The 118,647-nt window shown below is 43.5% G+C and overlaps 11 protein-coding genes, 1 long non-coding RNA gene, 1 other non-coding gene and 1 pseudogene across 23 annotated transcripts; 6 read left to right on the forward strand and 8 right to left on the reverse strand.

Annotated features, from left to right (window-relative positions):
• LOC110437375 lies at positions 2,171–6,252 on the forward strand. Of its 7 annotated transcripts, none has more exons than XR_002455477.1 (5): positions 2,171–2,399; positions 3,289–3,766; positions 4,181–4,656; positions 5,493–5,813; positions 5,901–6,252. It is a non-coding gene; the product is annotated as an uncharacterized LOC110437375 (long non-coding RNA). The 7 variants fall into 7 exon arrangements; XR_002455475.1 differs by having other exon boundaries at positions 2,172–2,399; positions 3,289–4,339; positions 4,495–4,656; XR_002455472.1 differs by having other exon boundaries at positions 2,171–2,455; positions 3,289–4,656.
• On the reverse strand, positions 10,130–10,201 carry TRNAT-UGU. Its single transcript has one exon. It is a non-coding gene; the product is annotated as a tRNA-Thr (tRNA).
• On the reverse strand, positions 15,132–18,000 carry LOC8060569 (probable RNA methyltransferase At5g51130). The gene is made up of 8 exons (XM_002445727.2): positions 17,598–18,000; positions 17,103–17,217; positions 16,896–16,943; positions 16,550–16,790; positions 16,361–16,448; positions 16,205–16,270; positions 15,810–15,878; positions 15,132–15,726 (listed from the first exon to the last, which is right to left on the reverse strand). The coding sequence occupies exons 1-8, from the start codon at positions 17,799–17,801 to the stop codon at positions 15,637–15,639; spliced, it is 921 nt and encodes a 306-aa protein (XP_002445772.1). The 5' UTR covers positions 17,802–18,000; the 3' UTR covers positions 15,132–15,636.
• On the reverse strand, positions 20,758–27,499 carry LOC8060570 (CRS2-associated factor 1, chloroplastic). Of its 2 annotated transcripts, XM_002445728.2 has the most exons (5): positions 26,803–27,499; positions 26,591–26,718; positions 24,728–24,953; positions 22,434–22,561; positions 20,758–22,358 (listed from the first exon to the last, which is right to left on the reverse strand). In XM_002445728.2, the coding sequence occupies exons 1-5, from the start codon at positions 27,419–27,421 to the stop codon at positions 21,435–21,437; spliced, it is 2,025 nt and encodes a 674-aa protein (XP_002445773.1). In that variant the 5' UTR covers positions 27,422–27,499; the 3' UTR covers positions 20,758–21,434. The 2 variants fall into 2 exon arrangements, with proteins under 2 accessions (XP_002445773.1, XP_021320896.1); XM_021465221.1 differs by having other exon boundaries at positions 26,591–27,499.
• Positions 28,810–31,321, forward strand: LOC8060571 (calcium-dependent protein kinase 21). Its single transcript, XM_002444612.2, has 4 exons — positions 28,810–29,814; positions 29,895–30,191; positions 30,290–30,573; positions 30,647–31,321. Exons 1-4 carry the CDS (start codon positions 29,007–29,009, stop codon positions 30,992–30,994), a joined length of 1,737 nt encoding a protein of 578 aa, XP_002444657.1. The 5' UTR covers positions 28,810–29,006; the 3' UTR covers positions 30,995–31,321.
• Positions 31,562–38,488, reverse strand: LOC8060910 (probable E3 ubiquitin-protein ligase ARI8). 2 transcript variants are annotated; one of them, XM_002445729.2, is made up of 15 exons: positions 38,113–38,488; positions 37,138–37,259; positions 36,496–36,598; positions 36,286–36,376; positions 35,631–35,803; positions 35,398–35,499; positions 35,208–35,296; positions 34,265–34,372; positions 34,093–34,183; positions 33,777–33,866; positions 33,263–33,310; positions 32,991–33,062; positions 32,804–32,897; positions 32,557–32,710; positions 31,562–32,301 (listed from the first exon to the last, which is right to left on the reverse strand). In XM_002445729.2, exons 1-15 carry the CDS (start codon positions 38,308–38,310, stop codon positions 32,046–32,048), a joined length of 1,791 nt encoding a protein of 596 aa, XP_002445774.1. In that variant the 5' UTR covers positions 38,311–38,488; the 3' UTR covers positions 31,562–32,045. The 2 variants fall into 2 exon arrangements, with proteins under 2 accessions (XP_002445774.1, XP_021320251.1); XM_021464576.1 differs by having other exon boundaries at positions 32,557–32,897; positions 38,113–38,487.
• Positions 42,929–47,419, reverse strand: LOC110437152 (biotin synthase). The gene is made up of 6 exons (XM_021465471.1): positions 47,051–47,419; positions 44,796–44,975; positions 44,494–44,600; positions 43,890–44,095; positions 43,615–43,754; positions 42,929–43,411 (listed from the first exon to the last, which is right to left on the reverse strand). Exons 1-6 carry the CDS (start codon positions 47,255–47,257, stop codon positions 43,106–43,108), a joined length of 1,146 nt encoding a protein of 381 aa, XP_021321146.1. The 5' UTR covers positions 47,258–47,419; the 3' UTR covers positions 42,929–43,105.
• LOC8060573 (PTI1-like tyrosine-protein kinase 3) lies at positions 68,701–73,232 on the reverse strand. 2 transcript variants are annotated; one of them, XM_021464189.1, is made up of 8 exons: positions 72,871–73,232; positions 72,032–72,165; positions 70,693–70,925; positions 70,433–70,559; positions 70,046–70,319; positions 69,618–69,750; positions 69,217–69,303; positions 68,701–69,059 (listed from the first exon to the last, which is right to left on the reverse strand). In XM_021464189.1, exons 2-8 carry the CDS (start codon positions 72,117–72,119, stop codon positions 68,916–68,918), a joined length of 1,086 nt encoding a protein of 361 aa, XP_021319864.1. In that variant the 5' UTR covers positions 72,120–72,165; positions 72,871–73,232; the 3' UTR covers positions 68,701–68,915. The 2 variants fall into 2 exon arrangements, with proteins under 2 accessions (XP_021319864.1, XP_002445776.1); XM_002445731.2 differs by having other exon boundaries at positions 72,032–72,171.
• On the forward strand, positions 76,815–80,750 carry LOC8060574 (solute carrier family 35 member F1). Its single transcript, XM_002444613.2, has 11 exons — positions 76,815–77,356; positions 78,009–78,103; positions 78,640–78,697; positions 78,776–78,970; positions 79,134–79,210; positions 79,335–79,417; positions 79,526–79,577; positions 79,724–79,792; positions 79,901–79,987; positions 80,171–80,235; positions 80,350–80,750. Exons 1-11 carry the CDS (start codon positions 77,203–77,205, stop codon positions 80,447–80,449), a joined length of 1,035 nt encoding a protein of 344 aa, XP_002444658.1. The 5' UTR covers positions 76,815–77,202; the 3' UTR covers positions 80,450–80,750.
• Positions 81,488–85,861, reverse strand: LOC8060911 (ankyrin repeat domain-containing protein 2A). The gene is made up of 8 exons (XM_002445732.2): positions 85,618–85,861; positions 84,789–84,898; positions 84,368–84,577; positions 84,139–84,287; positions 83,896–84,067; positions 83,194–83,286; positions 81,943–82,082; positions 81,488–81,866 (listed from the first exon to the last, which is right to left on the reverse strand). Exons 1-8 carry the CDS (start codon positions 85,649–85,651, stop codon positions 81,767–81,769), a joined length of 1,008 nt encoding a protein of 335 aa, XP_002445777.1. The 5' UTR covers positions 85,652–85,861; the 3' UTR covers positions 81,488–81,766.
• Positions 85,983–95,108, forward strand: LOC8060575 (putative disease resistance RPP13-like protein 3). Of its 2 annotated transcripts, XM_021464412.1 has the most exons (5): positions 85,983–86,269; positions 86,383–86,544; positions 86,684–88,293; positions 88,811–89,425; positions 92,883–95,108. In XM_021464412.1, exons 3-5 carry the CDS (start codon positions 87,250–87,252, stop codon positions 94,773–94,775), a joined length of 3,552 nt encoding a protein of 1,183 aa, XP_021320087.1. In that variant the 5' UTR covers positions 85,983–86,269; positions 86,383–86,544; positions 86,684–87,249; the 3' UTR covers positions 94,776–95,108. The 2 variants fall into 2 exon arrangements, with proteins under 2 accessions (XP_021320087.1, XP_021320088.1); XM_021464413.1 differs by having other exon boundaries at positions 86,417–88,293.
• Positions 98,867–103,097, forward strand: LOC8060912 (putative disease resistance RPP13-like protein 3). Its single transcript, XM_021465727.1, has 4 exons — positions 98,867–99,928; positions 100,167–100,799; positions 101,453–102,145; positions 102,174–103,097. Exons 1-4 carry the CDS (start codon positions 98,867–98,869, stop codon positions 103,095–103,097), a joined length of 3,312 nt encoding a protein of 1,103 aa, XP_021321402.1.
• LOC8060914 lies at positions 104,907–113,525 on the forward strand (annotated as a pseudogene).
• On the reverse strand, positions 113,570–118,027 carry LOC8060915 (putative disease resistance RPP13-like protein 3). Its single transcript, XM_002445733.1, has 3 exons — positions 117,032–118,027; positions 115,580–116,299; positions 113,570–115,474 (listed from the first exon to the last, which is right to left on the reverse strand). Exons 1-3 carry the CDS (start codon positions 118,025–118,027, stop codon positions 113,570–113,572), a joined length of 3,621 nt encoding a protein of 1,206 aa, XP_002445778.1.

Raw genomic sequence — 118,647 nt, forward strand, 5'->3', positions numbered from 1 at the left:
AAATTGAAGTTGTTATGAAATGCATTACCTAGAGGAATTATTGTTTCTTTTTTCTAAATAATATATTGATGGATACATTAAGGATGAGTTAAATATATTTTGAATAGTATCTCAAACCTCATATTAAAGTTTGAATACTTATAACTCTTTCTTAGTGAATTTTACAGTTGTCTTGTGTGTTGTGCTTGTTCTTGCATGTTACTCCCTCCATACCAGATTGTAAGTCATTCCAAGAATCTTGGAGAGTCAAACTTTTCAAAGTTTGACCAAATTTATATGATAAAATAATAATTATTATAATACCAACTAAATATCATTAGATTCTTCCTTAATTATATTTTCATAGTATACTCACTTTACGTTACAAATCTTAGTATTTTACTCTATAATTTTGGTCAAATATGAAAATGTTTTGACTCTCCAAGATTCTTGGAATGACTTACAATTTGAGATGGAGGGAGTACTTGCGTTTGAATTGCTCTTTGGGGTTTGCGCCTGATCTACTCTCTCTGAGTTCTAGGAGTAAAAATTGCTTCGAGAAGACCAACACACTTTCCAGGAAGGCCGGTATTACAATCGACCTATTAAAGTTCATTCATTATATTCCGTTATATAGTTCAATTTGTGCTTTGATGCGTGGAGGCTCCGCAGACGCAAAGGTTCCATGATGTGACAATTTCGATCGAGTTTGTAAGTTTCTTTCAAAAATTACCAATTACCACCTCCATCACATGGTACAGATCCTTTCCAACTCCATCACATGGCCTTTATGTTTCTCAACTCTATCTTGTGACTAAATCTAAGCTTAAGATCTCACATGAAATATGTAAGTCCACTATTGTTATCACTCAATTACCAAAACATAAATAGACATTTGACATAGCTAGCTTGTTGGCTACATCATCTTTGGAGGAGCTATAGGGCAAGCCATAGTGGGCATAGCGATAGCTCTGATAGCATGTGGTCATGCCCACCATGGATGTTGATGTTGTGGTTTCCATGGATGGGTCATCCCATTCTCCTACATCTAGAAGGTTATTGGCCAAGCTCCATGGTCTGCAGAGGGAAAGAAAGGAAGACTAGGTATACTACACTGTCTATGTAAAAGTTGTATGTATGATGAGACAATAAACATCAACACTTGATGGGAGATGATATGGGTCGATTCGGTAGAGTGGAATGCCGCAGTTCAGACATAATTTTTTTACCCTTAAGGGCATGTACCCCCATGCTCTTCAAGTATTTGAAAACCAGTTCTATTGACCATGTGAAGCACAAATATAACGATTCTCTAGTTTGGTACGATCGATTTACTCAAAGTCAAAGACATATATTTACATGGAAGACATGTGTACAGCTAAGAATGGGGAATGCATTAGTTCTTGGCTAGACTCTTGGATATATGAAAAAAATCATTGGAGACATTATTCATAGATTTATGAGTTGTATGAGAATAAAGAGGTAAGTGTAGCACAAGTCAAGAAGGGTGAAATTGTGGTAATTTTAGGAGATGGCTAATTGATGATCTAAAGGATACTTGGGAGCATATTTGGGAGAAAGTATTGAATTTTGAGTTGTAGGAAGGTCCTGATTTAATATCTTGGAAGTTGAAAAAAAATTGAAGTCTATGTAGAAAGTGATGTTGGCCCAAACCATAAGAAGATCTAAAAAGGAAAGGTACCTGCCAAAATCAAAAATTTTATGTGGCTAATTATGAATGGAGCTATTCTTTTTTTTTTTTGATAACCAAAGATATTAACCTTCTTGAGAGAAAATGGAAAGGAAGTCTCATTTGTTACTTCTGTGAAAATGGAGGAAACTATTCAACATGTGTACCCATGTACCCTCAATTATTTTCGATCCTCTCTACCTCTTAGCAGGAAACCAATTATTCCTACTATACACACGGGCTCGTATCTCCCAGCTGACTAATATAAAAGCACTTGAGACTTGATCCACACGCTAAACAAAGTCTTAAACTAGTAGCCCACCTTCATATATTTATATTTACAACTACATTCAGCGGGAGCTCCCCGGAAGCTCACCGTGGCCACGTTAGCAGAATTATTTTGGGCCGTTTGATTTCGCCTTCAATGGTCAGATTTCATTTGAGCTCCTATCCAATTTTGTCGGCATGTGCTGGCCCGTAAAAAAAATCCCCTCGGTCTCTCCTCCCGACGCCTCGCTCGTTCCCATAAAAAAATCCCCTCGGTCTCTCCTCCCCGTCTCTCCTCCCGACGCGACGGCGACAGGCGACGGCGCCACCCACGGGCGGGCTTCCCCTCTCTCTGTCCCTCTCCTCCGGCGTTGCGGCGTGCTAGGTGGGCAAGGACTGTGGCCTCCTCTTCACGCGATGGCGGGGTGTTGGCGCCCTCCACGGGCGCTCGACGAAACCCTAGGTACCTGTTCCTCACCGTCGGCGGTGGCGGCGAAGCTCACCGGCTTCATCCCATCGGTGCCCCCTCCTGAAACCTCTCGAATCCTCTTTCCCTTTCTCTACTCTCAACTTCCTCGTTCTCTCCCTGTCTCCTCACATGACGACGCACCGGTCGGCTCCTCTGAGGCGGCGAACCGCAGCATCGTTGCTGACCTAGGGTTCGCCCTCCGTGTCATTGGCCGTTTAGGATCGTCTGGGCCCTGGCACAGCAGGCCCCATGAGGGCGGCGGTGGCAGGGGGAAACCCTAGGTCACCTACCGGTGTAGTGGCCCCGACACAGGTGGTGCGGACGCGTGCTCGCCGGTGTGCAAACGGGGTTCCACGGTCATAGCGGCGACGCAGGGCCGTCCCTCGTCCTCGCCTCTCTCTTGCTGCGCAAAAGTCCAGCCATCAAGTATGAATGGATATGGGTACTTTGCCGTTCCTATTGGTGCTTCAACTTTAATGTTTAGTTTCCTAGAGTCGCAGATTTATTTCTTCAGATTTGTTCAATGGTGTATGTGCAGTTGTGTACAATATTTGAAGCAACGGCCTGTTCAATCATGTTGCCTTTATGAGGCAGTAAGTTTTGTTGTCATAGCACATGAACTGATCTAATTAGATGCTTCAGATCACTTGATTTAGGAGCCACTGATGATTATTTCTTTCCATCTACATCGACTGACAAGAAGTAACATTTTTTCGCAAAGTGAAAGCTACTTTTATTTCACTCTGCTTTTGTTCCAGGGAGTTTTATAGCTCCAAAAAGCATTGTTGCAACATATCAATTTATGATTATGTATATTTACTAAGTTGTACATTTGGTGGCTTAGACATATTCAAATAACTTCAATCTTTTGTTATTTCTCTAGGGAGACAGAATGTCCAAATGATTTGGCTATCCAGTCCCTTTTATCAGCAGTGGATTCATTTGGTGCTGACTACAAGCTTCTTGGGATACAGGCTTCCAGGGAGCCAACGACATGATATAAGAAACTTTTCATGCTTCCATTGGCCCAATTCTACAATGGCATTGTCAGGTTTTATGTGTCTCACAAAACTCATTCGCTTTCCTGCACTCAAATCACAGTTTAGTGTACTTAGAGCAACTGTGTTTTTACTTTCCAGTCACCCTTTCACAACTGGACTTAACAGATGGAAACATGCGGATAAAGTAATTTAGTTGGAGCTATTGGAATTTACGGCTCATAGTACATGTTCTCTTTGCGTTTCCTTGCATCTAATTTTCATGGATTTGCCATGTTTAATTTAATTCTAGGAGCAAAGGAAGAGATTACACAGGATGGCCATGCGGTTCTGCATTGGTTTTGTGTCAGGGAGGACTAAATGGTCCGTGGACAATTTGTTCAGATCTTTGATATCGTCCTCATCTTCTTTGCAATTCCAGTTTGATCCCCCTAAGGCTGGGGTTCCAATGCATCACATATTTGACCATAAATGTAGCGGATATAGAATGGGTGGTTAGTACCTACTATAAAATTTATCACTACCGGTTTCTGAAAGATATATTTATGTACTCCTATTGATCGTTTAGTACTCTAGCCAAATTCCTTTTGACTTTTCATGCTCATAGGTCATCCAACTTTGTATTTATTTTTGGCGCTCCATCTTCCTGTCTATTAATTGATATCGGTTTGTTGCCAACCCTTCTCTGGCACTAATCGGTCTAAGAGTTTTTCCAACCATATCGAAGACATCTATATGTTTCTATCCTCACTTCATCATCATAAATGAATTATATAGGTGTCGTAAGAGTTCTTGCAAGTCGAAGCTTTTGAAAACCTCAGTAATGCTATTGGAATCTTGGTCATCTCCACAGAATATTCAGCCTCAAGCATTTTGCCTGTGTTTTTAATAATATTCCTGTCCTTGCACAAAAAACTTACTTTGACTGATCTTCAGGTAAGCTACCTGTGCACTAAAGTTTCTTTATTTTCTGCTCTCATACTTGCCTTTCCTCTCTATACCTATCATACCGTCATCTACTTCCTAAAGCAAACCTTGTGGTGTTTAACTATAGACTAACAAGATATGCAATTAACCACTCTCTTTCACAGTTCAAAATTGTGTTACACGCACTGCTCCTTGTGTAAAAGGAGACCAGCTAAGCACTCTCTTCGAGAATTAAAAAATGGGTTCCAAGACCTGATGCTTGTGTTCAAGGAAACCAGCTACACGAAGGCTCACATACCTTCCTTCTTACGATGCTGTGTCTGAAGGTATGTTTTTGGGCATGCTTGACCTTTTTGATAGAATTGAAACCACGACAGCTGCAGATGGTGTCCTTAAATATGAATTTTGGAAAGTACTTAATCCATCCCAAATTATAGGACGTTTGACTTTTTTGATACCAAGTTTGACCATTTGTCTTATTCAAAAATTTGTACAAAATATCACTTCTTTTGTCGTGGCTTGGTTTATTAATAAAAGTTGTACATGTATTACAAACTTGGGATAAAAAAAGTCAAATGTCTTATAATTTGGGATGGAGGGAGTATATGTTACTCCTTTTTATTGTGAACTTCTTCTAATTGGTCCACTGGAGTTGTGGATCGATCTTTTGAATTATTTACCACCCACTTCATAACAATCAAAGCAATACTACTGTCGGTAAATAGTTCTGTCTTCCTCAAACTGCATGACTGATATTCATTTTATGCACTTCATTATGTTGGTTGTCCTAACCCGACTGTAGGTGGTGAGCTTCTGAACTAAACTTTCAGCCTATACGGACATCTCTATGTTGAAATACCTGTACAAAAGTGTTTTAGATCTGTCCGTTTTTTTTTTGCAAACATCTGTCCAGTATTCTGACAGATATGAAGAGTATCCTGTTTTGTGTACTATGCAAATCAATTTATAGGCCAGCCAATGCTCATTACTTATGTTGTCTTTAGTATCCAGTTCCATTGTGAAACCTTTTTGTGCCAATATTTTAGTGCCAAACTTAGCACCCAATTGGTTAACTCAAGAGTGTATTGTGTAAATTTTAACCATATACGACAAAGGATTCCAAATTTGTAGTGGAAAATGCTTATATAATTTTCTGGAACAGATACTACTACATCGATTATATTCACTAAAAAAGTTGTTTCTTCGGGGCATCAGCTGAGAAGACCATAGGGTGCTATGTGGAAGCCAGCTGGGAAGCCAGAACATACAACTCTCATGGGAGGTCATATTCCCTTTGTTGAATTTTTGTTTCAGCCTCAACAAGAGCCGGACCAATTTAGTGGTGGCTATTATGGGTATCCCCAAGGATACTATCCATATGGTTGCTTGCCCCCTCAAAATCCTGCCATATACACCTACACAACAATATCCAAGGTATCAAAGTTACCAACAGCAGCCAGCATTGCAGCCTCCACCATAACAGGTAAGCATGTTGCTCAAGGCCCTACCACAACATTTGTTAGTCGGTGTAATTGTGTGCCACTAAGATATTTTGTTTCTCCCTTTGCAGTAGGAGTAAAGATGACCCGAGAGGATCTTTTGCAAACTGCCCCCAATGTTGTTGGGGCAGCATCTTTGGTGCATCAGCACGACAATCTCCTTACTTTTGCACTGTTATATGTATGTTCCATAGAATGTGTTTAGTTATGTCCAGGGAAACAATGCTACCTATGATTCTGTCTATTGTACAACAACACCATGCCCAAAGCCACATTTACATGTACAAATCATGTGGCATCGCACGTATTGTATGCCTATGCTTCATTACTCCCTAACACCATATGTAATATATTCTTATTTGTTGTAAGACCAATTACAGCCACTTACTTTTAATTAATTTATCATATAATTTTAATGTGTAACACATATATTATTTACCCACACGCGCGCAGGGGCGCGCGCTTCGTACTAGTCTTCCTATATATAAAGTTAAGAGCACAACACCGCGCTGCTAAAGCTTGGTTCCGATCAGGACCAACTCACATCATTCAGCAACCAGCTCCTCGACCTCGATCATCTTCTTCGGTTCTTGCACACGCACACACATGCACGCTAGCTAGAGCTCGATCGCTCCAACTGCATGCATGCATGCGATGGGTTGTTCGCCGACACAACGGCAACGCCTGCTTCTTGCCGCGTCCCTCGTCGTCGTCGTTCTTGTTGTCATCACGCGCTCCGCCGCCGCCACGAGGTCAGCGCCGGCCCCGGGCTCGGGGTGCCACACGACGGCGGCGGTGGAGAGGATCACCGTCAAGGAGGCGGTGGAGCTGGCGGTGGTGGCGCGGCGGCTGCGGGCCGGACCAAGCCCCAGGGGAGCCGGACACTAGTTAGAGGATGACCAGTTAGTCTCGATAGAGAGTTTTTTTTTTGATAGGTGATAGAGAGTTCTTGAATCTTTTTTGAAAGGCGACAAAAAGCTTTTGTCGTATTTTTATTATACGAGAAAAAAGGAAAACAAATGCAGACAATTACAACTCCCATTTAAAACTCCCAACCACTAGAGCCAGCCACTCAAACAAACAAAAACAAAATAAAGATAAATAAAAACAAGAAAAAAACTGAGCTTCCATGTTTGGACTAAAGGCCAACTCAAACATGCCACTTTTCTTGGTCACAGACTTTTGTTCTGGAAGGTTCTTCTGTTTCTCTCTTTCCAAATATTCCACCAAAAATAGATCATGAGGCCATCGAAATTTCTCCTGTAGAGTTTGTCTATCCGTAGCTTGCATCTGCGCCAGTACTCATGGAGTGATCCATTTTGTCCCACCGTGTCAATAAGAGTTCTTGAATCTTGGTGCTTTCTTCCTGCGTTTCTTACTACTACTGGCTTCTTTCTTTTCGTGTTTTTTTTTTCTTTTTCGATAGAGGTTCTCTTATTATATTATTCTTACTTATTCTTAATATAGAGATATATAGTTGCTGATTCTTTTGGACCTGTACTATACCGCACAAAGTTTTCCCCCTTTTTTGAACATCCATCATTGTACAAAGCTACTCCCTCCCCCTAGAATGTAATCAAGAGATTTTTTTTTTTAGAATTAATTACACAGTACAAGGTATAGACGCTCTCATTTTATAAGTCAAACTGACCTTAATTTGACCAATTTTGTAGAAAGAAAAATAATATTTATGATATCAGAAGAGCTTCATCAATAGAAATTTATTGTGAAACGTATTTTCTAAATTTGCCGATTTAATGTGATACATGCTGATATCTTTTTTAATTTTTTTTATCAAACTAATAATGATTTACTAGACCGTGAGTTGCACCGGGGTCATAAATTTTTATTCATGCATATGAGTTTGATTCCAACACATATTGTCAAAATACAATGGGGACATATTTGTTAGTTGGATCAAAAGATTTAGGACCCCTTGTATGAATTGTACACGAAAAAGGGGCTTTGCTGCCTCCTGTTCCTCGCATGAAGATTTAGGGCCCCTTAGAATCGTACCGAATTTCATTTTCAAGAGAAAAAACACATGAAACAGTATTTTTTTTCCATAACATTTCAGCATCAATATTAGCATAAGCTAAATTTCAGCAAAATGAAATGGTAGTTTTGTACGTTCCAGAGGGGGGCTTACAATGAAAGAAATAGGCGCTCTTAAGAGGCTTGCCTACGCTCTCGGCAAAGCTGACCTTTGCCTAGAGCCCTTCTTTGCCGAGAGCCTGGCCGTCGGCAAAGGCTCTTTGCCGAGAGGATGACCTGGTGCTTTTGACTAAAAAGAGAGAATCCTTGGCGACTCTTATTTCCTAGTTCGGGATCTGATCTGTACAGTTTTTCATTGTTTTGGCTGTTGTCTGCTTGTGGCCTTTCAGACCGCTTACTTGCAATATATATTTTCTTTGATTAATAGAATTATAGAAATGATACATGGTCTGGTGCATGCACATTCAAAAAATATTCGAAATATATAGCCACGCTTTCATGCGGATTTCTTGCTAGTTCTTGTTGATATAACTAGATAAGAAAAACGGATTCGTAGCAACACGTACGTTGACGAATGACGAGCACGTTAACACTTTTTTAACACGGATATATTTCTTGACGTGGTCGCATGTGGATCCTGTTCATGCATGTGTCAAGGTGATCAGCAATTCAGCAGTAGAATTTGCTCACCATTGTTCACAGCTTCGAGGTACCTCACAGGCTCACAGTGACATTCTCCTGCCGAATTTGCTAACCATTCTTCGAACTTATCTGTCGAATCTATTTTTAGCAGCTATAGCTTATCAGCTAAGCGAACAGGCTCCGTCGTCATCTTCCCGTTCATGGCCAAGAGCCACTACACCATCCCGCTAATTAACCGAGACCTGACCCACTTGCTCCGACGCCGCCGGCAGCTGCCGTGTAGCATTATTGGAAAATCGATCAATCGTGTGCGGATGAGATTCGCGGTTCGCGTTGCTTCCAAGAAATAAAATTAGCCAAAAAGATGGCAGCACCAAGCTATAGTCAACTCGGACTCGGCGCATCAGGACGTCAATATATATCAAATCGCTAGCTGATTTGGCAACTGTGATCTTGTTGATATTTGTAGTTGTACATGGTGGTTACATTCAAGATGTGACATCTTCTCTAAACTTTATTGTTCAAAACATCATAACTATATCTTTTAGAAAATGTACGTGTGCATAATTAATATACGGTACATTGCATAATATTATATCTTCACATTTTTCTAAGAATTGTAATATGAGTAAATAAGAGCAATATACTTCATTCATACATAAATGACTACTTCTTAGTTGTGCAAATAAACAGAATTTATCCTTCTATGAAACTAACAAAAAGATTGCAGAGCAATTAAGTTAGATGTATTCTCGATAGTTGAATATTTGTAATTCTTTGTTAATGAAGTTTGAAGTTATAGCCACTAAGATCATGTTCGCTTTTCTGAAAAGCCGTAGCTGAAGTTATTATTCGATAATTTGTAGTGAAAGAAAAACATTATTGAATAGGATCAAACTCTTAATCTATTCTATATATGCGAGGACTCCACTTCGACCACTCGGCTAGTATTCAATTGTTTGCTCGTGCAATGCTCATGCAATCAAAGATACACAAACAACTCTTGGGGACACCTATGCCTTACTTTGCTAAGGCCTTGTTTAGTTACGAAAAGGTTTTGAATTTGGCTATGATAGTATTTTTGTCTTATTTAGTAATTAGTGTCCAATTAGTGCTCCATGTATATGTCTAAAAATTTAATGTGATGAATAAAAATATTTTGCTAAACAAGGCTAAGTCGTCGGCGACTTCATTCACCGAGCCTTTGGACCTAGAAACAGCTTAACGGCATGCGCGAGGATTTTGCTTGTTTTCGTTTTCGACACTACCGCGCTGCTGATGCTTGTGTGTACAAACGAAATGTACTTATACTTCAGCAGGAAGGAAAATAAAGGGAAGCCAATTTTAGCTATATTTCGAATTTAATTGTCCAAAAAAAGTAGAAAACTTTTTCAGGCATTTCATAGTAGATTTCGGAAAACAAAAAAATAGGAACAAAGGAGGGATTCCGTATAGTAAATCCCGGAAAACGAAAAATAGGAACAAAAGCATTTCATGGTGAAATAATGGAAGCCAAATTTAGTTATATTTCGAATTTGATTGTTTGACAAAGCTAGAAATTTTTTTTTCTGGCATTCCATGGTAAATCTCGGAAAACAACAAATAGGAACAAAGGAGTCATTTTTCATGGTAAATCTTGGAAAACAAAAAAAAGGAACAAAAATGCCCCCACGCAGGATCGAACTACGGACCTTCAGTTTACAAGACTGACGCTCTACCACTGAGCTATAGGGGCTTTTGTTTAAATATAGCAATACTAGTTAATTTAGTAACAATTTTCAGGATTCCTTCACAAAAGACCAGAACAGAGTAATATATTTATAGACTAACAATAACATCATCATAGACGACAGTTTGCTTACTGCTGCTACTACAGAGCAAACGGCTTAGCAGCTGACATGCTGAAGCTGTGGGCTGCTGGGATGAGCGTCGTGTCCCACGCGCTCCGTCGTCCCGGCGGCGACCGGCGGCGCCAGCATGCCGTGCCAGTGCCACCCCTGGTCGTTCCGCCTCGGCGGGACGTCCATGCCGGGCTGCCCGAAGATGGCCAGCCCGGCGCCACCGCCCCACGGCAGCTCCATCTCGTCCTCGTCCACGTCGGTGGTGGCATCATCCGGGCTGTGGTGGTGATGATGGTCATGGTCGTGGTGGTGGTGGTGGTGCGCGTCGGGTCCGTCGCCGTCGCCGCAGAGGCACCGCGCCACGGCGCTGGCGAGCAGCCGCGCCGCGACGACGGCGGTGAACATGACGAGCGCGGCCAGGAAGTAGTCCAGCGCCGTCGGGTGGGCGTCCTGGCAGCTGCTGGAGCTGAAGCTCAGGCACACCATTGTGCACGCAGTGGTTCAAGCTGTGGGCACGCGGAGCAGAGGGTTTTAATTGGCTCACCTGAATGTGCAGAGCAGAGCTGCGACTGCGAGCTCGTAGTTGCTTGTATATATTGTATTTTTGCAGCGCCATCGCTGCTGCTTTTGATGTGCATGCATTTGGGGATCAGATGTGGCGAACAGAGGAGTGGATGGATGGATTCGTTCCTTGCATGGAGCCTACTGGAGTGTGGAGAGGATAGAGACTCGTGCTAGCTGCACCGGTGCCTTCCTTGGAGCTCTGAGAATGTCGTTTGCATCTTCAGAGAACGACTGATGAGCACTGGCTGGCTTTTTCTGAATGGCTTTGGGATCAGTGGTGGGGTCAGCTAAGCTTGAGCTACAAGTGACCAGTGGTGAACTGGAGATTCTCTTCAGCTGTACTGAACGTGCAGCATTGCAGCTGCAGCAGCAACATTCAGCACCTGAGATACAGAGTGGAGAGTGTGTTTGTGTTGGCTTCTTGGAAAGCTCCTGTTGGAAGGATGTTAATTCAAATTTGATTTCAGTGTTCAAACAAAACCTGGGGCAGAACTTGGATAAGACAAAGCTGGGCCGCCAATAATGGTCAAGGGTGTTTGATAATGGTCTAATACTTAGACTGGCCATGCTCCGCCACCGTAAACAACCTCCCAAAAAAGTCCTCTATGTTGCATATATCTGCCTAAATTCATAGTCAAAATTTTGATAATTTCCTACTATAGTACTGAATAAGATCGAAAAGGTGGGCACCTAAAACTGTTCTAAAACAGGGTTTAATAACATCACCAATGAAGTATGTCAATCTAATTGATAGAAAAAAAGTAGATCAATCTTTTTGGTTCCTCAGCCTTTTGCAACACCAAATATATATATATATATATATATATATATATATATATATATATGGAACATGATTCAACAGTGCATGTATGTATATATATATATATATATATATATATATATATATATATATATGGAACATGATTCAACAGTGCATGTATGTGATGCTGCTGTCACTGTGTTAGATACGCATAAAAGATAAGTGAATTGAGTTGTTCCTTATAATATGAACAATGTCTGCATCCATATCTAAGTTTATCAAAACAAACAGAATCTTTATAATATCAAAGAGGTAAACTATAAAGAGAGGCAAACTTGGCCGTGGGGCACTTGAAAAACATGTAATGGGCCGTGACACACCGCCAACAATGATATTGGTTATATTTTTAGCTTAATAAAGTTTCCCGTAGCGGGCCACAGCCCCTCCAGTTTCTTAAAAAACCAATGATATTAGTTTCAAACCAATGATATTAGCTATGTACCATTATGAAATTGGGTTTATTATTATTTTTGCAACACACCGCTCCCATTGAAATACAATTTTCGTTGGTTTTCACAGAGAGAAGGTAGAGAAAAGAACGATTTTGGGCATAACTCGTTATTTGACAATTTTCTTCCAGCTCTCTCCCCTTCGAGTCCGGCGACTATGGTTCAAAGAAAAAAAACTCACAGCGGTCATCTTCCACCTTCGGCTGGAAGACCTCCTTCTCTCCTTCGCCGGTTTCACATGGTAGATATACTTGCTTAATTATGAAATAAAAGGTACCACAACACAATGTAACTCTCTCCTAACTATAGAGATCTTGTGCTTACAATATTTTGAGTATGTTGGTAGGTACGCATATGATTGGTGGTTTGAGAGAGTTAATTCATCTAGAATACTTTATTATTTAAGGGGGAAATTAAGTATTTCAATGTTTTATACCCCTTGGTCCCAAAACAAGTGATAGGTTTGTCCTTAGTCAAACTAGTTTAAGTTTTTAAACTTGAAATTGTTTGACTTAGGACAAACCTAACACATCACCTGTTTTCAGGACAGAGTGGACATTTTAGAACCAAGGGAATATTATACTTCATTCATCCCAAATGATAAGACATTTGACTTTTTTATCATAAGTTTGACCGCTCGTCTTATTCAAAAAAAAAACGCAAACATAGTCAAATTTAAATCATTTTTGAAAAACTTTTATTAATAAACCAACCAACGTTAAAAAAGTGTTGCGTAAATTTTTTTAGTAAGACAAATGATCAAACTTAATATGAAAAAAAGTCAAACATCTTATAATTAATGTATGTAATAAAATGAAAACAGGTTGTTGTTGAGAAAAAAAAAAGAAAGAGAGAGAGAGAAGAGCCCAGCAGCACCAGGTATTTTATTATTATTATTATTATTATTATTATTATTATTATTATTATTATTATTATTATTATTATTATTATTATTATTATTATTATTTGAAACGAGCAGCGCCAGGTAGGGTAAACTCCGAGTCGGAGGAGCATGAGACCTACGTGTTCGATTTGGATGAGTTCCCAAGATACGGCCCAGCCCACCACTAAGGCCTTGTTTAGTTCGTAAAAAATGTTGTTTTTGACTACTATAATATTTCGTTTTTATTTGACAAACATTATCCAATCACGGAGTAACTAGGCTCAAAAGATTTATCTCACAAATTACAGGTAAACTGTGCAGTTAGTTTTTATTTTTGTCTATATTTAATGCTCCATGCATGCGACCAAAGATTCGATGTGACGGAAAATCTTGAAAATTTTTGCGAACTAAACAAGGCCTAAGACAGAAGGTTTTCAGAGACCGAAGAAAAGAAAAGAAAAGAAAAGAAAAGAAAGGTTGGGGAGGGCTGACGGCGACGTGGGACCGTATGGCGAAGAGACTGGAGGAGGAGGCGGAGGAGATGTGCGATCTCGCTTCTCAGCGCACCCAGAAGGCGCTGGAGTGGTTCGTCACCGAGCGCTTGGCTGGCCGCGTCACCACCGACACCACGGCGGCGTGCTGCTGGCCGGCGGCGGCGTGCTGCTGGCAACTGCCGGGCCGCAGAAGCGCCAGGCCGGGCCGCCGCCGTCCCTGAGAGTCCTCCGTTCCGACAAGGTCAAAGAGGAGAAGGTTGTACAGGAGATGGCGCAGCCGCCAGTCAAGTGCGTGGGGAGGGAAGAGGAAGCGCCGGATGCCGCCGCCGCCCAGATCGGAGAGGAGGAAGAAGACGGACGAGAATCGAAGCAACAATCAAGTTGAGACAACCCTGGGAAAAAAATAAGACACACAATCGAATGTACAGTGAGGATGTGAGATATCTTGATGTAGAAATATTGGTCGTGAAGGTAGTCTTAATCTTAACCGACAGGGCTACAAACCAACTTCGAATACAGAGTTAGGCTTGAACTGAAGCAAACACAGAGCTGTTGATAGCTCGTATATGAAATGCTGAAGGAATCAAACAAAGTGTTCACTACTTGTTCTTCATAATTACCATGGCACTTTGCAGTTTAACTGACATGCTAGATATGCACGGAGTAGCTAATCCGAACTTAACTTCGATGCATTAATATTTTAGGAACGTAAAGAGAAACAAACATGTATGCATTTGTAATGAAGAGCGTAAATTATATGCATTTTTGGAGCTATGGAGCCGTGGGTAAGGAAATCTGTAACTATAAATAGCAGCAAGTTGCTTCTGAATCAAATAAAAAAGGCTACTGCTTTATAATCAGACATTCAGATCAACAAGTTCTTGCTTGCACCATCTCCAATTCATCATTGTCCTGCAACAGACGGTCTAATGGACAGATTAGCATGTTGGAAAAACCCAAAGAAGAAAACATTTAGCTAAAGGACTAAAGGTTCTACTAAATAAAACCTCAAATATTTAGCTACTGAGTTCAGTCATCAACCATATAACAAACTGTTTGATAAAGTGTCATCTGATTTCATCAGAACTAATGCAGATCAGATGTACTCTAGTTCCATATCCAAAAAAACAAGCAAACAAATTTTCAGATCGTGAAAGCAAGAACCAGCTCAGCTGGGTGACATACTTGTGCACATGCTCATCCTCTTCAACCAGCTGTAGTAAATGTTGTGTGCTGCTTTTTCGAGCAACAGGTTTCAGAAGAAAAATGATAAAAAATAAAATCAAGATGCATTTTCTAAAGTTTCAAAAAAAAACCTAGGGGACTTAAACTCATTACATTAAACTCATTACATTCACATTAATCAACCCAAATCCACCCTGACCCTGATGTAGGGGACTTAAACTCAAATTAGTCAAGATCCTGATGTACAAACACTGGTGTATCTAATGTCTTTCGGAGTGGGGTCAGCTTAAGCTTGAGGTACAAGTAACCGATGAACTGGGGATTCTCCAGCTTTGCTGATGGTGCAGCAACAACATTCAGCACCTTAGATACTCTCATATAAAAAAAAAATAAAGGAAACCAGCATAAAGAAGGCACTTCCACTGCACACACAAATAACCACTTGAATTCCACAAGGCATCTGTCATTGGTAGAACCAACAAGTACACTCTTTCACCTGACTTCGTCAATGAAATTAAGCTACTACCATGGCATTGTTCGCTTGAACTTATTAGCATGACTATATATACGTGGCAAACAATAAGCACGAGAGATCATGATGTTCATAGCAGGCAAAATTGATATTCATGGAAGCCTCATTTTCCCTTTCAGGGTAACATGTCCATTATCCATTTTGTACAAGAACAAAACCATTAAAAAAATTCCCAACACTTCCATCTAGAGAACATAACATTCAACTTCCAACCACCACTCTTCCATCTTGATCCTTTGACATCTGATACTCTCTTTTGCAAATGCAAGTCAAGCACCATGCAAGGCCTTCATTGTTGTACTCGTACCCAGTCAGTCAGCAAGCATTTCAAATCTCAACACAATCATTTGGTCAGGGTGTGTACGCTTGGACAGGTATGCCACAATCCTTGACCCAGTTTCATCATTTGTGGTAAACTTCTATTGGGCGGTTGAAACCACTGACGGTACCCACCAATCTGTCCGCAATCAACTCTACTGACCTAAATCCAATCTGGCAGGACAAACACCAAATTGCTTAGTGAAATTCCCAAAAGGGTCAATAACGAAACTGAGTTGGTAGCTAAAATAAAATACCTTGTCTAGAAGAACCTCCCGAAACGTCTCTGGGTATATACAGATGGTGCTGAAGTTCTCTTTGGCAACCTGAAAACAGGTAGGGAAAAAGGAGTAAGAATTGCAAGTTTATTACGAAGATCAACAACATGAAAGAATCAGGCATTTGTATTAAGTTTGGCAGAGGATTTTGATCATTTATGGTATGTTCACTTGAGCTTAGGATCAGGAATGCAGCAGCTAAGAACATAGGCTTGTCAAGAGTCACATTTAGCCTAATTAATGGAAAGTGCAGCAAGATTTTCACAAACAACTTCCTTCTAAGAAAAAAATTAACATTATCTGTTTCAATGCAGAGTAAAGAAAAATGTCAACAAGGGTTAGCTGGTCACATAATCTGAACAAAAAGAACCAACCTCTGAAACTAATCTGTTGTTCTTATATGAACTCCATGGTTGAGGCTCCATGATAAAAACACCTCCCTGCAAAATTACATATAGCAAAAGGATGTAACTTTCCTCTTACCATCTATGTGTAATTTAGAAGACTAGCAAATAGAGAGGCATAGATACCGGTCTTAGAAGCCTCCAGATCTTCACGAACAAAGTAACTAGGCCATCGTCACCCCAGTTCAGGTGGATCCATTTTGTCACACTCAAACTACATCAGAAAAAAAATTAAAAATAAGCTAGTGGCACTGTGGGAAAGAACAGTACAAAGAAAACTTCTTGAGAGATCTCTATCCTTAATCTGTAACTTACCAGAGTATGGTGTCATACTGTTCTGAACATCCATCCATACACTCTACAAAATTTTCACGTCGAAAAGAGACAATTTTAAAAAGATCTTGGTGCCTGTTCCCATTCGATAACTCAGATGCCACTTCTCTTGTAGAGCTCTGAGAAGGAGAATCTGGCAATTCCTGAGCTTTCACGTTTTTTGTAGCCACCTTATCCTGCCGCATTATCCTTCGTAGGTTCCACTTAGCAGTCTCAATCAAACCTAACAGGGAAAGATAAAAATGAATTCGATTCAAGTAATATTCAACCACATAGCATGAGAGTAAAATCAGCAAGCAACATGAGTTTACTAGGGGGGATTAAAAACCTGAATCAATATCAACTCCAAGAATGCTTCGACAGTTAAATTTCATGGCTGCACAAGTTTAAGAAAATAAATGAGAAACCTCATGACCTCATCTTGGGATTGAGACATTTGTCTACAAGAACTACATAGCGCCTATAACTATAAGCATGCTATATAAGAATTAAGCGAATGAAATCAAGAGTTTATCCCCCAAAATCAAAAGGTTACCTAAGCCAATCGTTACCAAACCCTGGTTGCATCCAATATCGAGACAATCCTTGTTTTCAAACCACTGCTTCTTGAACGCCTCAAGGCGAGGATCTTCACCAACATTGCGATCAATCTGTATAAAGTTATAATTTATATCAGCTGGAAAATGTTGAATTCCCCTCCCACCCTAATAGCTCTAGGCAAGCTATACAGAATAAATATTGGAAAATCCGAGGTAAGGAGAGCACATCTACTCCATCCCTGCCCACTAGTCCGGCCAGCAACACTCAGGCCACAGGCCAGTACCAGTGCAAATTCACCATCTCCTAGTCACGCACCTAGGGATGCAAGTTTAGCTTTCTGTTAGGTCATGGGTCAATCCGAACCAACCCAATTGAACCGAAATACACAAACCCCACGAACACCTGAACCTACTGTGAGGCATATCGTCGAACAGCTGGCGACCACGCGTGGACATGGGGAAAGCACAAACGGAGGCGGTTTCGCTCTCACCCGGTAGCCGTAGTAGTTCTTGTAGTTTCCGTAGATGAAGACCTCCTTCTTCTTCCGCTTCTGCCAGCCGCCGCCGCCGCCGCCGCCGCTGCCTGCGCCTCCCTGGCCTCCCTGTCCCTGTTCGCTGCTCCGCTTCCTGTTGGCCTCTCCTTTACTCCCCTTAGCCGCGGGCGGCGTGCCCTCCGGCTCCGTAGAGGTGGCCATGCTCCGCGAAGGATTGTGGTCCTCGCCGCTGCAGCCGCGCTCTGGCCGGCTGCGAGAGTTCTGCGACTGCAAAAGGGTTTTGCTGTTCGAATTGAAACGAGGTGAGCGGCGCGACGGCGGTGGAAACCCTCGCGGAGGGTTTTGCGTTGCAGCTTCAAGTTGAGAAAGGGTCAGTGCCTGTGTAGGGTGGTTTGGGTCGTGACGGGTCTGGCCGAGACCGGAATACCATTTTTTTATCTTCATGATAAATTTTCCCTAAAAAAAAACTCTTCCTGATGAATTGTTCCTCTTCGAAATTCAGGCCTTGTTTAGTTGGGGAAATTTTTTTCTATAGCACTTTTTTTGTATTTGATAATTATTACCCAATTATAGACTAACTAGGCTAAAAAGATTTGTCTCGCAAATTAGAGACAAACTGTATAATTAGTTATTTCTTTTATCTATATTGAATATTTTATGTATGAGTCTAAAGTTTCGATGTAACGGAAATCTTGAAATTTTTTAGAAACTAAACAAGGCCTCAAACTTCAGCTCCCGAAATCAATTAAATTACCTCTATGTCCAGGTTAGATGTGGTTTTTAAGAAAGTTTCATCCTTTTTTTAAAAAAAACCGGATAGGATCCGTTTGGTTAGGTTGAAACAGAACTAGAAACTATTATGTCTTATCAACATTATTATATAAATTAGATAGCACCCCATACTTTACCGCGCTATTATCACCGCCTGGATGGGCTGGTTTGACTGGGCTGCCGAACGGCTGGACTATAAACCGCTCTAGCCAAACCCTAACTCCTCCCTGTCTAGGTTAGAACATCTAAACTTAAAGTAGTGGCGTAAACAATGATCATCTTTAAATTCACTGTCTCCAATATTGTACTGGGATCAATAGAGCTGCATGAAGTAAAATGTCATTGGAACTTAACAGGGCACTTAAGCAATTTATTACAGCCAGGCTGTAGTTCTGATTAGGGACAAGAATAGCAAGGTACAGCCTGAGTGTCATAGGAAAGGCAAGCAAAGCAAAATTAAAAAAAGCTATCGTGGCTGTAAATTGTAGTAACTAATAGGGACATGCTAGATTCCTTAACCACCTGTGTGGGATAGCACTTTAATCAATTTAATCAATCTTACTAAATTGACTAAAGTGCTATCCTTAGACAGACTAAGGTCAGTCTCGATGGTGTTTTATCAGAGTTTCATGAGCATTAAATTTGCTGACGTGGTACTGTATTAATGAAGAGAGAGATGATAAGAGTTTTATGACAGTAAAGAGAGTTTTATGGAAATGAAACTATTTTGTACTGTTTTTAAAATATGGATGCTCTAGAAACTAGGTCATGAAACCCTCATTCAGGATGGCCTAATGGACAAACCAGCCATACAAAAGCATGATCCAAGTACATAAATATGAAACAACATAAATATCAACCATGTTGTCATACCCTGCGCTGGTCACACAACCATGTTGTCATACCCTGCGCTGGTCACAGCTAGGTCGGCATGCCCTGCGTTGGTCACTGGCCTTGCTTTATTTCTGCCGAACCAATTGAGCTAGGCTCATCTTTGATTTCATTTTTTGGGCTGCTGCACAAGAGGAAGAAACCACTTAGTAATATCATATTTATTACAACAGCATCAAAGGCTTACAGGTATTGTATCAGACAGGATATGAATAAAGTTTGCGACTTGCGTAACCCAATCGGCTAATTCTCATCTGCGACAAGATGTTTCAAAATCAGGCAAATGGGCAACACAAATCATGTTTGAAGACTACAAAATTTCCATGGCAATGGCCCCACGCAGCACAAGGGTCATTACAAACTACAAATGCTCTAGCAAGTGTGCCTGTTCGGCAAGCTGTGCTGCTGCAGCAGCAGCAGTAGCAAGCAAGGAAACAACGGCAGGAAGCTACAAGTAGCAAGAAGCCAGCAGCGGCAGTGGCTTAATGTGGAGCGAGCAGGGAAATAAAATGAGATGAACAACAAATTGATTTCATTTCAAGGACAGCATGACACATTCATTTTTTAAAGCTACGAGACGCTCCTGTAACATTACTTCTACATTCAGACATATTCCCTGATGGATCAGATACATTTATGTAGAGCACCACACATTCTTGAACTGCGATTAAGAAGACCACCATGAATCCAAAGACAACATTACGTGAACTGGAGAAACCACTCTATGTCCAGGTAATGCGACCTAGAGAGTTTACAGGCAAGGCTTTTTTTTTATAAGGCAGGAAACCAGTTAGTCCTATACATTTGAGAGTTGAGTAACCATCAAAAAATTCGTGGTAAAACAGTGATGCTAGAAAAAGTTCATACAAGGGGTCTTACCATAATCAAACATAGATAACCATGCCTGGAATATTTTGCCTAATGTTTTCAATCCTTTAGCTCGAGCTCACAGTTCCTCTTTCCTGGCACTACTGTTTTGAAGCACCTAATATTGATAAAAGGCAATTCAAACCTCTGTCACAACTAACAATGGCGAAATATCAGATGTAAGATATCTTTTAAAAAAACTTGGAAATATATAGACCGTCAGGCCAATGGTCAGGTTTTGAGGGAGATCTAGAAAGACAAAACTTGTGTTGCCAAATCTTTAAAACAAAAAGGTAAGAAGCAAATAGTTTCAAGTAGGTTATCTAGTTTGGAAGATTATTTTGTCTTTCAGGACAAAGAAAAAACAAGCTCAGCAAGTGGTTTTAAAGTTGGAAAAGACCATACAAGATGCTAAAGGTTGAGATAATAAAGGTTGATAAAACTTGCAAACGGCCTCCTTGCAACGTCTCTCTATCATGTACTTACTTTTTGATGAGTTATAGTGGATACAATCTCCAGATTGATTTGGACATTATCTCCAAGAATACAACAGCGCGTGGGACTGACTGAAAGAGTACACCTCCAATTTTAAATAAAAAAAGATAATAAAATATGGCCACCGTGATCATATCCCTGCCATTGTAAAAAGCCATGTTTAATAATTAATATAATCGTGTATACAACTCAATGTGAATGTGAACCCCTGTTCTTTACAAAATTCTTGCACGACATCGAAATTTCAAACACAACTACTCAAGTGAAAGTCGTTTTGTTTGACATTTCCACAAGTTCCTACAGGAGACCATTCTTGTTCCTACAAGAGACCATTGAGAAGTACAACGCCCAACAGTCACCACATCTGTTTCTGAAAAATCCCGCATCTGTTCATCACAAGTCAGCTGAGTTGTATTGTTGTAAAGTTGAAAGGTGGCAATGAGTCAAAACTAACATCTGTCTTGTCTCAGTCATTGTAGCTCTGTTTATCTCAGCGACTCAGCCAGAGTAACTTTTCAATGCCTTTTTGCAACAGCTCGGCTTGCCATTTCGTCCAAGACGTCTTTAGGAGAATTATGTGATGGTTCTCTCGATAATCAGTGGCCAATCATGGTGACAACTGGCAAATCAGACTCATATTCTGTACATCGCACAGGATTATAGTGCGGTATTTCAAGGTTAAAAAGCACTCACCACGACGCAGCAGACCTGAGACCTGTTTTAACCAAATTCAGAGTACATGCAAATTTTGCACATGAAAAGAAGAATGTTGATACCGGTCTTTATGGCTGATAAAAGAACAATCACCTCTTAAGCCAGTAACTTTGCTAGTTCATCTACTCTTAAGGTACCTTGAGGAACAACATCAGATAGAAACTCTTGTGCATGGTCATTTGTCTGCATTGCCGATCCTACATTAGCGACACATTTCTTTTCAACATGACTGCTGGACAGTTTATTTTCTACAAGATGTTTTTTAATTCTTGCATGATTGTCTGGCCCATTTCTCCTGGCACTGGACTTCCTCTGAGTATGCTCGAAAATCAGTCTTCGCGGAATTGACTTTGTAAATGCAACAGACTTTTCATAGACCAGATCTGAATCAACAAGCTCATCTTCACTCAGAACAAGTGCCCTGCCACTGTCAATGGCCTGCTCCAGAAGACATAACAATCCCTCTATATAGGATGGAACTTTAGAACCACTACCTTTTATACCATCGTTTCTTTTCCTCTTTGTCTCCAAATTATAATCATCCGGACAATGTTCTGACTTCTCTACCAGACCTCTATTTTCACTGTTGCTTGTTGGGATACTTTGGCACTTCAGGGATGGATCCATAATATCACATACTGGCTTTAATGGTGAATATTCCAATGGAGTGTCTGCTGAGGGTTCAGTTCTAGATATACCTGTAGAATGGAACAATGCAGGAACTTCCTTTGCAGAATTCAGTACCGTATCACTGGCAATGGAATCTTTAAATTTTTCTTGACCTTCACCCAAGTTGCAGTTCTTGTGAGATGTTGCAACACTGACCAACTCAATCTGGGTCAGAACATTTCCTGAATGTGTAACCTTTTCATTAGATTCTTTGCCACTTAAACTTTCTTGCACCTTTGCCACCTCAAAACTATTTTCTTCTAATGGAGGAAGAGATGATTTCCAATCACTTCCTCTCCACATCAGTATATGCTCAAACTCAAAAGACAGTAAGATACAGGGAACTAGATCCTGTGAAGGTAGAGTTCATCAACTTCTGAACAAAATAATCCATGACTAAAGAACATTCTTCAAGAATTATCAAACCTTTAGTTTAGCTCCAATTTTTCTGCAATCACTTTTGTTAAGACCTGAGCAATCAACACGGACAAGATCACATGCTTCAAATGCTTCTCTGACTTGCTTCACAAGGTTTGCATAAACACCATTTTTCCCTATATAAAATTGGACAAGTTAATGAGTATACAAAGAGTTGTAAAAGTACAATTACTGAACAACACATTGCATACAAATGTGCTATGTTGCAGTTGGATATAAATATAATATGCACAGCATGAAAGAACTTCAGAAAACCAGGAGGAACCAAGAGTACAGGACAGCTATCAAATGTTCACCGCTCTCTCTCAACATGACAGGGAGCCATTGGGGGGATGTTCACCGCTCTCTCTCAACATGACAGGGAGCCATTGGGGGGATGTTCACCGCTCTCTCTCAACATGACAGGAAGCCATTGGGGGATGCCAGGCACCCAGGTCCCCTAAGATCTTGCCAGATCCCCATGTGTGCACAATTCAAGGGCCCAGAAAAAACCAACAAAGGGGGGATGCTCTTGGCAACCCTCCCCTCCCTAATTGGTCGCCGGTTGCCTCTCTCCACTACCACCAGGACTGCAGTAGCTCTCCACAATAGGTTGTCAGCCCCATTACCTGAGCAAGTGAGGCACCGCAGAGATGGTGGCCACCTCAAGGAATGGAGTTGTGAAGAGGCTTATCTCTTTCCAGTTCTGGCTGCTGCTTTCACTCCTAGTCATCTATTATTGAGTTACATGTGCAACCAGTTCAACCCAAAAATTTAAGTTGATAAGAAAAGGTTTATACTTCAACACTCCCCTTCACGTGCAGGCTCCCCTAGGCTTCAAACATGGAAATAGGAGTCAGCTGCAATTATTTTTATTTAATTGCAGCCCACGAGGATTTGAACTCAACACATCTCGCTGAGATACCATATTTAATTGTAGCCCACCAGGATTTGAACTCAACACATCTCGCTGAGATACCATATTGAATTGTATGCACCAACCAATTCAACCAAAAAACTTAAGCTGATAGGAAAAGATGGGCAATCCACTTATATTTCAACAGCTATCCTCGCCAATCCATGCCACAACATGCCTCGGCCACCACAAAACCAATGCCAAATCTCTCCACCGCCACTGGACTCTGAGTTGAATCACAAACTCGGCGCATGCTGGTCTGATTGGCCAGTGCTGCTTTTGAGTAGCGAGCGCTTTGCTGCAAACTGCAAGAATGCACCTAGCTATTTCTGTTGTAAGCATGAAGGTCACATAGCTCGCAATTACATGCAGCCTCAGTCTTACACGTGTTAAGTTGAATGGCCAGTCGTGTCAGCAGGTCCTCCTCCCAGAGCACCCGAATCAGTCAGGCTGTAGTAGGTGTCAATGTGTCATCACTTGATTCCTCTCCATCTACAGTTCTGTCAGATGCTGCGCCTTCATCTCCATCCATCCATGAGGCGTCTGCTTGATTGCGATAAGTGGAAATTGCCATCCGCGCTCCAGGGAGATGGAGTGCAGGGATACTCTCTCGCAGGCTTCAGTCACCATCACCAATTCTCCTGTCCTTCACGCTGCTGTCATAGCCTCATAGGTGCAATGAATTGTTATTCAATTTGAAGAAATTCCATCACTTGTGACCTCCTTGGTGCGAAGGATTTGTGGTCTCACCTTGAAGCCATCAATGAATTTCCAAGTCAAGGTTGCCATGGCGGATGGATGGGATCTGAACATCCTTGAAGCATCTACCTGTCCACCTCGGTTGCAGTCAAGGATCCTAGTTGCCAGGCCACTTCCAATGGGATCTATCTCATATTGAGGTCAGTTGGAGTCATTGGTTTCCATGTAGGCATTGTATTGGTCGAAGAGCCATGTAAGATGGTGTTTGGTCTTTGTTTTGGTCAGGTAACATGTTGTCTGATGATCATTGCTTTGGTTGTGTGTAAGGTGTTTGTCAAAAGCATGCTTTGGTCATGTAAGGTCATTGTACTTGACTATTTTTGTCTTTCTTTCTCTCTTAACACAAAATCTCCTGCGTGTTTAGAAAAAAAAAACATATCTGTATATTCCATTTTTTTAATCAGCACACATCGTGTATGATCGTATGGTACTTTTAGGCTTTTAAGAAATGGTGCATCTGAACAAAAACATGTTTTAAATTTAGCCAAAATACTTGTCAATGAGTTAAGCATCAGTATAAGCCAAAATTTAGGTAGTGATTTCCCTGAAACAAGGGGGCGCATGAAATATCCAAAATTCAGAACAGTTCAAAGGAACCAATACTCCGAAAAAAGGAAACTAGCCTTACCAAGTTTGCAAATTGGTGGTAACTGACGTCCTCTTGCGCGCATTTCTGTGGCCTCATCTGGAGTTAAGCCACCTGGGACCTTCGTAACAAGGCGCGGGTACACAGGTGCAACGGGTTTCCAGAGCATAAGCGGAAAACATGGGCGGGTCCTGTAATTGTAGTTTCTACCACGAAAAAGAAATATGACACCCCCTTGGCGGTGTATTACTTTTCCTCCAACTTTTTCCTGTCAAAGTATATGACAAAGTTGTCAAAAGAAAGAAACATGCAGTCAAAAGAGAGAAAACATGCAACCACAGAAATAAGTTCAGTGGTTACTATATCTAACTAAGATGACTTCTAAAAGTATGAATGATGTATTTGTTTCAAGGAGCAAACACGAGCCTCTCAAAGTCTCAAGAATGAGAGAATGTTAGGTAGGTGTATGAGTTCTGCATGCCTCTCTGGGAATGTACTTGTATCTTATTTACTTGTTTTCACACCTTGATTGGAATACATTTTATTTGTGTGCTGATATCATTATTGATGCAGCTCAACTAATAATAATCTAAGACGATTAAAAAAATACAATCTAAGAAGTATATGTGTTCAACTGTGTGATCAATTTTGGTGGCCAAAGATGCGAATGGCATCATGAAAAAGGGTTCAGAATTTCTGCATTGGTACCCATCAACTCCAAATCCTATATTTTCCAGAGAAAAGGTATGACATGTGTTAAGCTTCTTGTAAAGAACAATGCCGATATGCTAGTATAGTTAACTTTGGAAAGCTGGATGTTACTGGTAACCTTCTTAATCATAGAAAACTACTTGTTCTACTTTCATAACTCCAATGTTTATGGGGTAAGTCAGATGTTTGGCAGTAAGTGCAATATCATTTAGTTGTTGACCCTTCAGCTTGAAGTCCACCATATATTTCAGCATCATCAATTTCTTGGGCTCATATGTGCTTGATTGTCATGCAAAATTATGATCTGGATGCCTCATGTCAACCCCAACTACCACTTATGCAATATTTGCGTTAATCCCCTCGCACACAGCTCCTAGAAATTTACTACTACTTCTTGAGTCATCGCCGGTAACTTGCCAGTAATATAAGCAAGTAAAACAAAACTTAAGGCCGATTTAGGTACTAAAACATCAAAGAACTTTGGAGATTCAGAGAAAAAGGGTGGGGGCTATTGGTCTTAACTATCCTACACCCGTCCCTATTAAATCATGAAATTTTGTTGATGCATGGACATGGTCATAAATGCACTACTCTGCTGAATCACCATAGACCTCCACTTTTTACTGTGCTCTTAAATGTGGAAGCCTGGAAAAAGAATTATGGTTTAAACTCGGACACCATGGTTCTCAGTTGAATACATCTAGTGCTAGTACGAGTTCATGAAAAGCAATTTTTTACTTTAAAAAAAATGTGCAGGGTTGTTAGCAAAAGATATCCATAGAAACATTTTCCGCAAAAGCTTCAAAACTTCTAGAAATTTGTTTGCTACATAATATTTTGATTAGCCAAAGCAATCTTTTCTTGGTGGTAATTTGGAAGTTAGCTAGTGAATACCATATAATCCGATTTTCATGGATTGTTAGCACCTGTCCAAGAACCCTATTCACATCCCTGCTCTCCAGCACTAACCTGGCAGCGTGTAACCAAAAGTGCCTAGCATTTAGCAACTAGCTAACTATGATCACAACTGTTGACCAAGAGTCCAAGACCAGGTAAACAGCGAGATAAGCTTCCTACATGTAATGTAACCATCTGATCAGATACATTTGATTTGTGTATTGGTAATCATTATTCCTGCAGCTGGACTAACACAAACAACTGAACCAAAAGGAAAAGGAGAAAGAAGCAAACTACCTCTAGTTGCTGGCAGATATTATCCATATCCACCGTGCAGACACCTTTGCACTTTATCTTGCAAACTCTTTTCCTCTTCCAATGTGAATGAATGTTCTCCAACATATTATGTGTCAAACCATCCCTACCTGCAGCAAGCCAACATGTACCAAAAACAATCCACATTTTAATCCGGCGACACAGCTGAATCCACAGCAAGAGAGGGAACCCACCCATATTGAGTTGGCGTTTAGTCTTGAGGCTTCCTTTCACGAGTTCGAACACCTCTTCCTTGGTGAGGGGCTCCCCGAGTATGTCCTCTCTGGACACCGACTGGTACCTCGGCTCCATACCGGCGAGGAACGGCCCCGGTGACTGCACGGGCTTCACCCCTTTCTTGCCCGGTGGTGGCAGCACGAACGAGTCAAACTCCGGAAGCTCCTTGCGGCTCTTTGGCAGCGGCTTCCTCCCCGTCCAAGGGCGTGGCGTGGCCTCGGGCCCGAACGGCAAGAACGGGGCCTCACGGAGCGCTACGGGGCGTGCGCGTGGGGCCTCGGTGTAGCTATACTGGAACTCGAATGGCGCGCCGTCGAGGCGGTAAGAGAGGCCACGGTCGGTGACGCGGACTCCGGCGGCGGGCTCATCGGTGTCCGCGACGGGAATCTTCTTGGCACGACCCCGCGCGGGTGCAGAGAAGGCCGGATGCGAAGTGGCGGCGCGTCGGGGGCGCTTGGGGCCGGTGGGAGGTTGCTTGTGGTGGGAGAGGCAGAGGCGGAGGGTGGCGGGAAGCCGTGGATGGGATTGATGAGCCGGGGCCAGGAGGGAGCGAGAGGGCAAAGGGGCAGTCGCCATGGAATGTTTGCAGTGCAAGGGGACGGCAGACAGAGGTTATCCTGCTTGCTTCCGTTTCGACGCAGGGATAAGGCTGCTCGACGGCTGGAGATGTTTTGAACTGTTTACTGCTGCTCTATTACAAATCGGGCACTGGATTGCATTTTTGGGGACAAATTTAGAATGATAAAATTGTTTTTTTTTAGAACGGAGAGAGTAGACAATTTTATCATATAAACTCTACTTTTGATGGATCAGTGACATCTCAAAATTTACTTGTGTTTGGTACACCTCGGTATATATGGATTGAGGTAGAAAATCAACTAGCTTTGCATCCTATTTCACCTTAATATATGTGATGTGAATTAGGATGAATTATAATGCAACCAAATAAGACCATAGTTCCACCAATGTTGAACATTACTACATTAACTAGCTAATACTCTCTCCATCCCAAATTATAAGTGATTCCAAGAATTTTGGAGAGTCAAAGCATTTCAAGTTTGACCAAATTTATATGGTAGAATTTATGATATCAACTAAGTATCATTAGGTTATTCATTAATTATATTTTTATAGTATATATGTATTTGACGTCATAAAACTTTGTAATTTTTTCTATAATTTTGGTCAAACTTGAGATGTTTTGACTCTCCAAGATTTTTAAAATGACTTAAAATTTAGAGGGAGTAGCTACTAATTTTGAATTGGCTATTTTTAACAATAGGTTGTTTGGATCCACCTGCTAATAGTGATTGGATAGTGATATAAAAGTGTATATAAATTATTAGCATATATTAGCAACTTCAAATTTGCTAATGGAACTAATAGTTACAGCAGCCCTACAGCTAATAATTTGCAGGTTTATTAACAGCCCCTTTTTTATGCTATAATAATGGGTCCATATCGGTCTTTAATGGCTTTTGCCCACGCGAAAACTTTAGGCCTTGTTTAGTTCGCAGAAATTTTCAAGATTCTCCATCACATCGAATCTTTGGTCGCATGCATGGAGCATTAAATAAAGACAAAAATAAAAACTAATTACACAGTTTATCTGAAATTTGTGAGATGAATCTCTTGAGCCTAGACAATGTTTGTCAAATAAAAACGAAAGTGCTACGGTAAAAAAAAACAAAATTTTGCGAACTAAACAAGGCCGTCACTCCAACTCAAACACCCTGTTAAACTACACAACTGTTCAAATGAAGCGTTTAGACCAAAATTACCTGTGACTTATATTTGAATGGCTTTTTGCGCACGTGGAAACTTGTGGCGCACAACGGCACATGTCACGTAATCCAACCATATTCCTATTCGAGTACAGTAGAGTACACAGGACACAAACCCTCGTACGCGCCGTTAATAACGAAGAGGACGCATGCGGTGCGGCCGCCGGTGCCACGAATAGCAGGTGCACCGTGGTCTGGGGCTCCGCCGCGACCGCGAGGCTCGCGGCGAACCGAACGAGGGGCAGGCAAGCTTTGTGACCCGTCCCGTAGGCGCGCGCAGAACGCACGCAGAGCAAGCAAGACAAACGTCCCCCGCGCACGCACGCGCCGGAGCCGAGGCCGGCCAAGGCGAGGTGGCCCCGCCCCCGCCGGACCCAATGGGGGGCTGCTACTCCGCCTTCGCCTGCTCGCGGAAGCTGCGCGGCCGCATCTCCTTCGTCCTCCCCGTCACCGAGCGCGACCGCGACAGCGACAGCGTCGCCAGCGCCGCCGCCACGCCGTCCCCGTCCCCGCGCAAGAACGACGCCGACGCCGGGCCGCTCGTGGTGCGGACCACCGCGGCCGAGTTCGCGCGCCGCTACGTGCTGGGCCGGGAGCTCGGGCGCGGCGAGTTCGGCGTCACGCGCCGCTGCAAGGACGCCGCCACGGGCGAGGCGCTCGCGTGCAAGACCATCCGGAGGCACCGCCGGCCCCGCGGAGGCGGAGGCGGCGTCGCCCGCCGACTGGCCGGGGCCGGTGCCGGGAACGGTGGTCCGGGTCCCCAGGGCGGACATCAGGCAAACGCGCAGGACGCGGCGGCGGCGGCGGCGCACGCGGCGGACGTGCAGAGGGAGGTGGCCATCATGCGGCGCATGTCGTCCCGCGGCGGCGCGGCCGTGGTGCGGCTCCGCGAGGCCTGCTGCGAGGACTCGGCCTCCGGCGGCGGCGGCGGCGGCGGCGCGGTCCACCTGGTCATGGAGCTGTGCGAGGGCGGGGAGCTGTTCGACCGCATCGTCGCGCGCGGCCACTACTCGGAGCGCGCCGCGGCGGGCGTGTTCGGCACCATCGTCGACGTCGTGCGGCTGTGCCACTCCAACGGTGTCATCCACAGGGACCTCAAGCCCGAGAACTTCCTGTTCGCCAACAAGTCGGAGGACTCCCCGCTCAAGGTCATCGACTTCGGCCTCTCCGTCTTCTTCAACCCCGGTATATATGTCCGTGTGGTTTTCATTGCTTCGTGAAGAAGTCGATCGATCGTCGACATGAAACCCCCAATGGATTCGCAGGCGATCGGTTCACGGAGGTGGTGGGGAGCGCGTACTACATGGCGCCGGAGGTGCTGAAGCGGAACTACGGGCCGGAGGTGGACATCTGGAGCGCCGGCGTGATCCTGTACATCCTGCTCTGCGGCGTCCCGCCATTCTGGGGAGACAACGACGAGAAGATCGCGCAGGCGGTCCTCCGCGGCGTCATCGACTTCAACCGGGAGCCATGGCCGAGGGTGTCCGCCAACGCCAAGGACCTCATCCGCCGGATGCTCGACCCCGACCCCTCCACCCGCCTCACGGCGAGGCAGGTGCTTGGTAAGCCGGCCGGCCGGCCGAGGCCATCATCGACATCGATCGTCCTAGCTAGCTAGTTAGCCTCCGGTGCTGATCGTCGAGAATTGTAATCATGGCAGAGCACCCGTGGCTGAAGAACGCGGACACGGCGCCGAACGTGTCGCTGGGCGAGGCGGTGCGCGCGCGGCTGCAGCAGTTCTCGGCCATGAACAAGTTCAAGAAGAAGGCGCTGGGGGTGGTGGCGCGGAACCTGCCGGTGGAGGAGCTCGACAAGTACGTGCAGATGTTCCACCTCATGGACAAGGACCACAACGGCAACCTCACCCTGGAGGAGCTCATGGAGGGCCTCCACATCAACGGCCAGCCGGTGCCGGAGTCCGAGATCAGGATGCTCCTCGAGGCCGTCAGTGCTTTCCTTCGTTCCTTCCTTCCTTCCTCAGACCCGATGACTGACGCCGCCGATGACCACATTGCAGGCCGACACGGACGGCAACGGCACGCTGGACTGCGACGAGTTCGTGACGGTGTCGCTGCACCTCAAGAAGATGAGCAACGACGAGTACCTGGCGTCGGCGTTCAGGTACTTCGACAAGGACGGGAGCGGATTCATCGAGCCGGAGGAGCTGAGGGAGGAGCTGGGACCCAACGACCAGGCCATCCTCGACATCATCCGCGACGTGGACACGGACCAGGACGGCCGCATCAGCTACCAGGAGTTCGAGCTCATGATGAAGGCCGGCACCGACTGGAGGAACGGCTCCAGACAGTACTCCAGGGCCAACTTCAGCAGCCTCAGCCGGAAGCTCTGCAAGGACATGTCGTGATCGCCATCGAATACACCTCTGTGGCTGTGTCTGTCTCTAGCCACCACCACCACCAACACCACCAACATCTACGATCCACGGGCTCGGCTCGGCTCGGCGCTTCTTGATTGGAAATGCGGTGCAAAAGGGGAACAACGCGTGCGTGTACTACGGCTGCTGCTGCTCATCTGACAGAAAATCATTTTCAATTCGTTGGGTAATTAGAAATGCATTTTACAAATTCAAATTCAGGACTTACAAAAGAACGGGGTGCACAACGGGCGCAGCGCAACTGACGCAATTCTGAAACGAAGCTGAGAAGGGATGGCGAACACGCCTGGTTTCCTACTTTATGGTGGCCAACATCCACTTTCAAACATTTCACCCCAAACCGATAAGCATACATTCAAATGGATAACAATTTAGAAAACTTTTCAAAAGATTTAACACCAGCCTATGAGCAAGTTGAAATGAAATCCAAGTTTCCAACTACACCAGGACTGGATGGGTAAAAGATGTGCATGCATTGCTTCAAAAAAGAGAGAGAGAGAGAGAGAGGAGGAAGAAGAAAGAGATGCGGACATAAGGTTGAGGTTACAGTTTATGTTCTATATATGGGAAAACAGAAATCAGGCGATGTTCGGTTTGGAGTAATATTTACCAGCACTAGCAGATGGCAAGTAACCAGTCATTAGATAACAGACAAAGGCCCTGCCCGCAATTACGAGGGAATAAACAGAGCTACCTCCCATCAGTTTTGTGAAAGTTCAATTTCACAGATTGGTCAGAAGCAAAACCCACCACATAACACACAGGTTACCACTTCACAACTAATATTTACAAGGAACAACAGAAACGAACTAGGAAACCAAATGAACCCCACCCAACCACCACACACACGTAAACATTTGAGCCTTCACTCCGTTTCCAACCATTTGAGGCCCTTAAATAACTCTCTGTACACCATTGCAGCTGCTGGAAGCTCAGCATCTGATGCTGGATCTAAAGCGCCCCTCCTTCTCATGAACTTTGAGCTTTTCTTGGGGTGCCTCCCTTTGAGCTATTCCATCATCTAGTACCTACTCTTTTCGCAGACGCTGCACGCATCCACTGAGGGAGGGTTAAGAAATGTGCAGCGCTCGCAGGGCCACCCATCATCAGTGTGGTCAGATGATGGCTTAGTGGGCTGCTTCTTCTTGGATTTAGTTCCTCCTTTCTTGGAGCTGGTGGCAGCGCTGGATGTACCAGCAGCCTGGGCAGTGGCACGGACATCCTCCAACCCAGCTTCCAAAGCTTGAACAAGGTTCTCAAAGTAATTACGAGTAACGCTGCAGTAAACAAAGTTCAGTACACTAGTAAAATTAGGGTAAATGATGGAAGACTCCAGGACATCCTTCTATGATGCAGGGTCCACAAACAACAAACAAATAGAAGGGCATAACTGAAATTATGGAGCGAAAGAAACTAAATGACATTTTAGACATTGTTTCTGCCTATTTGTTTTGTTAAAACATCATGCTTTATAGATCAGAGGTAGTAATCATATATCAACATAAAGGTGGACAGCATGGTAAATTTACTACCTTGTGAGCCCAGCAAGCTTTACGCGGAATTCACTAAATTCATCCGGTGTTGGTGCCGTCGTTTCAGTGCTGTCAGATTTCACAGAAGGCAAAAATTTTTGCAAGTCTTTCTCAGCGCACTGATGAAGACGTTCCAAGCCAGACTCAGCCTCACCTGTCAATACATAGAATTCACTGATGTTCCAAGAGTTCCCACAAGCAATTATAAACACAGTAATAATTTCAACATGAAATAGAAATAACAAACCTTGCAGATACTCAAAAAATTCACTCTTGACCTTATCATCCAGATAGTAGCCATAAGCATATGTCCATTTCAGCACTCGCCTGCATTCTATAATCTGATGTACAATAGAGTGGTGAAAGCATCAGATATAAGATCTGTAAATTACAAAACCCATTGAAACCATAATATAAAATCTATGATGGCAGACCTGTGACCAAGCTTCAATTATGAACTTAAGCTGGGTCTCTGGTATCCCAAAAATGTCAGTTAAATTTGCAAGCTGTGGCACAGAGGAACAGGGAAAGAGGATTATAGTTGGTCCATCATCGAAGAAGAGTTAAGGCAAGCAAGACTGAAATATAGTCTAGCACAGAAGAATATTAGAAACCAGCTAATACAGAAAAGAATGACAAGCATAGAAACTTCTACATGGCACGCTGTGAGAGCCCTTAAGGACCATAACACGATTTCTTTTCTCACCTGATCCTTTTCCGCTTTTAGCAGATCTGCTTGGGCCTTCTGCCTCGACTGTCAATAAAGGCAAACATGAGAACAGAAATTACAGCTGACAGTTCAAAATATACATTATAAAATGAAAGCATCTAAATACTCAAGCATAAAAATGAACCAGAGATCAAGAACATCAGGAATAAAAATATATTGTTGACTACCTATAAGCATATTAGTAGCCATGAAATAATCAGATAATGCACGTATAAAAAGAAACACGGTTATTTTTTTACTACAGAAACAATCACAAAACAAACCATCGAACCACCAGAAAGCATATTTGGTTAAGACACTACTCTTCTTATGCACAACCAACATAATACTGAAATGGGTATCCCCACCACGGCAAGAACTATATCTGGTATTATATTATAGAGTAGCAGCACAACAAAAGAGAAGGTTTTCAAACATCACATTATGAGCACAAAACAGATATATTTTTGACAGAAACCTATGTGCATCAAACTAAGGTACTTGAACATACTGTCTGATTGGATGCCCAGCGTTCATAGTAATGCATATATCTCTCAAGAGAGTTCTTAGCTCTTTCCCTCCTTGCTTCAGTCTCATCATACTGCAACAGAAGCAATTTAAGTTCAAGAAAACATCCTTGGAAATCAAAAGAAAATAGCATCCAGCCCCACAGAAAATCACAACATCCCAAAGATGAGCTGCTGTTCACCCACCAAACACAGGCTTCTAATCCCATTGTAGCAGCAGTGGCAGAAATAATATTACAATTATACTAGGGTTCTACAAAAGGATTTCTCTGAAATGCATGAAGTAAAGAGAAGACATACAACTCCCTCTTTCTTTGCTGATTCATAACGATTGCAAGCATAAAAGCCACCTGTTCTCTCTCCATGATCTGACCATGCGCCCAGACATAACCTAGAATGTCCAAAGAACCTCAGACAAGAAGAAGATAAACATGGCATGTATTAATTCTTTCAAGCAGTGAGTTAACTATACCAGCAAAATTCGAATTTGCAAGGAGGGGTGCATGTCATATGCATGCATCCCTGGTTTTTCTCTATTGGCCGTTTGCACTTCGGACAGGGCTTAGAATTAGCCAGTATCCTGAAAAGATGAACACAACATAGTAAACCTTTTCATGCAATTTGGAGTGCCATAAGGAATAAAATAGAACAATCATAATTATCAGCTAAACACATTGACACACTATCTGAATGATATGTGAATCTAGTGCAGGTAATGCAAAGTTTAAGTTGGACAGTATCTTTGGTTGCTTTTGCCTAGTTAAGGCTTTTTCATGAAAAAACAAGACAAATAGATGAAAATTAAATCAATACCAAACCTTTATAATCCACCTAAAATCAAACTAGCTATCCTCATCGTCTTCTTATTCTTAATATAATGATAGGCAACTCTCCTACATGCTCAACGAAAAAAAAAACTAGCTATCCTCAATCTACATCAGCAGTAACAACAAAGCCTATTAATCCCAAGCAAGTTATACTAAACAAAAAATGCTATCTTAAAACTATATTTGAATTACTAGGTTAATTTTTCATAGTTGATGACACCTATGATTCGACCTCACAGAAATATTTGCCGTGGCTTCCCCACCCACTTCCAAGTCAACTTAAATCACTTAAAAAATGGACACAAAAGCCTGTGAACCTGAGCGACTAACTTTAGGCACAATTTTTTTCACCATCTCACTTATTGTCAGCAGTCAAGGCGAATAGTTCCAGGATTGTGACATTTACATTGTTGAATAAATTGCTAAAAGGTTGGTAAAATAGGATATGAAGCTCCATCCACACAGGAACTAGTTGTTACTGTGCTTAGTCTCAACTGATAAATGGCACATTACAAAACAAATAATCAAAATCAGAAACTTGAAAACCACATCAGACGCTAGTCTAAGAGTGTTGAGCCTGCAACGAACCAGTTCATGTTTTCAGATTCTGCACTGTTCTTTAATATCCACTTAGAAACAGTCTCGCAGTTCACTGGTCGATGAGCTTCCTCAGTGCACTGCAAACAAGAGTAATGGATATTGATGAAGCCTTAGATGCTTGATCCATAACTCATGAAAACAAAAGCATAAAATCATTAGAAGAATGGAACCATCATACATTCCAGCAAAAGCTGAACTTGCAATTGCATGAGACATCATAGTTTTCATCACCAAGAAACTCCACAGCACATGTACAGTCAGGAGCTGGACACCATTTAGTCTGCATGAAATGAGGTTTCACAATTGAGTTTACGGTGAGAGAACATGATGCCAAAGCACTGTAAGCAAAAACGAGGCAGGCCTAAAGAACTGTGTAATTGGAGAATCAGTCAAATTGTAAAAACCTATTACCTTCTTGCTACCTTCAACATATGCACGTAAGAGAAATCGTGCATATTTTTCTTTATCCTCATCTTTAGCTAATTTATTAATCATCCCTTGAAGAACCATAGCACTACATGATGGATCAGGGCATCTCAATGACAAACATCCTGGACCACCACCTATTGCAGCACTAATGTAGCCTACAAAATTAAAATTGATCCATCAGAAAATCTCACTTTATTAGAAGGGAGATAGTCACATACAAGGGAAAACGGGATAGTCATACAACAAATGTTACCAGCAGAAGCAATACTTAACATATAGAAGGGACCAGAAAAACCTGACGTTTATGGCATTCATATTGACACTAGGAAATTTACTCAGATGTTGCTAAAGTAGATCTACGGCGTTACAGAAGAAAACAGAAAAAGGTTTATACTACATTTAGATTTTTGGGTAATGTACAAAACAAGACATGATCTGCTTCAATTCAATATCATTCTATCTTATGTAGAATATAAAGTGGCATGCATAATACTAAACATTTAGTATTATCACAATCAAAGGATCACAAAACATGTTTATGGGCAGCCAATATAAAATTTGACCAGTCAACAATGACAACAGAACCTAATGATGCAAGCATAAAGACCAATAACAAGGGAGAGGAAGGAAGGGAGACCTTCCCAGCATTCATGGCAATAAAAATGAGCACAACCAGCGGAGCTCATCATATCAGAAGAATACCCTTCAAAACATATTCCACAAGTTAGCTGCAACCAAAAAGATTGTTAGAAGAAATTACAAATATATGCCAGAGCCAAAGGTTCTACCAGATTACACATGCTGCTTTGATGAAAAAAAGCATAAAAATATGAAATATAAATCTTGCCTTCCTAGAGCAGGGATCATGATTTCCATTCAAAAGTAAGCCAACAGTATGGCGGACTTTTTCTTCATCTGCAAACCATTCGTCACTCAACTTGCTGATGTTCCTGCATAGTGAATACAGAACACATAGGGCGCAGATGTAAATTAATTCCATTTACACACCATCTAGTAGCAATAATATAATGTCAGTACATTGCTTCTACCACAGATTTATTTTTATCATCCTAAATATATCCACATGCATAAAGTGTGCACTAGCATTTGCGAACAACAAAAACAGGGGAAAATATTAGGTTCAAACTGAAGGTAGCAGTTTTTTAATATCTCATGTATAGACGAAAACTTATTAATGCAATGCCCTTTGCAGAGTATTTTGAGGAAATATTTACAGGTTCTATCTTGAGCTTAATAGAGATACTTTCAACAATAAAAAGAGGGAGCTGCCAGCATCTTGGGAAGAAATTAAAAACAAGAAACAACCTACACATACTGTGGCATGATACTGTGTTCATAATCATAGACATAGACAAGAGTACAATCTGATTTCAGTGACCTGTGTACTAACATACAGTATAATAAGGATAAATGCCATTTCATTACAAGGTTGTTAAGAATGTTTGATGGATCACTGACATAAACTCACCATTTATAGTGATGCAGGAGGGCACACGCCTCTTCCCTTGTGATCAACAACACGGCAGATACCTTGCTTACATCTTCCGCTTGACGCTCAGATATAACTTCTTCGTTTAAAACCACAAATGTCTGTTAATAACAAATGCAACTCCCCATTTAGCAAAACTCAAGAGTATCCCACAGAACAAAATATGGGCAGAAGAGCAAAGCAACACAAAGATACCAAGTGTGATCACTCATCTAGGACGCTTGACATAGCCTACAAGAGGTCGCACATCACTAATCGACCGTGATACTATCAGTTGATTAAGAAGCAAAGGAAGCTCATGCAGTGCTGTTTTTAAGCCCAATTCAGCGCACACAAATCAATATTCACATTAAGAAGCAAAGGAAGCTACTGCAGTGCTACTTTTAAGCCCAATACAGACCACACAATGACACAAATCAATACTCAGCGGTGCATATAAAGCAGGCATCAGCAGCCACGGCACTGAAATGATCATCAATTTGCAGCAGACCACCGGTTCTAATAAAAGTCTATGAACCAACCTAACACTTTACTGATTTAAGAATGAATTGACCTAACCCGCTACCACTCTAGAGCTCCAGGACATCGCTACCATGCTCTACCACTCTAACACTCCAGTACATCGCTACCACGCTCTACCACTCTAGCGCCCCAGTACATCGTTACCACGCTCTACCACTCTAGTGCTCCAGTACATCACTACCACCCTAGTGCTCCAGTACATGCACTGATCGCCCAAATCCCCAGCTCACTCACATATCACATATCACATATCACATATGAAAATCCCCAGCTCACTCATATATATCACTAAAAAACACCGTTCCATTCCGGCAGGAGCACGCAGCCTATTCCAACACATCCGAACTCAAACCCCAAGGATTCCGGAGATAGCTAAACATCCTAAGTACGGCACCGCCCTACCCGCCCTCGTGCTCGCAGCATCGGCCTCACCTGCTCACGCCTAGACACCACCTCGTCGGTCCCCTCGGCCTCGATGCCCTCGTCGTAGTCCCCGGCCACCAGCTCCTCTTCCTCCTCGCTCCCGCCGTCGCCGTCATCGCCCATGTCGCTGTCGCAGTAGTCGTAGTAGTCCTCGTCGTCCATCACCTCCTCGTCGCTGGCGGCGTTCATCTCCACGTCCGAGTCCATCCCGCGGCGGCACGAATCCGGCGATCGGGAGATCGGGCGGAGGCGGGGGGCGGGGAGGCTAGGGTTCCGGCGGGCCGGGTCGGGTCGGGCCTCGGAGTGGGAGGGAGAGGGGGGGATGGTATGGGGGAGGGAGAGGTGGGCGGAGATCGGCAGGGAGAGACGAGTTGCGTGCCCGAGTCGGCACCCCTAATGGTGGGGGCGCGTTTTTAATGGCGTTTCTTTTGGGTTTTCTATGTGCCGCGGGAGGGGTGGGTGATTTGGGAAAGCAAACGTGGTTAAAGCTTAGGCTAGTTTTAATAACACGGTTTAATTAGAGTTTGATGCATATTAAATATGCTGACGGGTGTAGTGTTGTATTAGGGCACTGCCAATGTTAGAAACTATATATAGTTTTTATACCCATTAATTTTTATATACACTATATAGAAACTATGGTCACAATAGATAGTTTCTATAAAATATTTTTATATCCAATCATATTCATTTTCTCTCCATTCATATCACTTCATGTCTTGGATTTTGTATAGACATGGTTTCTAATGTCAGTCTCAATGTATGTTTCATTAAAGTGTCATCACATTAAATAGGGTGTCACATAAGCAAAATTGATGACTTGACAGGGTCATTAAATGAAGGAGTTTCATCAGATAAGAGAGGAGTTTCATCCTAGTTTATAGTCTTGGTAACTGTGTTATGAAACTATGCATTGAGACTGGCCTAACTTAGACCTAGTTTCTATGATTTTTACTCTCTCTCTCTTCAATAACTACATTGCCACATCAGCAAAATGCTTAGGTGGCACTGCAATTAATGTCTATAGAAACCACGATGGTTTCTGCATTAGGAGTGCCCTTATTAAAGAGAAATAATAAGAGTTTTATGGAAGTAGAAAGAGTTTCATCCCTATAAAACTTCTATGCATTGTTTTCAAAATATGGATGTGTTGAAAACTGTGTCATGAGACTCCTACTGAGAATAGTCTTTCATGACCCGGTTTTCAAAGCATTCATATTTTGAAAACAGTGTAGAAGAGTTTCATCTCTACTCCCTACTTTTATGGAAGAATCAATTCTAGAGTTGTCGTAAGTCAAACTTTTAAAATTTTGACCAATTTTTTTAGAAAAATGCTAAGATTTATGGTATCAAATTAGTATCATTAGATTTATCATAGAATATATTTTTATAAGATGCGTACTCTTTTCTATAAAGTTAGTCAAACTTTAAAAAGTTTGACTGGCACGGATTTTAGAAATTGATTCTTTTATGGATGAAGAAAGTATAAAATTTTCTCTACTCCTATAAAACTTTTATCATCTTTCTTCATTAGTACAATGCCATATTAACAAATTTAATGCTAATGAAACTTTGACCCCTTTGATTCGCATTTAACTCCATCCATTTTTGTGCAGTTGTGTTTTTTTTGCTATAAACAGTATAAATAAACACTTAGGGCCTGTTTAGATACACTCAAAAATCTAAAAGTTTACAAGATTTCTCATCACATCGAATCTTACAACACATTATAGAGCATTAAATATAGATAAAAAATAACTAATTATACAGTTTACCTGTAAGGCCTTGTTTAGTTCACCCCCAAAACCTAAAAATTTTCAAGATTATTCGTCACATCGAATCTTGAGGCACATACATGAAGCATTAAATATAGACGAAAACAAAAACTAATTGCACAATTTATCTATAAATCATGAGATGAATCTTTTGAGCCTAGTTAGTCCATAATTAGACAATAATTATCAAATAAAAACAAAAGTGTTATAGTACCTAAAACCCAAAAAAAATTCAGAACTAAATAAGGCCTAAATCGCGAGACAAATCTTTTATGCCTAATTAATCTATAATTGGATAATGTTTATCAAACAAAAATTAAAGTGCTATAGTGTCAAAATCCAAAAAAAAATTGGATCTAAACACACCAAAAGGCGAAGTAATACTCTCTTACTCCGAGTAGTAGTAATAGTTGATTTTAAAGGAAATGCCAAGAACATGCGTGGATTTTAAATATAAACACTTAAAAAAATTATTTGCTTAAATTTCAAAAACTAAATGATATATTTCCCTCCGAAATATCAAGAACATGTTCTGTCTCTTCCTCCGATATATATTTCTCTCATTTGATTTGATGTCAAAATTCCTTTTCAACAGGCACCAAAACCACGCCATAGGTAGTACACACGCACAGCCCATCGCGTGCACACGATTAAAGCCATGCTTTTCCGAGATTGTGGACTTTTGCAGCCTGGAGATTGTTTTTAAAAAATTGCAAGCTCAAACGTCCTAATATCAATGTATAGTCCCTTTGTCATAACATAATGCAATCCACAATTTAGAGTCTCAAGCAAACAAACACAAATAGCCAAGAGCTGAATTTATTATGAATGCCCCTTTCATTAGGTCATTCTCAAAAGAGAGTTTCATAGTAATTTTCTTTTCAAAAACATGGATGTGACCATCACTGTCAATGCATAGTTTTATTCTTTTGTTTAATAGCCATTTGATTCTATGAGTCATCTTGAGTTAGTAGTCAAGTCAACAGTTTCATTCACCTCCATGAAAGACACTTCTTCTCTCTCTTTTAAAAATATATTGTTACATCTAAAACACTTATGTGGCTTACTAAATACAAATAAAACTTTGATAAAACTTTTACCGAGACTAGCCTTAGTTGCAGTTGCCTTTTTAAAGGTCACAACCTTTTGGGTAATCTTTGAGATTTGTTACATTCAACTATGTACTAGAATAAGGCCAGTCTCAGTGGAGAGTTTCATAGCGTTGTTTTGAAGACTGCCATATCATGTGAAATAAAATAAAACTTTGATGAAACACTCATTCTCAATGGAGAGTTTCATTTTATAGTTTCATAGACATTTAATTTCAAGACTCATAGAGAGTTGATAATCGTGCCAAGAGAGTTTCATCTAGATGAAACTCATTTCTTCTCTCTCTTCTTAAATACACCACCAAGTCATCAAAAAAGCCTATGTGGAAACCTATTTAATGCAAATGAAACTTACGTGAAACTTTCATTGAAACTAGCCTAATACACGTACAATCATACAATTTATAGACAGCCCATATAATTTATTATTCATTAGATTGTTTCTTATCGGTAACTCTTGGTTAATTTACTATTAGGTATAGATGGCACATATTTCCTTTGTTTTAACTTTCAAAGGGTAAGGCCGTGTTTAGTTCCTGAAGCGAAAAATTTTACGACACTGTAACATTTTCGTTTGTTTATGGTAATTACTGTTCAACTATGGACTAACTAAGATTAAAAGATTTGTTTCGTAAATTTCGACCAAACTGTGTAATTAGTTTTTATTTTTTTCTATATTTAATATTCTATGCATGCGTCTAAAAATTTGATGTGACGGAGAATCTTGAAAATTTTTGGGTTTTGTGGTGGAAGTAAACAAGGCCTAAGTCATTAAGCTTTGTACTAAGTCAAACACATTGATAATCTGCATTTCGAATATAGACGACACATCATAACTTTGACCAAGTTTATGTATTAACATATCAAATAAATACATTATCAAAATACATGTCATGGTACATCTAATGAACCTAGTTCGGTGTTTGTAGATGTTTGTGCATTCTGAACATCTGTGCTACAAAACGATAATATCTACGCTACAAAATTCAAAATCTGAATTCAACATTGTCATTTTGTTTACTGCACTAGTTTTGGCTTTGTTAATCTTGTTATAGGAAGTTCACGTATGAAGTAGTATTCAAATGCACCACAATTTATAAAATGATTTTGATGCACATAGTGGCATGACAAAAGAATGTTTTGGTAGGCTAAAGATATCTTAAGCTTGCTAGATCTTTGCCTTATATGTCAAAGTCGTGGACACAAATTATGCTCTGGTTAAGCCTAACTCTATCGAAGTTGTCCATGAGAGCGAGGGGTTCAACATGTACTGTAATTGTATAGAAATATTATCTCCATCATGAAATGGTGCAACTGTAATTCTATCCTTAATTAAACTATTTAAAGTTTAATAAAGTTTGCAAAAAAAAGAGTATCAAATATTTAGATACCAAATGCTGTTAAAAAATGAAAATATATTTCATGATGAATTCAATAATAATTATCTAGTATCAAAAGATTCATTTAGTACTATACTAAAATTGCATTTTCCAAGGGACGGAAGTAATAATTAACAATATTGAAAATACCTTTTTTCGGAGAAAGAAGGAGTAATGTTCAAAATACACTATAATCGTGTTTGATGAGGTTGAGCCGATCATGACGGATCATCAAGCGACGACTGTCGGTGTTTGTTGAAACTTATGGACCGCAGCTTGCCATGCGCAGCACGACTCCATCGTACCTCCATGTGATTTGACAAATTGACACCACACCCCGGAGTCTGCGTATCATGCCATACACGCACAAAAATGCGGCAAGCGACCAGCCTACCAACCACAACTGACAACCCAGTCCGCGAATGCATCTGGAACTGGATGGAGCTCCTGACAATGCAAGAACCAGTCACAGAGAGCGACTGCTCTCCAAACCCTGCTCGCATCCTCACAGCCGTCAGACAACTGATGGCCGGTGATGCTGCATCGAGAGAGATCAAAGAACAAAGATTGAAACTTACATCACATATGGCATTCCTTATTTTGTTTCCCGTCTGTCTCAAGCAACTACAAAATAATGAAATGAAATATTGTGGTTTCTACAATACAATGCTCTAGCTATAATAACAGTAGGTCTAGTTTCGCCCTAACTGTGATACAGAGAGTCGGTAATGATGTTATTCTACATCGAAGCAGCTTGCTCAGACCTCTCGGTGTCAGCATGAGCCGCCACCTCTTCCTCGCCAAAGCTTGGAGCCTTGGGGATCAGACCAAGGATCTTGAACATCGCCTGGTCCGCGTCGAAGTCGTTGTTTGCGGTTGTGAGAAGTTTCTCGCCAGCAAAGATGGAGTTGGCCCCGGCAAGGAAGCAGAGCGCTTGTTCTGGCATGGAGAACCGTACTCGACCTGCTGAAAGCCTCACCATTGCCTTTGGCATCACGATCCGAGCAGTGGCGATCATGCGGATCATTTCCCAGATCTCTAAAGGCTGATGTGGAACATTAGTTAGCATACACAAATGAAAAGCAGCATGTGCAGATCTTATAGTCTATATTGTAGTTAACAATGTGCAATCAATGACTTGTATTATACAAAGATATAGGCATGTTTCCCATGTGCGAGATGCAGGATCACCACTAGCTGCAACCACCTAAACTATACACTATACAAAATAATCGGCAGTATGAATACCTTCTGGTTCTCAAGAGGTGTGCCTTTTACAGCAACCAATGCATTAATAGGGACACTCTCTGGGTGTGTAGGCAAGGTGGCTAGTGTATGCAACAACCCCACCCGGTCCTCCTCTGCTTCACCAAGACCAATGATTCCACCTGTAAAAAAACAAATGGAGCACCAAATTATACACTGAACTACTGAAGACATATATATTCCCAAGTTTTTTTGTAAGCTGGAAGAGGATTGTCCTCATAAAAAACCAAGAAACATCAGTGACTTCGAAGAATCACCTGAGCAGATGCTTATTCCAGCTTCACGGACATGCTGAAGAGTCTGCAGTCTATCATCATATGATCTTGTGGTAATAATGTTGGGATAATACTCTCTTGATGTATCTAGGTTATGATTATATGCTGTAAGTCCAGCCTTCTTGAGTTCTTCAGCTTGTTGTTTCTCTATCATGCCCAGTGTGCAACAGACCTCCATGCCCATACCCCTGCATATTCAATTATCCAATGCATTGCTGAAATAATTGAAATAAACTATAATAACCATGCACTAAACTTCTGTTGACCGGATATATCATCCTATTCCATGCAATTAAGGCCTTTAAGTCAATGGCCTGTATATACAAAGCTAGTTTGTTTCAAGAAAAATACAAACTAGGTGAACAAAGGCAAGATAATAGAACATTGACCTAGACAAAAAATTGTGCATGGTTATGCAGAACATGAGCCATATATATACCATAGTTTTATCATATAAACAAAAGATCCCAATGAATACTTTTTTTTTAACTGCAGGTAACCCCATTTTCATTATTACTAACAGAAATACAGCATTTTTGAGACATTCTAGACAGAAAGAGAAAAAATGGCCTAAGGCAATGAATACCTTATTTCCTTGACATATTCAAGAATCTGGTTGAAGTTTGTTTTCCTGCCAATGGTTTCTCTCCATGCAGCTCCCATGCAAAAACGGGTGCTCCCAGCCTCTTTTGCCTGTACAAAAATAGATTAGAAAAAGGAACAATATATAAAATAGTGTACTGTGAGCAATAATAATATTGCACAGAATTTCATGAGTTATAAAGCTATAAGTCTACAATCAATAATAAGATTAGATGTCACTTTGTGACAGTTAAAAACGGCTGAAGTGAACTTGTCACTCCCAGACAATTATTAAAATAACAATACCTTTTTTGCTGCTTCTAAGACAGCATCTTTGTTCATCAATTTTTGGGCCTTCAATCCAGTGTCGTATCTTGATGACTGAGGGCAGTAAGAACAATCTTCACTGCACCCACCAGTCTTGATTGAAAGAAGTGTGCACTGCTGCACTTCTCTGAATTTATGGGTATTTCTGTGGACCTGAGCCTGAAAAAATAAAGTGGTTGCTCAGTAAAGAGATATGAGAAGTACAAATGACACACCAGAATTGTTGCTACCCTATTAACTGTTCATTGTGACGTAATTACATGAATGCTAAATGCTCCATCACAGGTAAACTCATATTGTAAAAGAACATTGTTTTCTTCAACAAATAATGAAGCATTTGAATCCGTCTTACAAACTAGCAACCAGAGTTACTCCAAGGAATGCTTACAATCGATGATGGGTCAAGATGCTCAGGAATGTAATAGTTCTACACCATTTTTTTTATTGAATACGTAGGAGAGCTGCGTATGTTTGTATTACAGAAAGGAAACAATGGCCCGTGTACACTACCATCTCATGCCAGGGCCATACATGAGAAGGTTGGAGACACTTCACACCAGGATTACTCAAAGAAGACCTTTGATGACCAAACAACAAGGAAAAGATTCATCCAAAATCTCCTATCCTATCTAGTTCGAGAGCTTGAAGTTTCTTAGCTCCAGCTTGCACCATAGCATATACTCATCCTTAAATTGTCTCGAAAACTCGCTAACAGAAGGGGAGTCTCCATCAAATACACTGCCAGGGCCATCCAAAGAACCACACAGTTAGAATGATAAGAGAATTTGCTCCTTTCCTGTACTCCTTACTGATCATGCAGATTACCTTAGCCCACAAAACAGCACTGAAAGATAACTGAAAGCAATTGCAGACCAAATTTCCTTGCTACTGCAGTTCAATTAGAGCAATTTCCTAGCAAGGCTTAGCAACCAAGTAGGACAGTAGACTTGACTGCTACAACAGCCCACCTTCACTAGCTACCTTTGTGTGTATATATGCAACTATGGTCTATGGTAATGTAACAGGTAGTTCAGTTCAGCAGCACTTGCTGGTGCTTGTGTGTGTGCATTCTGTGCTCCCCCTCTATTCACCTTCTTCCCATCCCCAAGTGTAGTGTGCGTGTGAGAGAGTGAAGCTGCTGCTCACCAGTGCAGTGCTGTCGGCAGATTCCAACAAGCAAAACATAGATCACGCAAATGAATATGTTACTTTGACCAAATATATTGAATAGGACATTAATCCGTTATTGACCTACATTTATCAGACTATGATGAAATTCAATAAACCATCATGCCTGAACTTCACCCCATGGTTTACAACAATAACTAGTCTTTCCTATAGGTAACATACAATTTTGGAAATTCGTAGCAGTATAAACTTGTATATAGATTTCCTCTACAGAGTTAAGTGATGCTCCAACACTTTCCCGATAGGTATGAGAAGAATCAACAGCCATACAGCCTTCTAGAGGTGGATCTTAGAAAAACTTGTCAAGAACATTCCATTCCTGCTCCTAAGGTGAAACTTTTCATTAACTGCAGTGCCAACTATTGGAAGTCCCTACGAAGGAAAGGCTTGATGTGAATTTCAGCGCTATAGGCTATACGGCCCTTGGGCCTTGGGGGCAGTACCTTCCTACCAACACTACAGATGGACTTATAAATAGCTCACCTGAACACATAAGCTTGACAGTTGACACCTAAGTCCATATGAACAGTCTTTTCTTGCACAGGCAACAAGGTCAAAAATTTTATAATATGAAGAGTCTGTCTTTGGCTTTCAAGTTTCAACGCTAAATACTTTGCAGCAATGTCAAAAAAATCTGCACGCAAAGTTCAAAAAGAACCCAATGAAGTTGATATCACTATTGAAGTGTTCATAATTGGGGCTTTCCACTGGTTAAAAGTCCTAAAGCCTAAATTGACAGAGTCTATGCTCATCACCACCACTTAACGAAACTTGGGTAGCATAACAAAAATATATGTGTACTAAATCCATCGACTGTTAGCTTACTAGCACCTCTCATGCAACAAATCTAGAGCCATCATCACATCCCAAAGACTCTAAACATAACCTTGCCAGTAAATCTACGGCCTTCAACTGCCAATAGCTCAAAGACAGAATCTTTCACTAAATTTCCGTCCGGCGAGACCGGTGGAATTTGGGAACGCGAGGTCTCCATTCCGTTCCAGGCGGTGTGTGTGTGTCATGTATGACGGGCGGGGCGTACGTACCCCGTGGAAGAGGAGGTCGAGGAGCGGGGAGTCGTAGACGGCCTGGATCTCGGGCCGGCTCCAGTCGTTCCGCGGCCCGTCCCGTATCGCCCTCTCCGCCTCCGCCGCGGCCGCCGACGCCGACGCCGCCGGGGCCGACGAGAACGCCGCGGCGAGCGGCGGGCGGAGGCCGGAGCGCAGGTTGCGCGCTAGCAGCATCATGGCCATGCTTAGCTTAGGTAGTGGCAGCAGGAAAGGGATAGGAGTAGCAGCGGGCGATATGGTCGAGGGGTTCGTTGCAGCTTCTTGAAGCTAGCCGCGAGCGTGATGAGATTGCAGCACGCTCCTCTGACCCTCGTCAGCTGTGGCGGCTGGAGCCTACGGAATTTGCTAGTATAACCAGCGGGGTTACTTTACGGGATTTGATTTTTTGTTTTTCCACAATTCGTCAAACTTGGGGGTGTGGCAGATGAAGATAGGACGGACTCCCCGGAAAGAGTAATCACTGTTTCGACTTCCGAGTGGGGTTGGTGAAATATTGGGATAGGACAAGAAACTGCAATGGTACCTTTTAAGGCCTCGTTTAGTTCCAAATTTTTTGAGAAATCGACGCTCACTTTCGTTTGTATTTGACAAATATTGTCTAATCATGGACTAACTAGCTTTAAAAGATTTGTCTCATCAATTCCGACTAAACTGTGCAATTATTTTTTATTTTCGTCTATATTTAATACTTCATGCATGTGTCTAAAGATTTAATGTGACGGGAAATCTGAAAAAAAATTTGCAAATTTTTTTTGAACTAAACAAGGCCTAAATCAGCGCTCTCGGTTATTTTTTTTTATTATTTCTTTATGAGGAATTTTACGGTGATTTTTTTTAAAAAATTTCCCATCAGATGAAGATAGTGCGGACTCCCCGAGAAGAGTACTCACTTTTACGACTTTCAAGTGGGGTTGGTGAAATATTGGGAAAGGACCAAAAAAACTGTACCTCGCCTTGTTCATTTGGCTGGTAAGGCATAGTAGAAAGTACGATTGACTGAGACTTTGTTTAGTTCCGAAAACTTTTTTAATTTTTGGTACTGTAGTATTTTATTTTTATTTGGTAATTATTGTCCAATTACGGACTAACTAGACTCAAAAGATTCATCTCGCGATTTATAAATTAACTGTGCAGTTAGTTTTTATTTTCGTCTATATTTAGCGCTTCATGCATGTGGCGTAAGATTCGATGTGACGGGGAATTTTGAAAAGTTTTTTATTTTTGGAGTGAACTAAATAAGGCCTGATTTGTCGTAGAGAAAAACACTGCTGAATAACTAGTAGATTCGGCTGATAAACTCAAGCAAACAAGGCAGCGCCTCTCAATTATTTATTTAAACAGGCTGTTTCTATTATTAGATGCAACTCAATCTATCCCAAAGTATAAGATGTTTAACTTTTCTGTCACTTGACCACTCATCCTATTCAGAAATTTATGCAAAATATCATTTTTTTTTCTGGTTTTGTTTATTAATAAAGTTTTTGATAATAATTTAAATCTGACCATGTTTGTATATTTTTTATGAATAAGATGAGTGGTTAAATTTGGAGTAAAAAAAATAAACATCGTATAATTTAGGATGAAGCGAGTATGATTTTAAGACTCAAGTCTACTAGGATGTATGGCTGACGCCACGGCTCGACGACGGCAGTCTGATGGGCCTCATCTGTCTCGCCGACGATACGCGGACGCTGAACGAGCTCTTCGACGTCAGGATAGTATAGTATTATCCGAAGAATTGATTCATTTGCATCGGTGTCTGCTACGTTCTGAAAGTTCTCTGAAATCATTGGAAGTGTCACTTCACTGACATGACAGCAGCAGTCGAGGGAGGGACGGCGGCAGGGCTCTGGAAACCACATCGTGCCTGAGCTGTGAGCAGTGCTTCCAATTTTTTGCCATGTGCAGGGATACCTGAGGCCGTTGGAGACTCCGGTCGACGGAAAACGCCAGTGAACCCGGTGACAAGCTCACGAACGGAATTGGAAGAACACACACGAAACCTGGACACAGAGTTTGGTGCTGCGAACGCGGCAGCGTTTTTTGATGCATAGTGTTCTATTTATTGGAATTACAGAGGAGCTTCACAAGCCACGGCCGCACGATCACGCAGAGTGCGCACGTCCATCCCCATGCGCCGCAACAGCCGGCCATGGCTTGCATGCTCTAGTTCATGGCGAGCGAGTCTCGGCCACTACAACCTACGCACACGGACACCACAAGTCTGGCTCTCATGTGCATGCAAAACTGAATAAATAAACATGCCAACAAATAAATGGGCTACAAAGGATTACTAACAAATCTCCTCCTAATCCTTGTGTGGCCCCTGAACATCGATGACACCAAGCTTGAGTCGCAGCTCGCAAAAGCGCTCACGCCCCAAAGCCTTGGTGAGAATGTCCGCCAGCTGCTCCTCGGTTCTGATGGACTGGAGCTTCACCCTGTTCTCCTCCACGCATTCACGAATAAAATGGTAACGAACATCGATATGCTTACTGCGATCGTGGAAAACGGGATTCTTGCTGAGCGCGATGGCGGACTCGTTGTCAATCTTCAATGTGACAGCGTCGGCTTCCTTGTTCTTGAGTTCAGCAAGTAGCCGCGCCAGCCACAAGCCCTGGCATGCTCCTGTCGTAGCCGCAATGTACTCAGCCTCGCACGAAGATAAGGCCACGATCTTCTGTTTCTGTGATTGCCAAGTGATGATGTTGCTGCCCAGAAAGAAGAGAACGCCGGAGGTGCTCTTGCGAGTGTCGATGTCTCCGGCTAGATCACTGTCGCTGTAGCCAGTGAGCTCTGCGTGTTCCTTCTTCTTGTAGAGGCAGCCGTAGTGCAAGGTACCAGCAACGTACCGCAAGAGCCTCTTCATGGCCGCCAAGTGCTCTGTGGTTGGGTTCTCCATGAATCGGCTGATGTACCCCACAGAGTACGCCAAGTCCGGCCTTGTGTTCACCAGATAGCGCAACGATCCCACCACACTGCGATACATGGTGGAGTCAATGGTTGGAGCCGCGCTCACCTTACTCAGCTTCACGCGAGGCTCCATGGGAGTGGCACTTGGATTGCAGCCAGTGAGCCCGGCCGTCTCCAAGATCTTGGCCGCGTAGGCACTCTGGCAGATGGTGATGCCTGCTTCGGTTTGTGTTACCTCCAGTCCAAGATAGTAGTGCAGCAACCCCAGGTCACTCATCTTGAATGTGGCCTTCATCTGATTCTTGAAGGCGTCGATGTCAACTTGGTTCCCGCCGGCGATGATGAGATCGTCGACATAGACCCCAATCACCAGCCGGTGGGCTCCTGTCCCTCGCAGGTAGACAGCGTGCTCGGAGACGCTCCTCCGAAACCCAAGCCCGAGGAGTGACTCGTCGAGCTTGGCATACCAAGCTCGCGGCGCCTGACGTAGTCCGTAGAGAGCTTTGACGAGGCGAAGCACCTTGGTCTCGTGCCCGCGGAGGACAAAACCGGGGGGCTGCTCGACGTAGACTTCCTCCTGGAGCACGCCGTTCAGGAAAGCAGACTTAACGTCCATGTGATGGACAGCCCATCCCTGGCAGGCGGCGTGTGCGAGCAGGAGACGCACGGATTCCAGGCGCGCGACGGGGGCAAAGACCTCATCGAAGTCGATGCCCTGCCGCTGTACGTATCCTTTTGCGACGAGGCGCGCCTTGTGCTTGGTGACGATCCCGGAGGCGTCCTTCTTGGTCTTGAACACCCACTTGAGGCCGATGGGCCTGATGCGCACCGGTGCGTCCACCAGCGTCCATGTTCCGCTGGCCTCGATCGAGGTCATCTCGTCGAGCATGGCCAGGCGCCAACACTCATGCCGCATTGCCTCGTCGAGTGAGGCTGGCTCGGCGTCGCTGGCCAGGAGGAGTCGCTCCTCCAAGTCGCGAGGTGCCAGCCCCGGTGTGGGTGCTTCGCCAAGCACGTTGTCGATGCGCCGGAACCGCAGTGGGGCGTCGTCGTCGTGGTCAGCATCAAGATAGTCGTCGTGCTCGGCCTCGGGCGGAGACGCGAACTCGACGTAGCTGGGAGACGAGGATGGACCGCTTGCAGCTTGGGAGCCGGCTGGGGTCCAACTTGGAGTTGGTGTCGGATGGACCCCAGTCGGTGCTGGAGAAGCGGAGCTCGGCGAAGTGCTTGACGTGGGGGCTGATGGAGGCGCGTGCGACGCCACTGTTCGAGTGGTGGTGACCAGGGACGGCTCGGTCGACTCCGGCTCCTCGACGACAAAGTCGCCAGTGCCGACGTCGTCGCCTGGTCCCCACGCCCACTGAGCAGCCTCCTCGAACACCACATCGCGACTGATGTGAAGTCGGCGCGTCGTCGGGTCGTAGACGTGGTAAGCCTTGGAGCCCGGCTCATAGCCGACGAACACCATTCGCCGGCTGCGGTCGTCAAGCTTCTTCAGGTGCGGCGTGTTCACCTTGACATGGGCGATGCACCCAAAAGTCCTTAGGTGTTCGACCGCCGGCGTGACCCCGTTCCAGAGCTGATAGGGGGTCTTGCCACCGATCGCCTTGGAAGAGGACCTGTTCAACAGGTACACCGCAGTCGACACTGCCTCTCCCCAGAACATGCCGGGGAGGTCCTTGGCCTTCATCATGCTTCTGGCCGTGCCCACGACTGACTGGTTCCGGCGCTCCACGACGCCGTTCTGCTGTGGCGTGTACGGCGCCGTGAGTTGCCGTCGGACACCAAGCTGGGCGCAGTAGTCGACGAAGTCCGCGGCGGCGAACTCACCACCACGGTCGGTGCGTAGGGTCACCATCTTCTTGCCGGCCTTGCGTTCCGCCGCCGCCTGAATGCGCTTGATGGCAGTGGCTGCGGCATCCTTGGACGGGAGCAACGACACCCACATAAAGCGTGAGAAGTCATCAACCAGCAAAAGGAAATACCGGTTGCCGCTCGGAGTTGCCGGCGTGATGGGGCCGCAGATGTCGCCGTGCACGAGCTGGAGTGGCTCCGTGGATCGCAGAGCGCCTTCTGAGGGAACGGCGCCCGCTTCTGCTTCCCAGCAAGGCAGGCGTCGCAGACCTGCTGCACATGGTCCACAACGGGCAGGCCACGGACCAGCTCCTCTCTCCCCGTCTTGCGCAGCGCGGCGAAGTGGATGTGGCCGAAGCGGGCGTGCCACGTCCACGCTTCGTCGTCGGTCCGCGCCGCCAGGCAGACGGGGCGCGCGATGGTGACGTCGAGGGTGTAGAGGCGCCCCGGGCTCCTGGGAATCTTGGCGAGAAGGCGCTGGTCCTCGTCGAGCACTCGCATCACGCCGTGCTTGACGAGCACCTCGAACCCGCCTTCGTCGAGCTGGCCGACAGAAATGATGTTGGCGGTGAGTCGAGGGAGGTAGTAGACGTTCGCCAACGCGCGGTGCTCGCCGTTCTTGCAGTGGAAGAGGACGATGCCGGAGCCGTGGATGCGGGCGACAGAGCCGTCCCCGAATCGAACCGATCCGGTGACGGCGGTGTCCAGATCGGCGAAGGCCGCGCGGGACCCGGACATGTGGTTGGATGCCCCGGTGTCCAGGATCCAGCGCTTCGGATCCCAGTCCTGGTCATCATCGAAGGCGGCGTAGACCTTCTTCTCGACGAGGTGTAGCTCGGCAGCGGATGCGATGGCGGACGGCGACGCGGTGGGTGAGCGTGGCGGCGGCTCTGGAAGGGGATCAAATCCCTCCTCTTGGGCCGAGACCACCGCGTACATGAGCGTGGCCTCACGCTCCTCTTCTTGGGCCACATGGGACTGCTGGGCCGGCTCCTCCTTCTTCTTGCTTTTGCAGTCGCGGGCCCAGTGGCCTTTCTTTCCGCACCGTGGGCACGGATCGTCCGGTGGTGGACGGTTTGAGTCGCCCCGCGCCTCGCCGCCACGGCCGCGGCCTCGGCCGCTGTGGCAGAACCTCCTGAATTAAGTGGCCCACATGCACACATCATTGTCCCAAAGACTTCTGATCGTCGTGCACGAGTTCCAAATGAATCAAGAAGTCTGTCGGGTGTCCTCGGGAAACCCGAATCATCCACGTAACATTCTTTTCAGGAATTCCCTCATCAAGCATCACAGTATTACAACATTTCATAGATAAGAGAAATCAGAGTAAAAGCGGAAAGGTTACATAACATAGATTGAAACTTAAGTTCATAGTTTACAAACCATAAGTTTTTGATACATAAAAGCTTCGGAACTTTATATTACATAAACCATAGATCACACAACAAGTTTTTACTTTGCCCAAGGTCACACATCAGGTTCATCATCATCACTCTCCTCCACAAGAGTAAAATACCCATGACCATCAAAAGGATAATCAAGAGATTCACCTGCAACATGGGTTAATAAAACCCTGAGTACAAAAGTACTCAACAAGACTTAACCGACTATAAAAGAGGTGAAGACTCAGTTATGCAGGCTATGGGGATTCAAGGTAAAGCTTTAACAAGATCAAGTATTTCTTTTGCATAAAAGCTTACTACGAGTAAAGCTTAATTTCAAGTTTTAACTCAAGATTATCACTCATAACTAGCCAGTATCATTATCCAACTTTCATAAGCAAAACACCTCTTTCTTATACCAAAGATTCACTTATTACTACGATGATGGTGTGAGGATTGAGGTTCCATGTCCGAGAAAACACGGCGATTCGAATCGATTAAACCCAGCTGGGGATTCAGTACCACACGACATATGTAGAACTTAATCTTGCATATGTCAACCTTTTCTATAGATCCTCCCATACAAGAACGGGTCCAGCGTCACCCGAGAGTACAGTACACCACCATCCTACAGCCAATCTAGATGTTTCCCGGTCATCTCAGATCCGTAAGGTGGGTACACGCTACTCTCGCCATCTTTCCACTCCCAGTACGCGGTTAGCCGTTCTCAAGTATCGGAATAGCTATAGCTAAGGCTTACCGCCGCATGTGGGCTGTACTCAAAGGTCTCAATCACAACAGGCCAATCAACGGTACGGTCCTTAATCGACACAGTTGGAGACACTACTTTAAGACTCCATTCTTAAAGCAAGTCCACCGACCGGTCTCAAGTTGAACATTATTGACCTTAAAAGTATTCCACAACAACCCTTCAAACTTTCTCATTTGAAAACTTATCTAATAAGCAGGACTAAGCATACTAAGCATTTTCATAAAGCAAGTATCAAGGTTAATATTGAAATCATCAAGGTAGATAATGCAGCAAATAGGATTCATTCAACTCCTATTCACCTAATGCATCATATTAACTCAAGTGATATAAATAACTTTATGAAAATACAAGGATAGGGTTTAATGTCCGGGGCTTGCCTTGGTCGGAGGGGACGTTCGGCAACTCAACAACACTCGAAGGATCCACAAACTCGGAAGAAACCCACTGGGGATCAGATTCTTCCGGAGCGTACTCTATACGTAAAAGTGCATATGCATGATTATGATATACTCATGGCATGATAAAGACAGGTTACATGTTCTTGGATGACAACCATAAGCATGACTATCTCAAGTACAATTTACCTTCATGATAGAGAAACAAACTAATCTAGCTATCAAAGCATGGATTATTACTAAATCAATTTTATTATCTTTATTAAGTAATGTTGTGGACCTATCATATCATAAGTATCATGTACATGAATTAAACCATAACCAGGGAGCATACTATGCTAAGTAATCACTGGTTGCCAATCAATCCAAAATATCACACAAAGCCTAAAGAGATTAATTATTTCTATTTCTTTTATAAGCATTTTAAATAGCTTTATCAAGAAACAGAGCATACTTGATCAAACAGAGCTGAAATTAATCATGAAGCTAAATAACATTAACACAAGCTCACATATTAAATTTCATGATTTTTGGATATACCCATAATTTACTAAAAATCATGGAAGATTTATTTATTATTAAACAGGGACAATTTTCATATATATGCAAACTGCCAGAAAATGGAATCTAATATTTTTCATGTGTTCTACTCATCTTATGGAATTTATACAAAAATTTTCACAATTTTTTGAATCAGCACATGATTTAATACAGAAAATCAAACATCAATCACTTTTGAACAAAAAGGAAAAAGAAAAAGAAAACAGCGCAGTGAAAAGGCCCGCAAACCGGCCCACATCCGCACTTCCGGCCCGCATCCGCTCTGCGCGCGCGCCCTCTCTCAGCGGGACACTGACAGGTAGACCCCGCCTGTCAGTTCTATCCCCTACACGCGCGGCGGCTCGGCCGCGACTCCGGCGGCCGATAGCGAGGTCCTCGGCCTCCGCGCGCGCGCGCATCGGCTCCGCCTCACTTCCGCGGATCGATCTCTACCCCTCACTCGCGCTCTACCGTCCTCTGTCTATCGCAACCACGTCACCGGCGGACGGCCTCCATGGCCGACCATCGTCCGGCCATCAGGATACGATAGAGCGCAAACCGACGGTCTAGCGAGCTTCCACAGGGGTTGGGAAGGGTGGTGCTCACGCTGCAAGGCTCGGGGAAGCAGCGGATGTCACTGGCGACGGAGACAGCACGATCGGGCGGGCGCTCCGGCTCCGGCGAGCTCGTTCCGGCGATTCTGTTCGCGCCCAAAGGAAAAGAGAGAGAGCATGAGCTACTAGAACACAAGAGGAACTCGAAACAGCTGCCAGGGAAACGTGATACCGACTAGAACACCGTGGCCACGGTAAGAGCCCCACGGCGGCAGTTCTGGCCGGAGATGGAGAAGATGGCGACGTCCCGGCGATTGAGAGGGTTATGGGGCGAGCTTGGTGGTGTTCTGGATTCGCAAGGAGGTGACGGACGTAGAGGACAGCTCAATTTGATACGAGGAGGATCGAGCACGTCCAATATGGATGGGGACGGGGTACTGCGCTTCGGTGCCCCGGTGGCGGAAATGGAGTCGACGAGCGCAGCAGAGAAGGGCACGTCGCGCCTCTGGTTGCCAGCAGCTGCTCCACATCGTCACGGACGTGAACACGCGCGTGGACGAGGTAAAACGGTGACCATGCGCTGGCATTCACCGATCCAGACTCGGGTGTCCACCGCCATGAACAGGAGCCAAAGCTTATCCCCCCCTTTTTGTCTGGTTTTGCAAAAATCGACCAAAAGATGAACTGAAGCCACATTTTTACCAAAAATAAACTTGTGCAAAATTTTGTGAGCTACAAAACATATTTAGGTGTCCCAAGCTGATTCTGAGTGGAAACTAGTGATTTTGCCAAAACAGTTTTGAAATTCAATCTCAATCCCAAATTTTGAATTGGGGCAAAACAGAGTTTCCAAAATTACTTTTGATTTTGCATAACAACTTGAAAAACTCCCAACATGAAAGTTGTTCAACTTTTCAAGCTCTACAACTTTCATGTTGACCACTTTTCAAAATTCCAAACAGATTTTGAATTGGAGATTTAAGTTTGAAAAGGGGACACTTTTCGGAAATCTGTATTTTCAAAACTACTTTGAATTTTGTACTGAAACTTCAAAAACTCAAAACACCAAAGTTGTACATCTTGACAAGATATACAACTTTGCTTTTGAACTCAACTTCAAATTTTGCTTAGTTTTTAAATTACACAAAAGGGGACAAATCTAGGGTTTTGAAAACTAGGGTTTCCCCCCTAAGCCTTTCGGAAAAACTTTCACCCAAGGTTTTTAAATTCCAAAACAAACATCCATACATAAAATAAACACACTTTACTTCCTAAACACATTCATCCAATTTAAACTTATTTTAAGTTAATGCATTAGTGTGTGCTTAACGAATTTACGATGCAATGCTCATGATGACATGTCATGTTTTAGTTCGCTTAACACGAGAGTGTTACAGCTCTTTCCCCCTTAAAGAAATCTCGTCCCGAGATTTACCTTAAAGTCTAACTAATGGAAAAGGAAGTTTGTCAAGCACTTCCAAAACCAACCTTTACAAAAACAGGGGTAGATCATTATACTATAGATTACAAGGATAAGACAGAAGAAAAGAACTCAGGAAAACTTTCTAAGAGAAACTCTTCGGATTCCCACGTAGCTTCATCTTCAGTATGTTGATTCCATTGCACCTTGTAGTATTTGATAGTTCTTCTACGAGTGACTCGATCTTTTTGATCCAGAACCTTGATAGGATACTCTGAATATGTCAGATCAGGCTTTAACTCAATTTCTTCAACATGAATGATATGATCAGGTACTCGAAGACATTTCTTCAATTGAGAGACATGGAACACATTGTGTACTGATAACAGCTGTGGTGGTAAATCTAGACGATATGCCACCTTTCCACATCTTTCAAGGATTTGATATGGACCTATATATCGAGGTGCCAACTTTCCTTTTACTCCAAAACGAGTTACTCCTTTCATAGGTGACACTTTGAGGTATACATAATCACCTGCCTCAAAGGTAAGAGATCGACGTCTCTTATCAGCATAACTCTTTTGCCTGGACTGTGCTATCTTCATGTTCTCTCGAATGAGCCTGACTTTTTCTTCGGTTTCTTTAACTAAGTCAACCCCGAAGAGACTATGTTCTCCAGGTTCTGACCAATTTAAGGGTGTTCTGCACCTTCTGCCATATAGAGCTTCAAATGGTGCCATCTTAATGCTCTCTTGATAACTATTATTATAAGAGAATTCTGCTAAAGGCAAACATTCATGCCACTTCTCTGAATAACTGAGCACACAAGACCTTAACATATCTTCTAGGATCTGGTTGACTCTTTCAGTCTGGCCCCCAGTCTGTGGATGATAAGCTGTACTATGCAGAAGTTTGGTACCCAAGGACTTATGCAGATGCTTCCAGAAAGCATTTACAAATTGTGTCCCTCTATCAGATACAATAGTCTTTGGAACACCATGTAGACTCACAATTCTGTTAAAGTATATCTTAGCATATTCAGAAGCTCGATAATCCTTTCTTACTGGAATGAAATGAGCTGATTTGGTCAGACGATCAACAATGACCCATATGGAATCAAACCCTCTCGATGTTCTGGGTAGACCCACTATGAAGTCCATACTAATGTCATCCCATTTCCAAGATGGAATTGGCAACGGTTGCAATTCTCCAGCAGACCTAAGATGAACTGCTTTCACCTTTTGACAAGTATCACATCTAGCCACATAACTAGCAATTTCAAGCTTCATCTTAGTCCACCAGAATCTTTGTTTTAGATCATGATACATCTTATTACTGCCTGGATGGATTGAAAATCTTGTTGTATGAGCTTCATCAAGAATTTGTTTTCTGAGTTCAGGAACTTTTGGGACTACTAACCGATCCTTGAACCAAATCACTCCAGCTTCATCTATTCTGAACTTGGAATTCTGCTCAGACTGGATCTTTTCTTTCAAAAAGCTCATACCCTTATTTTCTTTCTGAGCTGTAATAATCTGATCTTTGATAGATGAATGAACTGTCATATTTGCAAGACTTCCTTGTGGAATCATTTCAAGACTTAACTTCTCAAATTCATAACACAAAGTAAGGTTTATCGGCTTAATTTCCAGACAATTGCAATGACTCTTTCGACTGAGTGCATCTGCCACTACATTGGCTTTGCCTGGGTGATAGTGTACTTCAATATCATAATCTTTTATCAGTTCTAACCATCTTCTCTGACGCATATTCAATTCTGACTGGGTGAAGATGTATTTCAAACTCTTGTGATCAGTATATATGTGACAAGTATTACCCAGCAGATAGTGTCGCCAAATTTTGAGAGCATGGACTACAGCTGCCAACTCTAGATCATGGGTTGGATAATGCTCTTCATGACGCTTAAGTTGTCGTGAAGCATATGCAATGACTCTGCCTTCTTGCATTAGTACACACCCAATGCCTTTGCCTGAAGCATCACAATACACATCAAAAGATTTTTCAATATCAGGTTGAGCTAGCACTGGTGCAGTGGTCAATAATTTTTTCAAGGTCCGAAAAGCTTCTTCACACTCGGATGACCACACAAACTTGGTATCATTCTTCAGCAGTGTCGTCATTGGTTTAGAGATCTTGGAGAAGTCAGGGATAAACCTGCGATAATACCCCGCTAATCCTAAGAAACTCCGAACTTGATGTACTGAAGTTGGTGACTTCCAGTCAAGAACTTCCTGAACTTTGCTTGGATCTACTGCAACACCTTCAGCTGACAGGACATGACCCAAAAATTGAACTTCATCTATCCAAAATTCACATTTGCTAAACTTAGCATATAACTGATGTTCTCTCAGGCGAGTCAACACTATCCTGAGATGCTTTTCATGTTCTTCTTTAGTTTTGGAATAGATGAGAATGTCATCAATGAATACCACCACGAACTTATCTAACTCTGGCATGAACACTGAATTCATCAGATACATAAAATGTGCTGGGGCATTTGTCAGACCAAAAGACATGACCAGATATTCATACAAGCCATATCTGGTAGTGAATGCCGTTTTTGGAACATCTTTTGGTTTAATCTTGATTTGATGATACCCAGATCTCAAGTCTATCTTTGAAAATACCTTAGCACCAGTTAGTTGATCAAAGAGAAGATCAATACGGGGCAAAGGATACTTATTCTTGATTGTTACCTCATTCAAAGGACGATAGTCCACACATAACCTCAAGGTATGGTCCTTTTTCTTCACAAAGATTGCCGGACAACCCCATGGTGATGAACTAGGTCGAATAAAACCTTTATCCATCAATTCTTGCAACTGAGTTTTCAATTCTGCTAATTCTTTTGGTGGCATTCTATAAGCTCTTCTAGATATTGGTGCTGTCCCTGGCTTGAGCTCTATTTCAAACTCCACATCACGATCCGGTGGCAAACCAGGTAAATCTTCTGGAAACACATCAGGAAACTCACAGACCACTGGAATATCCTTGATTTCCTTGACAGAGATAGCACACACTTGCTCAACTGCTCTCTTAAGGGTAGGAAGATGGATAAGAAGTTGAGACTTGCTATTAGGTAAGTTGACCCTGATAGTTCTATTTAAGGTGTCTATAACTGCACCTCTCTGGCTCATCCAGTTCATACCCAAGATCACATCTATACTTGGATCTTTTAACACTATCATGGATGTTGGAAATATATATCCACCCAAGTCTATTGGCACCTGATGTACCATTTCCTTAGTGCATAGTCGACCCCCAGGTGACTGTATAAAGAACTCATCTTTGGTTGCACCAATAGATATATTATGCTTTTCCGCAAATGTTCTATTCATGAAAGTATGTGATGCTCCAGAATCAAAAAGTGTAAGTGCTGGGTGTTGGGCAACAGGGAACATACCAAGCATCACTGGCTCTCCCTCAGGTATAGCTTCAACTTGAGTATGGAAAACCCTTCCTGTTTTCTGAGTACCCTTACCCTTCTGCGGATTCTGGGCATGACCTTTGTTCTGATTTGTTTGTTGATTTCCAACTGGCCTTGGTGCGTTGACATTTGGAACATTTTGCCTGGGATATGGACATTCACGAGAAAAATGTTCACTCTTCCCACAATTGTAACAAGGGTTGTTTGCAGCTTGTGGCATTGGCGGACGAATGGCAGGAACATTCGGCTGACGTTGAACATTGAACGGCATTGTCGGTCTTGCAAAACTCCTCTGCACATTCTGCTGCTGAGGCGGTTGATAAGAAGGACGATAAGATGGGCGGAATTGCTGAGCTGGATGATATATGAGCCTCTGGCGCTTCTTGTTGCCGCCAGATGACCCAGACCCTGAGACAAACCCCTTCTTCTTCTTAGCCTCCTTATGTTTGCGGTTCTTTTCTTCACTGGAGATAGCAATGTTCACTGCCTCATGATAAGATATATTGCCACATGATGCCATCATCAGTTGAAGCTTTGTATTCAAGCCTCTCATGAAACAATCCTTCTTCTTTTCATCAGTGTTGACTTGCTCAATTGCATATTGGGACAGATGATTAAACTTTCCAATATACTGTATGACTGAGTCATCCCCCTGACGGAGAGCTAAGAACTCTTCGAGCTTCATTTTCATAACTCCCTTGGGAATGTAATGAGCCCTGAAGGCTTCCTTGAATTCTCCCCAAGTGATTCGGTGACGGGCTGGTTGAACAGCCAGTAAGTTTTCCCACCAAACTCCTGCTGCTCCTCTCAGCTGCTGAGCGGCGAAAACTGGCTTCTGGGTTTCAGTACAGTTGATGAGACTGAACTTTTGCTCCATAGTGCGAAGCCAATCCTCAGCTTCAAGAGGTTCATCAGCTTTTGTGAAAACTGGGGGACGAGTATCTGTGAAGTCAACATATGTGGTTTCCTCTCGGTTATGGCGACCACGGCCACGCTGACCAACATTCTGGTTTTGTGCTAACAGAGTTGTTGCATTGACCAATGCTGCAATTGCATCAGCCAAAGAGGGTGGAACGGGTGGTGCATTAGGAAAATCATCCCCACCCTGGGACGAACTAGCTCCATGGTTGTTAGCAGACATCTGTTTAAAAACACATCACACTTTAATTAACATACTTACTTAAACATCATACATCATGGCTTACCTAGCACAAACAGTTCATCTTATTTATCATACAAGTCCGCTCCTGGGCAGGACTTCCGAAACCACTATCTTACACACTTCCCATACTAGAGGTTTTTCTGACTAACTACGTTACAAAGTCAGAAGATCACACTCGGTCATACTTCGTGCCTTCTCAACACCTAGTCGTCATCCATCTCCGACTCACTGGTGGTAACACCCTCATCTGGAGTGGGAGTTCCTGGTTCCTCTGCTTCATCCTCAGAAGTATCACTATCCACTTGGATGACAACTGGTCCTTCCTCTGCTGCTTCAGGAGCCTCGGGTGGATTGAGGGCATCCTGCAGCTGGTGCACTTCCTCATGGAGGGTGTTGGCATAGGCCTCAAGAGTGACCACATACCCAGCCATATGGTACAGCTGAACTTCCATATTGATGTTGTCAGTGAGCATCAGGCGCAGATCATTCTTCATAAGCCTGTAGGTCCTTGGCGAAGGAGGACCTCCGCTGGTGTCACTCCCGTTTCCGTCGCTGGAGTTATCAGTGCTGCTGTCGCTGCTGTCGGAGGGTGGCGGATCCCTTGATGCCAACTGGTGCCTGGGGACACGACCTCCGGTGGACTTGCGAGCGGTTAGGCGGGTACGAGCCATCTGCCAAAATATTTTTATTTTGAATATTAGAACTATATATGTTCCAAGGTTAAAGGATAGAGTTTTACAATTAGATGGACATATTACCTCTAATTATTAACAACTTTAAGGAGGAAAGTTAATTACATGTTATCCATAATGATGCATGAAACGCACTTACGAACCAAGCATACATCAAACAAATAATTAACTTTAAGTTAGGCACTTGATATAAAAGTGCATAAACGTTCTTTTCATAAATAGGGCAATATTATAACATTATAAAGCATTGTTCCTTGTATATAAATATCACCATAATTATACTAAGAACATATCCATTTAGATAGAAGGATAAGTCTAAAGAATGAACTGAGACAAGTTCGAAGCATAAGACAAGCTTAGAAGCAATTTGGACTCAAACTAATTTGAAAATTGGTTTGACTCAAAAGCTTTTGAAATTTTCAAATGAATACTGCTATACTTTCTAAGGGAAACCTGCTCTGATACCAGCTGTGGCAGAACCTCCTGAATTAAGTGGCCCACATGCACACATCATTGTCCCAAAGACTTCTGATCGTCGTGCACGAGTTCCAAATGAATCAAGAAGTCTGTCGGGTGTCCTCGGGAAACCCGAATCATCCACGTAACATTCTTTTCAGGAATTCCCTCATCAAGCATCACAGTATTACAACATTTCATAGATAAGAGAAATCAGAGTAAAAGCGGAAAGGTTACATAACATAGATTGAAACTTAAGTTCATAGTTTACAAACCATAAGTTTTTGATACATAAAAGCTTCGGAACTTTATATTACATAAACCATAGATCACACAACAAGTTTTTACTTTGCCCAAGGTCACACATCAGGTTCATCATCATCACTCTCCTCCACAAGAGTAAAATACCCATGACCATCAAAAGGATAATCAAGAGATTCACCTGCAACATGGGTTAATAAAACCCTGAGTACAAAAGTACTCAACAAGACTTAACCGACTATAAAAGAGGTGAAGACTCAGTTATGCAGGCTATGGGGATTCAAGGTAAAGCTTTAACAAGATCAAGTATTTCTTTTGCATAAAAGCTTACTACGAGTAAAGCTTAATTTCAAGTTTTAACTCAAGATTATCACTCATAACTAGCCAGTATCATTATCCAACTTTCATAAGCAAAACACTTCTTTCTTATACCAAAGATTCACTTATTACTACGATGATGGTGTGAGGATTGAGGTTCCATGTCCGAGGAAACACGGCGATTCGAATCGATTAAACCCAGCTGGGGATTCAGTACCACACGACATATGTAGAACTTAATCTTGCATATGTCAACCTTTTCTATAGATCCTCCCATACAAGAACGGGTCCAGCGTCACCCGAGAGTACAGTACACCACCATCCTACAGCCAATCTAGATGTTTCCCGGTCATCTCAGATCCGTAAGGTGGGTACACGCTACTCTCGCCATCTTTCCACTCCCAGTACGCGGTTAGCCGTTCTCAAGTATCGGAATAGCTATAGCTAAGGCTTACCGCCGCATGTGGGCTGTACTCAAAGGTCTCAATCACAACAGGCCAATCAACGGTACGGTCCTTAATCGACACAGTTGGAGACACTACTTTAAGACTCCATTCTTAAAGCAAGTCCACCGACCGGTCTCAAGTTGAACATTATTGACCTTAAAAGTATTCCACAACAACCCTTCAAACTTTCTCATTTGAAAACTTATCTAATAAGCAGGACTAAGCATACTAAGCATTTTCATAAAGCAAGTATCAAGGTTAATATTGAAATCATCAAGGTAGATAATGCAGCAAATAGGATTCATTCAACTCCTATTCACCTAATGCATCATATTAACTCAAGTGATATAAATAACTTTATGAAAATACAAGGATAGGGTTTAATGTCCGGGGCTTGCCTTGGTCGGAGGGGACGTTCGGCAACTCAACAACACTCGAAGTATCCACAAACTCGGAAGAAACCCACTGGGGATCAGATTCTTCCGGAGCGTACTCTATACGTAAAAGTGCATATGCATGATTATGATATACTCATGGCATGATAAAGACAGGTTACATGTTCTTGGATGACAACCATAAGCATGACTATCTCAAGTACAATTTACCTTCATGATAGAGAAACAAACTAATCTAGCTATCAAAGCATGGATTATTACTAAATTAATTTTATTATCTTTATTAAGTAATGTTGTGGACCTATCATATCATAAGGATCATGTACATGAATTAAACCATAACCAGGGAGCATACTATGCTAAGTAATCACTGGTTGCCAATCAATCCAAAATATCACACAAAGCCTAAAGGGATTAATTATTTCTATTTCTTTTATAAGCATTTTAAATAGCTCTATCAAGAAACAGAGCATACTTGATCAAACAGAGCTGAAATTAATCATGAAGCTAAATAATATTAACACAAACTCACATATTAAATTTCATGATTTTTGGATATACCCATAATTTACTAAAAATCATGGAAGATTTATTTATTATTAAACAGGGACAATTTTCATATATATGCAAACTGCCAGAAAATGGAATCTAATATTTTTCATGTGTTCTACTCATCTTATGGAATTTATACAAAAATTTTCACAATTTTTGAATCAGCACATGATTTAATACAGAAAATCAAACATCAATCACTTTTGAACAAAAAGGAAAAAGAAAAAGAAAACAGCGCAGTGAAAAGGCCCGCAAACCGGCCCACATCCGCACTTCCGGCCCGCATCCGCTCTGCGCGCGCGCCCTCTCTCAGCGGGACACTGACAGGTAGACCCCGCCTGTCAGTTCTATCCCCTACACGCGCGGCGGCTCGGCCGCGACTCCGGCGGCCGATAGCGAGGTCCTCGGCCTCCGCGCGCGCGCGCATCGGCTCCGCCTCACTTCCGCGGATCGATCTCTACCCCTCACTCGCGCTCTACCGTCCTCTGTCTATCGCAACCACGTCACCGGCGGACGGCCTCCATGGCCGACCATCGTCCGGCCATCAGGATACGATAGAGCGCAAACCGACGGTCTAGCGAGCTTCCACAGGGGTTGGGAAGGGTGGTGCTCACGCTGCAAGGCTCGGGGAAGCAGCGGATGTCACTGGCGACGGAGACAGCACGATCGGGCGGGCGCTCCGGCTCCGGCGAGCTCGTTCCGGCGATTCTGTTCGCGCCCAAAGGAAAAGAGAGAGAGCATGAGCTACTAGAACACAAGAGGAACTCGAAACAGCTGCCAGGGAAACGTGATACCGACTAGAACACCGTGGCCACGGTAAGAGCCCCACGGCGGCAGTTCTGGCCGGAGATGGAGAAGATGGCGACGTCCCGGCGATTGAGAGGGTTATGGGGCGAGCTTGGTGGTGTTCTGGATTCGCAAGGAGGTGACGGACGTAGAGGACAGCTCAATTTGATACGAGGAGGATCGAGCACGTCCAATATGGATGGGGACGGGGTACTGCGCTTCGGTGCCCCGGTGGCGGAAATGGAGTCGACGAGCGCAGCAGAGAAGGGCACGTCGCGCCTCTGGTTGCCAGCAGCTGCTCCACATCGTCACGGACGTGAACACGCGCGTGGACGAGGTAAAACGGTGACCATGCGCTGGCATTCACCGATCCAGACTCGGGTGTCCACCGCCATGAACAGGAGCCAAAGCTTATCCCCCCCTTTTTGTCTGGTTTTGCAAAAATCGACCAAAAGATGAACTGAAGCCACATTTTTACCAAAAATAAACTTGTGCAAAATTTTGTGAGCTACAAAACATATTTAGGTGTCCCAAGCTGATTCTGAGTGGAAACTAGTGATTTTGCCAAAACAGTTTTGAAATTCAATCTCAATCCCAAATTTTGAATTGGGGCAAAACAGAGTTTCCAAAATTACTTTTGATTTTGCATAACAACTTGAAAAACTCCCAACATGAAAGTTGTTCAACTTTTCAAGCTCTACAACTTTCATGTTGACCACTTTTCAAAATTCCAAACAGATTTTGAATTGGAGATTTAAGTTTGAAAAGGGGACACTTTTCGGAAATCTGTATTTTCAAAACTACTTTGAATTTTGTACTGAAACTTCAAAAACTCAAAACACCAAAGTTGTACATCTTGACAAGATATACAACTTTGCTTTTGAACTCAACTTCAAATTTTGCTTAGTTTTTAAATTACACAAAAGGGGACAAATCTAGGGTTTTGAAAACTAGGGTTTCCCCCCTAAGCCTTTCGGAAAAACTTTCACCCAAGGTTTTTAAATTCCAAAACAAACATCCATACATAAAATAAACACACTTTACTTCCTAAACACATTCATCCAATTTAAACTTATTTTAAGTTAATGCATTAGTGTGTGCTTAACGAATTTACGATGCAATGCTCATGATGACATGTCATGTTTTAGTTCGCTTAACACGAGAGTGTTACAGCCACGGCCTCTTCCGCGCCCGCCGGAGCTGGATCCGCCTCGAGGGGAGTCTCCCCCCTTCTTCTTGTACCTCTCCACCCACTGCTCCTCCGTAAGGAGCAGCTTGCCGCCCGCAGTGTGCGCTGGTGCAGTCTCGACGTCGTCGGCTGCCTTGAGCCTTCCCGTGACCTCCTCAATGGATAGCTTAGAGATGTCAAGCAAGGTCTCAATTGAAATTACCAGCTGCTTGTAGCGTGCGCGGGCGACACGGAGGTATTTGGCCACCACTTTGGCCTCGGGCTCGGGGTCGCCAAGTGTCGCAAGGCGCTGCACGATCCCGGTGAGGCGCAGGGAGAAGTCCTCGATGGCCTCGCCTTCACGGAGCGCGATGTTCTCGTACTCGGCGCGGAGGGACTGCGCCGTGGCCGTCCGCACGCGTTCGTCCCCGATGCGGAGCGTCTTGATGGTCTCCCAAGCCTCCTTGGCCGTCTCCTTCGTGGCGAGCGTGGGCACCATGTCGCCGGGGACAGCGCTGCAGATGGCGTCGAGGGCGCTGCGGTCATTGTCGAACTCGACGTCGTCGAACTCGATGGCGTCCCAGAGGTGGCGCGCCTGCAGCTTCAACTTCATGCGGAGCGACCACTCATGGTAGTTGGTCCGCGTCAGCTGCGGCCAGTTGCCACCGCTGCTCCCCTCGCGGATGATGCGCTCGACGACGATCTCCCGCGGACGGCGTGCGTCGCGGGTCTTTGAGCGGCTGTGGTCACCGCGGCGAGAGCGACGCCGCGGGGAGCGACGCCGTGGGGAGCGTGAGCGCGGCGGGGACTTGCCGCTGGAACCGTCGCCCTTCTCCTTTGTGCTCTTCGGCGGCGGTGACGACATGATCGTCGCGGAGCTCGATCCATCCTAGCTCCGATGCCACTTGTTAGACTCCGGTCGACGGAGAACGCCAGTGAATGCCGGCGACAAGCTCACGAACGGAATTGGAAGAACACACACGAAACCTGGACACAGAGTTTGGTGCTGCGAACGCGGCAGCGTTTTCTGATGCATAGTGTTCTATTTATTGGAATTACAGAGGAGCTTCACAAGCCACGGCCGCACGATCACGCAGAGTGCGCACGTCCATCCCCATGCGCCGCAACAGCCGGCCATGGCTTGCATGCTCTAGTTCATGGCGAGCGAGTCTCGGCCACTACAACCTACGCACACGGACACCACAAGTCTGGCTCTCGTGTGCATGCAAAACTGAATAAACAAACATGCCAACAAATAAATGGGCTACAAAGGATTACTAACAGCGGAGTTGCTGACAGGGATACCAACATGTTGCCAGAACTGCTTAGAGAGAAGGGGTTTATTAGTTGGCAGAGTCACAGATTCTGGTTTTCTTCTTCTTATTAAGTGCTTCTCTCTTTCTCTCTCTGAGAGGTTCGTGTAACCGTGTTGTATGGATTGGACAATTCAAACTCAAAGTGAAGGCATTTTTTCGTTAACAGATACGACTATTGAAAAGTTTCAGTTCTGAGACCACCCCAACAACAAAGCAGGGTTCCATATCAATTCCGGTTTTTCAGAAAGATTCATTCATGGCCATGGGCAGAGTTACCTGGATTTGCAGATTGTGGAATTTCCACTCCAAAGTCCAACAAAAAAAATTAAATGAATATGGAATTTTTGAATTTCTGAAAATTGCTAGGTCGTGTCCCATCAGTTTCATCAGGAAGCCTGCGGTAGCCCGATGGTTTGATTCTGCGAGAGAAGAGGTCCCCGATTCAAAATCCCCAGCGTGCGATTTCTACTTTTCCTTACTCCACTCGTGTGGGCCCCACTTGCCCTTGACAGCAAAATTGGGAGCAGAAAATGGTCTCCACTTCAATACAAATATCTTTTGACATTATATGTAATATTCAATTATATAATCATAACACAATCGAAAATTTCAAACTTCATTGAACTTTCTTCATTCACCAGCAGGTAAGGTAGAATTCACAAAATTTCATTGAATCCCCCCCCTTTTTTTTTGAAAAGAATTCCCCTAAAACTAAAATCCCTGGTAATGATCTGCCCCCCTCCCCCCCCCCCCCACATACACACACAAAGGAATGAAACAGGGGAAGAACACCAAATGCACAAATGTGTAGATTAAGTAATGAACTTTTCTGCAGCAGCTCTCAAGCATATGAAGTACATGGGTTCAAAATAAACGCATTACTCCTTTTCCTTCCCTTCCTCTCCAATAAATACACACAATTCAGATTTTACGAAAGATAAGTAACTCATAAAAATGGCATACCGAAAATAAATGGTGTTTCTTTACATGGGTTTTGAGTTGTGCATGTTGTCAGGCATCTGAAGATATATCAGGAGCACCAGCCGGCTGATATGGTGCATTTACAAGAAGAGGAGATAATGCTTTCACTACTATGCTCATGCTTGGTCTGAACTCAGATTCGTATTGCACACAGAGAGCCGCCACTGCCGCTAGCTGCATCAACAACAAAAAGGAAAACTATTTGCTGATGGCTTGGTATTTCACAAATTTGTTGCAACTAATGCTGATTTTGTTTATACTAATAACTTTTGAAAAATGTGGATTTTTGTATCACAAATAAAGGACACATGGAAGGAGAGAATGGACATACCTTTGCAACTCCCTTTGGAGGGTATTCTCCATTCAATCTTGGATCAACACATTGTTTCACCTTGTCCTCACCAAGCCTTGGTGTTGCCTGAGTTGAACATGGAAAAACATCTCATTAAAAAAAATTCTCATAAAAAAAACATGGAAAACATACATGATAAATCAGACCACTAACAATAATACATAAAGTTGTTGATATTCTTTTGCTATATTTGTGTAGGTCCTTCGGCACAACACAGAACTTGCACGCATTCTCCGCCATCACGTACATTTTTGGATTATTATAACAAACAGAAAGACGCATGTCTAAATAGGTTGTTGGTAAAAAGTTCAGGGAAAATGGCAAAAGACTGATTTTTAGAACATCATTCAGAATTGTAGTGTGAAGAATCTAATTCATACCCATGTAACAAGACTCTGCTGGCCCCTTGGCATTGTATGATCTACAGGTTTCCTTCCAGTTAGAAGCTCTAAAAGGACAACCCCAAAACTATATACATCACTTTTTTGAGTCAGCTGGCCAGTCATAGCATACCTGCAATGCATAAGAGATTTCTTATGTCAGCGATAAGATGGAAACAAAGATAAAGTTCCAAAATATCCATCTCGTGCCTCTCATCAGATCCAAATATCTATAACCTAAAAAATAGAAAAAAATTCTATTATCAGTTCATTTGTTGGTTCTTACTTCTTAGCTACTTTATAAGTTTATATTAGCCAATTTCTCATTGGCCATTGATATAGTCGCAAAATAGTCAAAAGACATGTTTTATGATTAGGATATAGTATGTAAACTATGAACAAAGTGCATATTTATGTCAAATAATTACTCTGGAGCATGGTATCCGAAGGTTCCGAGGACGCGAGTAGAATGAAGACGAGCAGCCATATCTGGAGATTGGCTTGAAAGATTGAAGTCTGCAATTTTAGCCTTGTAGTCCTCAAATAAAAGAACATTGCTAGACCGTATATCTCGATGGACAATGGAAGGTTGCACCTTCTCATGAAGATATTCAAGACCTTTTGCAGCATCAACAGCAATTTTGACTCTTTGCATCCAGTCAAGAGCAGGTCCAGGTTGTGCACCTGCAACACCTTTTCTTCCTGTTGAAAAGAGGAAAAAAATAGAAGTTTTAAAAGATATTCATGTTTATTCATGAATAGTTTTTGTTTTATCTCCAAATGCCACATATCAGCTAAGTGGCTTAGATGCATACCGTGCAAAATATCATGTAGAGAGCCCATTGTAGCGAATTCATAAGCCAGTAGGCGTTGATCTCCTTCAATACAATAACCAAGCAAGTCCACAAAATTTTCATGTTTTAATCTTGAAACAGTGGACACCTACATCCAAAATAGGAAAAGGGAAAAAGAAAATTGTTCAATGTTAAGCATAAACAGTATACAAAACATTATCACAAAATGGATAAATCGCAAAACAATTTTATTGCAGTTAATAAGAGTGTAGAATATACACCTGTGCTAGAAATTCATTATCAGGCTCAGGATCTGCTGAAGTATCAAGCTTCTTTACAGCCACATGTTGTTCGGTTTCCAGAACAGCATAATATACTCTTCCATATGACCCCTCACCAACCAAAGCCTTGGACCCAAAATCATCTGTCTTTTCTTTCAATTCATCAAATGACAATGCAGGTACTTCGATGGAAGGCGGTTTTGCAGGATCACTATTTGAATTCAAATCGTTTCCTGAAAGGCATATGTTGAATATGATTATGATATCAGCAGCAGAAGCATAGAATGCAGAGATAAAAGCCGCAGCACAATTATAGGCATGCCATGTAAACCCATCTCCATATTGAATAACATAAAACAATGAAAAGTAAGAACCACCTAATTAGAAGGTAACTGAACCACCTAAAAGTTCAATCAGCATGACAAGACATTCTAACTAATCAGTGTCCTCATCTGTACCAAACCTGCTACCTGAAATGCCTTGCGTAAACTCAAATTTATCTGGCTTTGCATTGAGAATATTGTAGCTACATTTATATTTCTATGTCTTTGACTATTAAGTCAGTCGAACGAGAAGGACGAAAGTTCAATCAAAGTGTTGAATACTACTCCAGTCAATTCTACTTGGTTATCTCTCGATAGGACGTATTGATAGATATCATGTGTGGGTACTAATGCTGGCCTGATAAGCAACTAACAAAGCAGTAGCAAGCTTGTACTCGGTTCTCCTTTTCAAATGAAAATTTCAGGTGGGGTTGTGCTTGTGCCTCATCCATTGAGCTGTCCATGTAGCAGGCCTGAGAATCATTAATCTTTCTAGAAAACTAATGTGTACAGCTAGCTTGCTGACCCAGGCCTGAACTAGTATCATTTTAGACTTTAGAATTTGTACAACAATGTTTAAATGCAGCTGTTTGATCAACAACATGGTGCATTTTTTTAATGAAACTGTCAGATTGGCGAACTTATATTGCATACAACACGGTACATTCAGCTAACGTGAAATGTATCCAACATATCTTAAGCTGTAGACAAAATATATGATAAAAATCGTTTCAAATTTTCCATTGGGCATACCATATAGGGAATAAAATTGGGACTTGTTCTAGCAAAAATTTCTTTCTATCAAAACCAAAACTTGTCCTCACATGTTATGCTCTGCGCCATTCATCTAATACAAATTTGATCTACTGGCACTGGCAGGGGCCAAATAATCCCACAATTATGTCATCTGCCTTTCATAATACAAAGTACAGATTAAAATTTGCGCTGTAATCTGCTGTAGGGTGATAAAATAACGCAGATAAATATAAGAAATATATCGTAAACAATAGACGTACCACTTGTTTTATCAGGACTGCTTGTAAATCCATTTTCGTTTTCGAGATATGGCGTGTCAAAATGACTGCAGCAAAGCCACCGGCGCATAATGGCCTATTCAACTCTGCTCTTGGTTCTTCTTTTCCTTCCTTTTCTGTTCCTTCATTTTAAATGAAAAAGGCAAGCATATGTGATGTAAGCATCAGTAAGTCTAATAAGTTTCATGCAGCAGCCATTTCACCCAACATTTTAATCTTTGGGGAAAGCTTCAAAAAAACACAAATGGTAACACTAAACTAGCAAGTAACTACTTGCCATTCAGTTACAGTAGTCGAAAACCACAAAGAAAACAAACCAGGAAGAACAGATTACATATACAAGATTGCATGGCATGGAATTTTCTCAAGCTTGTCCAATTTGAAAAGGAACATATATTCTACCAGCCCACATTCTACTTCTTTACAGAGATGAAGCATTGCTACACGGCTTCCATGATATGATCAACCAACTGGGACCTCTTCAGAGTCCAAACAAAAACATAAATCTGCGGAGAGCCACAATATTATTGCCGCAATGACATCTCTAGTGTGTTTGAGACATTCAGAGAGAGATACTAAAAGCATTGATCTCAGCTCAAACTCAAAGCATTCGGTTTCAGCTCAAACATTCTAGTGCAGTCACCCCCTTTTAATTTGAAGAACCCACAAATGACCCGGATTTAGTTTCCCAAAATATCAAGCCACCCAAAACCAACGTAAATGCAGGCGGGACCCCCTTTTCAGTTTCAGCTCACAAAACCGCAACAATGAGAAAAAAAAAAGGATCGCCAAACAAAGCCGAGAAGGAGCGAAACCCTCACCTGCTGCCGGGATCGGGACGCACGCACGCGGGCGAGCAGTGGAGGCGGGCGGCCTCGCTCGCGCTGTTCGATTGGTTTTCTGGGCTGGCGGCTCGCCTCCAGAGGGGCAAGGAGGAAGACGGAGGACGGAGGGAGCAGAGCAGGAGGAGGGCGGCGTCTGGTCTGGCTGTGCTGTGACTGAGCTGGTGCTGCCAGGGGGAGGGAAAATCATTTCGCTGCCATTTCAGCGGGGGCGGCGGAGTCGCCTTTCCGGCTGTAGCCTGCCTGTCGGCCTCCGCCGGCACCGGTCTTTCCAGCTCCTCCGCCGCGCTTTTTCTAATGCGTTTGGTGATCATCCCCCCCCTATTATTGCCGACTCTCACTGACTGACTGATTGATCTGCCTCCCGCACCTCTGAAGCTGTTCCCGCGGATTTGGTCGCCGTGGAGTTTGACAGTTTGATTGATTGATTAGCCGCCGCCGCCTTATTAATATAATAATATAATAATAATAAATAAATAAACAAGCTTAAAAACTCGCTAAAAGCCAGAGCTTTGATCGACAACGCATTGTTTTTTTTTTTTATTACTAAGGTGGCAAGCAACTGTTCTTGGTCGCGACAGATTGCAGGAAAATTCCGCCGGGCCGGCACGTTCCAACGGACATATGGATGGAGAGGGGACCCGGCCCGGTGAGAATTTCTCCAGCGGCCCATCAGACCATGGGCCTACGCAGAATTTTTCCCATTCATCATCGCTTCAAGGCCTGCTGCTCTCAAAGTCCGCGAGGAACTGGGCGGACGCCTCGACGAGGGCTCGAATCCGAAGCAGGCAGGCAGGCAGACAGACGGATTCCGAATCCGAATTCGGAGGAAAGTGGCTCAGGCCCAAGACACGTCCATACACGCCGGCAGTGGCGCCGTTTTGTTTTTGACACAGAAAAACGTGTGCCACATTCTTGACGTGCTCCCAAAAACGTGTGCACCCGCTTGATTTCTTTCTTTTTTTTCAAAAACACAGGCAGATTTCGAGATTCACACAATCATCTTAGATACTACGTAGTATATTTTATTATCTAGTAATATAGGGCTTGTGTTTTTTCGACTGCTTCTCGTTGCATGAATTCCGAGTATGATCTATATTAAATAAGTATCATTGAATTATTAGTTTTAAAATATATTTTGATTGTAGAACCTATCTAGAGACATAAATATTAATACTATCTTCTATAGACTCGGTCAAACTTTTTTTTTTAAAAAAAAGACTTATCTCAATCCTAGAATTGCACTATTGTTAGTCTGGAGAGTACCACACATCATCCCAAGGACATACTCCCTCCGTCCCAAAATAAGTGTCGTTTGCGCTTTTCAAGAAATAACTTTAACTAAATATATAGTAAAAAATATTAATATTTATAGTACATAATTAGTATCATTGAAAAGATCTTTAAGTCTAGTTTTTTAACAAATTTATTTCGAGACACAAATATTGCACATATTTTCTATAAATCGAGTCAAACTTGTGACACGAAAACCTAAAACGACACTCTTTTTGGGAGCGAGGGAGTATGAGATGATTCCCATCATTCCATGAGAACCTCTGCTCCCGGAGCTAGAGCTAGAGCTAGACTGCGAGATGGTCCAGCTGGTGGCACTACAACTCCAGTAAATCTGACTCATGATGGAGTTCGGTGTAGTGGAGACCGGAGGTGGAGAGTGAACTAGTCACAGACACACTTGTAAGAGAAGTGCTTGAAAAAAAAAAGAGCTGCAAGGATATATTAATTCCTGGTGGAAGGGTATAAACACCCAATCTATCTATTGGCTAATAACCTACTAAATAGCTGCCATTTATTTAGTATTAGTAAATGGTAAGGTAAATGATTTTGTCGGACGCACGTCCACCATGCATGACTATGTGAATGAATCATAATATATGTACATTATGACTGCAACTAGGACTGTACATGTTGCACGAGAAAAGAAAAAGACCTCAAGATGCCTCTTTGATAGGTGAAAGATATAGCTTAGAGCAGTGTGTGCTTTTGTGTGAGTGGAAGAAGACGGCTTTTGAGCATGACCAAGGGGAGAGACGTACGCAGTGCATTGCTTTGCTTGTAGAACTTTTCGACCAGTTCCCAGCAAAGAATAAAGCACAAGACACGTCGCTGTGGACGATCTCAGATTATTGTGGCGGACTGGCGAGACTTTTGGCCGTGGAAAGGCGTGTTATTTATAACTTAGAATAAAGCAGAAAAATTTGCAGGGTCAAAATCTCAAAATAAGGCCTTGTTTGGATGTAGTCGGATTCGTATCAATCCACATGTGTTGGGGTGGGTTGGAGTATAACTTGAACTAAATTCCACCCCAATCCACTCCAACACATGTGGATTGAGATGAATCCGACAACATCCAAACAAGGCCTAAAGGGCATCTTGCCACACGTCTCAACTCTAAAAAATCCAATCATGGAAGCAAAGACTACGCCATCCGTTCGTTTTCACTCGGGGAAAGCTAGATATATGTAGCCTTTGTCCCCAACCGGAAACTAAAGCCTAAAAAGTTACGGTCAGTATGAACCAAAGTTGAATTGTATGAAAAAGAATGGATACAGAATTCTCAACCTATGATGATTGATTTTGACTACACTATTTAGGTTTTGACAGTTCATTTTTTTGAGTTTATACAGTAGCAAAACTATTACAAAACTAATAATATAAGTTAACTAATTATTGAAATATTATTAGTGAAAGTGCTAATATGAGTCGGAAACATGGTCTTGGACGTGTGCGTTTGGCTCCTATCTGCAGCCTGCCACAGCGGTAGGTGAGGTGGTGGCAAAGACCGATGTGGTGCAACCATGTGGCGCATCGTAATGTATATAGCGACCAAACAACGTCCTCGTTTCTTGTGGTGATTGTATGTATGTGGCAGCGGCAGTTAAGTACAAATAAAATCATCTAAATGGTTTAGAGCATGTTCGTTTGAGTTTATATATTAAATTTATTAGCTATTTAGTAGTTTTTTTATAGTAAATTAACGAATTATATTTTTTTATAACTTTTCAGATAAACGAACAGACACATACATATGATTAAGTTGTGTTTGGCTCTGACCAAAGCCTGCCAAAACAGCGGGTGAGGCGGTGGCAAGAAACCAATGTGAGACATCCCCACATAAGATGGCCTACATGCAAACGTGTGGCGTACCACGATTAAGATAGCAACCGAACAGTTTGTGATGTGACAAATACATGGCGTGATACTAAACAAGCCCACATATGGCTTTGTTCGTCACCCTAAAAACCAATTTTTTTTTTCAAAATTCTTCATCACATCAAATCTTACGACACATGTATAAAACATTAAATATAGACGAAAATAAAAACTAATTGCACAGTTTACCTATAAATTACGAGACAAATCTTTTAAGCATAGTTAGTTCATGATTGGACAAAAAATAAATAAAAAGTGCTACAGTACCTCAAACAAAAAATTTTTAGAAATTAAACAAGGCCATAACAGCGGGCATTGCTGCCATCACTGTTCTCCTTATTTATATTCCTTTATATGGCGAGACCACAAGTGGCAAAAGAGTCGAGACCATTGGTAGCAAAAAAGAATTGGGACCTTTTAGATTTATTTTGCTTATCTTCTAGTCTTAAATAAATTCACTGTTGTCTTTTATTTTTTTGGCCAGGAGATTCTAATTAATCTGCGATGTCATCAGTGATGATCAAGACGAGGTTTGTTCAGAAAATTAAATCAAATTTATCAGGTTGCCTAATAAAACAAATTAAACAATAATAAACCGATTCCTAAATCTGATGGGAGCGTTTATTTTTGACGCGAATGATGGGAGTGTTTAGGGTAGCGCAAAATGCGATGACAAGCGAAGCGAGCCTATGAACGGGCGTCGCCGTCTCTGCCGCAGACCCTAATCTCCGAGCCTATCGAAGCGTCAAACTCCATCCATCACCAACCCTCCGATGAGTCCAATAATGCGCCATCGATATCCTATCCTACCCTTCCTCTTGGTCGCAACTCGCAACAAGGCCGCGCCCAATCCAATCTGCACTGCCAAAGGCCACAAGAGCACACCACTAGCGCTCGCGCGCGCGGGCGGGCCGTCTGGCTGGCAATTAGTTCGCCTTGGCAGCTTCTTGGCTTCCCAGTTCCCAGTTCCCACCACCGCGCCGCGCGCGCGCACCTGCTGCCGATCGCCTGATCGATCTATTTCCCGGCGGGAGACGGCCGGACAGCGCGGCGAGGAGCAGAGGACGCGTGGAGGAGGAGGAGGAGGAGGAGGAGGAGGAGGACAGAGGTCCAAGGAAGGGAGGAGAGGGCTAGTAATCAATGGCGCCGCCGGACGAGGGTGCGGGTGCGGCAGCAGGCGGCGCGCGGCGCCGGTGGGTGCGGCGGGAGACGCTGCTGGGCCTCGCGCTGGGGCAGTTCGTCTCGCTACTCATCACGGCCACCGGCTTCGCCTCCTCCGAGCTCGCCCGCCGAGGTACGTCTGCGTGTATACCTACAGTCCTAGTACACTACACTGCACACACCGCGCGTCGCCTTCCCCGCCCGCCGGCCGCCGCCAGCCATCGCGCGTCGATTGGTTCGCCGCCGCCGCCGACGACGACGACGGCGAGTGCTCGGTACTGTTGTGTTGCCTGTTGGGAATTATTGAGGGATCGCGCACGCACGCACGCACGTTCCGTGACGAAGCCGATCGAAATCTGCCGGAAAGATTTGCGCTTTTGACTCTTCTGGTGGTGCAGCGACGAAGTAGGGGAATCTGGATCCTCTGCCGTCGACTCGCGACGCTTTTGCTCCAGCTCGACACAGATTTTTTTTTCTCTCCAACACACAAACACAGTATAAAATCTGTAACCTTTTTCGATCAAACATCGTGCCTGCCTTTCCGCACTTACGCAGTATCTGATGTCCTCTGTTGCCTGGGTGCTACTACAATTTATTATTTACTCATTGTTAGTTCATTGCCTGAGCTCTTTGACTAATCATTTCACTGGGGAAAAGTTGTTTTTTTTTAAATAATTCTTCTGTTTCAGTTGGATGCATACGTTGGTCTCAGCTAACTTTAACATATTTTGAGTTGAGATGGTTCTACTTGTGATCAGTTGACTGACACTGAAACATATTTTCAGGGATCAACGCGCCGACATCGCAGTCGCTCCTGAACTACATCCTCCTAGCTGTGGCCTACGGCGGCGTTCTCCTCTACCGGCGGCAGCCCCTCACGGTATGCAATGCATCCTTCAAAGTTGCAACTGTTACGTCAGAGTGAGCTGTCATGTCAGAAAGTTCATACACGGAAAATGTGCAGCGACGTAAAGAACCTGTTGATTCCTGTTCTTGGCCATTTGCGGCTTCTCGAGCGCATGGCCATCCTTTTGGCTTATTCCATTTTGACCTCGGGTCCTTCCTACACCGTTGAAGCTTGCTTGTAGCCTACAAGTTTGACATGTCACATGTGCATGTGTATATAATAGCTTATCTTATCTTTTCTCAATAGTTAGGGCCTATGATCGCTGCCTATTCTGGTGGTGTAGGACAGGAGCACAGCAGGATTGATGCTTATTCTGATTCTGTTTTCCCATTAGAGGCTGTAACTAAACTCCTCTTTTGAAAGAAACTTGCACAGCCTTGCAAGCCCATCTTTCGAAAATATTCTGATTCTGTTTTCAAATACAGCTTGGTTAGGCCAATTTTTTGGTTGGCAGTCATAATGTTTATAGGTGTCATCGTAATGCAGAATCTGTACACTTTTCTGTGCAGATAAAATGGTACTACTACTTAATTCTTGGAATTATCGATGTGGAAGCTAATTATATTGGTATGTACTTAACAACATAAATTAAAACATTATTTCAGTTTCTGTTGCTCCATTAATGTTTTTTGTTTGCTTGTGCAGTTGTGAAGTCATACCAGTACACATCTTTGACAAGCGTGATGCTGTTGGATTGCTGGTCAATTCCGTGCGTCATTGTTCTTACTTGGGTATTTCTGAAGACAAAGTATGGGTTGAGGAAGTTCCTTGGCGTCGGAGTTTGTGTGGTTGGCCTTATACTAGTTGTATTTTCAGACGTCCATGCCTCTGATCGAGCTAGTAAGAATATGCTTCTTATCGTGCTATATATGCGCCTATGCTACAGGGCCATATAAAAACAACAATATTTTCACGGACACTGGCAAATTGTTCAATTTCTGTGCTCAGCATTTATCAACATAGCATTTCCCCCCTTTCCCTTACATTTTGACATGTCTTGCAGAAGGACCTAATCCATTGAAGGGTGATCTGTTTGTAATTCTTGGTTCAATGCTTTATGCTTGCAGTAATGTTACTGAGGTATCAGCGACTTGCTTGTCTTTACTTGCATGTTACAACTATTTATATGATCATCAGTTGTTTCTAGTTGGTTGTAAAAAAACGTGTTCAAAGAGATTTAGCAATTCTTCTCGCTGAAATTCAGGAGTTTGTTATCAAGAAAAGCAACAGAGTGGAGTTGATGGCAATGTTGGGACTTTTTGGAGCAATTGTCAGTGGCATACAAATGTATCCTTTGGAATAAAACCCATTTTATTTAGTATTTTCCATCATATTCTATACTCTCCTCCTGTCCAAAGAAATTTCTATATTATTATTTCCTTGACATTGCAACAGTAGTATACTCGAGCGAAAAGAACTTCACTCGATCACATGGACTTCTGGTGCTGTAAGTATCTCTCCCCATCCTTCTTGATGCCAAACATTCTGATTTCATTCCTTAAGCTCTGATCGATGCAAATCCAAGATTATTTGTCTACTATTATCCAGACATAGTTATGATTCTCCTTATATGGCCTTTTTCTCTTGTTTCAGGTGCTCCCTTTTGTTGGATTCGCAGTAGCAATGTTCCTGTTCTACTCAACTGTACCAATAATTTTAAAGGTACTGCAGGATTGCTGAGCTTAACTGATGATCCTGACTACTAGTATGTATTTTTCAGTTTTTTTTCTGACATTGGATTTGCATTTGCATTCCCTTTGTCTGTCGCAGATATGTGGCGCAACCATGCTGAACCTCTCGCTCCTGACTTCAGACATGTGGGCTGTTCTGATCCGCATCTTTGCTTACCATGAGAAGGTTTGTCCACTGCACTGCATTCCTCTACATTCAGAATTCCTACTAGGAGAACTAGATACTAGTACCTTGCTGTGAAACTTGCTCAAGAGAACCGAAGGACTCAGCTTGTCTAAGTTCATGGTTGCCAAGCAGTACTATAACTGACAAAATGTACTCACCAAGCGTGTGTTTAAACATGGACAGGTCGATTGGATCTACTTCGTTGCTTTCGCCGCCACGGCGGGCGGCATCGTCTTATACTCATACAAGTATGTATCGTTTCACTTTCACCATCATCTCTTACAGCTATGGCTGCATCCTGGCACGCTTACACATATGGTTCTAACTATTACTGAGACTAAGAGGACTCTGGTTGCACGCAGGGGCTCCAATGAAGTGGAGGAGACGGCCCAGGTCGCCGGGGCCAGCGACGAGCATGGCAAGGACAGGGACGAGGAGGCTGGAACGCGGAACCCAGTGTGAAGCTCTGGTGCCAGCAATGGCTGCCAGACATCCAGGAGGCTACTAGATTAGCTGTGATGAGTAGTTGCATGGCTTGGAAGGCGATCGAGCGCATATAGCACTAGGATAATAGGAAGAGCTTGGGAGTTCAGGCTTGGACTGCTTGAGAGCGGCAATATTTTCAGAGAATTTGATGAAGTGTAGCAGGACTTACTTGAGACTTGACGGAAATAGTGATATTATACTCCTATTTACGTAAAAGAACAATCGGTAAAACACCAATGGTGAACCGTCAGAAGCTTAGGCTGAGACATTGCCAATTCTTCAAACTTTAACCAATTTGACCTTATATACTTCACGAAAGCTAAGGACTCTATTTGACGTAAGAAGGAAGAACCAAACATACTAGACAAGGTGATCTTTGTTTATTACCCACGGCTGTAGTGTTTGCAGATGTATATTGTATCAGTGGATAACGTAAGGAAAAAAAAAATTAAGAAAGAGGATTCGAGGATAGATCTGTTTGTTAGTTTAGATAGGAGGCAGCAAGGACAAGGTTAGAAAAGGATGACTTGATGGGGGCGTCGACAAACCGAATTGGCCTTAGATGCAAAATATTTTTTGGAGTACTGGAAAACTACTATGGTTTTCCAAAATACTTTGCTTTTCAAAAAACTGCTGGGTGTCTAGATACAACAAATCTTATTATATCTTGAAACTACTAGTCTTTTTGGAATTTTAGAAACTGTAGCACTACTTTTTCTTTTTTTTTCCCCTAAACCACGATTATGTACCTCTTTATTAGATTATAAAACCAAAGTTTTTGAAATCTACATCATACAAACATGCCCTGAATCTCTAAGTAGCCTGGGTGTTAAAGGACCAATTAATTATGCATCATGAACTTCAGGAGGGGAGGGGTTTTTGCTCATCATCTACTGCTCTAAGCTGCTAAAGTTTTCCTTAATTATTAAGGCGTCACCTCGCCTCACGCCAGTCTCTTAAGCACAAGACAGTAGTCAGTCACCTTAACACCTGGATAACCATGACACACCACCATGAAATTTGATCCGGAAGGCCGGAAATAACATGCATATGAGCTTCAATATCAGAAATGAAGTGGGAATACACATGTCACGTACGGTAGACCATTACATGCTTGTTCAAACAGCAGCCTCTTAACTGTAGCATGACCCGCATGCTAACTAGAACAGATAGCAATTAGGCATAAAACAGATACAAGGCCCCGATATGTGGCTATCCAAACAAAAACAAGCGGTGTGAAACATGACCATACTTGAACCAAAGAGTCCCATGTGTCTATGGCAGGCATGATATTTAAAGGAAGACGTCCTTCTCGAGCAACTTAAGAACCTCGTCCTGGTTGTTGAGCTTGGCAACGTCGATGGGTGTCTTCCCATCCAGGTTTTGGAGCGTTCTGCAGTGTGTTGGAGAGAGTCAAAGCAACATTGATGGTATCACACTTGGGAAAGGAAGGAGATGATTTAACTTACACGGCAGCGCCATGCTTCAAAAGAAGATCCACACACTCCTTGCGGCCATAGCCAGCGGCATAATGCAGCGGGGTGTTCTTGTTCTTGTCCAAAGCGTCCACTGCAGCACCAGCCTCAAGAAGGATCTGGGCACACTTCAACTGAAACACAGTTCACAGAATTCTTTATCATTACTATCAATAAAGATACCAAATAGATGTAACAAATATGAAAACAAATGTACCCATTCCCTAAATGCATTTTACCACCTGTTATTGATTCTACTATACCTATGAAATCATGACAAACCGCATAAGATCACTCCTAGATTTTATTGTTCAAGCATCAATGTAACCTACCTTCAAAGGACAATAATGCCAATCCCAATTCCCAAAGACCACAAATTGCAATTACTCTAAACAGCAAGGTACTGAAAACTACTCTGAATACCACTAAAATTATTTCAAGGTTAGAAGTGAACCATTACCAACTCCTAGGAAGCTAATGGCCACCTGTGTTTCAAAAACCAGCCTAGGCCGCCACCTAGGTCCAAGGAAGTGTTTTGCAGCCCCTAATATGAGGAAATTGGTATGTCCTGGCAGTACCCCAAATTTTAGCACAGTGCTAGGCTCCATGGTGGTACATTTTTCATTATAAATTATTAAAAACCTCCCTATGTTCAGATAGATTTTATTAGAGCTGAAAAGTAACAGCATGTCTTTGAGACCCTAAGGCCTAAACAAGCTAAATATTGAAGAGCTGGCAGGTTTCCGAACTGTAGTTAGCAAACTGCCACAAGTTTTAAAAATATTAAAAGACTTAGGCCTCCTTTGGATGCAAAGCATTTTCGGTGTATTGGATAAATGCTACGGATTTGCAAAATATTTTGGTTTTTGAAAGCTGTTGGGTGTTTGGATACAAGTCATACAACAACCTTGTAGTTTCTAAAACCATTCTATCAAAACCGTGGTCTTTTTGAAGTTTTAGAAACTCCACTCATGACCTCTTTTTTCTAAATCACGGTTTGTATGTCTTTGGTCTATAAAAACCACAGTTTTCTAAAACTACGCCATCCAAACAGGCCCTAGTTTCCAAAGACTAGGAAAATGGATATCCCATGTGTCTTGCAAATTAAATATAATTTTGTCCATAGCTTGCCTAGTCATGTGGTAGTATGGTAAACAATTTTGAAGCGTTGGTACTATTGGACATTCATTAGTTCCACATGTTTGAATTTATCACGTATTAACAAGGCAGAAGAGATCTGCATACCTCACCGTACCCACATGCAAAATGTAAGGCCCTTCTTCCCTCAGAGTCTTCTTCATCCTTGTCTGCTCCACCATCTAGTGCCTTCTTGAGACCCTATTGCATGAATTTTAGAAGGCAACATCAGCATATCAAAATCAAAACCCAGTAGCAAGGTGGCAACTGTATTTACTGTGAGGACAGATAAATGATGTTTAGAACAAAACATGTAACATTGATGACTTTATCAGGATTATTAACAAAACATACATCAATTTATGACCATGCAAACACTGAACATACTGTTGCAGGTTCATATATGAGTCCATGGCCATAAAGGCAATTTAAGAGCAAATCATGAATGACCGATAAGAAGAAAAATGCAATGGTTGGCACACACTAGTAAATTTTCTGAGAATCACAGAGTCGATGTCTCAAGATAGCAATGTAAACAAATTCATCTTATTTGAAAACATCCACATTATTATAATAGCTACAAAAAAGATCTAACACACCAACATGATTATGACAGCTACAAGATTTCTATGTTCCACTGGCAATCACTCAGATTAAATTGATATATGCCAAACACCAAAATGTAGTAATGGACTTTGATGAAGTAGATTTGTAGCGCCACCAGCATATAATATAATAAAATATATACAGAGTCCAAAACAACTCAATACAAAAATAAAAACCAAACATTCCAACCAATGTTCTCATTACCTCTTCATCACCAACGCTGGCAGTGTGATGGACGATTGATTCATCATCATCCCCACCTTCTTCCTCAGTTTCTTCAGGACCAGAAGGTTCAGCAGAAGAACCTGCACCAAACGGGAAGCTAGCTCCCATTGCCTCGCCAATCTTTTGAAGAGTATCAGGGTCATTCCAGTACCTAGATTAGGACGCCAGGAATGTCACAAACAAACTCTATAAAAAAACATATCTGTAATAAATATGACCTACTTCATCATTGCAGAAGGACCTCCATTCTCTAACTCATCAAGAATTGACTTCATAGCTGGATCTTCCTTAATGCGAGACATACGCTCTTCCAGCTGCTCCTTATGTGATGGACTGCTAAAGGTTTCCAGCATACTAGACATAGCAGGATCCTGAGCCAAATAACTGAGACTTAGGGCACTGATAGACAAATAAGGCAATGGAATACCAGCTGGAGGTTTTACAATGGTACCTGCATAAGAGCATTCCCCAGACGCTCTGCCATTGTCATAAACTGGGGGTTTTCCATGACCTTTTGCATTGTTTCCATGTATTGTTGAGGGTCCAATGGGGGCATCCCCTGTTCGCCTGTACTATGAGCACTTTTCTGTAGCTGCTCAGCCATCTGGTTGAATGCAGGATCCTTTGCAATTTGATCAGCCATCTCCTTAATAGATGGATCCTGCACATAACAAGGGTAAACTTTGAAGCAATCTGCAAAGAGTCCATTAAATAAAAACAATGCAAATTCAGATAAAGCTAGAATGCAAGCATGTAAAACTACAATAATGTATTGATACAAACTAAATGAACAACACCATCCTGTAAAAGCAATTAGGAACTAGGAAGATCAGTATGTACTACAGAATTTACATGGCCATAGAGGGGCATACGTTGAGCAAACTTTGCATAGAAGCAAAGTCAAAAGGATTTGAAAAGCCTGCTGGAGGAACCCCTTGACGTTCGTCGGAAGATCCTTCAGATTTTGGAGTTTTCTTCTCATCTGCAAAAGAAAAGTATAAGAACATAAACACACAACATGTTGTAATTAACTATGACAGCACAGCAAAATGAAACAACCATTGAAAGGTACTGAACAACAGTTTGGTGAGTTCATAACTAATCCATAGTTTAGTCAACATGCTATCATTGAACTTTATTTTCACCTTATTAGAATGTTAGGACACTACCTATATATTTAAAAAGAAAAGGCAGACCAAAGTAATCTGGTTGATGCACCAGATATCTGGTCAAACACATTAGATTCGACACCCGCAAACACTAGAATTCCCCCCCACAAACCCAACACACGAGGAATGTAATAAACAAATTTAGTTGAATAGACCACTTATTTTTTCCCTGCTGCGACTCATCAGTGGGCAGCCAAATGAATTTGCAAATTGTCATCAAACAATTGCAGAAATATACTCTATTGCTACAAAATTAGTATAATAGACATCCCTTGAGTGCAGAGGCGGACTTCACTAGGGCGTGAGGATTTTCGGCAGACAAACCATCAGCAGCAGCAGTAATTCAGCATAACAAGCACCCTAACACTAAAATCGAGCTCGCGCGGGGTCCGAATCGAGGCATGGACTAACGGATTGGATCAGCAGGTCAATCCACAGAGGAAGATGCGGACTCGATTCTCGGAGCACAGCGAAGATCAGAGGAGAGTACACGACACAAAAATCCAAGTAAACGAGCCAGAGAGCCCCTCACCAGTAGATCCGGGCGGATCCCCACTCGACGCCATCCCGGTAGAGCGACGGAGAACGGCGCCCGCTACTAGCTGAGGAAAAATTCGAGGCGACTTAGCGCTCGCCCCGGTGGAAGCTGGTCCGGAAGGGCGTCCTCCGCCTCGGCGAACGGAGGAGGGTTCGGTCTCGCCCCGCGGCGGCGCTGCTGGACGGTGGCGTGCGCGAGGGAGTAGGGACTAGGGGACGGACGAGACGAAGGCACGAAGCGGTCGTCGGGACTCGGGAGGTCAGCTGGGAGGTGTAGGTGGGCCGGGCCGGAGGCGAGTCTAAACGCTAAACGGGCCGAGGCACATTTGGCCTGTGGGCCGAGTTGCCAGATGGCCCATTTTGTCTCGTCCTCGTCCGTGTCGCGGCCGGCCGGCCGGCCGGAATGCGCCCCGCCGCGGCTGCCTCTCTCTCTCTCCCCTCCACCTCCCGGACTCTGGTGGCGCTCTGCCCGGTCGCCGGCTCGCCGCTGCAGGGTACCAGGGCCCAACGGAGGCTGGAGCGAGGCGGGCGCACGCGCCGCTCGATTTTATGCATCCGCGAGGAGGTGGTGGATGCTCCCACTCGCGGCAGAAGTACCTCGATCGATTCCATCGATTGAAACCTCACATCGTTCCACGAATTAAAAGGTTCGGTTTTCCCATAATGCACTGAGGAAGTCCGATTTTATCCTTTATATTTATGTTGTGAGGGTGAAGAAAACCGTTCTTGAGTTCTTGACCATCTGTTTATTTTTGTTCAGTATGTTTTTGTTTTTTTGGTACGGATGCACACAGCGGCGGGAGAAGAAAGAAGTCGGGACTTGCAACATTTCAGTCTAATGCTCACATGATGCGTTCATAGATGGCAACTAAGAAATGTGTGGAATCCTCAGAGGAGCTGGGACGCTGCAGCAAGCAAAGGTGTAAGGCAAATGTCTCATCTTTCTCCTTATTCCTTCTCCCACCGGACCAGCTCCTTTGCTTGTGGCTTCAGTCCTTCTAATGACTGGGATGGTGCTTTAGCTTTAGCTTTAGCTAGCTAATAACTTTGCTTAAATCCAGGGAAGCAGTGATTCTGTTCTGTCTGCCGTGTGGAACAGAAAGAAACAAAACAAGCTTCCTGATAAAATGTACAGAGAAGGAAGTTGTGAGATCATCAAAATGGACATGCGTAACAAACACCGTGCACTTGCTTTTCTAACACTACTTTAATTTCTACAATGCCTTTTGCTGCTGATTAGGAGTATGCCCTGAAAGGTAATAACATGTTTCTGTGGAGTTAATTAGGATTTCGGTATATGTCTGAGATTTTAAAGGTTACTGCCCTGTGTCGAGAATGTATTACTTTAGCATGTGTCCTTTGAGTGTGCTATCAAGATAAGATAGAGGAAGATGTCACTTGTTCCTCCTGCCACCTTGAAGCAGAAGAAGGAACGTTTCGTATTTAATTTGCAAAGCAAAGTATCTTCTTTTGCTTTCCTTGAGACGCATGAAAGCATCAGCAAGTGGGTATCTTTCCTATTTCTTCAGCATATTAGCTCAGATCATGAACCTCTTCTTTGCACATTGTGTTTCTACATTTTCCTCTATTGCTTTAGCTGTGTGTGAGAGAGAAAAAAAGGGTGGTGATGGAAGCAACAGGGCTTAGCCTTGGCAAGTCTGTGCTAGATGGAGCTCTTGGCTATGCTGAATCCGCCGTTGCAGAAGAGGTTGCCTTGCAGCTTGGCATCCAGGAAGACCAAGCTTACATCAGGGATGAACTCGAGATGATGATGGCTTTCCTGATGGCAGCACATGAGGAGCGAGATGAGCACAAGGTGATCAAGACCTGGGTGAAGCAGGTCCGTGACGTAGCCTATGATGCGGAGGACTCCCTCCAGGATTTCGCTGTACGTCTGGGGAAGCCATCATGGTGGCGCATCCCTCTCTTGCTGCTTGAACGCCGTCGTGTGGCCAAGAATATGAAGGAGCTCCGAGCGAAGGTTGAGGCTGTCAGCCAGAGGAATGCACGCTACCACCTCATCAAGGGCCCTGGCTCCAAGGCTATCACCACCTCTGGAAAGTCCAATTTGGCCAGGGAAACAATGTCTAGCACTGAGGAAGCAAGGAGGCAACATGAAAATGCAAAGATCAATCTCATTCAATTGATTAGCAAGAAAGATGAGAACCTTAGGGTGATCTCTGTGTGGGGAACAAGTGGTGTTCCTGGGGAGACATCTATCATAAAAATGGCCTATGATGATCTTGAGAGAAAGAAGAAGTTTGAGTGCCATGCATGGATCAGGATCATGCATCCTTTCAATCAAACAGAGTTTGTGCACAATATCATCCAGCAATTCTATGTCAATTCTCTAGAGGAAGCAACAATGACATTGGAGAAGCTGACTCCTGGGGCCCAAGATCTGCGGAGGATATGGATGATGAGTGAAGTTGATTTGGTTGATGAGTTCAAGAAAGTTTTGAATGACAAGAGTTACCTAGTTGTGCTTGGCGATCTCTCCTCTATGGAAGAGTGGGATCAGATTAAAACATGCTTCCCAAAAAACATGAATGGGAGCCGAATCATTGTTTGCACAGAAGATATCACAGTTGCAAACTTATGTGTTGGGACTGCGCTGCCAGAGCACAAGCAATTGTCGGTCGATCATATTCTTTATGCTTTTTATGAGAAGGTAACATTCAAAGTCCTGAAATCATATAGCTTAGTCTACTGTTTTGTAGCTCAACTTCTCTGCTTAAATAAATCCCACCAGAGTCTGATCGAAACCTACATACAAATGAACTTATTTTCGACCTGCCTTCTTAGCATCTCATTTCTCATATAGTTATTGTATACATATATATCACGTACTCTTTCTGTCTACCAATGTAAGGGGTATTTTGTCTAGGAAAAAGTAAATTTTTAGATATGTATAAAGGTTGCATCAATAGATTTGTGCTTAAAGTGGCATCAAGATAATATTAATTTTGTAGCAATTATAATATATTGTAAAATTAGTTAAGGATCAAATCTACTTTGTAATACTTTCTCCATATCAAAATACTCACATTAATGGATTGAAGGAATGCCATTGAAGGGTAAATTTTATTTAAATGAAAAATGTTTAAACATTTTGAAGATTCATGACATGATTTAGCATTGCCCTGTGAAATACAAAGCAGCACCTAACCTGCATAGCTTGTGTTCAGAGTTCACAAGGTGGAACAGATTCAATGGAGGAAGGCTCTAGCTCAAACACTATGGATAGTATTGATAGTAAAAATTATATGGGCAGAAAGAAGCTGCCTCGTATGGAGACGACATTAGCTGCTTTTGAAGAATCTCAGCTCATCGGGCGAGATAATGAAAAGTCAGAAATTATCAAGATGATTTCAAATACGCATAGCCAAGAATTTGAGGTGATCTCTGTCTGTGGAATGGGTGGTCTTGGGAAGACTACTTTAGTCCAATATGTCTACCGAAGCCCAGAACTCAATGCAATGTTTGAGAAGTGTGCTTGTGTCACAATCAGTCGTCCTTTCAATTCCGAAGAGCTTGTTTGTAGCTTAGCTTCACAACTGGGCGGTGGCAGTTTGGTTCATCTTCTAGAAGGAAAAAGCTATTTGATTGTTCTTGATGATATATCATCCACCACAGAATGGGATGCTATAGTAGAACATTTCCCTACAACTGTTACAACGAGCAGGGTTATAGTAACCACAAGAGAAGAGAATATTGCTAAGCATTGTTCAAAGAAAGAAAGAAACATATACAAGCTCAAGCTTTTGGGAGACAAAGATGCACATGACCTCTTCACAGAAAAGGTACTACTATTATATAATCGTGGCCACATTATTTGACATGGAATTACATTGTAGGCATAACAAATCCTATTTGTGCATCCTCAAGCACATGCATGCACATAGCAACTTACCAATAAGGTCCGTATGATGATACACTACTTATACTAACAAGGCATCAGTAATCTGTTGATAATAAAAATGTCATTTCACGATCAGGTGACTGGAAAGAAAAGAATAAATAGTCTAAAACTTCTTAATAAAAATATCAGGGCCTTTGATTTTTGTAGACTTTGATTAAAAGTAAAGCACAACCAAGAACCAGTCGACCAACACACCTGAATAGATTTGGGCTTAATTACGGTGTTCATTTGCCAACATAGATGAAGTGGCAGTGAGTGTCGATATGCTTGTCGCGGTCGTGGAGCCCTGGATTCTTTGTCAGAGTGATGGCAAGCTTGTCCACCATCAGCATCGACACGATGAGCTCTTGCTTGGTGAGTTCGTGAAGAAGCCGATTAACCAAACTCCATGGAGCATGCCTATGGTGCTCCGTTGCCTATCCATGTCGTTCACCATGTCGTTGTTGCTGAAATTGATCGTCTTGAGCGTATTGCTTCGCTTGGGGAAGATAATCCAGTAATTGTAGGTCCTAGCCGTGTAGCGCAACAAGTGCTTGATTGCAGCCAGGTGATCTTCCCATGGGTCTTACATGAATCGGGTCACGTAGTCCACGGTGAAACCGAGGTCTGGCCATGTGAATCAGGTAGCGTAGGATACCAATGCTATGGTACCATGTCACATCAACTTTTGGCACGGTGCTCCCCTTCAACAACTTGAGCCTTTTCTCCATTAGCGTCTGGCACATCTTGCACTTTGCGATCTTGCTCCGCTCTAGGAGCTTCTGTGTGTATGCACTTTGGCATAGCGTGATAGAGCTCTTTCACTTCTTCACCTTGGTGCCAAGGTAGTTGGTGAACTAGCCGAGATTGCTCTTGCAGAATAGAGCTGTCATCTCGCGCTTGAAGTTGTTGATGTCACCTAGCCTGGACCAAGGATGATCAAGTTGTCCACATAAACACTGGCGATGAGGTGCTCCTTCTCCGTTCGTCATGTGTAGGGCATGCTCGACGATACACTTGGTGAAGCTAAAGGATACGAGGGTGGCATTGAGCTTGATGTTCCAGGCCCGTGTTGCCTATCTTAGTCCGTAGAGGGCTTTGCGCAGCTGCACCACGTGCTCCTTCCCCTTAACGATGAAACCTGATGACTACTTCACATGGGCTACCTCGGTGAGCTTCCTAAGCGGACTTCACGTCCATGTGGTGGGCGCTATGGTCCTTTGCCAACGCTAGTGCCAGCAAAAGGTGCCACATACTCCATCCGAGCCATCAGCACAAATGCTCGCTCGAAATTGATGCCTTCCCTTTGCACGAAGCCTTCTGTGATGAATTGTGCCTTGTGATTCACGATGTTCCCGTGCTCGTATGTGGTTGCTGCCGCTGGAGCCGAGATACCAGCGTTGCTTTGCATCACCGCCTTCACATCCAAGGTGGACTTGGGCCATTATGCGGATGTATATCCCATCGAGAAGGCGAGATCAGGCAACGTTTGGACGAGGTAATGCAACAAACTACCGATGATTTGCTGATATGCCCTAGTGTTGGCTTCCTACGCCATGGCCTTGCGAATTAATTTGAGCCGCTCCTCTGTGGGTGAGGGTGAGGGATTGTAGTTCATGTCGGCCGTGTTGAGAATGTGTATGTCAGTTTCTTTGATTCATTGTGATTCTTCCATTGTCCTGTCATACCATGACCCCAAGTAGGAGAGGAGTCCAAGCTTGGGCCACTCATGAGGAATTGTGCTTTTGTCTTGTCCTTGAAAATGTTGATCTTTGCTTGATTTGGTCCAATGATCACCAGACATAGGTGTAGATGAGCATACAAGCAGACACACCAACATGGCTACACCTGTAGATAACGTACTCGTGGTTGCTCTACTTGAATTCTAGGTTCTTTAGTGTGGAGTCAAGGTATGTGTTCTAAGTGCTAGGGCGCTTAGTGGTGCAGCTCGTACAATGCCTTCATCAGCAACACCTTCCCTTTTTTGGCCAATGATGACGAACCTGGTGGCTACAAAATGTAGACGTGCTACAACGCTCTGTTTAGGAATGCCAACTTCACGTCCATGTGACAGATGCACCACCCTTCATGAACGGCAAGTCCGAGAAGAAGCAACACAAATTTGAGGCAAGTCAACCCAAGCTGCTGCATGTACCCTTTGGTGACGAGGCGCCCCTTGTGTTTTACAATTGCGCTGGCCCTCATTCTTCAATTTGAGGACCTATCGCAATTCAATTAGCCGATGGCTGCGTAGTAGGTCTACGAGCTCCTACGTGTTGTTCCGCTGCATGGCATCCATCTCTTTGTTCACTACTCGCCGTGCAGCAACGTGTTCCACCTCAACCATCGAGCTTGGGTCTCCTTCACACACAAGGCAGAGTGTATCATCGTTGAGCTCGTGTGCAGCTTGTCTGGGAACAAGTGCTTACCGAGCACATGTCAATGCCGCAATAGCGCAAAGGCATCTTGACATGAGACACGTCCATGCACTCATTGCTGGCAATGGCACCATGATCTCGGGCTGCTTTGGCACAAGAGCTAGACTAGATAGGTAATATTCACATGTCATCTGCAACACAAGGATATATGCGACCGTCTAGGGGTAGCACCAATCGAAGAAAAGCTTGTTCAACATAGGTTGAGGTGGTTTGACCATGTCCAAAGGAGACCTTCTGAGTCACCAATGCATTGTGGAGTCCTAAGTTGAGATATCAATGTGAGGAGAGGTAGAGAAAGATCGAAGCTGACATGGGGGGAGGCAATAAAAAGATATTTAAAGGGTTGGAATATATCTAGAGATCTTTGTTTAGATAGGAGTGCTTGGAAAGCAGCTATCGAGGTACGGACTCATGTTGGGTTTCAACTCTAGCCTACCCCAACTTGCTTGGGACTAAAAGGCTTTGTTGTTGTTGTTATTGTTGTTGTGTACAGGGTTTTTGTTAAAGCTTAATGTTTTGCATGATTGTTGGTAGATGATAGCAACTATATCTGTTCATATTTTTATGGATTTTTATTGCGCTTTAAGAGGACCAACTGAGCTTTGCTGACATAGTAATACTCGAACCCATAGCCACACCAGATATGTTCTCATTAGGAAATGGTTATGATAAAACTACCGCAAACTAAAAAAAGAAACAAATTATTCTAGTAGTCTAAGAGTGTGAAATTACGTGTGTGCATGTAACAGACCATGGCTATATTCTAAGGTGGAAAAGGTGTTTTTCTTTATCCAAAATATCTTGTTTATCTTCAAGGGAATAAAATTTATGTCCCATCATAACCAATTTAGGAAATAAATTAGAAATAATATTTCCCAAGTATTTTTTATGTCCTGAAAACTTAAATTCAAATAAATTCAGGTGTTTGGGACTGTTACATATTTGGATGAGTACCCTGAGTTAGCTGACGAAGCAAAACTGATTCTGAAGAACTGCAATGGACTTCCTCTTGCAATAGTCACCATGGGTGGTTTCTTGGCGAAGCAACCAAAAACTCTGATGGAGTGGAGAAAACTGAATGAACATATTAGTGCTGAGCTGGAGATGAATCCAGAGCTTCAGAGGATACCCAATGTCCTTGTTAAAAGCTATGATGGCTTACCTTATCACCTCAAGTCTTGTTTCTTGTATTTGTCTATCTTTCCTGAAGATTACACTATTAGCCGGAAACGCCTAGTGCGTCGGTGGATTGCAGAAGGCTACCCAAAGGAGGTGCGTGGCCAGTCTGTGATGGAAAGAGCTGACATGTACTTTATGGAACTCATTGACAGGGTTATGATACTACCATTGCAGCAATCAGTTCTCAGCAGGAAAAAAATTGACTCTTGCAAAGTCCATGATCTCATGCGTGAAATCAGTATTTCAAAGTCAACAGAGGAAAATCTTGTTTTTAGGCTGGAAGAAGGTTGTAACTTAAACACACATGGGGCAATACGCCACCTCACTATAAGCAGCAATTGGGAGGGAGATAAGGCAGAGTTTGAGAGCATGATGGGCCTGTCTCGTATAAGGTCATTAACGGTGTTTGGAAAGTGGAGACCACTTTTCCTTTCTGACAAGGTGCGTCTGCTGCGAGTGCTAGACTTGGAAAATACAAAAGATCTGATGGACCATCATCTTATGCAAATTGGCAAACTTCTTCACCTGAAGTACCTTTCTATAAGAGAATGCGACAATATTTTTCACCTTCCAGATTCATTGGGTAATCTGAAGCAGCTGCAGACATTGGATATTAAAAATACAAGGATAATAAAACTGCCAAACACCACAATCAATCTGAGGAAGTTACAGTATATCCATGCTGGGGGCAAAACTTTTGACACATACGAGGAAGTTGTAAGAAATTTGCCAAAGCTATTGCAGAACAAGATATGCCTTTTGACGATTTTATCATTGTTTGTTTGTGCCCTGTGGTGCTCACCTCAGATTATGCATGATGATGTCGCAAATAGGAGTGATTTGTGCTCTTTATTTTGGCACTGGCATGCCCCTTTGATACTCAAGGAGCTAAGCGGATATGGTGTTATACTTCCGAGAGGATTAAGAAAGCTGAGAGGGCTGCAGACACTGAGTGGTGTTGACATCGCTGTGGGTAAAGGCATCCTGAAGGAGATAAAAAGGCTCACCCAATTGCGCAGGTTAGCAGTGAGCGGCATCAACAAGAAAAACTGTCAAGAGTTCTGCTCCACCCTTGATGATCTCAGGTGCCTGGAATCGCTGACAGTGCATTCGGTGGTGGAGCCAGGTTTACATGGCTGCTTGGATGGTGTGTCCTCGCCCCCAACAAGCCTCCAGAGCCTCAAGCTGGCCGGCAGTCTGGTCAAATTGCCTGGATGGATAGCGGGGCTCCACAATCTTGTGAAGTTGAAGCTTAAAAAGACTAAGCTGTCAGAGTTGGACGCCACCATATGGGTCCTTGGCAAGCTGCGAAACCTGGCCATCCTACGTCTTTTGAAGGACTCATTCGAGGGTGAAGAACTCGGCCTCACTTTCCATCGGGAAGCATTCCCGAGTCTGATGGTCCTGCAGCTCGAAGGCGTGCATTTTGAATCTGTGGAATTCAAAGAAGGAGCAACACCTAAGCTCGAGCTGCTGCTGATTGGTTATAATTCCATAAGCTCCATCTCTGGGCTTTCATCTCTCCCAAGCCTCAAGGAAGTTGTTCTTGACGATGTTAGCCGAGACCTGAGGGTGAGGGATATGGTGCAGGAGCAGCTTTCCAGGAATCCAAATAACCCTGTCTTCAAGAGGTAGAACGGTGTACGTGTGGTGTGGTCAACCGACTGAAGATATTCCTTTCAAATTGTGATTTTGTGTGCGCCTGCTCGGCTGCTCCCCTCCTAATTGTGTAACGCCGAACTGTGTGTGTTTGTGTTTTTTTTCTTTGGTTTATTGATAAGTTACATTTGTACAGTCCCCTTGTGTACAGGAACCTCAAAGATATCCGTTTCAATCAATGTAACGCTGTTGAACCATTCCAAGCTGTTCGTTTATTGTCTCAATTCACTCATTTTGCAGTGTGTACAAACCCCTTGTAATCTTTGTATCGGTACGGTGGCGTAAGCTGAAGTTCTTTATTTCTTCATTTTTTTTGGGTGTTGGTATGGACCCATCCATCCTGAAATGTCATTAAGGCCTTGTTTAGTTCCAAAAATTTTTGGAAAATTGACACTGTAGCACTTTCGTTTGTATTTGACAAATATTGTTCAATCATGTACTAACTAAGCTCAAAAGATTTGTCTCGTCAATTTCGACCAAACTGTGCAATTAGTTTTTATTTTCGTCTATATTTAATACTTCATACGTGTGTCTAAAGATTTGATGTGACGGAGAATCTAAAAAATTTTGTAAATTTTTCTGGGAACTAAACAAGGTCTAATAATCGATGGCCTTGGACCTCCTGACCTCCCACCCCCCAGAAATAGCCATTAAGGCCTATTGCATTTGGCATTAAATGAAATGGAATCTTGGATCCATCTAAATCCTTCGTATATCCATTAGAGTAAGGCTAATAATACAGCCAGCTGTTGGTTTTTCTTTACAGCTTTCTTATAGCCCACTTATATAATGGTTAGCTCATCACTATTAATACATGGTTCACTTGTTTCTCTCACAAATTTTCTTGGTTTTTATGTCTTAGGCGGCTGTAAGCTTACAACCCGCTTTTATTCTCTCTCCTCTTCTCTTTCCTTCACCTCTGCATTTAGCTGGCTTACAACCTATTATAGTACTTGCTCTTAGCCAATAGCGATTGTGTCGCAGGATAATACGGCATTGTTCTTCGGAACTGAAGGTTAGCATGTTCAGGAACAGGAGAATACCCCATTGGCATGAACTGCGGCCCAGCAGATCCAGTAGGAGGAAGCTGCCTATATGCCACATTCGTTGCCAGAGGACAGGATTGTTGGTGGTCGAATTGACTGGAGTACAATACTCTATTGCAGTCAATGTAGGCCAAGGAGCTCGATGAGAAGCAATTGGACAAGGAGGCTGCGGACGAGGAACATCCTCAGGATTTGGACGAGAAACAAGCGGAGTAGGAGGCGACGGACAAGTAATAACATCCTTAGTAGGTGGAGGAGAAGCAATCGTACGAGGATGCGGCGGACGAGCACCGGCTGCCTCGTTTTGAATCACTGAGGACGAAGGAAGAAGATGAACTCTGGATCTATCTTTTCCGATAGAGTCGCAGCAAATGGAGCTGTAACCTAGGCCTCCCAAAAACCTAAAACTTTACAAGATTCTCCGTCACATCGAATCTTACGGCACATACATGAAGTATTAAATGTAAATAAAAAGAGTCAAAATCCAAAAACTTTTTACATCTAAACAAGGCCTAAAGCCGGATGTGGAGCGCCGTCATAAATCCTGGATGTTTGAGATTGTAGGTATGCGGGCTCCAGGCAAGTACTGCCGCCAACGAGGCGAGGCCAGTTTGATCGATGTGGAGTCCACATTAATAAAAAAAAACTGTGTCTGAACCCATGATATATGCACGACTCAAGAAAAGCTGAGCCCTTGAGATAAGCTCCACAGTTTCTTCCTTTTGCAAAGTTCCTTTGCAAAAATACAGCTGAGGAAAAATTGATCACCAGTTTGTGGCTCCTGCTGACACAGAACATAGGTGTCATCATCCTATAGTATGTGCCTCTTCCATCGAGCGACAGTCCAAAGATACGACGAAGCACATTCTAGAAGAAAAATTTGACGCGAGCCAACGCCTTGGTCTGCCAAAGCTCTTTGGCGTCGAGCAAGGAGGATGAACCGAAGAAGAAAGCCTGGTATGCCGAGGAAGCCGAGTACATCCCATCGGGTGACCATTTCTAGACAAAACGGTCCCCAACAACCGGGTCGAGCGCGACATCACCAAGAATCCTACAAATACGGAGGTACTGGCAAAGAACCTGCACGCTGGGCACACCGACAATGTCATGCGCCCAACGATTGTTGAGCAGGCTATCCCTCAATGTTCTTTTCTTCCATGGTATGGAGATTGCCGCGAAAAGCTCCGGGGCGAAGAGATAGAGTGGTCCTACTGTTGCCCAGTTGTTTGTCCAAAGGCCATACAAACCGCCATCGCCGATGGAGACTTTCATACTTACCGTGTCCATGGCCATGACCGCCTTCTCAAGTTTGGAAGGAAGGGTCACCCAGCATCTGTTGTGCGTTCTGCCAATTCACTCCCCCCTTAGTCTTAAAAGCGAGGCCGAAGAACTTGAGATCAAGAACTCCCAACCCCTAGGTTCGTCGCGCAGCAGACAACCGGCCAGGCAACCTTGCATCTCCCACCATTGGTCACCACGGTCCCTGCCCACAAGAACACCTAATGTCGGTGGTCGATTTGCTATAATGCCCAAGGGGATAGGAAGACGGCAATGCTGATGTGGATCAGGATCGCTGACAGCATCACCTGGTGAGCCGAACACATCCGGCGTGAGTGAGCAGCCACACCTTCCATGTGGGGATCCTAGCAGCGATCGCATCAACAAATGCGTGTTCATTAGTCTAGCAAAGACGGGCGAGTATAGATGGCCGACAGGTCAGCCTAGCCCGGCTTAGCACGACATCGGGCCGGCACGGCCCGATGCGGGTCGGGCTGCCATGGGCCATCGTGCCTCACGGGCCGTGCCACAGCGTGCTTCGTGCCTAGCCTTCGGCCAAAGGCACGGGCCATGGGTCAATTTCTATGCCATGCTGGCTCGAGAAGCATGACCCGTGATATTTTTTCTATTTGCAAAAGGCTGTTAGGTAGACCAGGTCGTCACCATGCCTACACCATTTCGGGTCATGCCTAGCCGTGTCGCGTGCCTGGGTGGCGGCCCAGGCACCGCCTGATCTCTTGGGCCAGGCTACCGGGCCGTAGGCTGCATGACCATCTTTACGGGTGAGCGACAAGGGAACTCCAATGTATCTGCACGGGAATACATGGGAAAACTTGCTGCACAGTTTGCACCATCGTCTCCATGCACCAAATTGGGCTAGCGACACATTTGTCTATGTTTGTGAGTAGTGACTAGACAGTAGGAGAAGAGTATTAATAATAATTAGTAACCTACTCAGTCCTATATATTTTCCAATGACTGACGCACTCAACATTTCCATATAGTTGCTCCAATCCTTGGAATTGTCTGACCGGCACCCAATGATCCCGACGTCCCATCCGACCGCCATTGGCACGGGCGCTCCCAAAGTCCAAACTGCATATGACCTCGTCCCCGGCAAGCCGGCCTCGTCACCGTCGCCGCCACGCAAGCAGTGAGAGCTATCTCCGTAACCAGCCACGGTAAGGTGAGCTCACTTAGACTCTACTTAAAATTTTTCCACCACCGGTGGGTGAGCGAGTCTTTGGGCCGGCCGTCGCCATTCTTGTTCTTGGCATATATATATATAATTTGGCGCTCACGGGCAAAACTAATCAGCCAAGTGCATCTGCCTGCTTGATTATCAATGTTAATAATTGAGTGCATATCAACCACCTCGGGTGAGGTCATCTCATCTGTCTACATGCACTTTGGGTTTAATTTCTCAACCAGCCACGGATGTGGAGCAGTAGTTATATATACTGGTTAGCACTGCACTACTGACTCTTTTATGTTCCCGCTGAAATAAAGAAACAAGACGAGCATGTCAATAGAAAAGCCTTTTGTTAATTATTAAGACTTGAGGACACATCGTACCTGCCAAGCAAGTTTTCACAATTTCCTTTTTGTCAAAATATTGTCAAGTGGCTTAGCCGCTTAGCTCCTCTTTTTAACCCATTCTTGGCTTCTGGGTGGGCACCAAGCATTAATTATCAGCATCAGCTCCACCATATCCACACAACACATCGGAGCTAGAGGAGAGCCATGGAGGCGACTGCCTTGAGTAGTGTGGGCAAGTCCGTGCTGAGTGCTGCGCTTGGCTACGCTAAATCTGCCCTTGCGGAGGAGGTGGCCTTGCAGCTCGGCGTCCAGCGCGACCATGCTTTCGTTAGGGATGAGCTCGAGATGATGCTGGCTTTCCTGATGGCCGCACATGATGAGCGCGATCAGCACAAGGTCGTTAAGACTTGGGTGAAGCAGGTCCGTGAGGTCGCCTATGATGCCGAGGACTGCCTTGAGGACTTTGCAGTTCGTCTTGGGAAGCCATCATGGTGGCGCATCTTCCGCAAGCTGCTTGACCAGCGCCGTGCAGCCAAGCAGATGAAGGAGCTCCGAGCCAAGGTTGAGGATGTCAGCCAGAGGAACGTGCGCTACCGCCTCATCAAGGGATCGGACACCAAGCCTGCCATTGGCACTGGTCAGTCCAGCATGATGACTGGCGAAACAATGTCAGGCATGGAGGAAGCAAGGAAGGAGAAGTACAAAGCAAAAGTGGATCTCACTAGGCTAATCAACAAGATGGATGAGAACCTCAGAGTGATTGCTTTATGGGGACCAAGAAGCTATGTTCTGCAGGAGGCATCTATCATCAAACTAGCCTACGACGACCTGAAAAGAAGGAACAAGTTTGAATGCCATGCCTTGATTCAGATCATGCACCCCTTCAATCCAACTGAGTTTTTGAAAAACATAGTTAGACAATTCTATGTTGATTCTCTTGAAGAAACGGCGACGACAACACAACAGGACTCTACTCCAGGGGCCCAAGATTTGCGAAGGATGGGGGTGATGAGAGAAGGTGACTTGGTTGGTGCATTCAAGAAATATTTGAACGAGAAGAGGTACCTCATAGTGCTTACTGACCTATACAATGTTGAGGAGTGGGACCGGATTAAGGCATTGTTTCCCAGCAACAACAAAGGAAGCCGTCTCATAGTGTGTGCACATCAAGTTGAAGTTGCCAGCTTATGTGTTGGGCCAGAGACTGTACTACCAGATCACAAACAATTGTGTTCTCACCAGGCACTTTATGTTTTCTACGAGAAGGTAATATCCGAAGCTCTGAATCGTCTAGTTTAATTAATCTACTATACAGTTCTCTAGTTCTATTTCTCAGGTTAAATTTAAATCCTTCTTGAAACTTGCAATGCAAAAACTCATATATATCCTGCATCGAGCCTACCTTCATAGCTATATCATCTTATATTACTAAATATTATAGATCTATCACATAAGCTTACCATCGAATACAAAGCAACACGTAACCTGGATCGCTTGTGTCTAGGCTTCACAAGGTGCAATAAATTCAATGGATGAAGCTTCTTGCTCAAACACTATGGACACCATTAATAGTAGTGAAAACTCTACAAAGGGAAAGGTGTTGACTCGTATGGAGACAATACTGAATACTTTAAAGGAATCTCAGCTCATCGGTAGAGAGAATGAGAAGGGACAAATTATAAACATGATTTCAAATTGTTGTAGCCAAGAGTTTGAAGTGATCTCTATATATGGAATGGGTGGTCTCGGAAAAACAACTTTAGTCAAACACGTGTACCAAAGCCAAGAGCTCAATGCAATGTTTGAGAAGCGTGCATGTGTCACAATCAAGCGTCCTTTCAATCTTGGTGAGCTCCTCAATAGCTTAGCTATACAGATGGGTGATAAGAAGGGGGAAGGTGAAAAATTGGCTAGTCTTCTAGAAGGAAAGAGCTACTTGATTGTTCTTGACGATATGTCGTCCACCACAGAATGGGATGCTGTAGTAGAATATTTCCCTACAGATGTTACAACGAGCAGGATTATAGTAACCACAAGGGAAGAGAAAATTTGCAAGCATTGTTCGAAGAAAGAGAGAAACATACACAAGCTCGAGCTTTTGCAAGATGAAGATGCGAAAAAACTCTTCCTAGAAAAGGTATGATGACAGCATACAACATATAATCATGTGCATTTTCTTTGACGTATAGTTACATTATTGGAAAAACAAACTGATTTAATTGGAGAAGATAACATGATAACAATGGTGATTTCCAGATATGTTCTATCTAGGAAAATGGTTAAGAAGAAAACCAAATCAAACTAAACGACAAAAATGATTGACTTCCTCTTTGAAATATGAGGTACCTTTATGAATTCTAGGACACATTATGAGGGTGAAGCAAATGACGCATGTAATCTTTTCATTACCAAAGACATCTTGTGCTTACCATATTTAATGAATTTTGGGTCTGCTTGTTGGGTTAGGCATTAATAGTAGGTGCATATGATTAGGTCCTAATGGAGTTAAATAGTTAATTCACCTTCTAGAACATATTATAATTTGTATAAAATTTGAAAGTTCCAATACTTTTATTTTTAGGACAAATGGAGCAATACCTTATATTTCAAAGGACCACGGCTATATTCTAACGATGCGGAAAAGCTAATTTCCTTTTCTAGAATATTGATGTTATATATCTTCATGAGAGAAAATACATATTCCATCATAACCGATTTAAGAAATAAATCAAAAGGCTATTTTCTCCAATATTTTCTATGTACTGAAATCTTAAATTTGAACAAATGTAGGTCTTTGGGACAGTTAAATATTCTGATGAACAATACGCTGAGTTGGCAGACGAAACAAAACTGATTTTAAAGAAGTGTAAAGGACTTCCTCTTGCAATAGTCACAATGGGTGGTTTCTTGGCGAAGCAACCAAAAACTCTCGCGGAGTGGAGAAAATTTAATGCTCATATTAGTGTTGATCTAGAGATGAATATGGAACTTCAGAGGATACCAAATGTCCTCATTAAAAGTTATGAAGGCTTGCCTTATCACCTCAAGTCTTGCTTCCTATATTTGTCGATCTTTCCTGAAGACTACAGCATTAGGCGGAGACGCTTGGTGCAACGGTGGATTGCAGAGGGTTACTCAAATGAGGTACGTGGCAAGTCCATGGAAGAAATAGCTGACAACTACTTCATGGAACTCATTGACAGGAGCGTGATCCTGCCACTTAGGAAACCAATTCCTAGTGGAAAAGGAATTTACGCTTGTCAACTCCATGATCTCATGCGTGAAATAAGCATCTCAAAGTCAGTGGATGAAAATCTTGTTTTTAGACTAGAGGAGGGTAGTAGGAGCTCAAACACACGGGCCAAGGTTCGCCATGTTGCCATAAGTAGCAATTGGGAGGGTGATAAGAGTGAGTTTGAGAGTGCAGTACACTTATCTCACGTACGGTCATTAACAGTATTTGGAAAGTGGAGGCCATTTTTCATTAAGACTACCAAAAAATCTGGCAAAGCTTTGTGGGGCATGCTGTGCGCCTAAGCTTTTGAAGGGTGTTGAAAGACTGAATGGTAATCCAAATTGGCATGACGTGTGCAGTTTCTGGTGCCACATTGTGTTTCCTACTTTAGCATCGAGAAGACTAAATCCATTTGGTGTTGTAGTGCCGAGAGGTGTTAGGAAGCTGAAATCCCTACACACACTGGGTGTTGTGAACATCAGAGACAATGGAAAAGTTGTTCTACGGGACATAAGAAAGCTCACCCAATTGCGCAAGTTAGATGTGACAGGCCTTAATAAGAAGAACTGTCAAGAGCTACGTTCCACTCTTGCTGAGCTTAGCCGTCTGGAATCCTTGTCAATTATATCAATTGATGAGTCGGGTTTACGTGGCTGCTTGGAGGGTGTGTCCTCGCCTCCCGAAAACCTGCAGAATCTCAAGCTGCATGGCACTCTGGTCAAATTGCCACAATGGATCGGGGGACTCCAGAGTCTTGTGAAGTTGGTGCTTGAAAATACGATTCTAAGGGAGGTTGATGCCACCATGCAAGTCCTTGGCAAGCTACCAAACTTGGCCATCCTGCGCCTGGTGTTGCATCCATTCAATGAGGGTGAAGAGCTCCGTCTGACTTTCCATCCGGAGTCGTTCCCGAGTTTGATGGTGCTGCACCTGTACCTCATGAATAACCTTGGATCGGTGGAATTTGAAGTAGGGGCAACGCCTAGGCTTGAGCTGCTGGTGTTTGAATATGCAGTAAGCGACACAACTTCCATCTCAGGGTTATCGTCTCTCCAGAGCCTCAAGGAAGTTGTGATCAAGGCTTTTGACTGCATTGAGGGAGTTATGATGAAGGGTTTTGACTGCAGTGAGGAACTGTTGGGAAGAGTGCAGGATCAGGTCGCCAGGAATCCAAATAAGCCCGTTTTGAAGAGGGAGTGAGCTGCGTGCGTATAGGGAATGCACGTACCTAGTCAACCTATATATTGAAGCCAGGTAATTCGCTGCTCCCCTCCCTTCTGAGTACTACAAATTGAACTTTGTGTCCGGTTGTTTTTCATTTAAATTAATCCATGTATATATGTGTATGTATGTATGTAGGAGCATCATTTTTTGGCCGGTTCACTCCTGTTCTTCTTCTCGATGAAATTCAGCTTATACTGGTGCTTCTGCTGAAAAGTAATGCTTGGATGGAGCCGTGCACGTTGGCTGCGCCGCACCTGCACTACACGGCATCGAAATGAGTCTCCACCACAAACGATCAAACCGCCTTGCGTATATATGTACCGTCATGTCTGTAATTCTACTGCTACTGCAGTTGTAGTGTTTCGTCTCTAAGTAGTAGTATGCTGGTCGTTGCTTGATTTGGTTGTTCCCTTGGAAGATTGACGCGTTTACTAGGATCGTAATTTAGGGTTGCTCTGCTCCTTGGCGTACGTCCTGTTGCTCATCACTTCCTAGCTAATACAGTATGCTGTATCTCTCTTTCTAGTTCTTATTACCTCTGCAATGCAATGCAACCTCGGTCGAGTTGAGTGGCTGACACAGACGGAAAGTTTGTACTGCTACAACTGATTGGATGAATTGCAGCAGCTCGATCCACAGAGGAAGACGCGGACTCAGAGAAAGACTGGAACAGATATAGAACACAATATTGTTCGCTTGGTTGAAAAATCATGGCTGAAAGTATTGTTCGCTGATTTGTTGTGTGAAGAAAATACTGCTGAATAGCTGACAGATTTGATAGATAAACTTAAACGAACAGGCTCGTTACCAAGCAGCGAGAGAGCGCCTCACCAGCAGATCTAGGCTGACATCATCCCCATAGAGCGATGGGGGATGGCACACGCTACTAGCTAGGAAGAATTCGAGGTGACTTAGCGCTCGCCCCGGTGGAAGGTGGTCTGGAAGGGCATGCTCCACCTCAGTGAACAGAGGAGGGTTCGGCCTCGCCCCGCGGCGGTGCTGCTGGATGGTGGCATGCGGGACGGGAGGGAGTAGGGTCGTAGGGACTAGGGGATGGACAAGACGAAGGCACAAAGTGGTCGTCGGGAGGTGAGCTGGGAAGTGTTGTAGGTGGGCTGGGTCAGGGGGGCGAGTATGAATGAGCTGAGGCACATTTGGCCTGTGAGCTTTTTAGCAAGATGGCCTATTTTTTCTTGCTCCTGTTCGTGTTGTCGGCTCGCCATGGATGCCTCTCATTCCTCTCCACCTCCACCTCCTGGCGCTCTCAATGGTTGTTGACTCATCACCCAACGACATCTGGAATGAGCTTGTCGCTCGCCACTTGATTTTAATCGGCGAGGAGGTGGTGGTTGCTCCCACTCGCAGCAGCAGTACCTCGACCCTATCGATTAAAATCTCACATCATTCCACGAATTAAAAGGTTCGGTTTTCCCATAATGCACATAGAAAGTCCGATTTTGGCTCTATTTAGTTTTCACCGAAAAACTTTTCACTCCATCCCATCGAATGTTTAGACATATACATAGAGCATTAAATATAAATAAAAAAACTAATTGCACAGTTTGTATGTATTTCGCGAGATGAATTTTTTGAGTCTAATTAGTCCATGATTGGACACTAATTGTTATAGTAATAAATTTTTTACAGTATCTAAAAACTTTTCTTTTCGCTAACTGAACAAGGCCTCTATCCTTTATTGCGATGAGGGGGATGGAAGAAAACCGTTCTTCACCCATCTGTTTGTTTTTGTTCAGTACTTTTTTTTGGGTACGGATTCACACAGCGATGGAGGAAGAACCGGAAGCTGCAACATTTCAGGCTAATGTTCACACGGTGCGTTCATAGATGGCAAGAAAGGTGGCATGCTCAGAGGAGCCACAGATCGCTGGGTGTCGACTATGCAGTTTTCTTAATTACCCTCCCTGGAGCTGGCTGCAACAAGCAAAGGTGTAAGGTAAATGTCTCTCTTCCTCCTTATTCCTTCTCCCACGGACCAGCTCCTTTGCTTTGGCTTCAGTCCTTCAGATGACAGGGATGCATGGTGCTTTAGCTTTAGCTAGGTAATAACGTTGCTTAAAGCTACGAAAGCAGTGATTCTGTTCTATCTGCCGTGTGGAACAAAAAGAAACAAAACAAGCTTCCTGATAAAATGTACAGAGAAGGAAGTTTTGAGGTCATCAAAATGGAACAAACACCTTGCACTTGTCTCTACCATACTTTGATTTCTACGATTTTTTTGCTGCTGATTAGGAGTGTGCCCTAAAAGGTAAGAACATGTTCCTAATTAAGGAGTTAATTAGTACTTCAATAGAGCATGAGATTTTCAGCTTACTACCCTGCGTAAAGAATGCATTACTTTAGCATCTGTCCTTTGAGTGTGCTACCAAGATAAGATAGAGGACGATGTCGCTTTGTTCCTCCTGCCACCTCGAAACAGAAGACAGGAATAGATTCATATATAATTTGCAAACATAAGTATCTTGGCATCCAGCAAGACCAAGCTTTCATTAGGCATGAGCTTGAGATGATGATGACTTTCCTGATGGAAGCACATGAGGAGCGAGATGAGCACGAGGTGATCAAGACCTGGGTGAAACAGGTCCGTGACGTGGCCTATGATGCAGACGACTCCCTCCAGGATTTTGCTGTTTTTTTTGAGCAACCAACGGAGGGATTTTCCCACCTGGTTTTATTGAAAGTTGACCCAATGTCACAAAGGATTACAAAGATTGTTTTAGAAGGGAGACTTTACACGTAGATACATGCTAGTCTAGGTAAACTGGTTTGAAATCGAATGAAGAAAAGTACACCAAGCCGTGTTGATGTCCTTCTCTTTCTTCTTGAACCTGGGACGCCAAGCTTCTGCATCCATGGCACAGGCGTGTAACACCTGGCGAAGCGTAAGACTTTCATTGCGGAAGATGAGAGCATTTCGTCGCTTCCAAAGTTCCCAGCAGCATAGAGCTATGAAGCTACTGAACTGCTTTACTGGAACATTTTGGATCCTGGGCAAGGACTGTAATTGGTGTACAGAAAGTCCATCAGCGATTGAGAGCCCCAAGGCATTCCAGAACCCTCTTGCAAAAGGGCAGTGTAGCAGGATGTGATCCGTCGTTTCCTCCAACCCTTGGCAAGCTTCACAGGATTGGGTTGGTACAATTCTCTTCTTGAAGAGGTTTGCACGGCATTGCAATCTTCCCTTGGAGGCAAGCCACATGAAGAATTGAACTCTTGGGGGGGAGCAGTTCCCCCAGATGAAATCCGACATGGGGTCAGCTGGGTTTTGCTTAGCCTTAAGTAGCTTGTAGATCGAAGATGAGTCTAATCTTCCATTTCCACAATCAAACAGAGATTTCCTTATGTCGTTACCTGATTCCAGAGAGGTTTGAGCAACTATTTGCTGGAGCTGCTGCAATTGCACTGAGGCTTGCGGGGTGAGTCTTGGAACAAAGGCTTCACTGAGTTGGGAAAGGATCATATCTCTGACTGAGGCGTCCTTCTTTGTGCAGTGGCTGTAAAGCGCTGGAAGTTTGTCAGCTAAAGCTTCGTCAAGATACCATACATCATTCCAGAATGAAGTGGCTGCTCCATCCTTAATCTGGACCGTGGTGATGGCTTGATATAAGGGCAGAATCGATCGCAGGGTTTCCCAGTGAGCCCCCTGAAGATCTCCTTGTAAAGTTGCCAAACTGGAGTTCTCCCTGACCCAAGTCCCCCAAGCAGAGTTTTGTGAGCAGTGTAGCCTGTGAATGAGCTTTAGTAGGAGACAGATGTTCTGGGTGGCGAAGTCTTTGATTCCCAGCCCACCCAGATCTTTGGTGGTACAACACTTTTCCCAAGCCACCAAGCATTTAGCTGAGGAGGTGTTTGCTTCACCGGCCCAAAGAAAGGCTCGACGTCTTCTGTCAATCTCAGCTATTGTGGTAGAAGGCACACTGAGGGCAGACATAGCGTAGACAAGCTGACTGTCAAGCACTGAGTTGATCATAACCACCAGTCCCATTTTGTTTAGCAGGGACGCTTGCCAGGAGGACAAGAAAGCATCTGTTCTAGCGATGTAAGGATTGAATGCCGCAACCGGCAGCTTGGTGGCAGACAGCGGAAGACCCAAGTAGTTCTGTGAGAATGAGTCTACACGGCATTGTAGCTGTTGGACACAGGTTTGTAGAGCTGACGAGCTTAAATTCAGAGGGACTATGGTGCTTTTGTGATAGTTGATGTTAAGCCCCGTAGCATTTGAGAACATCTGCAGGGTCTCCTTGAGATGTATAACATCCTGTGGTTCCCCTCTCATGACAATCAGGGTGTCGTCCGCGTACTGAAGTGTCACGCACCCGAGGCTGGGAGCAATTGGGTGACGAATCAAGCCGGGCTTGCTCTTGATCAGCGCCTGCAAGGTATCAGCCACTAGGAGGAACAGGTAAGGTGAGAGGGGGTCTCCCTGGCGAAGACCCCGCTTGCAGTTGATCCACGGGCTAGGAACACCGTTCAGAATTACGGCAGACTTGGAGGATTCCAGGAGGTTCCGCATCCATTGTCTCCACAAACCATTGAAACCCCTTGCCTCTAGGATATTGTCCAAAGCATTCCAGTTGACAGTGTCGAAGGCCTTAGCAAAATCCAGCTTGAGCACTAACGTTGGTGTCTTTCTTCTGCAGCAAGTCTGTACAACCTCAGCCGCAAAGACGAAGGTTTCTGAGATTGAACGGCTATGAAGGAAGCCCGTCTGGTTCAGATCAATTAGATTTCCGATTTCCTTCTGCAGCCTCATTGTCAAACACTTTCCAACTATCTTGACAGAACAGTTTTGCAGGCAGATTGGACGGAAGGCTTCCACTGCGGTTGCACCTGGCTTCTTGGGGATCAAAGCCATGAAGGATCTGTTGATGCGCTCTAGCTGGACGTTGTTTGCGTGGAAGGCATTGACAAAATTCATCACCTGGTGTTTGACTGTATCCCAAGCTGCAACGAAGAAGGACGGGCCAAAACCATCTGGCCCAGGGGCACTATTGCGATTCATTGCTCTCAAGGCTGACTTGATCTCATCTTCCGTGAAAGGAGCAGTCAGTGACGATGAGGGTTGGTTCTGATCCCTGTATAGATCACTCGGGGAGAAGCCCCAGACCGAGCTCCCTGTTTGGCCAATGATGGCTGAGAAAAACGCAGACAAGGCTTGCATTTTGGCATCGTGATTGGTGAATTCCTGCCCTTGGCATTCAACAACCCAGATTTTGTTGCTTCGGTGCCTGACAGTTGCTTGCGCATGGTGAAAAGCCGTGTTTTCATCTGCTTCCCTGATGGCCCTAAATTTGCTTCTTTGCTTCCAATAAGCCGCCCGTTCCTTGATTGCTTGAGTGAGCTTGCGCCTGCATAGGGTCCTAGCCTGGGACTCATGAGAAGAGAGTAAGCGCAGTTCTTCAAGGAAGTCCAGTAGCTCTATAATGAAAGTGCAGTTAGGGATTATTTGTGGAGGCGCCCTGATACGCCTAGCCCACGTCTTAGCCGCTGCTCTTGTCACCTTGAGGCACGCAGCCAGCTTACCTGCCGCATCGGGACACGACGGAGCCTGGAGCCACACTGGGAAGACAGAGGGGCGAAAGGTAGGGTTGTGAAGCCAGGCGTTCTCGAAACGGAATATGTTGGAAGTTGGGATGACGGAAGACATAGTGAGGAGAATAGGAGTATGATCAGAGGTGGGTTTAGGCAAGGAAGCGAGAGAGGTGTTCGGGAAGGCCAAAGTGTGTTCGATGTTGACAAAAGCCCTATCTAGGCGAGCTAAAACAGGGACAGCCTGGTGGTTAGACCAAGTGAAGGATCTGCCAAGGAGAGGGATCTCCAGAGCCGAGATTTGGTCAAGAGCAAGGTTGAAGGAATCCATTAGGGAACAATTGAGGTTCCCATTGTTCTTGTCTTCTGCTGATCTAATCAAGTTGAAATCCCCAATGAGGACCCAAGGTCCAGAAACCAAGGGGAGCAGAGACCGAAGCTCAGCTAGAAAATTGAAAGAAAGGCGGTGATCCGAGGGAGCATAAACATTTGTTAAAGTGAAGTCGCAATTGGAAATCGTTGAGGAAAGAGTAGTGGTAATCGAATATTGTAGATCTATGCGGCCAGAAGCCGACCAGAAGCGATGGTCCCAAGCAGTTAGAATGCCACCTCTGGAACCATCAGAAGGAGCAAAGAACCAGTTTGTTGCCAAGTTAGGGGGAGGAAAGTTTTTGCTTTGAAGCAAGAGATTTCATTGAGTTTAGTTTCCTGAAGACAAGCCACCGAGGGGCTTGCTGCTTTTATCGCATTACGCACCACAATGCACTGTTCGTCTGGGCAGCCATCCTGGTGGCACTTCTGGCGCATCCCTCTCATGCTGCTGGAACGCCACCGTGTGGCCAACAAGATGAAGAAGCTTCGAGCCAAGGTTGAGGATGTCAGCCAGAGGAATGTGAACTACCGCCTCATCAAGGGCCCTGGCTCCAAAGGCTATCACCTCCATGGACAGTCCAACATGGCTAGCACTGAGGAAGTGAGGAGGCAACACGAAACAGCAAAGCTTGATCTCATTTTTTTTGAAAAAATCTGGAGGAGCCGGGGCTCCTTCAATTGATCAACATGAAGGATGACAACCTTAGAGTGATCTCTGTATGGGGAACAAGTGGTGTTCTTCAGGAGACACCCATCATAAAAATGGCCTATGATGATCTTGAGAGGAAGAAGAAGTTTGAGTACCACGCATGGATCAGGATTATGCGTCCTTTCAATCAAGCAAAGTTGGTGAAGAATATCATTGAGCAATCCTATGTTAATATCCTAGATGAAGCAACAAAGACAAAGCAGAAGTTAACTCCTGGGGCCCAAGATTTATGGAGGATATGGATGATGAATGAAGATGATTTGGTTGATGAGTTCAAGAAAGTTTCGAGTGAGAAGAGTTACCTGGTTGTGCTTTGTGATCTCTCTTCTATGGAAGAGTGGGATCAGATCAAAACATGCTTCCCAAATAACAAGAATGGGAGCCGATTCATAGTGTGCACAGAGCATATCAAAGTGGCAAACTTATGTGTTGCGACAGAGATTGCGCTTCTAGAGCACAAGCAATTGTCTGTTGACCAGACTCTTTATGCTTTCTATGAGAAGGTAACATTCAAAGCCCTGAAATCAGATACTTAGTCTACTTTACTGTTTTCTAGTTCAACTTCCCAGTTTAACTAAATCGCAATGATGTTTTGTTGGAACCTACAATGAAACTTATTTTCTATATTATCTATCGGCCTACCTTCTTAGTTATCTTAATTGTTGCATATCTATCACAGCCTCCCTCCGTCCATCAATGCAAGGCATATTTTTAGTAGTGGAAAACAAATTTTATAAAAGAAGACCAACAACTAGCCAAATTATGTGTTTTAGTGTATAAAAGTTGTATCTATAGATTTCTATTCAAGGTGGGTTTAAGATAATATTAATTTTGTAGCAATCGATAAAACAATGTAAAACTAATAAGGATCAAAGTCTACTTTGTAAGACTTTTCCCATATCAAAATACACCTTAAATTGATGGACGGGGAGAGTACCGTTGAAGAAGCACAATTTTGTTCTCTACATAAAAAGTGTAACCTTTTTTATGCTTCGACAAACCATTAAGCGTTACCCTGTGAAAAGCAGAGCAACACCTAACCTGGATAGCTTGTGTTTAGGGTTCACAGGATGGAGCAGATGCAATAGAGGAAGCCTCTAGTTCAAACACTACGAGGACTACTGATAGTAAAACCTTTATGGATGGAAAGAGGCTGACTCGCATGGAAACGGCGCTAGCTGCTTTTAAGGAATCTCAGCTCATTGGGCGAGAAAATGAAAAATTAGAAGTGATCAAAAAGATTTCAGATAAACATAGTCAAGAATTTGAGGTGATCTCTATCTACGGAATGGGTGTTCTTGGGAAAACAACTTTAGTCAAACATGTCTACCAAAGCCAAGAGCTCAGTAGAATGTTTGTCACGATCAAGCATCCTTTCAATCATAGTGAGCTCCTCAGTAGCTTAGCAACATAACTGGGCGGTAATGAACGGGACGGTGACAAATTGGCTAGTCTTTTAGATGAAAGGAGCTATTTGATTGTTCTTGATGATATGTCATCCATCACAGAATGGGATGCTATTGTAAACTATTTCCCTACAACAATTACAAGGAGCAGGATCATAGTAACAACAAGGGAAGAGAATATTGCTAAGCATTGTTCGAGGAAGGACATAAACATATACAAGCTCAAGCTTCTGGAGTACAAAGATGCGTATGACCTCTTCACAGAGAAGGTATGATAGAATATAATCATGCCCACTTTATTTGACATGGAACCACATTAGGCATACAAAATTATTTGTGGGAAAGATTTCTTTTTTGTGCATCATCCTCTAGCGTGTCCATGCACATAGCAACTTATCAATGAAGTCCCAAGAGTTTGTGCTGATACACAACTCATACTAACATAAGGCATATACTACTCAATGCAATAATCTATTTATAGTAAATCTTTTTTGTCATTTACAAAAGAAGAAGAAAAATAACCTAGAACTTTTCTTAATAACAATATTAAGCCTTTGATTTTGGTAGAGAGATTAATTAAAATTGAAGCATAACCAAGAACCAACAGACCTAAATGGACTTGAGCCTTCCTAATTACATGCGTTCCATTTACCAACAACCTTTTTTTCTCCGTCCTCTGTGCTTGTGCTTGCATGAGTTCTATAAAAGCAGACTCCCAAACGCTACACTTTTACTCCATGCGCTTCTTAGGGAAGTCAGCTTCCAGGAAATCTAGCTTTGAATTGAAGCGTGGCCATGTGAAGTTGTCCCATGGTAAAGCTGATTTTATTTTACCAAAATATCGTGCTTATCTTCAAGAATAGAAAGTCTAGTCCATCAGAACTGAACTAAGGAATAAATTGAAATAAAGTCCCAATTATTTTATATTTTTATATGTGCTGAAATCCTAAATTGAAACAAATTCAGGTGTTTGGGACAGTTGCATATATGGATAAGCAGTACCCTGAATTAACAGAAGTGAAAGTGATTCTGAAGAAATGCAATGGACTTCCTCTTGCAATAGTCACCATTGGTGGTTTCTTGGCAAAGCAACCAAAAAATCTCATGGAGTGGAGAAAATTGAATGAACATATTAGTGCTGAGCTAGAGATGAATCTGGAGCTCCGTAGGATACCAAATGTCCTCATTAGAAGCTATGATGGCTTACCTTATCACCTCAAGTCTTGTTTCTTGTATTTGTCCATCTTTCCTGAAGACTACAATATTAGTCGCACTAAAGAATTTTTACGAGAAATTTGTACTGTAAATACAAGTATTTACGAGAATACAATTGATGGCTTGAAAAAAATAGTATTCAATGCTAGGTGGGTCGTGCCGTGGGAGACGTCTTCTGTCGCCTATGCATTGACGACACCTTCTACTTTGGCGGCTGCATGCCAAAGCAGTGCCGGCGCAACGCCGGGAAGAAGAGAATGGCGGAGATCGGCGGCCGAAGCTAGCTTCGGTCACGGTCAACAAGGACGGGGCCACCGGCAGCGACGACGACTCCCTTAGCTCCTCAAGGAGGTTCCCGTGGGCGCAGGGGAGCATGAACCGGTAGTCGATGTATGACACAGCACGTACGACGAACGACGTGGAGAGCTCGCTGGTGACCGCGTTGAAAGGTCCTAATATGGCTAGAGGGGGGTGAATAGCCTATTTAAAAATTCTACAAACTCACTAGAGCAAGAGGTTAGTAAATAACAAAACGAAGCTTTTTGCTCTAGCTCTAAAGGGGTGTTTGCAAGCCACCTATCCCACAATTCTAGTTGATATAATCACTAGGCACACAAGAGCTAGGTTACTACTTACACTAGAAAGCTACCTAAAGTTTCTATACAAGTAAGTAAGCTACTCCAGTTTGCGGGAATGTAAAAGAGTGGATGAGATAAATATACCACCGAGTAGGGGATGAACCAATCACCAATATAAACAATCAAGCACCGGGAGAATGCCAATCAAACACAATTGAGACACCAATTTTTCTCCCGAGGTTCACGTGCTTGCCGGCACGCTACGTCGACCAACACTTGGTGGTTCGGTGGCTAAGAGGTTCACAGGACAATTGAATAAAATACAAAAAGAAGGAACTTCAGTTACTGAGCTAATCAACTTGAACCACCCTAATTCCATTTGGTGATGCGGAAAACACAATTGTGGCATGACAATTGCCAATTACTGTCACACAATCATCTAAAAGGAACTATGAGCAGCTAGCACAAATGAAAGTTACATTACACATGGAAGTTACGACACACACTGATGAGTGATGACATACAGGCAGGGAACAAGAAGACTGTTGTTGTTGTTGTTGCTGTTGCTGCTGCCTGATATACAGTTGGGCCGGCCCCTTCCCTTCCGGTCCTATTCTCCACTCATTGCCTCTTGAACACGGGTGCATTTGGGTTCCTCTCAATCTGTGCACGCAAGTCCTCCACAAATTCGTCGTCGTAGGTACTACCACTAAGCGTAAAATGCTTGAGGCCTCTGAGGTTTGAGAGCCCCGACAAGAGACCAATCCGTGTTTCGCTGTACCACGCGCAGAAGTTCAGATATTCAAGCTTAGGCATTGCTCCTCTGTGGAACTCCACCGATTGCAGCCTCAGTGGGCGATCAAACTCCATCACTGTCAGACTTGGGAACAAACCCTCACGGAAAGTGAAACTGAGCTCGTGACCTATGAATGACTCCCGCCTGAGTCGCAGGATGGTCAGGTTTGGTAGTCTCCCAATGGCTTCTATGGTGGTATCAACGTCCAACATCCTAGTGCTCCGCAGAGTTAATTTCACGAGGCTCTGGATCCCTGCGATCCATGTCGGCAGCTCAGGACCCAGCGTTCCATACAACTTGAGGCTCTGCAGGTTTCTTGGAGGTGTGGGCATGAAAAGTAAGCAGCCAAGTAAGCCTATGTTGCCGTCTGCCCGTAGCAGTAACGATTCCAGGCTGCTGAGACTGGAAATAGCAAAGCATAACTCTGCAGCGTTTTTCCTGCTGATACCTGTCACTGCTAGCTTGCGGAGCTGTGTGAGCGTCCCTATGTCGCGTAGAACCTTCTTCCCATGTGCAAGGTTCACAAGGCCCATTGTCTGCATGGCCTTCAGTTTCCGAATCCCATTTGGCAGCTGAACACCACGTAGGCTTTCGCGTGTCGCGAGGAGAGGGATCAGGGAGCAGCAGCACACGGTGCAGACGTCGTCCCTGTTTGGCTCTCCATCAAAATTGAGCCTCCTCTTCAAAAGCCGAGGTGCGCACCATGCCGCACAACAGGCCATTGAGAACAGGGTCAAAAGGCATAGCTGACCCCCTACTGCAGCTTCATTGTTTCCGACAGTCCCAGCACGCAGCAACTGCAGCTTCGTAAGTCTGGTGATTGTCTTTGGCAACTTCCTTACATTTGTGAATGCAATGTTTAGTGTTTCGAGCTGCCTCAAGTTACCAAATGATTCCGGCAGGTAATAGATATCACCACATCCTCTTAGAGAGAGGTACTTGAGGTGATACAACTCCCCGATTTGTCCAAGGTGATGATCAACTAGACCTTCCGTGCCTTCCAAGTCCAACACTCGCAGCATCCTCATCTTTTCAGAGAAGTAAAAGGGCCTAACAGTTCCGAATACTGTTACGGACCGCACACGAGATAGGTCCACCAAATTCTCAAACTCACTCTTATCTCCCTTCCAATTACTACTTATGGCAAGGTGGCGAACTATGCCTTGGGACTTTGAGCTGCTGCCTGCTCCCTCCAGTCTATAAACAAGATTTTCCTCCATCGACTTTGAGATGCCGATTTCACGCATGAGATCATGCACATGACAAGAGTCAATTGCTTTTCTGCTGTAGTCTGATTGTTGAGATGGCAGTACCATGCTCCTATCTATTAGTTCCATTAGATAGCTGTCAGCTACTTCCTCCACAGTCTTGTCACGGATCTCCCTTGAGTAACCTTCTGCAATCCAACGTCGCACCAAGCGTCTCCGGCTAACCTTGTGGTCTTCAGGAAATATGGATAGATACAAGAAACAAGACTTGAGATGATAGGGTAAACCATCATAACTTTTTGTAAGGATGGATTTTATGACCTCGAGCTCTGGGTTCATCTCCAGTTCAGCACAAATATGCTTATTTAATTTTCTCCATTCCAAAACTGTTTTTGGTTGGTTTGCCAAGAAGCCACCAATGGTAACTATTGCAAGAGGAAGTCCATTGCATTTCTTAAGGATCATTTTCGCCTCATGAATCAATTCAGGATGACTATCCAAATCTGATGTCTCCTTGAATACCTGAAATTTGTACGATTTAATTTATTTTTTCTACTAGTAAAGTATATATAACTTAAATTCAATTAGAACAATCCATCATGATTATATATATTATCGAATCATTACCTTCTTTGTGAACAGGTCAAGTGCATCCTTGTATTGTAAAACATTGAGCTTGTATACATTTTCTGGTCTCGATGAGCAATGCCTTGCAACATTCTCTTCCCTTGTGGTAACTATGATTCTGCTTGTATTATTGATTCTGGGAAAGCTCCTAATTATCGAGTCCCACACCGCAGTAGAAGACAAATCATCGAGAACAATCAAGCACCTCTTGTTTTCTAAAAGCCTAGCCAGCTCTTTAATCAAATCCTCGACTTCCAACGTTGCCAGTGATTTTCTTGTGCTGCCACCAAAATGAATCACACTCCTTTCAGAAGATTCCACATCAAGTTGCATAACCAGGTTCTTAAGAAACTCCCCTAGAATGAACGGATGCATCACTGTGACACAAGCACGTTTCTCAAACATGCTGCTAAGACTTTGGCTTTGGTATGAATCTTTCACTAGAGTAGTTTTCCCAAGGCCACCCATTCCCCACACTGAAATCACTGGAAGTTCTTGACCTGATTGATTTAGAATTAGCTCCATTATATCCGATTTTTCTCTATCACGGCCAATGAGCCGAGATTCCTCCTCCAAAGAATATATGCGAGTAAGGTTATTTCTAGCTGCATTATTTCCATCGGCACCTTCAGATGGATTTTTTTTTGTAGGGGACAATGAGTTGTGAGCACTAGTTGTGGCCACGTTTGAGCCAGTCACTGCCTCAGTATCTTGTGAATCCTGAGCAGAAGGAAACAATTTAATTAAAGTAAGTATATGAGCCTATATATATAAAGCTTTAAAAAACACTGAAGCATTAATCAGGCATATATATAGTTAAAAAAATGGATCAACTTTGGAAGACACAATCACCAAAAGTGATCATACAATCCCATGGAGCTGGCTTGACATGGATCATTACATTCCTAGGATCTAGTATTTGGTATAGTTGGCTGTGAGAAATTAAATTATGCAAGTCCGCTTTAATTTGGGGCGGCCACAACATCATGTTGGTTGCTACTTGCTACTAGTATGGCTATGCAAGATTAATTCGTATAGTATTCAATAAAGAATTTATATCTTCTCCTTATTCGTCGAGTTCATAGGATTTGAATGCAGTGGAGACCTATTCAGATCTAGCTAGATACAGGTGGAGATTCTAGCACCCTATTTTTACTATTCTTCCAGGTCAATCAATTTTATTCATGTGGCTGTTGAGAACTCGCGGCATACCGATCGAGTAGGGGCTTTTCTGCCCCTCCTGTTCTCTCAAAAAAAAAAAACTCACGGCATATAGAAAATTCTACATATATATAGCAATCGGAATGGTTTCACTTGACAATATATACTGATCTAGTATATATATGTGCAAAGATCTTTCAAACAAAAGTATATGTGTGCAAATAATAAACACGAGCTACGGTATATAGTTATTTTATGATTTAGTAATATATATGTTGGAATAAATGTTACCTTGTCATAGAATGCATAAAGAGTCTGATCAGCAGATAATTGGCTGAGCTCCGATACTTGGATTTCTTGGCCCGGACATAAGTTTGCAACTTCGACTTGTGTTGTGGAGACTATGATTCGGCTCCCTTTCATCTTGTTTGGAAAGCATATTTTAATGCGATCCCACTGCTCAATGGTGGACACATTATTAAGCACGATCAAGTAACGGTTGTCCTCTACATAGCGACTGAACTCCGTAGCCAACTCTTTCTCCGTCTCCAAGAGGACGTGCACTCCCACGTCCGAAGTGAACTGATCCACCAAGCTCTGCACGAATTCCCTGGGGCTGAAAGGATCCGTCACCCTGACCCATGCTCGGCATGGGAATCTGCTTCTAACATGCGCGTGATCGTATGCAGCTCTGATGACGGACGTCTGCCCAAGGTCGCCACTTGTTCCCCAGACCGCGATCACCCCAAGCTTCTCGCTGCCATTGTTGACGAGGTGCACGAGATCTGCCTTGTTGGCGTGCCTTGCTTCGTTGATGCCGAATATCGCAGCCTCTGTCCTGCTACGCTGCTCGGCGGCGGTGGCGGCAGGCCTGGATGCAGGGTCCCTGAAGAGCTGGTAGCGCATGTTCCTCTTGCTCACGTCTTCCACTTTTGCCCTAAGCTCCTTCATCCTGCCGGCGATGCGTCGGCGCTCGCGGAGCTTCCTGACGAGGGGCCAGCACGAGGACCTGTCGAGATGGACAGAGAAATCGTGGAGGCAGTCCTCGACGTCGTAGGCGACGGAGCCGACTTGCTTGTACCAGGTGTTGGACACCCTGTTGTCGTCCTCGGGCTCCTCGTCCGCGGCCATCAGGAAAGACTGCATCATCTGCAGCTCGTCCCTGACAAAATCATGGTCATTCTGGATGCGAAGCTGCAGAGCGACCTCCTCCGCCACAGCGGACCTGGTGTAGCTCAGCGTGGCATCCAGCACCGACTTTCCCACACTCAGCACCGTCGCCTCCATTGCTCCTCTCTCTCTAGCTAGCTAGCTAGCCTCTCAAGGAAACTTTCAGGCCACCAGGGTACAAATGATGTTGCAGATAATCGATCAGCGTGTAGTACACAGACGAATTTATAAGCTTGCATTGGGCGGGGTTACTTAATTTATTAACAAAAAATTAAATGAGGCGGATTCCGCAACAACGCGTACGTACGTTAACAAGAGAACCAGCAGCAAACAAACAAAGTAGCTAGTGATGATGAGCTAATAACGCGCTGTGCGATCTTTCCAAAACAACCAATTGATCTGCTGGCCAGAGAACAGACTCGATCGAGGACAATGCCGTGAAAGTTCATGCACGCCTCCGCCGCTCCGCGCGCAGCTCTGGACGGAGAACTCGACGATCCAGCCAGCAGATGGGGGATGGGATAAGCTGCTAGCTGTGCTATGCTTCACCTTTGGATGGAATCGGATAAAGTAATTAAATGCTGGTCTCGATCGTTACAAACCTACTAGCTTGGTCGTCGGCAGCTGCAGCCTGCAGTGTTGCACCACTGGCGCGCGGCCATGACATTATAAACGACCTTGGAAGGTGCGCATATGCCGTCGCGGCGGAGATCGTGGTGCCCGGCCGGCCGGCAGCC

Source organism: Sorghum bicolor, chromosome 7 (assembly GCF_000003195.3).
Source record: "Sorghum bicolor cultivar BTx623 chromosome 7, Sorghum_bicolor_NCBIv3, whole genome shotgun sequence".
NCBI classification, from domain to species: Eukaryota; Viridiplantae; Streptophyta; class Magnoliopsida; order Poales; family Poaceae; genus Sorghum; species Sorghum bicolor.

What these genes read in the sequence shown, in the direction of transcription:
- LOC8060569 (XM_002445727.2), bottom strand. Translation starts at nt 17,801, where the DNA reads ATGGCCACCTCTACGGAGCCGGAGGGCACGCCGCCCGCGGCTAAGGGG. An exon ending in TTTGGTAACGATTGGCTTAG is followed by an intron (nt 16,944 to 17,102) that starts GTAACCTTTTGA and finishes AAACTTGTGCAG; the next exon opens with CCATGAAATTTAACTGTCGA. An exon ending in GGGAGGTTCTTCTAGACAAG is followed by an intron (nt 15,727 to 15,809) that starts GTATTTTATTTT and finishes TTGTCCTGCCAG; the next exon opens with ATTGGATTTAGGTCAGTAGA.
- LOC8060570 (XM_021465221.1), bottom strand. Translation starts at nt 27,421, where the DNA reads ATGGCGACTGCCCCTTTGCCCTCTCGCTCCCTCCTGGCCCCGGCTCAT. An exon ending in ATATCTGCCAGCAACTAGAG is followed by an intron (nt 24,954 to 26,590) that starts GTAGTTTGCTTC and finishes ATACTTTGACAG; the next exon opens with GAAAAAGTTGGAGGAAAAGT. An exon ending in ACCACCAATTTGCAAACTTG is followed by an intron (nt 22,562 to 24,727) that starts GTAAGGCTAGTT and finishes AATTTTATATAG; the next exon opens with GGAAAAATGGTGTTTATGCA.
- LOC8060571 (XM_002444612.2), top strand. Translation starts at nt 29,007, where the DNA reads ATGGGGGGCTGCTACTCCGCCTTCGCCTGCTCGCGGAAGCTGCGCGGC. An exon ending in CACGGCGAGGCAGGTGCTTG is followed by an intron (nt 30,192 to 30,289) that starts GTAAGCCGGCCG and finishes TAATCATGGCAG; the next exon opens with AGCACCCGTGGCTGAAGAAC. An exon ending in TCAGGATGCTCCTCGAGGCC is followed by an intron (nt 30,574 to 30,646) that starts GTCAGTGCTTTC and finishes ACCACATTGCAG; the next exon opens with GCCGACACGGACGGCAACGG.
- LOC8060910 (XM_021464576.1), bottom strand. Translation starts at nt 38,310, where the DNA reads ATGGACTCGGACGTGGAGATGAACGCCGCCAGCGACGAGGAGGTGATG. An exon ending in AGTTCAGCTTTTGCTGGAAT is followed by an intron (nt 35,297 to 35,397) that starts GTATGATGGTTC and finishes TCTTGTTTGCAG; the next exon opens with TGCACTGAGGAAGCTCATCG. An exon ending in CAGCAAAGAAAGAGGGAGTT is followed by an intron (nt 33,867 to 34,092) that starts GTATGTCTTCTC and finishes CTTCTGTTGCAG; the next exon opens with TATGATGAGACTGAAGCAAG.
- LOC110437152 (XM_021465471.1), bottom strand. Translation starts at nt 47,257, where the DNA reads ATGGCCATGATGCTGCTAGCGCGCAACCTGCGCTCCGGCCTCCGCCCG. An exon ending in TCGACCTCCTCTTCCACGGG is followed by an intron (nt 44,976 to 47,050) that starts GTACGTACGCCC and finishes TTATTTTTTCAG; the next exon opens with GCTCAGGTCCACAGAAATAC. An exon ending in GAATATGTCAAGGAAATAAG is followed by an intron (nt 44,096 to 44,493) that starts GTATTCATTGCC and finishes TTGAATATGCAG; the next exon opens with GGGTATGGGCATGGAGGTCT.
- LOC8060573 (XM_021464189.1), bottom strand. Translation starts at nt 72,119, where the DNA reads ATGCGCCGGTGGCTTTGCTGCAGTCATTTTGACACGCCATATCTCGAA. An exon ending in CAGTCCTGATAAAACAAGTG is followed by an intron (nt 70,926 to 72,031) that starts GTACGTCTATTG and finishes TATGCCTTTCAG; the next exon opens with GAAACGATTTGAATTCAAAT. An exon ending in ATAATGAATTTCTAGCACAG is followed by an intron (nt 70,560 to 70,692) that starts GTGTATATTCTA and finishes TTTTGGATGTAG; the next exon opens with GTGTCCACTGTTTCAAGATT.
- LOC8060574 (XM_002444613.2), top strand. Translation starts at nt 77,203, where the DNA reads ATGGCGCCGCCGGACGAGGGTGCGGGTGCGGCAGCAGGCGGCGCGCGG. An exon ending in ATTGTCAGTGGCATACAAAT is followed by an intron (nt 79,418 to 79,525) that starts GTATCCTTTGGA and finishes ACATTGCAACAG; the next exon opens with TAGTATACTCGAGCGAAAAG. An exon ending in TCTTTGCTTACCATGAGAAG is followed by an intron (nt 79,988 to 80,170) that starts GTTTGTCCACTG and finishes AAACATGGACAG; the next exon opens with GTCGATTGGATCTACTTCGT.
- LOC8060911 (XM_002445732.2), bottom strand. Translation starts at nt 85,651, where the DNA reads ATGGCGTCGAGTGGGGATCCGCCCGGATCTACTG. An exon ending in CTATGCAAAGTTTGCTCAAC is followed by an intron (nt 84,578 to 84,788) that starts GTATGCCCCTCT and finishes TGTTATGTGCAG; the next exon opens with GATCCATCTATTAAGGAGAT. An exon ending in TTGCATGTGGGTACGGTGAG is followed by an intron (nt 82,083 to 83,193) that starts GTATGCAGATCT and finishes ACTGTGTTTCAG; the next exon opens with TTGAAGTGTGCCCAGATCCT.
- LOC8060575 (XM_021464412.1), top strand. Translation starts at nt 87,250, where the DNA reads ATGGAAGCAACAGGGCTTAGCCTTGGCAAGTCTGTGCTAGATGGAGCT. An exon ending in TTTATGCTTTTTATGAGAAG is followed by an intron (nt 88,294 to 88,810) that starts GTAACATTCAAA and finishes GCTTGTGTTCAG; the next exon opens with AGTTCACAAGGTGGAACAGA. An exon ending in ATGACCTCTTCACAGAAAAG is followed by an intron (nt 89,426 to 92,882) that starts GTACTACTATTA and finishes AAATAAATTCAG; the next exon opens with GTGTTTGGGACTGTTACATA.
- LOC8060912 (XM_021465727.1), top strand. Translation starts at nt 98,867, where the DNA reads ATGGAGGCGACTGCCTTGAGTAGTGTGGGCAAGTCCGTGCTGAGTGCT. An exon ending in AAAAACTCTTCCTAGAAAAG is followed by an intron (nt 100,800 to 101,452) that starts GTATGATGACAG and finishes GAACAAATGTAG; the next exon opens with GTCTTTGGGACAGTTAAATA. An exon ending in GAAAGTGGAGGCCATTTTTC is followed by an intron (nt 102,146 to 102,173) that starts ATTAAGACTACC and finishes AATCTGGCAAAG; the next exon opens with CTTTGTGGGGCATGCTGTGC.
- LOC8060915 (XM_002445733.1), bottom strand. Translation starts at nt 118,027, where the DNA reads ATGGAGGCGACGGTGCTGAGTGTGGGAAAGTCGGTGCTGGATGCCACG. An exon ending in TTTATGCATTCTATGACAAG is followed by an intron (nt 116,300 to 117,031) that starts GTAACATTTATT and finishes CCTTCTGCTCAG; the next exon opens with GATTCACAAGATACTGAGGC. An exon ending in TTGACCTGTTCACAAAGAAG is followed by an intron (nt 115,475 to 115,579) that starts GTAATGATTCGA and finishes TACAAATTTCAG; the next exon opens with GTATTCAAGGAGACATCAGA.